The following is a 121896-nucleotide window of genomic DNA, read 5'->3' on the forward strand; positions in this document are numbered from 1 at the left end:
CATTATCATAATGCATAATAAATGACACATTAATAAATGAACTTGATGTAAATACGTAAACAAATTTGATAACAAATACGTATTGTAGTAACCAAATATGATGCTTAATTTTCTGTTTTCTTACCCATCTTTGAACCACATCCTCTAGTTGATTCGCTGCCATTTTCAGAGCTGGTCTTTTCAAAAACAATCCATACAGCTGACACTTCAAGGTCAGGATTATAACCGAGACTTTTCTGCGCAGGATCTGAATGACAGCTGCGATAAAATTTCAGCACAAAAGAATAGAGTAGCTAGGTTTAAAACACAGGTCAGAGTGTTTGAAAAGAATGAAGTAAGAGGCAATCTGACAGGGGACCCTTGTAAACCTCTTAGTAAGCACTGCAGCTGAGTGTCTGCTAATAGGATTAAGACAGAGCAATCTGAAATAGATGGGACAAGACAGACCTCTCTCGAATGTCCTGGAAAACAGTCATGGGTGTTTCAATTATAATTTACAGTCAATTAATATTAGTTAAATTCTGTTTGTTCAACTGACTTTTAGAGCCACAGTCTAAGTATAATTAATTAAACACTTTGCCGTCACTGGATGTGACTAATGGGTAGGATCATACAGAAGACCACGCTGACTCACAATAACCCTGACGTTATTTAAACATGTCATGCCATGGAAATACTGAAAGCGCATCAGAAATTGCTTAGTAATCTTTGGCAAGCATGTGTGTACTGTCCCTTAGTTAAATCCCTATTAAGTCCAGTATTGCTCCAATGGACATGTAATCTGATATGAGTCATGTCTTTGACTTCCTACATGGACAACTATTGTAGACCCTGATTTCAGGTGTATAAAGACAAACCAGGTTTGAGCAATAGGATTTAAGCAGCAGCTGCGAAGTTTGCTCTCTCTATTACAGTGTGGTGAAAGGCTTTAACAAAAGGCACAATGTAAATATAACAGGAAAGGACAGGCTGGTTGCATGTTAGCTTCAGATTTGCCCGTGGCTAATTGAAGACTGCTGATTTAGTGTTTTGACAGTGAACAGACTGTGTGTAATGAAAGTCGAGCTCAAAAAAAAAGATCTCTCACTGTATGTTGACAGACAAACAGGTTTGTTGTTATTGTGCGATCAGCCCATGTCCTTTTGTATGTTCACAAGGTGTTGCAAAGAGAATTTGAATGCAATTATTTAAGTCCTGTGTGTGTGTGTATATATATATATATATATATATATGAATTTTATTGTTTTCCAAATGATGAATTATATTGTTTTCCATAATAATAAGCAGATATTATGCTGCTCAAAGCAGTCATGTTTAATTTTCATTTTCGTAAGGGTTTTTTTGTTTTGTTTTGTTTTGTTTTTTTCGGTGTAACCTCATGTCACCATGTAGATTCAGTTATATTAAATATTAATGTTTGACTTAAAACTGAAGCACTTTAATTGGCATTATTTTTGAGAATAAACATCTGGTAGTTTGTCTTTGGATTCAGTCAGAAAGGTATGTAATTATATACGTCTACGAACAGAAGCCTTGGCAGAGGTATATGTTGTTTGTGTACTGTTTCTGTTGCCACTTTTGACTTCTCAGATGGAATATTTTTTCATAAGACATCCTAAATTCACATGACGCCTCTTTTATACAGCATTTCTTTGAGTGTTTGTGTGTAATAAGGCCTGTCTCAGGTCACTACTATCATATATCCATGTATTTTTAATAGGGAACAGCAACAGGACAACAAAAGTGTAACCTGATTACGTGACAGACACATCAGCTTTTCAGGCTTTGACTTCTCAGTGGAATTTAGGAAAGAGGAAAGAGGCATTATATTATCTTTAATAGTTTTAAAGGGAACCCCGAGTATTAGGACTTGTATGGCTTAATACAACGTAAATTACACTGTGTGGCTTTAGTTGTAATTTTCAGTAACGTTAGAAGGGCAACAAGAGAAGCGAAGTCTTCGTTGCTTTCCTAGCGATAAGAAGAGAAAAGAATGGGAAGATCCCTCTGGACGAATAAAACTTCCTAAAGACCTGCATCTTTGTTCTCTCCACTTTAGCCCTGATGGTTTTGAGGCTTTTAGTAGACCACAGCTGTGGATTTCACTCAATATCTGGGGGTGTTTAGACTCCTTTTGGGGAAAAATTGATGGTACAGCGTTTGGTTTAAAACTATGCTTATATCGATCGCCACCTGTAAGTTCTTTCAGTAACTGTGGTCATCGGATCAGTACTTTTTTTTTTCGAATTGTGTTGTGGTAAAAATAGCAACACGCAGCGCCAGTAGCTCACCGAGTGCAATCATTTCACATCATAATGGCGCCTCCCATAGTCCAAAATATGTATGTGGGTTTTTTAAATAATGTAAATCTTTCATGGTTTTTCTACATATTTCAGTAAGAGACATCATTTATGTTCTCTTAAGCCATACAAGTCTTAATACCCAGGGTTCCCTTTAATTGTAAATGTTTGCACAAGGACAACTAAAATTGAAGATTATAATATAAGTGTACTTCAGTTTAATACCGTTCACAAACAAACATACTGTGAGACATACTACACTTTTTTGCACTCAGTTTATTTTAAATACCATGCTGACAGGACTCTTTACTCCGTCACTCACTTGCCTATTTCTTGGCAATAGAGTGGCCCTGAAGGCCCCTAGAGGCCATGTCTAGAGCTGACGCTGTCTGCCAGTATCCCTCCCTAAACCCCAGTGAGCATGTCAAGAAAAACTGTGCTGTTTAGGGGTCACTCCCTAGAGTCTGTGCATTAGCTTTCACTGCCTTGCCTACAGATGGACTTCTGCATTTGATTTGAAACAGTGCACTTTATATGGACATGGCTCAGATTTTCCCTTCCCCATGATTTAGTAACTGCATAGAGGATTAAAAAACTGAATAATAAATATTGTGATTCACAGAAACTACTCAAGCTGTAGCTATAACTCTGACCGCTGCGTGAATCTTTAACATTCACAAAAGAAGAGGAGTCAGAGTCAAGTGAAATCAGCTAGGTCTTGATGTACTGAATCATAGATAACATGCAGCATATGTATTCATGTGCTCAATCTTCCAGACAGCAGCAGCATCTGTGAAATGGTAGGTCTGAGTATTGTCAGAGAGACTGGGACCATGGGGAGGAGAACACAACAGATCCATACAACCATACAGGTGCTTCTATTGCCGATGCCTGCTTGCCCTTTTGTAAATCAGCATTTTGATGGCAGTTACCTGTGTTGAGTTGTTCTAAATCAATACGTACAGTGTGGGAGCCTTAATTGACAAGGATAACGCTAGCCCCTTTTCTGAAGGAGAGACACCCCGTCTGGCTTTGATCAATACCACGCTTACCAGTCCACTTGTGTGCTTTGGTACCCTGTGCCTTCATCTCTGTAGGCAACCCCCAATGGCAGAAGAGCCTGGGATGTTATATGTGAACAGGCTGTCAAAGCAATTTTGTCAGTCTGCTCATTCTCTGGTGTTTAGAGATGCTGACACACTGTGTACTGGTTCCCATGATTTTATTGAGGTGATGGAAGCTTTTAGGCATTTTTTCCCCTCTCTCCCCTCCCTCTCTCCTTTTATCCACGAGTACATGTACAAGTGTTTTAATTTGTATTCCTCATGCCTACCGTCTCTGGGGCACCTTGGTTGTCTGTCATTTAGTTCAATAGATCAACTTTTTATTTGTTTGTTTATTAGTTTGTTAGTAAGTGTAAATCCACATGACAATTTTTATTGACACTTGTTAAGCTTTTGTTTTTTTCAGAGAATTTCCTAACTGTATGATTTTTTTTTGTTTGTTTTTGTTTTTGTTTTTTGTTTTTGTTTTTTTTGTTTTTTTGTCAAATATTTGACCGCAACAGTCCACTATTGCAAATTCATATCTCTTTTTTTTTGGTTATTATATATAATACAATTATAATTAGACTGTATATTATTGCTATTTTATGGCTCACAATTACAACATATCTCACATTTGTATATCACAATATCAGTATTGTAATAAATCTTGCAGTGTGATTATATATTGCCATTCTGAGTTCATATTTTGCAATTGACCCTTTGCTGGGAGATTGATTGACAGGCGATCTGACCAATCATAACAGCAAACCTGCCATTTTATCAAACAAACAAAACGGACAGGAGAGTAGAATTTGAAAAATGGTGTGTGTTGACATCATTCCATGGTTGAAACAAGATACCGTCTGATGTTTCATTCATGTTTGTTTTGTGCTTTTAAAGCAAAAGAGATGATCGATTCACGTGCCGTTACAGCAATCTGTCACAACACAGTACTCCGTATTTATTGTTTAACTTTCTGAAAAAATGACAAAATTTGAAAGTTGAAACTTTGTTTCATATCAAAAGTCTTGTCTGTCAGTGAGTATTTGAGAAGGATCTCGGTTTTTAAATGTCATTTTTTTTAAAGTTCGAGTAATAACCGCATTTGTCTCTTTAACGTGTCGTGACAGATCACTGTATCACTGCCTTATCGATCGACACGTGAACCGATAGATTTTCTTTCTACTGAAAACATGACAAGAACATGAATGAACATCAGAACGTATTTTATTTCAAACATGTAGAGACGTCAATACACAATTTTTCACGTTTTAAGTCCACTGAAGTTCATCTACTCTCCTGATTTGTTTGTCCAACAGATTGGTGGGTTCGGCATTGATTAGTCAGATCGCCAATTAGTCAATTAGTCAATCAAGCTGTTTGTAAGGGGTCAGTTAGACTGTATATTATTATATGTCTATTTTATATATTGGAATTGTGACTGTTTTTCTTGCATTTGTTATTTTATATCCCACAATTGCAACTTATCTCACATTTGCATCTCACAATATCAGGTTTGTAATAATAAATCTTGCAGTGTGACTACATCTTGCCATGCTGAGTTCCAATGTTATGTTACCAGCAATTTGTACATATTTTATGAGGTAACTCGTATGATTTTGTATGATTTGTGTAGACTCCAGTGATGGGTAGGTTTAGGGCCAGTTAGGTATAGGTAATTCGTGCGAATTCATGCAAATTGGGTATTTCAAATTGGATTTAGCAAAATCATACAAATTCATACAACCTCACTAGTACGAATCTGTACGATTTCTGTTCATGGAAATCGACTTTTGTTAGTGTAGAATTATCCACCTCATAAAATATGTACAAATTGCCATGGGACCGGGTTGCGAGTTCATATTGATGCTTCGCCAGGGGTTTGAATGACAGGTGAACTGACCAATCATAACAGCAAATCTGCCATTTTGTCAGACAAACAAACTGGACAGGAGAGTAGATTAACATAGATTGACTTAAATTTGAAAAACGGTATGTACTGACATCTTTCTGTGGTTGAAACAAAGAAACCTTCTGATGTTCATTCATGTTTGTTTTGTGCTATAACTATTAAAGCGGAATAGATGGTCGGTTCACATGCTGCTCAAACTGAGGTGCTACAGTGATCTGTCATGACACAATACTTTGTATTTATTGTTTAAATTTCTGACAAAATTTGAAAGCTGAGACTTTGTTTCATATCAAAAGTAAGCTGCTCTGTCTTGTCTGATGCATTGTCAGTGTCCCTTTGTGCAACCCAATCTCATGGCAATTAATTTGCTAAATCGTACGTATTGTACGAGTTCCCCAATTCATATGAATTTGTATGAATGATCTACCTGTCACTGAGGTCTTTACAAATCATACAAAAACGTGTTGATACAAGGTCCTATACAAATTTGTACAAATTAGCCACCTTGTAAAATACCTTGCAGTTTGAGTTTATAAAAGTAATTTTATATTATGCAAAGTAACTTTATATCTCACAATTACTGAAACTTTATTTCTCATAAAATCAGCTTTATATCTCACAACTGTAATTCTATATGTCAGTGTGACTTCTGTCTAGCAATGTGAAACTATCGTATTTTAAACTATATCTCACAATTTTTCTGCTTTGAGGTTTCTTATAACAAAGTGAAGTGATAAATCAAGTAAATTTGGAGGTCAGTAGCCACAACTGCCTCTTCATGCTGATGTTATGCCAACATCTATAGCTGGACTGTGTGGAAAGCAGGTTGGAAAAACTCAGAGTTGATCAGGTACTGGTTGTGATCATTAATGATTTAGCATACACCAGCGGGAAAATGAGCAGGGCCGTTCTCATCTACCCCGGCAACCCAGATCTTTGTCTTTGTAACGCTGCTCTCTCAGATCGCCTTAGTCTTTTACAGTAAACAGAATCAAAAGGAGTTTCTATTTTGAACCTAAAATTGGTTTTCCTCTTTGAAATATTTAATGTGCGACAAATGAATTTTACAGTAATATGTGTAGTAGCTGCATACGCCCACAGTTGTATTGTATAAAGGTGTCTTGAGTCAGAAAAAAAAAATGATTGCTAAGTATATCAATTTTTGTTAAACTTGGTAACATGGATTTGTTACACTTCAGTTCAGTTGAATTCATTCATTTTTTTATGATGTGGCATTGGCTCTTGTCTATTACTGTGTATAATTTTCCCTTTTCTGTTAGCCGTAGGGCCATTACTATTTAATGCAATCACGATGCAATCAGACTGAGTGAGATTTATCCACCAAAGATCATGTTTGACAAAAGAGAGATAATTTTTAAATCAAGTGGCTGGTACACAAATGCATGTTTTGATGAAGCTCGCTCTTTTGTTCCTTTCACACTTCACTGCCCATCAGAGAGTCAACACCAACCACATTCACAGAACAGCAGAAAAACATCACAGCTGTTCCCACATACACTACTACACTAAACAGCCTTTTATCTCTAGTGCTTTTAAACGGTGTAGGAACATATCAATGTGTCTGAGTTGTGAGCGAACGTGTTGGTGTATTTGTGTGTCTAGTGTCAGAATGCGTCTATGTAGGAGGCTGTGCAAATGTGTGTGTGTGTGTGTGTGTGTGTGTATGCTGGACCTCGGGGACTCTGAAAGTACTTACCAGCTCACTGCAGACTGCTTGATCTGTTGAGAAGCAGTGCAGTGGTTTGATGGTGCTGCAGAGTGACACATGACTACACAGACCCCGAACAGACATTAGCACAGGCTTCAGCAAACCTACATCTGAGCCTCAAATCATTCATTAAATCAGAACATCAAAAGGAACTTTACTTGAATGCCTCAACATAAATTTTTTATTATTACTGAGAATAAATCTTTTGTCATTTTTCTCACCACCACCATCTCCTGTCTCTCTCTGTCTCTGCATGTCAGCTTGTCTGCATCCCTCTCTCTTTCTCTCTTCTAGTTTGATACATCCTTTTGCTTGGCTTGGTATTTTGTGAAATGGATCTTATGAATTTTTCAGAGAGGTTCATTGCTTTAGTCAGGCCTGGTTAAGTGGAGGATTGTATCAATTCGCTGCCTTTTAGGCTGCATCTACACTCTTTCAAAAATCACGTTAGGAGGAATTTAAGCTGAGTAACATTGACGGAGGACCGCTAATAATATTCTTATGTTAGAAACTTAAAATATACTAAAACATTACCTTATAAAACTCACTTTTTTGACTGGGGACAACGGCAGTGGTGTTCGACAAAGAAATGCACGGACGGTTACATAAAAGATATTCAGAGCTTCTAATTCTACTTTAACCATGCAGCCTGGGCCTGTCTGTCACATAGTATTTGTTTCTGACCAGAGAGTTTCTTTTTGTTCAACTTTTTACTAACATGAATCCTTTTAGTGCTTTTGTCAGGATTCATATGCTATTAGATTACTCTTTAAATGTTGATGAAACGGAGCTATACTGATGTACTCTGGCTAAAGAAAATGCTCCCTAGCAGGATGAATTAGATATAATGTCATGAAAATTTGACTATGACTATGACTTTGATTAATGGGGGAAGCGGAGGTAGATTTCTGGAAAATGTCAAATGTTTATTGTCTTCTCCTTTTTTGTAGGTATACTTAGTTCTTAATATAGTCTCAGTCACATTTCAACATTTCTTCCATTGTTTTCGTAATCCTTAAAGGGAAAGTTCAGCCAAAAAATGAAAATATTCACCCTCATGTCATTTCAAACCCGATTTGTTCATCTTCCGAACACAAATTAAGATTTTTTTGATGAAATCTGAAATCAATGCAACTGAAACGTTCCCAGGCGTTCCCTATTTTAACAATGTAGTAAGAGCATCATTAAAGGTGACTTATTATGCCCCTTTTTATAAGATAAGTCTCTGATGTCCCCTGACTGTGAATTTGAAGTCTTAGCTTAAATGCGCCAAAACACGCTGTTTTTGTGTTTGTCCCTTTAAATGCAAATGAGCTGGTTCTCCCAGGCCCTTTTCAGAAGAGGGCGGAGCTTCAATGTCTGACAAACAAAACAGGACAATTTCATGCACTGAAAATGTCAGAAACTCTCAGAAAAAGTACTTGGTTTAAAGTCAGTTGTCTGATTGTACTGTGCATAATAAATGGATGTTTATGAATTACACAGACAGGGAGCAATAAAAATAACTACATAGCTGGTCTCATGGTGCCATCACATGCTATCACAACAGTTATAAGTCCCACTTGTGATTATGAGCTCGACAAATTTAACCGGTTGCTTTCACATTGCTATCATATGCAATTTTTAACTACCACATTCCTATTTACAATCATTCTAGTAGCACGTGAAGGCAGCATTGGTGAAAACAGGCAGAGACAATGGTAGCTTTAGCAATTTTAGCCTTACAAAGTGCCAAAAAGCTCTTTAAGAATGGCAATTTAGAAAACAAAGGTGTGACACTTACTTTGTCTGGAGCTGACGTTCACGCACAAAGCATTGGTACTGATCCTGAAACATATAGGAGACTGCCATTTTTTTGCTGGGACATTTCCTTCGAAAATGAAATTTAAAGAAATTTAAAGGGGTAGTTCACCCAAAAATGAAAATTAGATAATTATTTACTCACCCTCCAGGCATTGTAGGTGTATGACTTTCTTCTTTCAGACGAATGCAATTGCTGTTATATTAAAAAGTATCCTGACTCTCCCAAGCTTTATTATGGCAATGAGCGTGTGTTTCTCTTCAACAGTCTAAAACAAGTCCATTAAAGTGCATCCATCCATAATAAAATGTGCCTCACATGGCTCCGGGTAGTGAATATAAGCCTACTGTAGTGAATCGATGTGTTTTTTTATAAAAATAATATTCTTATAAATATAATATCTATATTTCAGATGTAAAAATCACTTTAATCTAGCTTCGCCAAGTCTACACAGCTCTGGGCGGATGACGTAGGAAGTCGGCGTTGAACATGCACCTGTGAGTCTCGTGAGAACCAACATTTGTTTACAGGAGCAAAGGAAGCAAAGATATTTTACTTTAACAAAAGAAAACCAGTCCCCTCTTGGTTTATATCGAAATCCTCTGACATTTTTCTTTACAAATCCCCATTTTGTACTTCTAATTTGTGACCGTTGTTTTGTTTGGGTTTCTCCACGGTGTGTTCACGCTTCTCACCGGTGCATGTGCAACGCCGACATCATACATCGTCCATCCGGAGCTGCTTCCGTGTGCGACCAGTTGGCGCAAGCTAGATTAAGGTAAATATGAATATTTTTCTAACAAAAATGCATCGATTCCCTACAAGAGGTATTTATTCACCCCCCGGAGCTGTGTGAGGCACTTCTTATTGTAGATGGATGCACTTTATTGGACTTGTTTTGGACTGTTGAAGAGAAAAAACCCCCACCCGCTGCCATGACAAAGCATGGGAAAGCCAGGATAATTTTTAACATAACTCTGATTGCATTTGTCTGAAAGAAGGAAGGATGAGTAAATCATGGGATAATTTTTATATTTGGTTGAACTAACCCTTTAACCACAGTGTCCTCAGCGTCTCAGATGGAGGGATTCTATAGAGACTCCTGGTGCATCCCAAAACACAACATTTGGTATGCCACTTTGGCCTTGGCATTGTCTATCTCCAGCAGCTTCAGGAAGAAAACAGTAATGGCAGACTGCTGCTTCTCACTTAGGGCTGTGCCTATGTTAATTGTGACATTACAAATGGGCGGGATTTCTCCCTGCGATGACGTATAGAGGGAGAAATCTGCAAATGTATGTTCAGAAAGACTGATTTATTGGGATTCAAAAACTAATAAGTGGGTGGATTTTTTAACATAGGCTGGTTGTTTACACACACTGCAACCACACAAGGTGTTTAAATACCTTATAAAAGTGATTTTTGCATAATAGGTCCCCTTTAAAATAGTCCATGTGACATCAGTGGTTCAACCTTAATGTCATGAAGCGACGAGAATACTTTTTGTGTGCAAAGAAAACAAAAATAACAATTCTATTAAACAATTTCTGACTTAGGACGTCCATCTCTCTTAGTTCATCATCTGTATATTCTGGTTCAAATAAGTACAGTTGGGCAAAAAATTGCAAGTCATCCTCTGTCAAAATCAAACATGTTTACAAAGACTTTTTTTTTGTACAGCGTGCATCTTCTTCTGCTTGTAAGCAAAGCACAGTGCATCCAGGTTTAGGTGAACTAATCCTTTAAGTGAATTGGAAAACTGATTTATTACATACATGCTATTTACAATATATCTACTATTTTATTCATATATTATGAACATAATATTTCAAACTGTCATTGCTACAGGTACAGAGAAAACTGAAAAAAATAAAACATCCCTTTGCATCTCCTTTTGAGCGACAGCTAGCATCCAAATAGTGGTAGTGATATGTAATGCTAAATGAAGCAGATAAACATGTCTTTAAATGAGCAGCGACCTACTGCACCCACCTTTGAGCAGCTGGTGGGGGCTCTCTAGGCCGACTGCGTGCTGTGCAGGGGTTGGTGGGCCCCTCTGCGAGATAACTAATGGAAAAGCTTTCAGGGCCTTAAACCTGAAGGAAAACGTCAGCTCACATTTGGCCGCTCACCCAGGTCTAATGTCTCCCAATTGTGGCAATCGCCACTGGTCTTACCCATTTTTACTAAGACCCCACACACTTAGCTTTTCCCTGTTACACTCTCTCACACACATACTTCAACCCCAGCGGGCTCTTCAGAGTGACTGACTTTAGAGCATGCCAGGACTCAGGAGACTTACCTTGTTAAACAGTCCTGAAAACAACAATACTTCAGAACAAAAGTGTGTGGCGTTTGGGCAGTAAAAGCATGGTACTCAGGCTCAGCTGGGACATCCCAGAGCAGACTGGAAAAATGCTCCCTGTTCCCTTGAGTCTGTACGGAGGTGTCATGTCAAGCTGGAATAGGATGAATAGGAGCAGACAGACACTGTACACTGATGGCCTCACACACTGTAACCTGATGCAGAGTTTAAGGCAAATCAGACTTTGCTTTTGAGATTACGTTTAATTCTTGGATTTATTTTCTTAACTTAGTGCATCAGTTTTAATTTTAGTAATATTTTGTATGTTTTTATTAGCACATTGTATATCCTGTAATAAAAGTCATATTTGTATAGTGTTTGCACAACATTTTACAAAAAAGTGTTATTAATTACGCTTTGTTGATGGGCAATTTGTAGTTTTCAGAGCTCATATATAGCTAATATTCATATTCAAACTTTCATATTTACATAATTCTGCCATTGAACTTTAGGTTAAAAAAACACATTTTCATCAAGTATAATTCATGAAAACCTGCAAATTGTTCTTCTCACACATAGTGTGAGGGTCTGTCATCCGTGCCAACAAAATTCCCTATTATGTTTTTTCTCTCTCTCTCTTTTTATTCTATCTACCTTTCTTTCTAAAATCATGAATAATTTGTATCCTCACCCTCCTGCCTGATGACAGCTGTGCAGTTGTCTTGCAGTCTATTTTTCAGATCAAGTAAATAATGAATAAAGCGCCACAACAAAAGAACAGTATCTGAGCCCTGTCTCCCTGAGACCTTCCACTGCTATCCCATCACAGGGGTGCAGACACCCTGCATTTCTTCTGTCATTTCTTTTGAGGGACTGCTGAGTAATTCATCTTTGCTAAAAACGAAAATATGTTTTACAGGTGATCTATGCAGTACCTATTTATGCTTAATTGCTTTGATGGTACTTCTGCTTTAAAAATATTGAAACTATTTTTTATACTTCACAGGCCATAACCAATATGTGTAACACAGTATTCAAGTAAGCAGATGATTGGCAATTTGAAGGATTCCTAGGATTTAGTTCTTAATATTCTCTGGTTTGCTATCAACCTTATAAATCAGGAGAATGTATACAGTGATACTTTCATTAAACATGTTTTAAGAACATTAATCAGCATTTGAAACTATTGTCAATATGTAGAGCTGGAATATTATAATAAAAGTCATCATTGTAGATTATTGCTCTTTATATAAGGATTATTAATAATATCGATATAAAACGTTTTTGTTTTGTCTGCGTTTTGTTGGTCCATGGTTAGTCTAGTTTAGCGCAAATTATGCAAAAATGCCTGTTATAATCACTAAAGCTATGAAATTAATCTTTTATTTGCATCGTATTTACACTGTGTTGTTGATGAGGGAATTTGCTAGCGTCCGCACTTAACAACAGCTCCGGTTTTTTGACTAATCTAAGCGCCTCTGATTGGCCAATCCGTTCCTAAGTTTAAGAGACGCGTTTAATTGGTTATAAGGCTCGACGCTGCACAAGACAGCGCGTAAAATCAATCTGATGCAGTGCGAGCGAATTCCGCTAATTGACCATTCATTTTCACATTTCATTTTAATCGCGACAGCCATAACACATTGTTTAATTTTGCAGGGGGCATTTTCCCCCCATGTTTTGAATGTATGGGGCGTTTTTGTTCGTTTTTGTGGCATTTTTCCACAAGCAAACCTTCGTTAATTTCCGACTTTGATATATATGTGTGTTTTGTTTTTTGTTTTTTGTTTTTGTTTGTTTTTTTAGTCACATTTAGGCCTATATTGACCATCATGCCATTCCAAACCTCCACGACTTTATTTCTTCTGTGGAACATAAAGATGATATTTCGAGAAATGTCTTTTCTGTTTTTTTGTTTGTTTGTTTGTTTGTTTTGTTTTTTTGTTGTTTTGTTTTGTTTTTGTTGGGTGAACTGTCGTTTCAAGGTATTGAACTGCTGTGGTTGATTCTTAAATTAAAACTGGGTCTCTCATCTAAAACCTAAGCAAAACTTGAGATATCCTTCATATTTTTTTTTTGTAACTGACTGTTAATTTTAGTTAACCCTCACCATGAAATAGCCATGTATTTGCTTCTCTAATGATCCACCATGTGAATATTTCCATGTATAACTCTTTATACCTTTGTTTTTAATTACCAGACAGATTATTGGAAACCTTTTATTTTTTTTAATTTTTTAATTTTTTTTTTTTTTTAGTGCAGGTGTGTGTGTTTCTAAGCCAAAGACTGGAGTGCTCTGATTACTCGCCCACAGAAATTGATTGGGCTCTTTCCAGGACTTTTTCTATTCATATTTGATATGCCTGGAGGCTGTGGGGCAACGGTCTTAAAACCCTAACTGAAATCTGTCCTGGCCTAATGGTCCACTTGAAGCTTGCACTTTCCCTCTGAGTGAACTGCAGAGGATTGAAACATGCGGTGGATACTGACCTGCGTGAAGGCAGTGCAATCCCTGCAGCACTCCACTATACCCACTGCACTGCCACACTTTCTACTCCTACACACACCACTCTAAATGTTCTCTAACAGGGTAATAACTAATTCTGCATTTTAAATGATGTCTTGGAATATTACTACAAAGATTCTGTCCATCTGACAATCATGACCCTTATCAACTGCTGATAAACTGAAATAAGAAGGAGCAGATTGCCTACCAAATATTGTCCTAATTCCTTAGGCATGTTCGATTTTCCAAACAGCAGCAAGACATGGAAATCCCACAGCTGTGTGCTTATCTCTCTTTTCTCTGGAATAAATATGCATTTTCATGTTTCCTGCAGTCAAATCTTCAGGGTTTTAAAATATTCAGCATTTTCGCGGGCTTAAATGCAGTAGGATTTGAGCCATAAAAAGTCAGTGATTTTAGTCTTTGTGTTCTTTGATTTTGTCTTCCGACTATACAAAAACTTGTGCGTCAAACAAAGAATTTGATCTCGGATACTTTTGGAAAATGGAAAACTAGGATTTTTTTTATCCGGCACATATAGGACGGTTGCACTGTTAGAAACGGATTTAACACCGTACATTATTTACCTCACTGTGCCGGATCCCTAGAAAAGTTGACGTTATATCCCGAGGCCATTTTAGACTGCAGGGAAGCAGAATGCACTGACCCGCCCTATTGTTCCGCGGGTATAGAGTCAACTGTTTCTGCTGAATAAACTCCCTTTATTTACACTCAGTTTGGTTAACAGGAGAGATCCAAGAGTGTTTAGAGTGTAAATAAAAGGGGATAATTATTTTCATGGTCAGATAAGCTAACTAAAAAACAACTAGACGTTTGATTTGACGACATCTGCGTCAATGTTTTCTAAAACGGGTAAGTTATAAGAAAAATTCGATAAAAAAAATAAGATTTTGGTCAGATTTATGCTTTTTTGATGACTAATTGATCATACAAATGTGCTAGTAGCCTAATTCATAATTTCTGCAGTTAATTATAAATTAAAGTATAAAATAAACCGTATAAATTGTAGAATGTTCAATTGCTTTAAATGTGACATTCATTTCTCGAGCAGTGCAATAAAACGTTGGAAAAGTTGACAATCCAGCGTCTGAAACCAAGTGGACAAATGTAAACAAATAAATAAATAATTAAAAAATTAGCTACTCTGAGCTTCAAATCAAAAAAAAGTTTTGGTCTTTTAATTTTTGGTCTTTTTATGAATTTTTTATGTAAATTAGTAGGCTACTAAGATTTTATTGTATTTAAAGACATGAGACATAGTTGATCAATCATCTTTATTTTTTCATATTTTTCTTTTCCCTTTCTTTTAAAATATAAAATAATTCTTGATTTCCCATTAACTAAAATGAATTAAGTTATTGGTCTTTCCAATAGTTCTTATCTTGAAAATAGCCTAAGATGCGAAACACATTTAGAATTTCCCACAGCTGTTTTGAATAAATCATTTTTATTTAAAACAAGTAATGAAATACTGAATACTTAAAATAATGAAATGCTTTCATTTACAGTCACGAAATGAAAAAGCCTATGCTTAGCTCAGGATAAGTTATTCGTTTCGCGCACTACGTACAGAGATTTTAAAAATCTGTATGAAACAATATACAAACTTTGGTTACACAAAAAAAGAAAAAATACACACTAGAAATATCTCTTCGTAATATTCTTTATTCCAATAAATAGTGTAAATGATATAAAACAAATTTAATTTAATTTATCGATTTAATTTATTTGAAAGGGTATAGACAATTGAGTTTGTATAGCCTGTATTTGTTTATTTACGCTAAAGAAAACGAACCTAATAGAAAAGGAAAAAAGGATGAATGGAAAGGCTTCGATGGGTTGCCAAATCATCTAAGTTGGGCTATAGTACACAATTCTTTTATTGATGAAATCTCGCAGTCTATTGTAGTGCTTGTTTTGCCAGCATTCCTTTTGCAGCGTTGAAAACAAAGTGACATTCTTTTGAGATGCGGTGATTTTTCTCTCCTTCAGCTGATATTTTGGGTGATACAGTGTCCTTTCTCGCGGCGGTTATATTTCGTCCCTGATTATTTTGGTGATAATATTTTGGGTTCAGACACGATGCCTGGCATGTCTCTGAAGCGGGCTATTGATTTAAATCAAGATACTCTGTGATACCCTGTATAACATCACCATGAAAGCTGCCAGACCTGCTGGCCTGCTGCTGACTCGTAGGCAAATCTCACAAAGCATAAACAGCTCTACAACTAATGTAAACCCTATTAGTCGCCTACTCTAAAACACTGATTTAATGTTTTATGAACAAGCATTTGTAGCTTGATAAATTAAAAGGACTATTAAAGTTCCGACGGGTTGTCCAATAGTGTTTGCTAAAGTCCTGGACTCATGTACGCATGTTTCCTCACTTCAGTCCGTGTTGTGTTTCCTTGTGTCTTCTTAAATCGACCTTGCGCTGGAATCCTTTGCCGCAGAGGTCACATCCAAACGGTTTGAATCCAGTGTGTTTTCGACTGTGTGTTATCAGATTGGAGCTCTGACTGAAAGCTTTCCCACACACCTGACATTTGTGTGGCTTCTCCCCTGGGAGACAAAATCCATACGTCAGCGTTCTATTTCTATAGACAGTGTTCTTTCCATAATACAAATGTTTTTAGCTTACCTGTGTGGATGAAGGTGTGTTTCTTCATGTCTGACTTCTGGTGAAATCTCTTTCCGCAGTACTGGCACGGATACGGCCGTGTATCGGAGTGTATGAGGAGATGAGTGGACAACGTAGATGATCTTTTAAAACTTTTCCCACATATTTTACAATCAAAGCTTCTCTCCTGTGGGATGAAAGACGTGTTTAAACAAATTCATTTTTGCATTACAACACCAAATGAGAACAAAATTCGAGCACTCTACCTGTGAGTGAACAGCTCTGTGTTGTTCCAGACTGACACCGTGTCCGAAAGTTTTCCCGCAGATGTCGCAAGCAAAAGGTCTTGTTCCACTATGCGACCTCCGGACGTGAACTTCCAAGCCATGTGGGGTAGAAAACACCTGTGGAACGGAGAGGGCAATCTTTAATAACATCAAATCGTTATTTATAAAATTCCGAGATATCTATTTGCCATTACATTACCTTGCTGCATTTGATACATTTGTATGCGCCATTTAGCAGGAGTCGACTACACATCACGTCAGAGCTGGATTTCATCTCAGTTCCTTTTCCCAGTATGCTGCTGTCATCATAAAGTCCAGAGGCAGTAGCGCGTTCGAATAGGGTGGCAGTGGAACCGTAACCGTTGTAAATACCAGCGCCAGATCCTCTTTCAGTGAACAGAGATGACTCAACCACACGGTCATTGTAAAAAGCTGGAGGAGTAGGCCGCTCGAGATCCAGAGAGTGCTGATGGTTGAGAGTATGCTGGACCAGCTGTCTGATTTCACATCCAGAGTACCTGTTCCATGCGTAAGGCCTGAAGGGGACGGCGAAGGGCTGTGTTTCCTCAACGGAGGGGGAAAATGACTTGTCTGACTCTGTTAAAGAACCAAAATCGAGTATTTCATGATTACCGAATTTTAACAAATCTGTTTGTGATTATACTGTGTCCAGTGTAGCCAATGGTCAAATTAAAAACAGCTTAAATGTTACATATGATTTGTGCCACAATCCGTTGAGGTTAATTATCTTAAATACTTTTAAACCAAAACACAAGATTTACAATCACATATTTCTGATATTTGATAAATCCGTTTGATATATCCGTTATATGATAAGAAATGAACGAAACGTGCCCATGCAGCCTACTTGTTATGGTCACTACCTCATGCAAATAATTTCCATCAACAGGTAAAATGTTTTGTTAAAAAAAAAACAAAAAAAAAAACGTTAAAAAAAGAAAGAAAGAAACAGGTTGAAAGGTATATACTTATGTAAACAAAAGCATTAGCCTAGTCGTATAACAGACACCCAGTGCATCAAATTTGATAAGCTTTAGATATCTTAAACACGTGAATAAATATATCCGTACCCGGTGATGCTGATGGTGATGGAGGTCGCCAAAAGTCTTCATAATCTGATGAGCGGTCGCACACGCTTTCCTCACAGCTGAGAGGAGACTTTGAAGAAAGATCCGCTTGATCCACCAGGTGGGAGTCCGGAGAACAAGCGCCAGCCGTGTCGCTTGTCAGGGCATCCGTACAGCACTCTGACTCGTCTGAAGTTTTGCTTTCTGTTGTGAGATTTTTTTTTTCGTCAAAACCACAACTGTATAAAATATTTAGCTCACAACTATCCACAAACATCTGGGTATACGTAAGGCTGACTGTGCCAACCAAAATCTAGAATCTAGAGTTTCCCCCACACAAATGTAAAAACTATATTCGTACGCCCGCTATTTTACCATTGCTTTCTTTCTTAGATAGGCCAAGTAAGAAAAAAATGAATAGTTTTAAAAAGAAAAAAATGATAAAATAATTGCAATGCGTTTTGCTTTATCTAGGCTACACTATCAGCAAATCGATATAACTTCGACATACCTGCACATATATGAGTTAAAATAGTATCAAGTCTGCTGTAGTCATCCTCCAGAGATCGTGGCTGGTGGTAGCTGTGTGCTTTTTTGCTCTTCACCAAGAAAGACCTAGGCATTGTGTCTCATCTGGTTTCTTCCTCCTATGTCCTCAGTCATTAGTGAAGATCAGGCAATCTGTCAGATCCACGGATGCGGCTGCTTTTTTATCTCTGAAAAGATTTGAAGACCATTGGTTGAGCAGCGCGTCTGTATAGAGGATACGACAGAGTAGGAGCATGCGTAAAGCAGTTCTCTCGTCTGCCAGGTGTTATGAAGACAGGTGCTTTAAAGGAACAACTACCAAGCCTTAGGCCTGTGATTGGTCCGCCCCTCTACGAGAGGACAGACAGTTTCCCGGGGGGAACCGTGGCTATCAGGATAAGTGATACACTGTTTTATCAATGTGTTACTCAATCCCTAGCTGCAGGGGGAGAGGAAACGCGGAGACGGCAACCCAGCCTGTGCCTTCTCAATCTTATAGACTCATGATTTGCGCAGGTTCTTGTATTAAGATTTAGCTGTTAACAAAAAGGTTTTTTTTCAGTACACAAGCATTTAGGCTATTAAAATCTTCGCTCATTTTATGGACTGCTTATTTTGTGTTTTATATGGATATCATTGATGGACAATCCACAAAGATGCATTAATATATGTGTAAATGCTAAAACAACTTACTATGCATTATATATGCGCATCAACAAAAATCAAGCATAGCCTAAATGTACTTTATTTTCGTTTGCCCGAATTCGCAAATCCACACTTAGATTTAAAATAATAATATCAATCAAATAAAGAATAGAAAATAAAAAACTGTGGTTCTAATGAAATTTTGTGTTTATCCTTCACTCTTACAAAGGTTCTTTATTAGCATGGTTCCATTAAGAACCTTAAACGTCCATGGAACCTTTTAAATGCAGAAAAGCTTCTATATAGTCGAAAAAGGTTCTTTAGATGTTTAAAATGTTCTTCAAAATCGTTCTTTTAAGAACCGGTCTCTGAAAGGTTCTTTGGGAATCCAGAAAATGGATCTTCTGTGGCATCACTGCAACAACACCCTTTTGGAACCTTTGTTTTAAAGAGTGTTCAGCCTAGTTGTATATTTTTTTATATATAATTTAGTTTCAGGATGTGTGTCAATTTTTTATCGTCACCACGCCCCCTCATATACAATTCTACTAAATGCCAATCTAAACGTCACCATAATGACACCTTCAGCTCTTCAAAGTTATTTCTCCTCTCTTAATGACTTTATCTTGTTTTGTTGCGTTTGCCCAGAACAGTTTTGATCTTAAACAGTCAAATCTGTTGTTTGTAAAGAAAACAAAGTTGTTGAACTATCCGCATGAAATTTTCTTTCTAGTAAACACTGAATTGTCATAACCTTAAGGCGAAAAATAAAACTTTTACTGTCAACCCAGTTTCGAAGGCTACTTGTAGATTTGAGATGGCTCAATGGAATTGTTTTCTGAAGTTTAATTTTTAATAAAACGTGTCATTTAAATAATCATTTACATTTTCAAAATGGAAAATCAACCATTTTGTCTAAGTGTAGTGAACACCCAAAAGTAAATGACTCATTAGACAAACATCTTAAAATGTTGCTCTTGAATTTTCAATCGACCATAATTCACTAATCGGACTTTATCAAAGTGATAACGTAAAACTTGTTTTTTGTAGCCCTAAAATAAAGCTGTCCACACGCCAGCGGGGTCACGGCGTTCTCGGGTTTCGTGGCTGCTCAGTGAACAGAGCTGCCTTGTTCAAAGTGGACGCTGGTGATCTGTCGTGGACACAACAGGGACACGCATTCAACTCGTGCGGCAGACAATCAGTGGGAGCCCATACCAGCCAGTCCATCAGTCTACGTCTCACCTGCCTTTGACTCGTGACAGCCGTCTCCTAAATTAATCGCTTCACTTACCTAGATCAGTCTGTCATGTTGAGGGAAAACCTTCAGATTGATGTGGGCAAACCGTTTCTGCTTCAATTTGTCATTTGGACGTGTTTCGATCACTTTTTTACCAGTCTGAATGGATTTATAAAATCTGTCTCGCTCAACAGTACACTGATAATCGCATAATACAGGATCTGCAGTAGAGTGTGTTTGTACTGGCCAGGAAATCAAAGCTCAATGTGCCCCCGTCGATTAGACATACCACCTCAGGGCATCCGGTAGATAGGATACCGATAATGTAAGGACATTGGCAATATCTTGACTGATGTTCAAACATTATCTGACACTTACGCGTTGTGCTTCATCACGAGGATCATATATTGGATATAGTCCTTTTATACAGTTATATTTATCCCAAATAACAAAAGTGACACAAATAACGGGAAAAAGCTGAATCTCAGCACCAAACAGTCTACTTCTATGCCGCGTCGGTGTGACGACCCAAGCAACTTTCGGAAAAAAATAAACTAGAAAACAGAAAGTAACAATAACACTCTTAGACTTGTTGCTTCTTCTTCTTTTTTTTTTTTTTTTTTTTTTTTTTTTTCTAAATATGAACTTTAATGTAAGGCTTACGAGATTATTTCTCCGAACAACCAAAAACGTTATACCATAAGGCGATGTTTTTCTCTAATATTCGTCCTTGATAGACAAACCAAATATGATCTACGAAATACCGAGCGTTGCGGATGAAATCGTTTAAGTTTGCACTGATAAAACAGTGGTGAGATGAGTCAATGTGTTTTATTAATGTTAAATTTGTATGTACAGTATGAAACTTCATGCATAACTGGAAACGCGCGAACTGTGATTTTGCTCTTAGCGAAACCCTGATTTAAGAATTGCGTTTTATACCCATCAATCGCTTTAAATTTAACAAGGGCTCATTTGACAACAGGAATTGCAGTGCTTACCTGATCACACAATTCGTTGTAAGATGAATTCAGTATAGTCGTGATGTTTTAGTTTAAGGAAAGAGCGCGCAACCCATCTCATCGCAGGGTTTTTAAGCGTAAGAGCATAGACAAAAAAGCTTCCTGAACGTTATTTGCGACACATCTCAATAGTAATCCGGTGTAAGGAGGGCTGTGCCTTCAGCAGCTGTTTAAGCGTGATGGTTGACGCGTGAATGCTTTTCATTTGTCATTGAAGGCAGTGTTAAATAAAATGTAAATCCAGCACAAAACAGGAAAAAATACACGTTCCAAACATTAGTGCACGTTTTTTTCTCGATTTCTACAGAAACGAAAATGCAAACATCTATTGTATCAAATGTTATTTAAATAATTACATTAAAAAAAGTAATAATTTGTAAAAAAAAAAAAAAAAAGCAAAACAAAACAAAACATATAACTACATTTTCATCAAACGATTTATGTTATACAACAATTCTTATTTTTATTCTTCATTTCTGCTGCTGCATGGAAAAAAAGCGAACAAAGAATGACACAGGCCACTATCAAATGATATTTTTATTGTGATCTGAATCAACATGTCCATCATCTTCAAGACACTTATCTTGCATTGTCAACGGTCTGTTAAAGCCTCTAATGCCCACAGGAACATTCCACAGGAATTTGATTTTTGTAAGGTTTTAGTTTATATTAAATAACGTTTTCACTTAATTGCTTTAAACCACGTTAGTGTTTTATGTTTTGCAAGTTCGTTTCACCAAGTCTTCATTTTGTAGGTGAACTAGCCATTTTAAAAGGTGGGCAAATAGTGTACCAACTTTACATCCATCATGATGGGTTTTTAAGGCTTGCTCTCAATAGCAGATTGAAGTGAAGTAACTTCATTCCTTCGCTTTGAAGATGACTTCCAAAGTCTTGAACCAATGGGACATACAAACTCATTGGAGGAGAACAACAAAGTAGAGTAAAGCTCAATTAAATATATTGCAATAAACAGGGAATAGTAGTATTTTTCGATTGTGGTGAAGTGATATGCATGTCATCTGTGCAAAAATGCAAACTGATTTAGAAACTAGTTAGTACGAATATGGATGTAGAATGCTTGGTTAAAGTAAGGCCAGAAAAATGAGAACATTGTTCCAACTCTCCCTGCCTCCAGTTCCATTAGCTTGCAGGTATTCATGATTCATAACATGCTCAGCATACCACATACTGTAGAAAATATTGTAAATCAGCAAGAATTTCATAGAATGTTTCCAGGCACAAAACAAAAACTCCATTCTGTGAAATGGAGACTTGACTACATCAAAGCTACAGTACATAAAAGTTACTGGGCAGCAGAGTGCCAGGAAAAGTTGTTGCCTCCAAAGACCTCCCAAATTCAGTAATACATCCCTTTGAACTTAACTGTACAATACATTACAATATAGACATGACATCCACTGAATACATATTTCAAGTAATAATGGAGATGAAAAAAAAAAATAGAAACATGTACATATTTACACAGATGCTGGTTACTTGACCCACACTTAATGTGCTCAAGACCCATATAATTCATGCTAGGAAAACAAGGCTTGCTAAACTTAGGATATGACACCACTGTATTAATAAGGAACAGTTTAATGTGCATTTAAAGATGGTAGTGTTCCGTAATACGTTTCCCTCAAAAGTTACGATGCGTTCACTGTTTTCTTGTGGTTTGTTACAAAAAAAAAAAAAAAGAGGACGATTTAGAAAATAAAAGCTATGATGATGCAAAATCTTAAAATACTATGCTATACAAAGTCGCTTCTTGTAATGTGAAAAATCGTGGGGTATTAGAAACACCCCCTGAAGGTTTGGGAATCTCGTGCCACAAAATGTTGATTTTTATTACAAGGGTCTCAAAGAGGCCCATTAGTCCTCTTTACCGAGGCAAAAATTAAAAAACTAGTGCCAGGGACAAACATCTGACGCATTTTGACAAAAACAAAACAAATGCAGATGTAAACCATGACCTTAAGAAAGATATGAATCCGTAAGTCCATCAAGTTCTCCAGTTCGAGTCCCATGCTCAATGCTCTAGGCAGATTTAAAGAACGAGCTTAAAATCACACTCTCCTTCCCAGACCTTCAATGGCAGTTTGTGTCTTCAATCCATGTGATCACACTGTAGTTGTCTTATGGCTGCCATTTGAGGGCACACTAAGTCGTAGGGCATCTCCTTCCTCATCACCCTCGCTTTCAGAGTCCTCCAGGTTTGGATGTAGTGTGATCCGGCCTCTAACCTGATGACTGGTCAGTTGGGGCGACAGCTTCACTCCATCTTCATCAGAGGACTGGTAGGATTCATTGTCCCCTCCATAGTGATTGACGATATGAATCCCGTCAAAACTGGGTTGGCCGTGTAAGCCCTGCTGCCCTCGTAAACATCGGATCTATGAGCAGAAAAAATGGGCGTCAGCACAACTGAAACTTTAACACCTCAGCCATTTCATTTGACAACATGCAAATTAACACCAGGAAACTATTCCTTCACAAAAGGCGATGATAGGAAAGGTAACGGTTGCAAAACACACATCAACGTACAATCTCTAAACAACAACGGCACCATAAATTTAAACTGGGATAAAGAGGTCAAAATGCTCATTTATGTATTAAATGAGATTACTAAATTAAAACTGTTCCTATTTCTCACCTTCATGTTGTTTTAAACCTGTATGAACTTCTAAATGAAGACATTTTGCCGAATCCGAATACTGTGTTTCGGAAAGGAAATGAAGGATACTACGGAACCACTAAAGGGAATACATATGAGATGGGAGAAAAAAAAAACATTTCATTGCTTTCTCTCGTTGGGTAATTATACTGTATATAAACTGTGGGCATCAAGGAACCGCTATTAATACGTGGAGCACTGAAATTGCTTTCTTGCTTTTTACTTTCACTTTCGAAATTAGCGATCACACATGCTCATGTATACGCTACGGCATGGCAGTACTTACCACACATTTTACAAGATTTGTTGCTCAGGATCTGCGAATCATTTGCCATCGTCCTATCAGTCATCCCTCTTTACTCTAAGCGGTAAGTGAAATTTTATGTACTGTAATGTAACAGGCTACCGCTAAGCGTAGAATGTGTTATTTGTTTTCTATGGAAGCCTGTTTGCATCACTGGATTAAACAAAGATGTTATTCTGGCTTTATCTCGCAATTCTTAATTTTTTTTCTCAAAATTGCATGATATAAATTTGCAACTGCAAGTTATAAAGTCAGAACTTTTAAGATAAAAACGAGGAAATTTGAATTTTTTCTAGCAAATGAGAATTTTTCCTCACAATTTTGACCGTTCTCGATATCAAAATTGCGAGATATAAACTCGTAATTGCGAGAAATGATGAGAAAATAAAAGTCAATTGTATTTCTCACACAATTCTGACTTTCTAACTTGCAAAATGCGAGTTTAAAACTCACAATTCTGAAAAAAAGTCAAAATTGCAAGATATAAATTGGCAAGCACAAGAAATAACGTCAGAATTGCATAATATAAACTTGCAACTGTGAGTTATAAAGTCAGAATTGCGAGATACAAACAATTGCGAGAAAGTCAGAACTGCAAGCTTTTATTTTACTTTTCCTCGCAAATGCAAGTTTGTATCTCGCAATTCTGACATTATTTCTCACAATAGCAAGTTCATATCTCACAATATTCAGATATAAACTTGCAATTCTGACAACTGTTAGATATAAACAGCTGCAAGTTATAAAGCCCAATTTTAAGAGGAAAAATGACTGATGTTCTCACAAATGCAAGTTTATCTCTCAGTTCTTACTCAACTCACAATTGCATGTTATAAAGTATATAATCTCACAATTCTGAGAAAAAAGTCATAATAGTGAGGAAAAAAAAGGTCAATTGCAAGTTTATCATGCAATTTTGACTTGATAATTCGTAATTGCGAGTTTATATCTCACAACTGCGATCTGAATTGTGAGATGAAAAGTTGCAATTAACTTTATTTATTTATTATTCAGTGGCGGACACAGGCTATACACATATAGTTTTCCATGGCTTTCTGAAGACGGATTCACTATTCGGGCACATCCCTTAGACCAACTATCATTGTATGGACCAAAAAGAAAAAAATAATAATAATCTTCAAATTCCCCTATTTTGTGTTCTACAGATGAAAAAAATGCTTGATGTTTTGAAACAACATGAGGGTGAGTAAATTATGAACATTTTAATTTTGTGTAAACTATTTAAAAAGCAAGTAATAAGTCAGCAGGTCATTTGCACTTGAAGAATAAGCCATGTATCACATAGTATAATACAAAGTCCATCAAACTCAAAATGAAAGTTCATGCTCAAAAAAGGGAGTAAATGAAATGGCCAGCTCTAAGGCAATAACAAAAAAGTTCTCGTGTGAAATGTGGTTTCAAATTGAGAAACTTGCTTTGTGGTATAACACACAGTTGATGGAGTTGTACACTCTCTTACCTGAAACATTCTGCCTCAGAAAGACAGACATGTGGGGAGAGACATATTCATGGGTTTTTCAGTTTAACCACAACCAGAAACATTCTGTTTTATGCCCTGTCCACAATGTAGTCATTCCATCTGACATTACTCTAATAATAAAACAACCAAGAGTTTTTAAAATGAGAATACAGTGTTCATGTGGTATCCGAATGCAGTGCACATAGAAGAGGGTTTGATGTGTGGGCTGTAGAGGCTTCAGAAAGAAAAAAGTGAACAAGCCGGAAGACGGTGTCAAAATGGCAAGTGAGGCCACAAGTATGACAAGTCATGACTTTGTGATGTTGAGAGATTAGCTCAAGTATGGTTTTGCTTGGTGCAAATGCGGCTGATTGGAAACCTCTCGCTGTTTAGCAACTACGTGATTTAAATAGCAACCAGATACGAGACATCCGTCCTTTTGTTTTAAGGTTATGACTAAGCCGACTTCAGTGTGGCTGATTTAAGCACAACTTTACAACTTAATTCCACAAATCTCGTTAAACACTTCCAGATAAATGACAGACATTTTTTTTTTATTTTGTAAAGGTGAGCGATTTTATTAAACTTGCCTTTATGCACTTCTACTTTGATAATTGAGGTTCCTCTTTTGTGACTCACTTTCTCCTAAACATTTGAATAAATTACTGGATATAAATATATATAATTGAATTAACTCTCCATGCATTCACTCTTCTCTCTTCACTACACACCCACAAACATCCAAATCAGTCTTGTTCATAAGGGTTTGTGGCTACAGACAGGATTCATGCTGTTGTTTGATTGTGCACGAAGAGGAACCTGCTAGGTTTTTTCAGAGGTAAAGCTGTCTTACTGCACTCTGTTGATAGGGATTGAGATGGCCTGGGAATGAACGATTTAGTAGAAAGTTGTTTGACCACAAACCACCAGCCTTTTGTTGTCAGTATTAAGGAGGAGGAGAAAATCAGACTACATCCTGCACCCGGCATAAATCAATTAAATGCTTTCCGTTTTCTGTTCTGCTGTTCCACATTCAGTGTAGCTTTTTTATTGTAGAATAACATCTAGCTAAAACTAACGGAGGTGACATCTGGCTATATATAAACGTATTAAACATTACGCTGGGGATTTTTAAAACTGGTTGTTCCATAATACATCAAAGAAAAAAAAACGTCATAATTTTCAAGTCATGCCCACTGCACATACTGTGTCAACACCTTTCCAAACACAAAGCTTACAACTGCTAATGATGTCAGATTCTAAACATTACACCATCCATATCAACCTGTACAACCTACATTAAAAAAAAAACATCATTGGGCTGAAAAAGAAGCTATTAGACCAGATTTCTTAATGCCTAATATAAACAAACTTGAAATGTACCAGATTTACTATTAAATTTGCATTATGGATATTTTTCATGGGCCCAAGATGCAGAAAAGTCAGTCACTGGGAGAAAATTTTACAGTTTTCATCTACTGATAATATTTCCTGTAATAATGGTTTTCATTTTGATCAATTTATTATACGTTTTCATCTACTGATAATATTTCCTCTGTAGCTATTTAACATTTGACACTGCTTTAAGCGTCACTGCTGCAGAAACAGCAAAAAATGACCAGAAATCTCACTTCCAGAAGTGGGCAACAACCAAAACAACACATTGGCCACAAAAACGACACCACCTACAGAGAATCAAAAGTTGTCACAAGAGAAGCACGCAACTAAAAGGGAATTCACACAAAGTAGTCAGCCCTCATATAAAACCTATGGATTTGTGAACATCACTCCAATGCAGAAACTGTGTCCTCAGCTCTTTATTGTAAATATTATCCATGTCTGCAACTCAGAACAGTACTTGTATAAAATTGGATGCAACTTATTAATAACTGCAACACTAACACTTGCAAATCTAGTGAAGAAAGCTTTTGTGTGGCCACTTCCCTCTACACATCAATGACAATAAATCTTCTGATGCAAGGCTCTGCAATGCCTTATATCACAGTTTATATCACAGAGTCTTAAACCTGAGCATCAACGTTTGGTACAAAAACAGTTCTGGGTCACACAGGAAAGCTTTAAAGCGGAAGCTGTCTTTGTCCATTCAGTAACTTTCTGAACATGAATTAGAGAATAAAGGAGAGATCTTCATTTTTATTACAAAATTATAGATTTGACTGCTTATTAGAGGTTCAAACCGAACACTTCTAGAGACTTGAAACTTGGCCAGATGGTAGAGCTTAATTTGGGGAGACACTGACAAAGACTCGCCCCAATCTGCCAATAGGAGGCGCTATAGTGATCGGAAATGCGAAATCGCTCATAACTCCTAGACAATTCGTTGACTTTACATAGGTCAAATTTCCCACCATTTAGAATTTTTCGCAAAACATACTTTTGCAAACTAGTCCTAGGTTTTTCGCTCAATCAGAACCAAACTAATGCAGATAAGTTATCTGGAGACTAATTAGCAAAAGTTGTCAAAACCAAATTAAAGTTCAATTGTTGATCGAAACGGGCCGCAAAAATGTTTGAAGTGCGTGGGGCCACTTTTACTAAAATGGTTATAACTTTAGAACGGAATGGCATATCTTCACCAAACTTGGAACACATGAATGAGCAAATGGTCAAATAGCAAAAACTGACAACTTGGTGGCGATATATAAGAGGGGAAAAAACATGAAAATGGCTCTAACCATGCACCCATTAGTCCGAGGTGCCATCTATATCTATGAGGGCATTGGTGCGTCTCTAAAAACATGGCCGCCACCAGCCAATCAACTTTGAGCATCTGTTAGACAAGGTAAACAAGGCTGATTGGAATGAAACTGGATAAGCCTGTTTGACATGTGGCTATAGAGGTGAAAAATTTGAAAGAAATCGGCCACTAGGTGGCGCTATCCGAATTTACGCCTCATATCTAACGTGAGTTTTCACACGTACACACAATATTCAAATAATTTGTTAGCTGTGCTAAATGCTACTTTTTTGAACTCGTCCTAGATGGTTCATCTGATTTTCACCAAAATTGATACAGACCATCTTCAGATGGTCATAACAAAAAGTTATCAAAAGCTTTTGATAGACTCAATCGTTCTCAAATAGATACAATGAATGGATTTGACAAAGAGCTCACCGAAGTAGTCATGAGTCTATATCTCCTCAATGCTTTACAGCGTTCTTTTTCAGCCCAATGATGTTTTTTAATGTAGGTTGTACAGGTTGATATGGATGGTGTAATGCTTTACAACTCTTGAGGTCAAAATCTTGAGGTTACCTGCATAGTTTTAGCACAATGCCACCTAGTCGTCAGGAGATATGCAAAATGACAAAATGGATCTAATGCTTTTTTCTGCAATTTCGTGCATATCGGCACCAAACTGTCTATCATCATAACCCCTAGTTAACCACATGACATTAATTTGGGATGCCACCTATTGGTCAAAAGTGATAAATCATTAAATAATATTTCTAGTGATTTTATGATTTTTCAGCCTTTTTGAACACAATCACCTTAAAATGTCTGTAATTGCTCAAACGTCTTCAAATGCTTGAAAGCCAGTAATTGCTGATTGCAGCTATACCTATTAAAAATGATTTCAGTGTACCATCTCCAATGACTGTGTAGAGCCAAGATAATGCTATATAAACTGGGAAAATGTCTCACTGTAAATTATCTATTTCTTGTATCTATCCACTATTGTGTGGATAGGCAACCTTCAATACGAGGTCTACTAGACATTTTATTAAAACACGGGGTCGATAGAAAAGATTTTGGAGTGGTTATAACAGCACCTGTGAGCGGATAGGTGTAGCGCTAAAGAGTGTGACGGGGTGTGTACGGGCAAACTGAAGTGCAGGAAGAGGCCACACACAGGGCGTAGTTAACACTTAAAAAAAAGCCCTGTGAAAAGCTAACAAATCTGTTCAAAACGCTCATAAAGCCTGTGAAAAATAAGCTAACCACACAACAAATAGTAGAGTTCAAAAACAAAGATCAGGCAGGAAAAGAAGCATCTCATGGGTGGGTAAAACATCACAGCTGCCAAATAGACTTTGACACTAAGATAGACTCTAGAATCATTTCAGGCATGTAACTTTTTCAAATTGTCATTCTTTCAAATTATTACTTTTTTTGCAACTTTTGCATTTACATGAAGACATCCGTGGCCTAGCTCACTCAAAAATACTCAAAAATGTTTCTAAACACATGGAAATTACCTCATGTTTGAGATCTGCTATCTGATCCTTGAGGTCTCGGATGTACTGGCTGGAGTCTGTGTTGTTGAGCTGACCTTGGACCTTCCCTTCCTCTTTCTAAATAAAAAAAAAAAAAACGTTTTATAAACAATATGCAAACTATTCAGAACAACTAGCAATCATTTATAGAATTAAAATTCTGTCATTTAACCAGCCTCTCATTGTTCCAAACCTGTATGACTTACTCTATTCCATGAATAAAAGATTCTAAACTACCATTAATGAATCAGTGAGACCAGTGTTGAAAACCATATTTACTGAAAAGACCTGACCTGCAATAATTATTCCTTCATGTACTAGACATCACTTCTTATCAATGTAGCACAAAGCTAGGGCAGATATCAATATTGTCAGTGATTTATATTTCGGTCCTTAGACATAGCTATCACATGGTTGTAGAAAATCAGTGTAATAAAGCACACAAATACTTCCACTTCAATTTAATGGAGCTTTTCATCATTTTAGAACTTAACAGCTCTGGTCCTTATTTTTCATTACGCTGAAAGAAGTGGCCAAGATATTTTTTTTAAATTCACATTTTGTATTCCACAGAAGCATGTCATACAGGTTTGGTGAAGAAATATTGACAAAATTTGCATTTTTTTAAGAACCATCTCTTTAAGAAGCAAGTGCGAGGGAAAAATCTGTTGGTGAGTGTTGTGGCGGTCATACTGGTTTAAATATATGTGAACAGACTGAGAGACTATAAATGCAGTTGTGTTTTTCACTGCTGTTGAATGCCTTGAGGGAGCTGCGGTATTGAACAGCCATGTGTACACACTACATAACATGTTTACCCTCCACATTGACACCTGTTAAAAAGGGAATCAAAACACACATTACAAACATGCTGCAAAGAGCCGTTTTCCTCTGTATTGGTACAGTTAATGGTACAGAGTGAGGAGTGAAAAAGGAGAAGAGGTGCAGAAAGGGGTGTGTTATAGAGGTACGGAGGTAAGATCAACGCATACACACACACCCTCCTAGAGGGAAGGGTGTTTTCAATTCCTGTGGTCTGCGTTCGGCTGTGCATGCAGCACTCTGATAGGCCGAGGATGAGGATGGTGAGGGATTTAAAGTGTTCTTCCAAGAATTTGTGTTTTTCTTGAGGTTTCAACCCCCTCCCCTCCATAGTGTTGTGATAAGGGAAAGGCAGTTAGCTGACTTCCTAACACTCAGCTGCATGAAATCAGCAGGTGGCAGGCTGCAGCTAGAGACATCAAACATCTGAGTAATGGCTTCCTTACTTCAGTACCCCCCAGTACAACTGAATGGGGCAGTTAATGCAAACCCAGTAAGTAGAAAATATTATATCAAGAATATAATGTATAGTCTGCATTGATAGCCTTGTGGGCAGTGCGACGCCATGCAGCACAGTTGCGCTTCGGGCGTCCCGTGTTCGAGTCCCGGCTCGTGGAACTTTCCCGTTCCCTTCCCCCCCTCTCTCTCCCACTTCATTTCCTGTCTCACCACTGTCCTATCAATAAAAGGCAAAAACGCCAAAAATAATATAAAAGTATATATATAACACCGTGTCTACACCGGAAGCAACGGCGTGGCGCGACGCGACAAAATACAGTAGAACCCATTGTAATCTATAATGCTGTCTACACTGGATGCGGCGCAGTGCGACACGACAAGTTCCCGACAGTAAACTGTTGCCTTGTTCTATTTATGACATGCTCACACAAAGTTCAAATGATTTGGAACGGTCGATTTGTCGCATCCACTGTAGACACGGCGTTAGGGCTGTCAGTCGATTAAAAAAAAAAAATTATCTAATTATTTACAAATTAAATAACTAAATCTAATTAAATCGCAAAATAAATTTGACTGAAAAAAAACACAAAAGATTATTTAAAGCAATTTTTGTGTTAAATGAGAAAGCACCAAGTAGACATTACAAATTGAAGCTTTAGAAAAAAAATAAAAAAAAATTGATTCAAATGTAAAATTTATTGCACAAACATTTAGGCTGCAATGGCCTAACATAAACTATAGAACAAAAGAAGAAAATCATCTCAGTATTTTTGTTCATATAATGAAATTCATGGTAACCCAAAAAGCTTTGTTACCAACAGTCTTCAAAATTATTTTTTTGTTCCACAAAAGAAAGTTTTAAAATGAATATATGCTGACATTGGGGGGGTGAACTATCCCTTTAATGTTTTTATTTCTATTATTACTATTATTATCATTATTTTAATGAAATAAAATTCTAAACAAGAAACAAAATCTGCCAGCCGGTGGCGGTAAATGCCTTTATGAGTCATTCACTCATTTGATTCAATTAGTTCAAACGGTACATTCTCAGGAATTAAGTAAATGTCTCTCTTTATGAATGGGCCTTTGAATCACCGGTTCACACAACTCGTTCGTGGATTCATTTAGAAACAAAACACCACTGTGTTGGTCAGAGACAACAGAGACAACAATTTCACTATGGCTTCAAAGGTAATAATGTTCTCAGCAAAACTGAGCAAAAAACAACAACAACATAACAGTGTGTTTAAAATATAACACAATATCAATTTCTTCTTTACTGAACTGTTGTATAAAATCACATTTAAGCTTGTGATAGATCGGAAGAAAATCAGCACTCGTGTCATAGGTCTATTGCTCTTGCTGCCCGTGTGATTTCGTCTTATATGTGACATATAAAAATATGAGCCAAAACACATATGGGGCATTTTTTTTTTTTTTTGCACCAATATTTGTCAACAAAATGAAACGTAATAAAAGATGTATAGGTCTAGGGGCTGGGCCAGCGTGTTAACTGTGTTAAACTATTTGAATAGTGTTATTTTTTATAACTAATGAATTAAGTTTTTCACACCATTTTTCCTTCTGGAGCATGAGTGAGCGTTTGAAGCTTTTGTAATAGTTGCATATGAGTACCCTCAGTAGTTCTCAGTGTGAAAAGATGGATCCCAAAAAAAATCAATTATTTTTGGAAAGGGTTCAAATACACAAAAATGCTGGAAAACTAAAGAATATGTGAGACCTGAAGGATTTTTCTGAAGAACAGTGGGCAGTTTAACTGTTCAGGACAAACAAGGAACTCAAACAACTATCACTCAAAAAAAAAAAAAAAACAGCTGTGGATTGTTCAGGTAACAACACAGTATTAAGAATCAAGTGTATGTAAACTTTTGAACGGTCATTTTTTATAAATTCAACTATTATTTTGTCTTGTGGACTATATGTAAACATCTTTTATGTGAAGTATTTTATTCAGGTCAATACTAAATAAAAAAAAGAACATGCATCTTGAATGATCCCTCTTATTTTGGTAAAATTAACATTTTGTTGATTCTGCAAGGTGTATGTAAACATTTGACTTCAACTATAATTCATTAGCCCCATAATAAATCACAAGCATCACCAACTCGGTTGTCTGTTATTTTCTATTAATTCAATGGCCATCGTCAATTATTCCTTGCATGTATAATAAAACACTAAAAACTAGGGCAGGGTTGACTATATCAGTGAATCAGTTTTAATCGATATTCATTCTAAATGAACCAATATCGATTCTTACGTTCGAAGATATTTAAGTCTATGCTGTTTTCTGTTGATGCATGAACAAAACTTCACTAAACAATTTATAGGATGCCTGTCATCCAATAATTGCAATAAGCTTTGTGGATTTAAAAAAAAATAACTTTTAACTTTTCCAAACAATAAATGTAATTTTGCTGCTTTTTAATGTGGCGTAACTGATAGCTGTAACCGCAGTTCACGTAAACCAATCATCTTCATCTTTACTACTAGTTATATCACAAAATAAATATGAATGAACATTAGAAATGGGACTTGCTTAACAGTTTTGTGTCTCATGATCACTCAATCAATGTTTTGGAACCAAAAAATAAATAAATAAATAAATAAACAAAACCGCTTGTAAATAGTGTAATGTAACGTTGCTGCTTTTAAGTCAGTAAAGCTTTATTTTACATAGCTCATTAGTTAACCATTAAAGATAACTCTAGAAAGCAGCATCTGATAAATATATGCACTGTCTTACATATTCATTACACTTTTACTTAACCTAGTGATGTCTTCATTAAGTAATGTATAAGTGAATACATCTATGATGAAATCAAGTTAAGACAGCTATTGTTTAAATCTGTAACATTAAATGTATAATGCAGAAATGACTATATGGCAACAGCAATTTAAATGTTTATATACAACTTAGCTTTTCATTGCCTATAATTATAATCCAAAAAATACATAGCAAATTAATTTAATCATTAGGATTCTTAATTTTAACTTTTAACATTATAGTATTATACCAACTGACAGATATCCCTATATAGGTTACAGCTTTAGTTGAGAGATACTTTTTTCCTTAAGGAAAACCATGTAACTTTCTGAATGGTATCGTAATTATTGAATCAAAATCAAATCAAATTGTGAACCCTGCCTCAATACTGAGGCCTACTCGATACTGCAATAAATTGTTTTAAATGCTACAAGTAAATTTAGGTATCCGTATGATGTGTGCGAGTATTATATATGATACCAACTATTGTGCTTCCCTGATTTGTGCATTTTCAACCAATCACTGTAATGTGCAAATATGAATCCTAGTATAATGCTACCCGCATTAAACCATTTAAACGGAACAAACGTTAAGCCTTCCATGACAAAATATTTACATGGAAAAAAGAAGAAACGACTCTTTTCAGAAGCCAAAACACATTCAGAATGAGTTTAAAATATTTTCCTAAAACAGAGCATATCCGACGTTTGCTCAGTTCAAAGATTTGAGTTTACTTAAAACTTTTGTTTTTTTTGTTTTTTTTGATGTTTTCACAATTAACAGGTAAACAGCATAACCGTTTTACAAGAAAGCAGAACAGAACTGAGCCACAATGACTCGATCAAATGATGCTGATGAACTTGTAGTATTAGAGTTGAACTGTTGGCCTGATTCCGAGGAAGATTCAGCTTCGTTAAATTGAGCAGTTCTTATCTGATGGAACAAACTCTATTGTGACACTGCTTCTTTTTAACATTTGATAACTGCTAAATGTAAACTCTAAAATATTCTATTTTATTATTATTATTATTTACCTTTAAGCAACTTTTTGACACATTAAAACCAAACGCCCTCAGCAGACACACATCCTGATGAATACTTAATTAAAACGGTAAAATGTTCAGGCTTTATTTGTTGTTCTATATCAGGTTGGCATGGCAACAAACACTGTCACTTCAGTGTTTTTGACGCTTGTGATTTTAAACGCTTCTACTAAAATAGTACTGAGATTTCTCTTATTGCTCTGTCTTTGTTCACATTTATGCACGCATCTCACAAACACATGCCGAGCTAAATCTCTCTGTTACAATAGATCACATGAATGCAAAGCAGCAAAGCATAAAGCAAAATGTGAGCTTTGATTATAGCTCAGTGTGCTTCTCTGCCTGATAGGAAGTGGTTTCTCATCTGGTAATGAAGATAGCTAAACTGCGGTCCCATGGGCCATGCAAGCAGCCGTTTCAACCCTGAGCTCAGCTAGGTGTTAAAACTAAAAAAAAAAAAACCCACTTCACTCCACTCTAAGTTAGGCAAGAGATTATAACAATGCTGAGGAGCAGCAATGCTGATGCTCTGCAGTTTTCTTGTCAAGACTTCATTCAGTCACAATAACTATTAACTCGGGACTGACACGACGTGTGGGTGTTCTGAAAGGTGTCTACATCTCCTGTAGGCTGGGGAGTCGGGTTTGTGTGTTGGTGTTTGGTGTCAGACAGACCTGTAGGTTCACTTTATAGTGGATCTTTCCAGTGAAAATAAAAACCACACTTACACCAGGTGACTCAAAGTCGGTCCAGAGAAAAAAAAAAGGCTGTGATGACATCATGGTGTTATATTTTCCAGCAATGGGACATGTTGAGCTAAGAGTGGGCGAAAGGTGAACGAATAAATGAACGGTTTGACGCTAAATCGGTAACAATAATGAACAGAGATGTAAATTCTAAATGCTTCATAATATATTTAAAACAGGCTTATCAATCAATTACATTTGATTGCATTTGAGTCATTTTTTTTGGTTTGTGTACCTGCATCAATTTGTGTGAAAATGCTTTACTGACTTAATTTTAAATGTACAGTATATTAATTACTAATCTTAAACGTTCAGTATATAATGAGGGTGTTCATCATCATTTACTGGTAAACAGGTGTATCATTCACCGAAAGCAAATAATAAATCGCATTCATTAACAGCCTAAACTAAAACAGTTTTCGATCCTCAAAAGTAGCTTTTTTTTTTAATGGTGTAAATGGCTGATAGAAAAACAATGGGCAGTTTCTTTCTCTCATTCTCCGTCATCTACATTGTCTATCGCCACCAGCCTAAAAGTGAATTAAAATATGGTTAAGCCAGATCTGTTGCCCACAGCCCTCAGGGTAAAAACCATGTAGGTAGCCAAAACCACAGAACCACAGCTAAGAGTTGCAGATGCCTGAGAGGAGCATGCTTGTCTAATCTGATATATAGCAATCTGATGCAATTTCAGCACACACACACAGACCAAAAAAAAAAAAAACACATACTTTTAGCAAAATACAACTCTCAAGTAAAATCTAAGAAAGAAAACGGCAAAATGAGAGATGACGCAGACTGTCCAACATCATATAACTTCATAGAAAGGTAAAAGAAAGTGCTGAAAAGAAAAGCTTGTGACAGAAATGAACACACTCTCATAAAGGTGAGATTTAGTTTCGAATACAAAAAAGCCCGGTTTATATCTGTCTCAGGAAGGAAAGTCAAACTCCCCACACTGATATAAAACAGCACTGACGACATACTGAGCTAATCTTTAAAATAATTTGCTTCCTGCATGGGGAACGCAGACTATTCAGATAGCTGCATCTTCTCTGAAGAGATCAAACGCTCGTCTCACTTCTCACTTCAATCCAGTAAATCTTACTAATATAATCTTTCCCTTAAATCAAAACACACCTGCATTTCAATCACAGCCAATGTATATATATGGTTCTATTTACTGTAACGCCACAGTCATTAGTTTCAGATGATTTACATAAAAATAATGTATACATCTTACGATAGGTTTTTTTGTGTACTATTTTTAAAGAATCTGGGTTCATCAATCAAAATTAGTTGTTGACAATGACCAAATGAGTTACCAAATCTTTCAAGAAATGTTTTACAAATAGTCATTTGCCCTTATTTACACGCTAAAGTTGAAATGTTTTACACAGGAACCAAACTATGTGGACAAGTAAAAATGCTATGGCAGCAGAAAGATATAATCACGTTGTAAATGTGAAATCTAATGGGGACAGATTGACTATGCTGTTTGGCTGTGACAGGACTGAACTGTGACGGAACGTGCTGTGCTGAGTGGATTCTGTTCTCGTTTCTACCTGAATCTCAAGCTCAGAGATCTGCTGCTGAAGTTCAGCCATGGCAGCGATATTGTCAGCTTCTCTCAATCTCACTGCCATTACCTCTTCTTTATTCTGTTGGAAAGAGAAAAAACTGAGAACATGCATATATATTCAGCTTTTATTGAATGGCTTATTTTTGTATGCTTATCTGAGAACAGAAACACTCAACATCTACTGCTGCTCTCAAACTGGAGCGCTGACAACAGGAACTACAAAACCCTATTTAAAGCTAAGTCATGAATGAGGAAATGCAACCAAATCATACGAAGATGTTGTAATTAGAGGCATATTTTGCTTTTTTGTATCATTTTTTGTTATTTTGACAGATTAATAACTGAATAAAAGGTGTACTGGTAAATTAGAATAAGAAAATACATAATTCAAATAGATTATATAGCATTATTATTTTTTTTTTTTTTAAAGTTGGGCTGTTACGTTGACTGTAACTGACCTTGCACTCTATTTCAGCCTGTTTCCGTTTCGTCTCCTGCAGCTCTGTATGCAACATCTTGTTCTGGCTGGTCAAAGCCTGCAGTCGCTCCTGTTGATTTCGTGCCTCTAGCTCTGCACGCCGCAGTTGATTACTATGTATCTGATTCTGTAAGTGTGTAAAAAACAAATAAATAAATAACCAACTACAAATCTCTACATGTCATTTCCAGTTTTCTTAAAAAAAAAAAAAAAAAATCTTAAGATCACCAAACTAAAATCTTTAGTAAGCAGTGGCCAAACTCAATACATTGAATCATGTCATAGTATGAACTCATTGGCTTTGTCTCCCTCTATTGGCTAAAAATGTATGTTCTCTGACCTATTTCCTCTCAAGTCAGTGGCCTGCAGTACAAGGTTAAAAACACTTATTTTGAGTCATTTTATTTAGTTAAGTGTAATTTTGTTGTATGTAAATAACTGTCTTGAAGCCGGGCAAAAGTTTGTGTCCTAAGTCTTGAACAAAAGATGATTAATTAAAAAAAAAATGTGACCCTGGACCACAAAACCAGTCATAACGGGTCAATTCTTTTTTTATAAATCTGGAATCTGACGGTGCCAAAAAAAAAAAAAAAAAAAAAAAAAAAAAAAAAAAAAAAAAAAAAAACACACAATACTGAGAAACTTGTCTTTAAAGTTGTCCAAGTTTATAGCAATGCATAATACTAATCAAAAATTAAGTTTTGTTATATTTATGGAAGATAATTTACAAAACATCTTCATGGAACATGATCTTTACTTAATATCCTAATGATTTTTGGCATAAAAAAAAAAAAAAAAAACGATAATTTTGACCCATACAATGCATTGTTGGTTATTGCTACAAATTTACCCATGCTACTTATGACTGGTTTTGTGGTCCAGGGTCACATATTAAAAATGTTAAAACAAGCTTAGAAATTGGAATAATGAGCAAGCATGTGAATAAGACCTGGGTCTCCAGTTCCAGCATCCTCTGTCTGATTTCTCTGAGCTCTGCCTGTGCCTCTGCCTCTCTGAGTCTCACGCTCATCAGCTCATCTTGAAGCTCGCTCGCTGCATTCTTTCGCGGGCTGTCTTTCCAGCGGCCTGCCGTGCGCGCCAGATGCCTCTGCACACAAGGTCAAAATACCTTACTCAAACTTTTGTGACTTACACACACACACACACACACACACACATTCTCAAGCTGCTGATAAAACAGCTGCCTCTGAGTGTGTGCATTTACCTGCCAGTGCTCCTCCAGGTCTCTGACCTGCTGTCGAAGCTCTTTAAGGCCTGTTAGAGCCTCTGCCTCCCTCAGCTTTACACCAATTAGCTCCTCCTGAAGACGTACCACATTGCTTTCATCTGGCAGGGATGCGTTTCTCTAAAACAGAAACAAATATACACAAACAGATGAGTTGAGACAGAGGAAGCACAGGAGTGCTTGTGTAACATAATGAACAGAAGGCAGTTTTGCACAGTGTGGGTGCTGGAATCATTCCATAGAAAATGAAAAAAAGGTGGCTCTGACTTCAAATAACTGCTAACTTTATAGGTCACTCTCATTAAAATCATTAAAGTGGTCTATGCTGGAAACACCTGATGCCATGTGTTTATGTTTAAACCACTGTTCAAAAGTTTGGGGTCAGTGAGATTTGTTTGAAAAAAGTTTCTTATGCTCACCAAGGCTGCATTTCATTAAATCAAACACAGTCAAAACATATTTAAAATAGAATTTTTTTGTAATAATGTACAGGTCTTCACATTTGATCAATTTAATGCACCCTTCAATGCAATTTTATTGCAAAGGCAATAATAAATTTAACTCGGCACCAACCACACTATTGTCCCTATCCGTTTAAATACATATTCTAATAATATTGTGTGTGAATTATTTGGTATGTGTTTTATTGGTTATACTGTAGATAAATAACTTGTAATCAATGAAAGCAGCTTGTCCTGGCATCAAGACACTGAATTCAATTCAGAATGTTAAAATACACTGCCATTCAAAAGTTTGGGATCAGAAAGATTTTTAATGTTTAAAAAAAAAAAAATATCTTATGCTCATCAAGTCAGCATTTACTTGTTTAAAAATACAGAAAACAGTTTATTACAGTTTAAAATAATGATTTTCTATTTTAATATATTTTATATTTATATTTTTATATCCATTACGCCAGTCTTCAGTGTCACATGATCTTTCATAAATCAAATCTTTCATAAATATTAGTTTATTCTGGATTTTTGATCAAATAAATGCAGCTTTGATGAGCATAAGAAACTTCTTTAAAAAACATTAAAAATCGTACTGATCCCACACTTTTGAACGGCAGTGTGCATTCCCAAAACCTGCAATATATGCATAAACAAAAATATTTCTTCATAAGCAAGTCTTGTAGCAAAGCAGCCAGTTGCATCGGTGTTCAACAGTTCTTAGAAATTTGAAGATCTTCACTGAACACTAGCACCACTATGGTGGAAAACCACAACTTCCTATGGTGAGTATGTGTGCTAGAGAAAACTAGTAAAGTTCTTTCTTTCACCTTTTCCATGTCAAGAATCTTGTCCTGCATCTCTTTCAATGCACACTGAGACTCAGCCTCCTTAAGGCGGGCCTGCACCAGTTCCCTCTCCAACTGCAGGATGAACTCCTCGGTGTAGCGTGGGTTCGCCTTCTAAAATGAAAAAAAAAAAAAAAACTGTGACCAAAAATTCTGTCAGTCAAAACTCAGTGTTAGCACTGAACACTCAAACACAAAACATTTCACAGATCTTGTGGTTTAATTTGACCAATGATATAACCACACATTTGTTTCATTCTAGCTTCAGATTTAAAAAAAAAAAAAGTTGCTCCCACCAATTCAACCAACAGCCACATTAATACATAATGAAACTGCAACACAACATTATGTAAAACAGCACTTTCCCCTCAGAAAATGACACATTATCTGTTTTTTTCTCCATGTTGAGCATGTGCACATTAATAATTGATGAGCCATATTCTGCCCTTCGGTTGAGTGTAGATTTTATGAAACAGACAGTGGTGACTCAAGACTCTTTTCTGCTCAAGTTGCACTCATTTCTGACAAACTCATATACATAAGCCTCATTTGGCACAGTTGTGCATGCAAATGACCTCTGCTCTGCTGTTCTGATCTGCAGTCATGCATGTAAAGAGCATCATTACAAGAGTTGCCGTTCGAGCTCTGGTCGCTGAGATTTTGTTGCTAGGCAACGCCGAATGAATCAAGTACGGCTGTTGACATGGAGCAAAACATTTCTCAGTGTTTTCATACGGTTTCTGTGTTTGCAGAGCAGGCCTCTCATCCAGGAGGCGGCGCTGTCTCTGAACTGTCCTTACCGCAAACGGCTGCTGTTGCTGGAGCTGTTGGATGGCGTTTTGCGCTTGCTCCAGCAGTGCGCTGACCTCCTCATTGTGTTGTTTGACCGTGGCCAGCTCCCGTTTGACCAGGTAGTTCTCCTCTGCCTCTTGGGCTCGTGTCACCTGACCCTGACGTGACCAATTATGGATGAGGGGTGAGCGGAGAATCGGAATGGGTGGAAACGGACGTATGGATGGAGAAAAATAATGCTGGATCTCAAGCTCTGTCATGCTGTTAGCAGTTTTAGGCTTTCAAATTTGTTTCAACTATCAAAGGGGAGATTATTGTAGTATTCCACCAATAATCAGCTCTGCAGCCCAAAGATAATAAAGCACAGTTATGCCTTTTCCCTTTAGTCAGAAATCGCAGAATTTGCCTTATTTCACTCTTGGTTGTGAGTAGGTGTGAGATATTTAAGCAAATCAAGAAAATGAAGCAAAGCTAAAGATAGAACTTCTGGGTTTTTAAAAGGGAAAGACAGCTAAATGGTGAACAGGAGAGTGAAAATTGTACCTGTATCAATCTATCTGCCAAAGAAGCACTTTCCTAAAAACAGAGAAAATCCATAAAGGAAAAACAGCAAAGAGAAAAGAGAGACCAAAGGAGATTACAACACAGAACAAAATAATAAGACTGATTTGACAGAAAACGCTGTTCTTTTCCATACCCCTACATTAAAACATTGCAAAGACACTGTACATTTCAAGCAGCTTTAAAACAATCATAGTGAGGTGGGGTAGAAAAGGAACATGGTTTGAGCATGATGTTTGTGCTGTTGTTATGAAATAAAGCAAGACTGTGACACCACAACAGGGTGAAAAGTAAAAGAAGGCCAAGCAGAGGACAGTCTGAGCGTCAGTAGGGTGAGAATACAACGGAAATCTGTGTTATTTTAAAGCCTGTGGATCTACATTTATTTCCGTGACAGACGTGGCCCTGGGTTACAAATGTGGAACTTCCGAAGGTTAGTACTTCATTTGAGTACAAAGATTCCATGCGGGGAGGTGATGAAAGGCGAGTAGATGTGTTTTTTTTTTTTTTTTTTAATCTGATCCGCACCATGGGCTTTCTTTTTCATGCATGACACAAACATGCCTTTACAAGCAGAGAATATTCCAACATGCACCACTGCAGGTTTGGGTTTTCACCCATGCTCAAAAAAACGATATTCTGGTCAGACAACCACTCTGGCCTGAAGACACATGTACATGTAGATGTAGATGTACATGTAGACAAGCATTTCATACCCATGTGCACACCCAAACGGGTGATTTATTTTGTTACCGCTGTACGTACCGGCCTCATGAAACACAATACGTTTTCCAATGACATGCACACAAGCCAGTTATGATACACCCAGTGGGGTGTGTTCAAGCATTTGTTAATAGAGCCATGAACCAGTTCAAGATAAATAAAAATGGGATGACATAATGGTGTATGGATGCGTTTGAATGATGAATGATTTGCTTCGCATCTCATTTATTACTCACTTTCTCCAGAGTGTCTATTCGCTGCTTTAGGAGTCTGTTTTCTGTGCGTAGTCTCTGTAATAGAGTGAAATACATCAGTACAATATTACACACTGTACTAGATGCAATGAACTATATTTGGCAACTTTATGGTTTAGTTTGGGTTTTGGTTAATTCAGTAAATGGCATTTATTAAAATACTACTTAAAATGGACTGAGAATATATAATATGATTGTAGTCAATGGACTTTTTTTTTTTCATTTCGGGGATTCTCAAAGTTAACTAAATTAACTAAGTTGTAAAGGGAAACCTTAGGAAATATAACATCTGTGTTTCCACTTGCTTCAATAATAAAAGAAAAATCCAGACTATCATTTCCACAACTTCACAACGGTGGAAAAAATATACACAGATTGATTACCCTCCGAAGAGATAACAATGTGTGTTTTAACAGTGTTAAAACAGCTTTTTTGTAACTTATGCCAAGCAGAGTGCTATAAATGCCCATTAATTAATCAATTAAATAAATAAAAATTATATATATATATATATATACATATATACACACACACACACACATATATATATATATATATAGTTTTTTTTGTTTGTTTTTTTTTATTAATTTTATGTTTTTCAAAGAATTCTCTTCTGCTCACCCAGCCTGCATTTATTTGATCCAAAACACAGTAAAAGAAATAATATTGTGAAATAGTTTTACTATTTAAAATAACCACTTTCTATTTGAATAAATTTTTAAACGTAATTTATTCTTGTAATCAAAGCTACATTTTCAGCATCATTAGTCACATGATCCTTTAAAATCATTCTAATATGCTGATTTGCCGTTCAAGAAACTATTTTTATTCTTATTATCAATATGTAAAACTGTTGAGTAAACTTTTTTCAGGATTTTTTTATGAACAAAGATCCAAAGATTAGCATTTATCTAAAATAATCAGTATTTTTGTTTTGTTTTGGGGAAAATAAATTTTAGAAATTAATAGTTTTATTTAGCGAGGATGCTTTAAATTTATTAGAAGTGATAATAAACATTTATAATGTTACAATTTCCATTTCAGATAAATGTCTCCTGAATTTTCTAGTCATCAAAGAAACCTGAAAAAAATTCTGCTCAGCTGTTTTCAACATAATAATAATAATAATAATAATAATTATTATTATTATTATTATTTTTTTTTTTTTTTTTTTTTTTGAGCAGCAAATCAGAATATTACAATGATTTCTGAAGGATCATGTGACTGGAGTAATAATGCTAAAAATTCAGCTTTAAAAAAACTATATTCTCTTAGAATTAAATTATACTTAAATATATAAAATATATTCAGATAGAAAACAGTTATTTTTATTTGGTTACCGTTATTAAATATTAAAAATATTTCAAAATTGTACTGTATCTGTTGTTTTTTGGATCAAATAAATGCAGGCTTGGTAAGCAGAAAAATCTTACTGTGCTAAAACTTTTGACTGGTAGTGTATATATATATATATATATATATATATATATATAAGCAAAATGCAATTAAGAGTGAATGGCTGTCTCACCTTGATCTCCACCTGTTCCTCCATCTCCTTGGTTTTGATTGTAGTGTACTCCTTTTCCAATCTGAGAATAAAGGCATAAAGAACAATTCAGCAATCTTCCATGTTTAAAAAAAAAAAAAGACTAAATGTTAAAGGAAAGAAAGAAAAAAAAAAAAAAAAAAGGAAGAAAATCACGCTACAGCATTTACACTCACTTTTTCATTTTCTTGGCATTGTATTTGACTTGATAAGCAGCCTGGATGACTTTGTCTGGTCCACTATCTAGCTGGTGAGGGATGACTTTCTGAAAGTGCTGCAATAGAGTGAAAATATCAAAACTATATTATTATTACTTAATTATACTTAGATCATTAATACCTTTATTCAGCAAGGATGTTTATTTGCTTTTTCTAGCCATCAAAGAATCACGAAAAAAATGAATCACGGTTTACACAAAATCTCAAGCAGCTGTTTTAACTAGGGTAATGACTGCTCAAAATCCAGCTTTGCCATAAAAGAAATAAATTACATTTTAATATGTATTAAAGTAGAAAATGGTTACTTTAATTTGCACAAATATTTCACAATATCACTGTTTTTACTTTTTTATCAGAGTTTTAGTCTTATAAAAGATTTGAAATGCATTAAAAAAATTCTTAACTATTTCTTTTGACCAACTTTATTAAAAAATAAATAAATAAATAAATAAATATATATATTTTTTTTTTTTTTTTTTTTTTTTTTTTTTCCCAGTTACCAGTAAACCAACAGTTACTCAAAGAAACGTAAAGAATTTGTATTGCTTAAAAAATAATTCTTGTAAAACAAATTGATGTGTGTACTGTTTACTGACAACAGCCCTAGACTCTACTCAAGGTGTGGTAGCTTCCACAAAGACAAGTATCATTTAGCATAGCAGCTATAATGAAGTTAAATGCAAGTTTATCCTTGAAAACAAAATGTTTATAACAACCCCACCTGCAACATTCCCTCCATGTCCAACTGCATGAGCTCAGCCTGATTCATCTGCAGGATGGCCATCCCCACTCGAAACACTATCTCTAAACCCTGTAAGGACACCTACTGGTGAAAACTCAAGATCCAAAAATATCTGCAGTAGCACTGTGAAGCCAACAGAGGGCGGTAACAGACTACTGAAATACATCAGTGTGTTGTTGTGTTCTCAAATTAGCTTAGCATGCAAAACACATGACCACATAAAAACGAGAGGGAGAACAGAGTGTTTGCACGAGAGAGAGAGAGAATGATAACCATTAAGTCCTACCTCACACATGAATATATCAAAGATCCTGGTGGCAACAGGAAGAGGAAAAGAGGTAAGAAAGATGGTGAGGAACCAAGATGAAGCATACATGGAGGTATGGAAACTCTGAGCCTGGAAGTGCACATGGAGCTCCGGGAGCTGCTCCTGCAGGGAGAAACCAAAAGAGACATAGATTTAGTCATTTAATTGTAGTGTGAATTGGAGATAATTAAGCTAAGCTTGATAGATTTATGAGGAACCAATTAAAATCTGATTTCGGCAGACAGTCACTGACCTGAATCATACATTCAAACTGGTACATGCAGAGGCCAAGTTCAGCCATACTGGGTTTAAAGAGCTCTCTCAGCCTATATTCCTGCATCAGTTTCACAAACACACAGAAAGCCTCTTCTTCTGGCATCTGCGAGAAGGCAACAAATATACATTACATTATCACAGACTGTAAATAATAATAATAATGTAATAAATATACTATTATGTAATAAAAATGCTCAATTTAGGAGTAAAATATTTTTTGATTGAGCTAATACCTGCATTAGAAGAAGGCCGACAATGAAAGCACTTCCCTGACAGTAGCCCACCTCTCTATCAACCAGAGAATAAGCCTGTAAACAAAAACAAAATTTGGTTAGAGTTATTCTGGACTATCAGTTATAAAATCATTGTTGAGTTATGTGCAGATCCAAATTCCCCCGTACAATCCTTTGATTTACTCATCTACTTCAGTGTTTTACTTATGTAAACTTTCGATTTTAAATTAAATAAACTAAAACTGACATCAGGTGGTGTAGAGTACAAGTAAAGACCCAGAAGTTTATGTTCTGCATGAACTATTCCTATAAATAAACAATAAACGTCTTTGTCTGTGTTCAAGTCATATGGGTTTCTGAAAAATATCTTTTTTGCAGTTTGTAATGTAGTTATCCTTAAATGTGAACAGTCCGCAAAGTTGTTAATCAATAAAGTGAATGATAAATAAACATATTGTCTCTCAAAAGAAAAGAGTTAATTAAGAATCGCCTAGGTAAACCACAATATTACTGTCTTACTGAAATAGTTCTGATAATTCGCTGTGAACTCACTATTTCCTAAGTATGTGTCGATTAATGTAGACTGTCATTGTTCTAATTACTTTGTTTAACAATAAAGAATGTAGTGTAGCGCACATTGTAAAATTGCTGATTATTTTGCAGCACTGGCAGTTATAGGGCTAACAGGGGGTGTAAAAGACTGGTGCGCCTGTGATACAGCTGTTCTGCATTCTAATTAAAACAACGCCTTTTGTCCATCATTCTTCAGACATTACACTGGACACATTTTGGTTTCCAAACTGTATTGTTTTATCAGTTTGTCAAGTTAGCATCAAGCTAACATATCCACTATTATTGTTTGGTAAAATGTTTACAGTTTAACAGCTAAACTTGATGTGTGGGCAGGGTTGCCAGGTTTTCATAACAAAACCCACCCATCTACTGTTTAAAACTAGCCCAAATCTAGCCAAATCGCATCTGAGGGGTCCTCCATTAAAAATCGCATTTGGCTGGGAAAAATACATGTTTTTTGCTGGGGTTCCCCTGGTAAAATTAACATTCCAGGGGATAAACATCACGTTTTTGGGGTCGCTTCAACCCACGGCAACAGTGTCCGCGTGTCCACCAAAGCGTTTTTCCCCGCTGAGCGTCTTTTTCGCGTTGAGCGTTCAGACGTTTTTTTCTTGGCGCCGAGAGTTGAAGAATGTTCAACTTTGAGTAAAATGCTGCGCTCATCACTATCAATTTCTAGTCAGCTAACCAATCAGAGTTGAGGAGGATGAGACTAATACCGACCACCCTGCTTGTACTAAGACTGAACAACAATTTTCAGTCAGCTAAAAACGCTTTGGTGGACACACAGCCTTAAAGGGGTCATCGGATGCCCATTTTCCACAAGTTGATATGATTCTTTAGGGCCTAAATAAAAAGTCTATAATATACTTTGGTTAAAAATTCTCAATGGTAGTGTAAAACAACACCCTTTTTACTTTGCCAAAATCAGCTCTGCAAAAATTATCCCATTCTGGTCGAGGCTGCTTTAAGTGCAAATGAGCTCTGCTCGCCCCGCCCCTCTCTTCTCTCTGTGGAGTGACGAGCCTGTTTACTTTAGCCGCATTTAGCCGCTAAATTTGCTAACTAGCACTTTATTATGAAAGGCGATCGCAAAGATTCATAAAAAAAAAAAAAAACAAAAAAAAAAAAAAAAAAACAAACAAACCTTATTCTCACTTCTGCTGTAAGTGAAGCTAGATCACGAATGATTTGCATGAACACAGATGGATATATGTAGATCAGGAGCCGCATTCCCTTCAGAAACAAACGTAATCTACTGCATCTTTAGCAGCTCAGATGTCGGGAGTAAATGACGACCACTACGTTCATTGTTACATCCAGCAACACAACACCTCAGTCGCTCAATTCTTGTCTAACTTACATCCCTGCATCAAAACATGGAGGCTGGACTGTTACAACTGATCTTAGGTAAGACGCTCATGTCAATCAACTATCGTGGGAGCGGCCTCTGACAGTGTGACGCCACACCGACAGGCATCTGAGAATGGCTCGATTTGAAAAAGGGAATACTATTTTTACAGATTAATTAAAAACCACTGCATGGATTTTTATCATTATGGAGTAGATTTGTACATACACTGCCAACACACATTAATGTTCAAACAACATGTAAAAGTGAACTTAGCATCCGATGACCCCTTTAAAGTCACCCAACTGCCAACACTGGCTGTGGGCACGATTTGCTTCCACTGTATACGGAAGGACCAATCACAGCAGACAGCAGGCCACAACAGGCCAGCTGACCAATCAGAGCAGAGCAGGCTTGTGGAAGGGAGGGTTTTACAGACAGAACTGCTTCAAACGATCCGTTTCGAAATCACTGTGAAATGACTCTAATATTAAATGTATATTCTGAGAAAATAACAATGTTTTCTGACCTTGCATTTAGACCTGTTGTAGGGGATTCCGACACAATATTAAGACACTTTAAAATACCATAAGACCTGCTCTTTAAATATACTTTGCCTTAAATAAAAGCAACCTACCTTCATAACATTAAAGAGCACCTCCTGACCCAGACTGTCCTTCTCCTTAAAGAACTCATGCTCGGGGTAGGTACGAGCGATGTCCCTGCGGATGAGTTTTTCACAAGGCGAGGTCATCTTCAGCAGCTCAGAATACTGTTCCTTTATGGGTAGATTCTGGGCATTGCACAACAGCTGCCACACTATTGCTCGAAAGTGATGAGGAATGCCTTTTCTAACCAGTTCCTAAGAAAAAAACAACAACGAAACACTGATTTAAATAGTAACACTGAAAGTCAGGACATAACAGCCTGACTTACACATATTGCCAAATCTACAGGGTTGTAGAAGATTGCACATTAAAACGACTCAAGGTTCCAAGATTGTCAGCATTCAGATGTTCTCCCCAGGGTTTAGCTTGTACCTCAGAAAAGATAAGACCATTTTATGCTGCTAAATATAACCTCGTCAGAGATTTCCACAACATAGCTCGATGTTTTTGTAACTAAATTATATTTGACCTGATTAAGCTGTTTCCTGTGCTCATCTGCACAGTAGATTGGCTCAGACGGCTTATTTCCTCAGCTGGTCATTTCTGGAAGGGTCTGAGATGAGAGTCCACCTACATACACTGTTAGCACTGAGATTCTTCAAAAGCACTCTAGGGGTGTGCTAGAGATGTGTCTTTGTTAGAATACTAGGCTGTACAAAAGACTTCTGTTGCTGCTTTGTTAGAAGAGGCTGAGATTCTCCTCTTTGGCTTGTAAGAGGTCATACATTTAACACAAACTGCATTTACTTTGTGTCACTGAGATCAGTATGTTCTGTGGGAAAGTGACAACTGTGAAATTTGCTTATGTGGTTTATATCATTTTTTTTCCCATTGTTTCCATGGAAAATGTTACTGTGAAAGCAGTATATGCAAAACACAGCAGAAGTATTATTTTAAGAGGAAATGAAAAATGCTTCAGAAGGCCTAAGCTTCCGTGTAGTCTAGAGGAATTATTTGGAAAGAGATAACATTAATTAAAAAAATTTGACCTGTCATTCAAAAGTTTTATAAACTTTTTTTTCTAATCATATTTCTACAATGAAGCTTATAAACCATTTCCCATCACACCATGGGGTTTCTTTTAAAAAAAAAAAAAAAAAAAAAAAAAAAAAAAAACTCTTAATTTGCAAAACAAATGACAAATATTCATCATTCAACTATATATTGCAATTGCTCTAGAAATGCTACTTAATATCACACTTTTCAGCTGGATAAACCTTTCTCTCTCTGAGCCAACTTTACAATTATTTCTATCTGTTTCCTCAGTCAGCAATGGCACTTTACATTTACCATTTTTCTTTATTCATGAACACAGTAGCACTACCAGTAAATCACTCACATATTTAAACTGGGCTGTATGTTTTATGACCTCTTAGTAATGTGTTTCACTACCTTTTAACAACCATAAATCTGTATAGATATGTGCTTGAGCAGTATATTTGAAGTTGCTGCAGCTTTGCTCTAAATGTAAATAAAACGTTTATTTATTGTGTACTCTTGTAATTAAATAAAAATGATATCTGAAGATCAAAAGAGAGGTGTAATGGTACACAAGTCACGGTTCAGTACGTACCTCGGTTTTGGGGTCATCGTTCGAAACAAGTTTGGTAAGACAGGAAATGTATATTTTTTAATCTTATTTACTTTAATTGAATTTAATTGTATAATTTCAAGATTTAAAGCAAAAACAGAATGACTTTAGATTTGCAAAATAATTCTACAGGATAATTCCATGCAAATGTCAACCTTGCCATGAAAAAAAGTTTTTTGCTACACTGATAGCACAGATGTCAGCATTTGGTGGTTCAAATACCCATGTGAGGTCTCAAAGATTTTAATTTTTTAATTTTATTTTATTTTTTTTAGTGCATGATTTTCCATAGTCTGTTAAGTGCTATATTCAGGCTTGTCACATCCATAACAATACATATTCTTCATAAATGGACACATCAAAACTAAAATTAAGTAATAATTACATGTTCTGTGAAGAGCCGTCGCTTCTCTATTTGTTCGGTGTTATTGCGTCTGGTTTGTGCATTTTAATTCGCAGAAATTCTACAAAGTATGTAGTCTCTCAAAAACCATCCATAATATGATTATTTCCCTTTCAGTATATTGGTAACACATACTTTCTCTAAGCATTTATATCTGACATCCATAATGCAAAATGTCACATCCATAATGCTGGATTCGCCCTACATAAGACATCTGCACAAAACAAAAACAGCAGAAGGATTGAATGAAAATGCATATTGATTCTCTGCCAGAAGGTGGCGCTTATGGAACAGCAGCAATATAGAGCTACAGAGGAAAAGAAAATACCACTGAAAGCTTTCTGAAGACAGTCAGTTCCTCTCAAAGATACATTCATATAAACCCCCACATATTTGTCTTCCTATTTTTCGAACATTGCGAACAGTGAGCTTGATCTGTCTGGCACAGTATGTTCTCCTCTTTATAGGCTGAACAGTCAGTAAAATTTATAGCCGGTTGAGCAGTGCATCTCGAGATGCCAGAACTTTCCCACACTGCTGATTTAAAACAAACAGGCAGTTCTTTGAGCCCTTGCATGCCATCTTGTTTTTCATTTGGTGCGTAGATTGCCTCTTCTTCTGCTCTTTCCTGTTGTGACGGTTAGCATTATATTACCCTTCTAGATTGATCGCCTACAACAGACTGTATTTGTTGTCTGACTGCATAGACCAAACCGTGACGTCCATACGGTCACCATTCATGATAAATAAACGTACCGTTACACCCCTAATGTTCCGTAATAAGTGGCATACATCTGATTTGCCCATAGCGCTTGATGTATAATCTGATTACCTTTAGTTGTTTTTCCTTCTTCTTCCGCACATCTTCCCACTCATTGACAATGCGGCCCCACAGGATCCACGAATCCTCCTCCAAGTGTGACAAGTTGGAGGAGGCTGATGAACTAGACACCAGTGAGGAGCCACTGTTCCTTCGAGAGCCATTCACAGACCGTAAAGACTTACTGTCCGTCTCCAACAACCTGGAAAGACAAAGCCATGGCAGAGAACAGTTATTACAAAAGTACACTGCAATATTTTTGTTCGTTCTTTTAAAAGTTTACCTAAATCAGATGCACTGTGAGCTAACATGAGCAAACAAAGAATAACTGTGTTTTTATTAACTAACATTAACAAAGATCAATAAATAGTGTAATAAATGTATTGTTTATTGTTCGTTTATGTTAGTTAATACATGTTATTTACATGTTATTTATAACACACAGAAACTGAATTAATAATGATTGCTATTACAACTCATGAAACTGTGGATTTAACTCATCTCTGTACCTGTTTAAACTACCATATCCATACATTTACAGCTTGGTCTGTGTTGTTGTTTTTTTTGTTCTGTTTTAGTTTTTTCTTGTCTTATTTGTGTATATGTGGGTGTATATATATATATATATATATATATATGACTGATTTCAGCTTACGTATAAGTCACTGTCAAGATGTTGCTGTCAATCTGTGTTTCACTATGCTCAATAAAAAAAAAAAAAAAAAAAAAAAAAGTAGTTAAGGTTAATACATGTTACAATTTTAAAATTAAAAATAAAAATAAAATAAAAATTGTGAAAAACTTTTTGAGTACTGCCCTGGAGAATGGCTGCTGTATATAAAAAAATAAATAAATAACTAAAAAAAAAAAAAAAAAAAAAAAAAAAAAAAAAAAACCCAACCACACACACACGCTGTTAAAATGAAAATCCTTTTATTTTTATTTTTATTTTTGTCATTTTTACAGTTTATTTTAATTATTCTGTCTTTAACTAAAGTTATATACAATGTGAAGCAGTGTATTTTGCACTTGTGCCAAAATTATCATTTGTTTTAACAACATTATTATCTTCTGGATAAAGTGTCAAATAATAAGAGAAATACTTTTCATAGGGTTTGTAATATAAAAAGTTTCTAAAGTGTGATATATACTATTACCAAGACATAAAAACTGTAGCATAAGATTTTAAACAACACCACTAACTCTAAAATGAACAGTAATGCAGTTTCAAAGTTAGAAGTTGTATTTCCTTAAAGGAAGTTTTGCATACAGATGGAGCAGCGATAAGAAAAGCCATTGCATTAAGTAACACAATAACAGCCAGCTTTTTATTCAGTTTCAGAGAAGTCATCTAAGTTGATAATCAGTGAACTGAATGTCAAACAGGTCTTTGTGGCAGAATGAGGACATGATGCTGGCAAAAAGAAAAGAATCTTCCATGCCATCTTCTACAGCAAACTTAAGGCACAGATATGTTCATGTCGACATTTAATTTGTATTTTGGGCAGCAGTAACTGTTAGCTATGGCTAAATAGGTTCCAGTGCTCTTTTTTTAACCTAATGGGAAACGTATTTGTTCCAGACATTAATAAACTTCTAAATAGCACCCATTTCAGAGCGAAGTATTTAGAGTGAAGTTATTTTAGACTTGAAAGTCAAGTATTTAGAATTAATTGAATATTGTTATGAAATAGGGGGTGCTTGCCAAATGAGTGTGCTATCTCAGGAATGTTGGCAGACAGCTATAAATGGAAAAGCCAATTTAAGACTCCCCAGCTAATCTTATGCAGCAGTTGTAGATCTGAAAAAAAAAAAGGTTTGAATAGGGGGAAAAAAAAAAAAAAAAAAAAAAAACATTATAGCCAAGGCTAACCGCATTAGCATCTGCACACAGAAAAATCAACAGGACAATAAAACCTATAAAACCTAAAAAGTCTATCCAAAAACCAGACTAAATCTTTCTGCCACTTCCAGCAAAATATAAAATGCTCCAAAACAAAGTTGTAAAATGCTTATTACATAGAGTTCAAAAAAAAAAAAAAAAAAAAAAAAAAAAAAAAAAAAACTGTCCCTTTCTGACTATGAGCGACAGTGTGGAGGCGCTATCATTGTGAACCTGACCCCAGATCAGCTGGAAAACAAGCAGACAATGCTCTCGAGTAACCTCAACATTTAAGAGCTGACAGCACAGACACAAAGCCATGGAAACCTGATCTCGGAAAAAGAGAGGGGCCCCGGTTCTCTAAAGGCAGCACTAGGTGACGTCATGGCCGAGGCTCTGAGGCGGGATCCAGTTACAGCCGCTTTTGGGTCACGCAAGGGGGGCCACGGTTGTTAGGGGTGAAAGGCAGCGAGAGAGAGTCATGGGGTTCACAGCTGAGGGGTTGTGATGCTGAATGAGTTACTGGTGGTAGGTGGGCAGAAAGGAAAAAGAGAGACGGTCCTGCTGGGACATTTTCATTCTCGGTTTTTCTCAGACTACTGGACTTAAATCTTTGAAAATGTATCTTTTCAACTCAAATTTTTGTTAGAAGCACACTGTAAACTGCATTCTAAACAACTTAAAGGTTACTTTAAATTCTAGTCACTAATTGCAATGGGATACATGAGAATGTAATCCAATTGGTTGTAGTTATCTTAGTCACCACTAAACTCTTGAAGCAACTGGCTATTCTGCAACCGGTTATTCTAACCAGTATAAATAATCATTAAACATGAGACAAGCAACATGAGACTGCATCTCTCCATTTAATTGAGACCAAAAGATTATTAGCAACTAATAAAGGAAACTTTAAAGACAAAATGGATCATTTACTCACCCTAATGGTGTTCCAAACATGTATGAATGTTGGTAACTAATGTTTTTCATCTAAACTGAGACAATTTTCAAAATATCTTTTAGGTTTCACACACACTAAAAAAAAAAAAAAAATGCAGGGCTATTTTTTTCCTACCCAACCGCTGGGTTGAGCCTGTTGGGTCATATGTTGGTTGTTTTTTCCAGGGTTGGGTAGTTTTTGTGTTACCCGGCTATTGGGTTAGTGGCTGGGTCAATCTCACTGAGAGCTGAAACGATGCACCCCACCCCTCCATCTGTCGAAACAACCCAGTGCGGGGTTACTTCAACCAAGCTGCTGATTTACAGCCAGAACACAGGCTTTTTGCATCTTCTTCATGAGAGAGCGGTTCTCGGTGCTGCCTAATTTGTGCACTTCTTCAGTGAAATAAAGGTTTGTATATGTTGTATTTCATCTATAAAGTCTTTACTGTGCTGTAAATCTGTTTGTTTTTATACAACACACAATTTTCAGCATTTGAAACCTTTCCAACAATGACTATATGATTTTGAGATCTTTTCACACTGAGGACAACTGAAGGACTCATATGCAACTATTACAGAAGGTTCAAAGGCTCGCTGATGCTCCAAAAGGAAAAATGATGCATTAAGAGCCAGGGTTGAAATTTTTTGAATGGAATGAGGATGTGTACATTTTTCTTATTTTACCAAAATATTCTATTTTGTTTCCATTTAGTACTGACCTTCAGAAGCTACGGAGGATATTTACATGTTCCCCAGAAGACAAAATAAGCAGAATTTACCCTGATCTTCCAATTCAAAAAGTTTTTACCCCCGGCTCCTAATGCATCGTTTTTCTTTCTGAAGCATCAGTGAGTGTTTAAACCTTCTGTAATAGTTGCATATGAGTCCCTCAGTTGTCCTTAGTGTGAAAAGATGGATCTCAAAATCATACAGTCATTGTTGGAAAGGGTTCAAATACACAAAAATGCTGAAAAACCAAAGAATCTGTGGGACCTGAAGGATTTTTCTGAGGAACAGCTACATTTGAAGAAACATTACATTTTTAATTTCTAAAATGCTTGTTAAATGAGTTTAAATGTATGTAATATTGTAAACTCTGCTGTTTTCATCCAAATAAATTAAATTCGTCTTATATTTTTGTTTTTGGTGTTTTTCCTTTTGAATAAATGCTCATGCTTTGATTATTACTGTTCCCTCTACTAATTCTGTGTGTGATTTTGAAAATATTTAACGCAATCAGCTGGGTCAAAATATTTAACCAGCGCTGGATTGCCAAATAGCCCAGAAATGGTTTTTAAACAAGCATTTTTTGAGTGCAGAAGCAAGCAAGTTACACAGAGGTTTGGAACAACATGAATGATGTAAGTGAATGATCGTTCATTCTTCATTGAACAAACATTGAATTAAATTTGACTTTTTGGGTAAACTATAAATTGTATAACAAGCCCTCTTGACAACTTCCTTGGGGCAAGGCAGAGCTTGCCTTTTTGGTATGTGGGCAAAAAGGAGAAGGGCTGGTTAGGGGGCAAAATCCAGAAATAGTAAAATCTTTGCTCGTAGGTAAATACTTATGTGTTTAATCTAATCTAATCTAATCTAATCTAATCTAACAAATAATGCCAATATTCCAAAGCCTGGTCTGCACTAAAGAGCTTTTGTATCTTTATTAGAGAAGTACAGTGAAGAGGAAACAGGGGAGAGAGAGAGAGAGAGATGGAATGAGATATGGGCTTGAATCTTTATCACCTGCTTGAACACCATGGCTTCAATACATCAAGAGCACTTGCTCTAATACAACACTGAAAGTTGGTCATTAAACTTAAATCAAGTCGCGATATGGACTAGTATCTGTAAATATTATGCCGCAAAAGACTATTTAAATATGAATCGTGCATGTTCTGCGTGTCTTTTTAGGAATGAACGGCGCGGATGCCCGGTGTTCTGGCAATTTGTGCTACCCTGTCAGATTTTGCTACCTCCCATTAAAACAGATGGTAGCATAATTCGACAGCGAAAAAAATGCTACCTATCAGATTTTGCTTCCAGCATGATATTAATATTGTGTGAAGCTTTATTAACGTGTACACCTACCCCAACCCTAAACATAACATTACAGCATGAAAAACACAGTGTTGGTAGCACAATCTGACAGGTAGCATTATTTGTTAAAACACCCCGGTTTCGTTTTCTATAGATGTAATACTGACGCGCAGTGATTTCAGCGTCTGCCATTTCACTAAATAAGGGCATAAACTCATTAACAACATCTCCAGAACTGCTCTGAGAGTCACTTCATGAGCATTTCACTGTTTCATTTGAGTAAAACAAGCGTCAAATATATACACAGACATTTAAAGGTATTCAAGGCAAGTTGGCAACCCGTCAACATAAAAGTTCAGTTTAACTTTATTAATCATTCAGTATAATGTACATGCCTACTACTACTACTACTATTAATTAATAAAAATGTATACTTTTTTTTTTTTTTTTTTTTTCACACAATATTTCTTCCATGTTTAACATTTTAATAGTAAATCCCCTTTATTTGCCGAAAATAAAATATAATTTTCTTTAAAACATCAATTAAATCAATATTTTAAACTTTCATCTGATAACCAGAAAAATACACAACACAGAATTCCATAAGGCTATTGTAAAAATAAATAAAAGTTGTTTTTATGCATTCAAATAAACAGACATGCTAAAACATATTTGGTAACAATAAAACGTAAGGTGAAAAAAAAATTAAACCTAGTTCCTAAACATGTAATTTTTCTTAACTTTTGATAAATTGACGGTAAATTGTATAAGATTCATGGTTTTAATTAATTACACATAATTAAAAACATTTTGATTAATAAAGTTAAATTTGACCATTAAAAAGAAGACCAGACAAATGAAAACAGAATTTGGAAAAAATAAAATAAAACGGAATTTGGGGAAAAAAATAGGGCCCTATTTTTGCATGCAACTATATATTTGTTACAGTTATAAATACATTTTCAAATGTATTATTTTATTTGTCTAACATATTTTTCTAATGCTATAATTTTGTTATAATACTTTGATATGTTTGCTATTTGCAGTGATTACTATTTACTATTGTTAATAGTGTGACAAGGTCTTTAACACCCAGTTTAATGCCCCCGGACCCACCTAGAAGTATCCGGGTTCAACCACTTGTGTCTAACAAAATCTTATGTGAGCATGATGTGAGCTCCCACCCAACACCACTAGCCCCTGATGTTTTGGCACCAGCCCCGGATGTTTTAAAATCCTAGAAACGCCCCTGACTGTAGCCCAGATGCAAACCTTTATCTTTTGTCCTTTACACAAAGAACAGATAGTTTACACTGGGAAAACCCGCAAACATTTGCAATTACATCCACTCACAAGCCATTGTACATGTTCATGAACTAAATACAAATAAAGCAAAATTAATAGAAATCTTATATTAAATATCAAATAAAGCATACTGTGGACTCAACCTATCTGATGTGTTGAATATACATTAAGACAATTTGGACTGCAAGTGTTGCTTCTGTGTTAATGATTCACTGCTGGTTAAAGTGCAAAGAGAATTCTTGTAGAGGAAACAAACACAGCACATTCCACCAAAATATCATTTCACTTTGTAAACTCAAACTGAAATACAAGTACTAGTTCTACGAATGAATTAAAAAGCACCCACAAACAGAAAACAAGACCGTGGCAGTGAAAAAGACAGCATTAATAAAAATGGGTAACCAGCTGTGAATCACAGCTCCACTGCATCTGCTGCGTTGTGCGATAGAGAATTGATCAAAGGTATTACTGTGAAGCTGCTCACCACGGGAAGCTCATTCTGCAATCCACATGTCTTTCCTCGGATTCCTCCAAGTAATCCCAAATGTGTGTCTGTGAGAACTGAAACAACCTGATTTTCTCTCACACTCTCTTGCTGTCCCACTCTCACCCCACTCTCTCTCGCTCGCTCTGAACCCGCATAAACACACACACACACACACACACTTGCTTATCTAAAGTGCAAAGGCCCTCAACCTGTGCAGCAGCAGAAGCAAAATCCCAGTGGAGCTCAAAATCTGTGGGGGGTGAATTACTGGCTTTTATTTCTCTACCAGCTATGAAATTGTATTTTGCATTAAAACAACCGAATTATTTCAGTCTTTTTCTTGCGAATTCACTTCTATGTAATTCGCAGCATCATATAGGCTGAATTTTTCTATGAAACATCATCTATTAAAATCACATGAAGACACATTGATACTTATGTTTTTATATCGGTTTTATTTTACTGACCAAAGTCCCTTTCTTGATTAATTTAGATTCAACCATAGTATGAAGTGTCTTGACCATTGTTTAAAAATTTTTTGAAATAAAACTAATTTAAAATTAAACTTTACTTTGAATTTGAACTTTACCATTCAAATAATACTAAAAAAAATAATCAGTTTCCACAAGAATATTAAACAGCATTTTAACATTAATGACAATAGGAAATTATTCTTATGCACTTGATCAGGATTTCTGGAGGATCATGGGACACTAAAGACTGGATTAATGGATGCTTTGCCACCAGAGGAAAAAAATTACAGTCTTTAAAAAGAAACAGTCTAAAGTTTAGAGAAAATAAATAAATAAATATATAAATAGTTAAACTATATAAACTATATAACTATATAACTATATAAATAGTTAAAGTTAAAGATATTAAAATTAATACGGTTCAAGATATTAAAGGAGAAGTCCACTTCCAGAACAGTAATTTACAGATAATGTACTAACCCTCGTCATTCAAGATGTTCATGTCTTTCTTTCTTCAGTCGTAAAGAAATTATGTTTTTTGAGAATAACATTTTAGGATTTTATTCCATATAATGGACTGACATGGTGCCCAGAGTTTGAACTTCTAAAATGCATTTTAAATGCACCTTCAAAGGATCTCAAACGTAGCCGAGGAAGAAGGGTCTCATCTAGCGAAACGATTGGTTATTTTTAGAAAAAAAAAACAAAAAAAACAATTTTAATACTTTTTTTATCATTTACAACCGCATTTGGGATCGTTTGATGCCGCATTTAAACTGCATTTTAGAAGTTCAAATTCGGGGCATCACAGAAGTCCACTACTTGGAGAAAATGCTGAAATGTTTTCCTCAAAAAACATTTTCTTTCTTTTTACTGTTCATATCGATATCAAAATTATGTCATATCGACGATAACATAGGGCTGGCTATCAGCAACCTCACACACATTATGTGTAATGTTGCAATTCAATACATAATATAACTGAAATGTGTTTGAAAATCTGCCATGTATGGAAAAAAAAAAAAAAAAAAAAAAAAAAGGTCAGTGCGTCAGCAAGACACAAGTGAATCTGGAATATCAATCTCTCACGCTGTCAACAATTCAGCTCTTTTTGAGCACAGCGTCTTAGACATGGCTCTGACTTTACGAAGGAATGTCGGTTTGGATGAGCTGCTGCTTCTTTACTAACTAAACTACAGGAAACATAAATTAACAAATCAATGAAAAGAAATAACATTGTGTGAAAATAAATTGTGATATATTCATATCTGATTGTATTGGCACAGCCCTAACTTCCAGTTTCATCAGTGGTACTTAAGACCCCATTTCTGCAGTGGCAAGACAAGCCCATATGGCCACATGTGAAGAATCAGAGCTCCAAACACTCCACAGATCCTCTGAGCAGCTGCCCTACTTTCCATGCTGCAGAAAGAACTGTGTGGGTGTTGAACTCGCCCAAGCGGATCACTCTGATTCCGTTCTAATACCGAAACCAGCCTGCGATACCAAAAACAGCAAGATGAAAACAAGCTTTGAGTCTTCTGCCTAATGAATAATTAATGAGGAAAGGGGCGGGGTTTTGATCTGCCAATACTAATTCAAATTAACGTTCACGAAAAAGGTCAACAGGCCTATTAACACTTTACAACAACCAGGAAATAAGTTGCAGATGCTGATACGGTGACTATTTCTTCTTATGTGAAACCAGGAAGGAAAAGACCTTTATTTTATTATATGTCTCCTCCTCCTTCAAAAGCAAGTAAGGTTTAAATGTCTTTGACTGTCAAATGCTTTACTCTGCTTAGCTATCACTATCAGATGAACTGTCTAACATGTGAGTATTTTGACAATGCTGAGGCTTGTGTTGTCTTCCGAAGAGACACACTCACTGACATGTGCCAGGCAGCATTACACTAATGGCATGACTACCGTGAGAGACAGCAGGTGACAGGACATTGTTAAGTCATCTCTGGGACCAGCTGTGGTCTCCAGCTGTCCTGATGAAGGCTGGGGTCAGAGGTCATCTGGCCTGAGCAGCACTCCCATTCTGCTATTTAGTAAAGGTCACAGGTCAAACACGGTTAACATACTAAATCTGAAGTGAAAAATAAGATAAGATAGAAACATCACAACTGCGCAACTCTATTTGATTATTTCCGCTCCTGAACAAATGTGACATATATAGCAAATCATGATTATTTTATATGAACGAGATGACAATAAACAAGCTAAAATATTGGCTCAAATATGCCATTACCATAAATAATGTTACTGTAATAATGTTTAGATATTTTAAACATTTAGATTTTTAGGTTTGATCATTTCCATTTTATTTGACAAATTTATTAAAAAGGTTTGGGGTCAATTAATGAATCAAAAGTTTTAGTAAAGACCTTAATACTAAAGATTTCTATTTCAAACAAATGTCGTTTTGAACTTTCCATTTAAATAATACTGAAAAGAAACATCAATTTCCACAAAAATATTAAGCAGTTAAACATTGTTAATAAATGTGTATTGAGCACCAAATTGGCTTTAGAATAATTACTTCAGGATCGTTTGACTTTAAAGGCACAATATGTAAGATTTTTTAATTAAAGTATCCAAAAACCACTAGAACAGTGTTACAGATTTTGCCAACTTGTGTACTTACATTATCCAAAATGTTTCCAAGAATGTTTAAATCCTGAGAAATAAGCAATTTTTACCAGTGTAACGGACTGTGGCCTTGCGTCATCTGCCAATGACGTCATACCTTGATCTTCCGGATTTATTTTGTAGAAAACTTGGAAACCTCAAAGACACTTCAATGTGTTATGCATTTTATTAGAGAGGTAATGAACGCACAGAGTAGCATTACAAAAGAAATTTTAACACACTCAAATGTATCTAGTATGATAAAACAGTGCCGTTTTACCTCACATATGCATGACCATGACCAGCGGAAGTGGCATTAAGCTCGACTGTGGCAATCGCTCCACCATCCTCGTTTAGCTTCTACGACTTTCAGCCCCACCCTGCTTCATACTACAGTGACCTTAGTAAGTCTTTAATACATTAGCTCAGCAATGGACATGATTTCTTGCCGAGTCCCAACGAATTGCATCGGCTGTGGGGATGAAATCTACAACTACCTTGATTCCACACACAATCACTGCGTCATCAAACTATGCCTTTGGTTCTTTGTTTGTTTTGAATATGAGCCATCTAGTGGCGAAATCTTATATATTGTGCCTTTAAGGAATGGAGTAATCAGTCCAGGACATTCAGCTTTACCACCACAAGAATAAGCTATATTTTTAATTATTGTAAAAATAGGAAAGTTGATTTAAATTCTAATAATACTTCACAATATTTTTACTAATATTTTTACATTTTGTGTACTATATTTCATGTATTATATGTACATTTTACTATATGTAAATGCAGGTTTGGTGAGCAAAAGACTACTTTTAAAGGGATAGTTCATTCAAAAATGAAATTCCTGACGTTTATGTTGTTCCAAACCCGCAACACCGTCGTTCAGCTTCAGAACACAAATTAAGATATTTTGATTAAATCCTTGAGCTTTCGGAACCTGTATAGACAGCATGTTTAAGGCCCAGAAAGGTAGTAAGGACATCTATAAAATAGTCCATGTGACATCAGTGGTTCAGCTGTAATTTTTTGAAGCTACGAGAATACTTTTTGTGTGCAAATAAAACAAAAATAACAACTTTATTCAACAATTTCTTATCTTTCGTGTCAGTCGGCGTGTTCACAACAGTATAAAATTAAATTTTATTAAAATTCATAAAATTACAGTTGAACCATGGACTATTTTTAACAATGTCCTTACTACCTTTCTTGGCCTTGAACATGGCAGTTTGTGGCAGTCGTCAGATATATTTCAATTAAAGTTCCGAAGTCTTATGGGTTTGGAACAACAAGAGGGTTAGCAATTATTGACAGAATTTTCATTTTTGTGTTACTATTCCTTTAAAAACAATAAATATGTAGCCAACCCAAAACCTTTGGACAGTATTGTAAAAATACGATTAAGATCAGGACACATCACTAGCAGGATTCAAAGCAGTGACTCCCGCATGAACAATTTGGAGCGAATTCACCATTCATGTTCATGACATTTCCTGCAACTATGTGTGAGCAACTCTCACACTTGTTTATCATGCCAACAAGTGAGGATGCTGTAGATTACAGGAGAACTGAAACAGACAGACAGGCAGCTCCACAAACTCTCATCTCTCTCTGGTTCTATATTTGGAAAAGTACTGTGCCATTACTTGTCTGAAAACACAACACAGCCGCCCCAGCAAAGGCTTCACTGTGTTAACATCATGTCAGTGCTCTTGACATATCACTGTTTGTACTTGAGAGCAAGCTAAATTTGGACCACACCAGAAGAGAAACTGGACAAGACGTTCAAAGCTCAACACAAGGATGGACAAACTTAAAAATGAAGGCACGCAAGACTGAAGGCCAATAATGAGTACACAAAAAATAAAAGCATTTCCTTTAAAAAAAAAAAAAAAAAAACAGCTGTAGACTTCCTGCTTTTCAGCATAAAAGAATGCTTAAACCTATAAATGCAATAGAGAAAGTTGTTCTGTTTATAAATCAAAGTTTTATCCTTTAAGCAGTAAAAGGAAGTAAAAAGTAAAAGGTAAGTAATAATTTAACAAAAAAAAAAAAAAAAAACTATTTATTTGCATATGGCACAGTACTTTTCCAAATATAGAACCAGAATTGTGACCACAGAAATGTGACCACTAATCTGCAACATAGATGGTATATACACTGAAATGTGACCAAATTAGGGCTGTCCCCTAACAGTCGATTAACCGTTAGTCGGCGAGAAGAGGCTTGGTCGACCACATTTTTATTAAATTGCTTAGTCGCAGGGAAAAAAATTAAATAAATAAAAATCCACGGGAAGTGGTGAAGTCACGCAGTCCGTGACGGATAGATACAACTGGCAGGAAATCCAAATGCTCACCTATCTTTCATCAACCTCAAATATGGCTTATCATCTCAAATACTATAAATTTTACATAGCCGCTCAATCTAATGTCTAATACAGAAAAATGTGCGCTATTCAAGTGTCTGTGCGGAGTGTGGAAGCTGATTAGTAGCGCACTCACTGCATTCAGATGGAGGTGCCGGTGCGGTCACTTGCTCTGTCATTCTCAGTCATAGAAATAAGAGTAATGCATCTTTTGAATCTGTAAAGACTCTATGTTCATTTATGTGCACTGACAATAACAACAAGAGATTGCGCTTTTGTAAAATAATGAAACACGCTTTCTGCCACCTCGGTCTAGAACTTGAATCTCCATGTATACTTGTCTTACAAACATGGAAAATACTATAGAGAGTGAAATATCTACTTTTAAATGAACCAGTTCAAATGGAAAACAAATATTCTCAGATTATGTAATCCGTAGGAAACATGCATACAACATACGCTAGCCTATTGCGGAGATTACGAGTCGGTGTCGCTGACTTCATCTCTTAAACCGAAAACAAAGGACGCACTAGTTTATCAATACATTATTAAAATGTTAATGCAGCCTTCTTATTGTTTTTCTGTGACACATTCATAATCATTACTTCTGTCTGTGCTGTGGCAAGCTTTATGAGTTACCTTGGGCACTTATTAGACTATGTAGACAATTAAAGCCTCATTATTATGATTTAAATGGTTTAGTTGACTAATGCTTCAAATGAATAAACTAGCTGACCAGAAAAATCTTTAGCCGAGGGCAGCCCTAGACCAAATGTTGCTCCCAAAATCCTTCTGGGAATGGGATAATTGTTAAAGTGCTGTGGTTTGGGAAAGACTAAAGATGAAGCACTCGTACCTGTTCTGCTCCTCTAGTTTGGCCAACAGCTCCACATCATCCGGGCTGAGCTGGGTCGGGGAGGCTGAGGAGGGCGAGGACAGCGAGGCAGTGGATGAAGCCACAGTGGTGTGCAGCGAAGTGGGCGTGGCCACCTGACTAGCCATCTGACTCACCGTGAGCGACACTGAGTTCTTCACCCATGAAAGAGTCGAACTCAGCTTGCCTGCTACCTTGTCTGTCGCCACCTTCGGAAAAACGAAAAAAAAAGTGCTTAATTGTAAAACTGAATTCAGAAAACATCTTAAAGTTTTGTTTTAGTAAACTAATGACAGGACATGATCAATTTCTAGTTATAAGAAATCTATTTTTTCTTCCAGATTATTTTCTTCACCTAATAATGCAATAACAAAAACGCATTTTTATGTAAGATACACAAATGGTGTTATAAACTGGTAGAGATTAAACAATGAGACTGAACAATGCAAAAATAACCTGTTAAACCAACTCAACCAAGTCCATTTCTTCAATAAGACACTTAAAAAAAATAAAACTTGAACTGTTTTAGTGGCCTGACAGATAAATATCTCACATGGACATTCTCATGGTATGGAAAAATTCAGGTCAGTAACAGCTTTGTAATGTCCAATATTTGAATGTGGCAAAGTTCATAATACCGCATACAAACACACTGGTTTTCATACTTGATTTGGACTGTACCGTGCAATTATTTACTTTTCCTTTTATACCCTTTTATTTTTTTGGCTATGATTAAAATAATAATATACGTAAGCACTATTTTTTAAACTAGTAAAGACATAGTTCACACAAAAATTAAAAACAAAAAAAAGAGGATATACTGAAGAATTTTGATGACCAAACAGCTTTTGTTTCTCAAAAGATCTTTTTTAGGTACACAGAAGAAAAGTCAGTAATACAGGTTTGGAACGACATGAGGGTGAGTAAATTATGACAGACATAAAATTTTGGTTGAAATATCCCTTTTAGAACTTGTGAACAGGCTTGCTGGTAATATAAGGCTTGCAGTTCAGGACATTCAAAAAAAAAAAAAAAAAAAGACGAAATTACAATTTACACAAAATATTCACATGGCTATCTTCTCCACTATTTCCCATATAGGTCAGTGTGGTTTGAAACGAACAACCACCACCAGCCAAGTAATACAGATGCTCTTTGCCAGGCACAGCGGTGTGTGACCTACAAGACATGTCAGATTGACATTTGGCAAGAAATGCAATGACTGACTTCAAATATAGATTCACTATATTTTGATTTTGCCTAATTCCAAATACTTGTGGCTATAAGATACCAAACACAGCAAATGACAGAACATTGGGGTTACGGGTGAATTGGCAGTGACATAAAAGATAATGCTACTTGTCCAAAAGGAAAAAGTGATTTTGTCCCTCAAAAGCCACTGACGTTTTAGACAGTACATTTCTCCCATAAAAGTGAATATATATGCAAAAATCCTTGTTCATCTGTCATAAAGCACAGTATCCAAAAAAGTAAAAGTGTTAGTCACCCTTAATCACCCTTCATACAAAGGCTAGTAAAAGAGCTTTTGCAGACAAAAATTGCTTTATGACATTAGACGTCACTTTTGCTTGCCATCCTCTTCAGAAGAGGCTCTTTGAAAGATAATTGGATTTGAGTGTCTTTTAGTCCATGTCTGTACCTTTGAGATCATGTATGTGTTAGTGTAATGCTAAAACTTTTACAATTTTATGTAACATTTACAATATTTCTTCCACCCATTGTGGATTATTTTGTCTAAAATGCTCTATAAATGAAAATATCCCTGCTACTAAAAGCAATTATGACTGGTCTCTGACTAAACATGACAAATGATCAAGAAACAAACTATGATTCATGCCCAACATCATTTAGTTTAAATCACAGAGATTATTTGAATTATGTCCTTGACCACCTTCCTCTTTCAATGAAACACGCTACTTCAACAAAGAAAACTAGATTTGTGAAGACATTTCATGTGCTCTTTAAACAGTTGTGTAAATAGTTTTATAAAACACTCATTCTTTACAGCTACATGAGCGAAAAGGTTTACTAGGTCATTAGTTAGGCGTGTACACCGTAGATTGGAAACTGATGCCATTTGTCATTCTATATTTTCAAATACGACCTCTAGAAGCTTTGGACTAAGGGAATGTTTGAGGTCGTAGGTGTACTTTCCGTCGGAACGACAATAGTACGAACATTGACTCACTCAAAATGAATCACACTGAAGTAAAGACATTAAAAAGGCACCAAGCAGAAATGTATGTCAGTTAACAGTACAGAAAACCTTAAGACAACTGGGAACAGCAGGACACTGTAACATTAGAAAGCCAAGCACCCTCCTCCATCTAGGATTTCCTTGGCTCTTACCTGAAGAAAGAGGTCACCCTAACTGAAGTCCTCGCTAGTTCCATAAACAAATCCACAGGAGAAGTAACACGTAAATCACAAGAGTCTTCAGTCTTCAAACAACATCAGCAGTTTTGCTAATTCCAAAAGTCACACTGTCGTCTAGGTGTCACCTGGGGTCAAAGTGCTCATGTAGAAGACACTGAGGCAGCTGTAAAGCAGACACAGGCAGTATAAGCTTCTGCTTTCCCTTTTACAGCTGTAGTAACACTAATTCATGCCTTGGAATTTACCCTACAGAGAAAAAAATCCTTTTCCTGCAAAACGTCTGTGACGTCTGAGCTCACCGCACCAAGCTTCACGACATAACTGAGCAGTAATGATAAAACCAGGGGAAGTCAACCTCTGCACAACAAAGCAGGTTTCTCATTTGCATGCGGCACTTCTCTGAATCCTCTACAAGACAGATCACGTTTCCTTCTTGCGATCAACATTTCTGACAAATTATGACCACACGCCTATGCATGGCTTCTGTGGTTTCACCAACCACCACCAACAAAATTTTATAGTATTCCCCAGCAAAATGCCTAGAAATGACTCAAAGAGTCAGGGCTGGAAACACCCTTTCTTAGATAGCATTACAGTCAGAAGAGTGACACAGAAAAAGGCGGGGCTTAAACAGGAACACAGAACAAAGTGCAGTTACAAAGAAAGGAGCAGTCAAGGATTGACAGGTGTGTCTGATATAAATAAAATACATATATGCTGATTATATAAATGGGTCATTCTGTGTCAACTCAACCAGAGATCCCTGGCTCAAATTTTTGACTTTGTTCATATTTTTCTGTAGAAAGACAAACATAGTGATGAAAGCCAAAATATTAAATGTCACAGATGCATATTCAATGCATTAATATCTCCACATCTCTGGAACTGAACCATCAAGAGCCTTCAAAATGAAGATACCAAAAGGAATCTAAAAGAATATTTAGATATCTTTAATACTTATTGAGTTACAGGCATGCAAACTTGAGGCAAAAAATAAATAAATAAAAAAAACACAAGAAGTGCTTAGCCATTTTTGAACTACCACCTTTGGCATATAATGAAACAAAGACAGCTAAATTCAATAGATTAAATCTAATAGACCTACCGAACTCATTTTTACACCCCTGTAAATTGGCTCCAAATCTCAGGTGAAAATTGCCATTTTGACCTCCCTCTACAAAACAGTGGATTACACAGTAAATGTACATCTGTGACATTTAATATTTTGGCTTTCATCGCTATTTATGTTTTTTTACAGAGAAAATATCAAAATCAAAGGTTCAGGCAGGGAAGTTTCAGAAATCTGGTAGATTTGACACAGAACAACCCAAATGCATTTTACAATATAATAATACACATCATATATTTTATTTAAAAGTAATTTTTAAATTATTTTTAATTATATTTAAGTAGGGAAAACAGAATCACAGAATCCACTCATAAAACTTTAATTAACTGTAGTAATGTATAAAGGGTAATGTGATGGAATTTGCCAAATTTTGAATAAATAAATCAAAAGTAGGTCAGTACACACAAAAAAAGGAATTTGGGGGAAAAAAAACTGAATTTGTTTCAAATAAGCTCATGTACATTGCAAAAAACAACTTCTTGAAGTTTGAAAAACAAAAATTACTGTAGTTTGTTTTACAGGACAATACTATTTCACTCTTCCTACTTAAAAGTCTCACGCTTCAATGTTTCTGGTATGGTAATGGTTCTTTAAATATAGAAATTACCAACCATTTTAGAGCAACAATTGTTTCTACACCAATTTTTTTTTCCAACGTACACAGTCGGCTCAATACTTTCTAGTATAATATTATTTGAGCTTGTAGCACAGGTAAGACCAGTTTGGAAAAAAAAAATAAATAAATAAAAAAAAAAGTATGCCTTCATGCAAACCTAAGTTTTGCATGTTCTGAAAATTTAATAACAATAATTAATAACATTAATTACAACTTTTAGTTGTGTAAGAATCAACCTAAGCATAAGCAATAGCTGAGTTAATCTGACAATCCACATGCCTCATCCTCACATTGTGTACCGAACAGAACTGGGCAGTTTGTCTGAGATCTGCATCATTCATTATGCCAGCAGCTGTACCGCTTTCACACAGCTGTTAGCGGTTTCTGTGCATTAGGTGCTGAACACACATGCAAATACAATCTGCCTGGCTTCATAAACTAAAATCAACCTATCAGCACAGTCTTTTATATATCATGCATCACATAAAAAGTAAAAGGATCTAAACGGTCTCACCACACCACAGACTACAATTCTCTCAGCTGTGGTACAAGACTGTTTGAGAGGTGAGTCAGTACTGTAAATAAAGAAAACATCATTTGGGTAAGTCTGACTTAGCCTGTCAAGGGACGTTTTCATACACTGAGAGGACTGTTAGTAACTTCTAGGAAACAGAACAATATCACTTCCTCTGCTCTGACCTTCTAAATGATTCATGCAGAGGTGCTGGGCTGTATTTGCTGAACAAGCCAAAAAAAAAAAAAAAAAAAGATGAAAATAAGAAGGTCAGGCCTCATGCATTTTCATGTTTTAATGAAATTCCCCAGGTCTCCCTCTTCTAAAAGTGGAACTATTAACTACACTGAGTTATTTTTATAACCCAAATGCTGAGTTCACCCTGCTTGGTCATTTAATTGGGTTGTTTAAATATTTTTACCCAAGTACAGGGTAGTTTTTCTGCACTCTAAAAAAATATATTTTTTAATCTTAATACTGTTTTTTTAATGGGCAGGTTATGGAGTCAATCACAACATCTTTCAGTGAAAAGTGAAACGTCAGGCAGCGGTCTGAGGTTCATATTCCCCCAGCGAACAGCAGCCCATCACTGGCTTAGATTTTGCCAACACACCGGCACAAGAATTAGCGCTATTATGGTGAAAAGTGATTACAGAGAACGGTTGAATACACTTAAATTAACATGCTACTTTTAAATGTTCCACGTTTTTTTTTTTAAATGCTTGTTAAACAAATGTAAATGTATGTACTATTGTAAACAATGCTGTATTCAATCAAATTAATTCTATTTGTCCTATATTTTTGTCCATGGGTGTTCTTGCTTAATAATAAATGTTCATCTTTTGATTATTGCTGTTGCCTCTATAATTCTGTTTGTGATTTTTAATTTCCAGCCCATTTTAAGTCAGCAATATAATCATTTTTAAAAAATAGCTGACTTAAAACAACCCAGCAGGTTGGGTAAAAACATTTAACCCAACCAGCTGAGTCAAAATAACCCAGCACGTGTTCTGTCCAATATTTACCCAGCGCTGGGTTGCCAAATAACCCAAGTTGGGTTTTGTACAAAGTACAAAAACATAAACAGATACATAAAAGGCAACGTGGACACGTATGCAATAGCTGTGTGCCATGAATGACAATCAAAAATGAAATCATCTCTCTGAAAAGGTGTTGCAAAAAAACAGATTTTGAAACCTGCGCAGACTTTCACAATCAACATACTGTGTAAGAAAACAACTTTATTCCTAAAGAAATCATGAATTGCAAGTAACGCCTTTTAGAGTGCAACTGAACATAAAAATGCTATATTCATACATATCATTTTAGAACTAGAAATTAGGGAAGAGTGAGTAATTAGTGCAGAACGAGTAGCCAGCTAGTAAAAAAAAAATGCAATTAGAATGTCACAATTGTTTTGTTTTTATTAATTAGATATTTTTTTATTATTATGTTTTATTATGTTATGCTTTAGTTGTGTTTTAGGGTTAAAGGAAATGCAACGTTTGATGTAAAGATGTAAAGAGATGTAAAGTTTGTAAATAATTTTTTTTTTAAATTATTTTAACATTAGTTGTGTCAAGTGCTGTCAAGTACTCAAAAAGTGTACAATCAATTTCACAAAATACACATCCCTATTGAAATTACTGCGATCCTAAATACTGTGGGGCAAATTTCTTGGACACATTAAATCCTGACTCAAGATCCTATTGTGATCTCAGTCTAATCTCCAGCTGACAGTGACATACTATCAATAAAAGCCCCTGACAGCTAGACCTCGGCACATCATGGAAGGAGAACAAGAAAATGATGTGCATGCACTTTCTATCCGCACTGCTGGAGTTTCAAAAGATGGAAAAAAACAGACTACATGGACTTTTGAACATGCTGAAGTCAACACAATGTTTTCCAGCAACCCATTAACCAGCCAGAGGTACAAATGCAGAGTGAGAGCCAGAGAAGAGAGTGTTCATTAAAGACAGCAAGCAAATAACAATAACAGAGTCTGTCATTATGTCAAGCTGGGTAGAAACCTGCAGACATGCATGCTGGCACAGATCCTGTGTTGCACAGGAAAACAGGAAACAGCGGCTAGAAGATGACGGCCCATTTTTGGTGCTACGACCCTGTTCTGACCCTGCTAATGCAGCACACTACACAGAGCGATTCTCTTCAGCTCCACAGAAAACTTTCTGAGTGCAAAATGTATCGATACTGAAAATGTCTGACAAGACGTCTGAACAGACTCAGACACGCTGTCTAGACTGACACGATTATGCATCAAAATTAAAAATTACTGTTATGGTTTCCACTGCAACATTCACTTTTATTTTTTGTAACTTCTCCTTGTAACTTATCACGTCGTCATGATTACTGTCATTATTTACTTCTCCTGATGATATCTTGAAGAATCTTCGAATGGCTCTTTTCCATACAAAAACAAGTCATAAACAACCACATCCGTCAAGTTCCAAAAAGGAAAAAAAAAAAAAGTTGTTGACTTAACTTTGGCACTACATTCAAAGTCATTGTATTAGAAAAAACACTAAGCTGTTATTCACAGATTTTTCCCTCACTGCTAATTTTTTAAACCAAGCGAACAGGAGGCTCCAGCTAAAGCTGTGTGTCCTCCACTGTTTGTTATGGATTCTGCTTCAGCTGTCCAAACAGTCCACAGGAGAGCCAACCTGCTGCCCTAACAACACACATCGATATAGAGAGAGCTTTAAGACAACAACCGACAAACGCGGCATGGGGTTATTTTGGAAAACAGCAGTTTATCATTTTGAACAGCTGTTCACTACAAGGAAAATAATTTCGCCGCAAGGTAAGGGAGATGTTTAGGCATTTCACAGCAGGCAAATTCAATCAATATGTTTGGTTTATGCCCACTAAGAGGTTTTTCAGTGTTTACAAAGCAACCAACAATACAAATTGACACTTATTCACATTAATTCAAGTTCAAACTTATTCAAGTTCTAATGAGGCGGTCTAAATGAAAATAGGATGTGTAATATTTCTGATGACAAAACAATGCTTAAAGGAGAAGTTCACTTCCAGAATGAAAATTTCCTGATAATTTACTCAGCCCCATATCATCCAAGATGTTCATGTCTGTCTGTCTTCAGTTGAAAAGAAATTACGTTTTTTGAGGAAAACATTTCAGGAATTTTTTCCATATAGTGGACTTCAATGGTGGCCAATGGGTTAAAAGTCTATAAGCAGTTTCAATGCAACTTCAAAGGGCTCTACACGATCCCAGCTGAGGAATAAGGGTCTTACGCCTGTTTCACACATACTCCGTCTGCAGTGCGTATGCAGTCCGTGTGCGTTACGTATGCGTGCAGAAGCAGGAAGCGGTCATTGTGCTTTCACACAGGACACGTTTGCAGTGCACTACTGACGCCGGTTCACCTACACATAAATAGCATAATGTTACAGTCATAACGCTAATATATAATTATAGTTGCTGAAGCAAGTGTAAGTACACGTAAACATGGCACTTAAGAAATATTTGAAAACTTACCATTCACACCAGTAGCCGAAGAAACGGTTTCCCATGCCCTTTCCTTCGCAATCAAATCTTTGTACAACGAATTCTGCGGGTCGTACAGAATTCTGTATTTTTCCACCTCCACAATTAGACGAGTGTCGTCCATGTCACCTTGTTTTGAGTAGTTGTAGTTTCGCCACGTGATTGGCTGATGCGATTAAACTCCCTCTCTTCCTCCAACGATATAAAAAGTAATTTTTGTAGGGAAAAAAACATATCTGATCGCATTATGCAAGTTTTGTAGAAGTAATGTGCTCATTTATGTATTTTCCTTTTTTTATTTCTTTATTTCTTTATTGGATTTATTTTTCTAATTTACTGTGTACAAAGTATCACACATTAATTGTGCGTAAATTATGAATTTATTACAATTTAATGCCAATCCATGTTCATTTTGCCCACAAACAATCTGCTGTTCCGGATTCCAACACAGCAAAAATAGACTCTGTGCCGAAACAATCGCTGCACTGCTGCAAACGCACCGCATCTGGAACGCACTGCCGGACAGCAACCGCGTGCAGTGTGAACGCTCTGATCCGTTAACATGGGTGCGGAAAAAAATACGCAACGCATACGCACTGCAGACGGAGTATGTGTGAAACAGGCGTTATCTAGTGAAACTATCTGCCATTTTCTTAAAAAATAAAAACTGATTTTAACTATAAACGCTCGTCTTGCACTAACTCTGCAATGCGCATCTGTGACTCCATGCATTGCGTAATCACATTGGACAAGTCATGTGCAGTTAGTTCTTAATCTGTGTACTTCAGTTTAAAAAAAACATTGTTTTACCTTATCTAAAGGGCGTTTGACTTTCTTTGCACGTTCGCTTTGTAAATACTGGGTCGGTATTTCCTCCAACATCACACGTAAGCAATGCGTGAGGTTGAGCTAGTGCAAGATGAGCATTTGTGGTTAAAAAGTACATAAACTTGTATTTTTCTTAGACAATGACTAATTGTTTTGCTAGATACGACCCTCGTTCCTTGGCTGGGATCATGTAGTGGCCTTTGAAGCTGCACTAAAACTGTAATTTGGACGTTCATTGCGATAAATGCTGAAACGTTTTCCTCAAAAACCTTAATTTCTTTTCAACTGAAGAAAGAAAGGCATAATATCTTGGATGACGTGGGGGTGAGTAAATTATCAGGAAATTTTCATTCAGGAAGTGAACTTCTCCTTTAATGTTCAGTGTACCAATGGATTCCTAAATCTGCCATTCAATAACTGCAACAAGCTTTGTGCTTTGAAAGCAGTTTTCTAAAAGCAGCCCCAGCTTTTCAAATTTTGTTGTGTGGTTTTGACAATCTTTAATGTTAGCCAACTGGAAAAAAAAAAAAAAAAAAAAATGCACTGTTTCATTTTCATTATATTTTTAACTTTTACTATTCACATCACAATCCAATTTTTGCATGCAATGTGTCTGTTTAGACCAATACATTTTAAAAAAATAAATAAAAATAGAGAGGCTTAATGAAAATGCAGTTTGCACTGTTTCAGTCTATTTGTGAGTACCACCAAGTCAGAAGTTTACGTAACAAAAGCAGCTCTGGGCATGTGACCAAAAGCGTGAAACTTATTGGTTAGTTGGTTAGCCAGCATTATTCACAGTGCAATGGAAAACAGAACACATCCCCTTAAAAAAAAAATGGCATGAGACTGTCTACAAATGAAAACGTTATCACACTGAAACCTTCGTGTGAATTAGGTCTTATGTCTGCAACACATAGACAAAAGTAGTTCACCCAAATGTCTAAAATAAATGCATTGACTAAAAACATTTGCCCCTCAAAAAGACAACCTTCACAAATGAAGTATTAAACATTTCTGCTGAACAATTCATGCAAGTCACATTTCTGCTTTTGACTTCCTTTGCTGTCATTTAAATGATTAAGTTACATTTAACCTGGAATCTTCCTTTAAAATGCACTTGCAACAGCAGATGAACACTTCATGTATAGTCGATGACTTCTCACATGGCCCAGATGGTCTGCTCCTATATTATGTAACACTAAAGCACTGATTTACAACCACACTTTAGGGACTTATTGTAATGGAATGTTTTAAGTCTTCAAATCACACAGTTTAATGACGTCCTCCGCACAGGCCTGCAGCGGGAGGCCCGTCTCGCAGGTGGCGTCTTATCTGGTGATCTTCAAGAGCATGCGTAAATCAAGGCTGCAGTTCTAGTTTTCCACATTGTTTGTCAAAAGGGATGACAACAACAAAACGGCAACAATACATCTGAATAATGAACGATGAAAAGGTCTTTGCAAACATTAGACATGACATAACAGCAGTCTCACTGTTAAACAAACCATGGGCCTTTCTTTGTGCGAGACAGACAGGAATATTACCAATAGAACTACACAAACCCTATACTAAGCAGATTTATTTTTATTGCATTATATCTTTCCGCTCTCTTTCACCAGTCAGCACTTTACTGGTAGGGAATTTGCAGGTTTGCTTACGTTAGTGCACTACTGCCTGACTCAGTTGTTTAAAGCTAGGAATTCTCTAAATCATGCAGTCTGAAAAGCCAAGATACTCTTAAAAAGGGAACTCCAATAATGCCTGCCTGCAAAGCAATCACGAGTTCCATTTGCTCAGGTCAAATGAAAGCAAGATGTTTGTCTGAGGCACTTGTGTGAGAAACGAAGGAGAGAAGAACAAGTTTAAGCCAAGCCACAAGAAGGCCATTTAGAAGAAGATCCCCTGCAGGAATGCTCTGTTTAGGTCTTGCTCTATTCATTGTGACAAATTGTATGAAGTGAGATGGAGCATCGTGCCAACCGTGTGAATAAGAACAATGAACGATCCTAATTTCCGATGCTTCGGGGTTATGGCAAAAAATAACATCAAAGCAAAGCAAAACGACTCCTCTACCAGATAACAAGCGTTCCAGAAGGCAAGTAGAAGCAAGTCATTTGGTCGCAAGACTTTGGTTATAATCTCAAGCGACACAGCCAAACTTTACACCCACAAGCCACCACGAAGACATCTGCACTCAAAATCACACCCTTCCCCTTCAAGTCAGCCATCAAGCATTACCATTCCCACAAAAACACAGACAAGCTCTGATTTAGAAGACTGTCAGAAGCATTCAAGATTATCAACCTGACAAATCAAGGAAATCTTATCATATGACTTCCAAAACATACCTCAGGTCATACTACAGTCCACTTCCTGAAGCTGCAGTTCCAGTAAAGTGCTACAACAGCACATAGCAGTGCAGTTCGGTGTGTCCACAGAATAAGAAGGATGGGCTCACGACTAAAGTGGATCAGCAGTGATCAGAGGAGATCAGCTGTAATCACTGCAAAGCCAGATTTAAAGATCCAGTGGCCCACGTTTCACTCAGGGTTCTAGCAACCTTGATGGGGCCAGAGGATGAAGGTGAAATGTAATGGAAGTTTGACTGACAGGTGATCTGACAAATCATAACGCTCAATCTGCCATTTTTGTCCGTCAAACAAACCAGGCAGGAGAGTAGGTTAACGCCGGTGAAATTGAACTTAAAAAAAGCTGTGTATTGACGTCCTTCCACGGTTGAAACCAGATGCCTTCCGATGTTCATTCATGTTTACTTCATGCTATAACTACTATGATCGGTTCACGTGCCATTTGAACAGAGCCGGTGCAATTATATTGTGTCACAACACAATAGAGACACAAAACAATACTTAATGTTTAAATTACATTTTAAAAAAAAAAGACAAAAATTAAAAGCTGAGACTTTGTTTCATACCTAAAGTGACCTGCTCTGTCTTGATTGTTGGTGCAATGTCAGTTTCCACTTTACTCCGCAATGTAATTTTCAATGCGTGAGAACAAGATGTGTGATGTGAGAGCGCCATGGCTTGTCAGGCGTAGAAAAAGTAACTTGGGGGAGGCAGAGTTTTGCGAAGAGTAAATTATCTGAAGTAGAGGAAGGTGCTTTTTTTCCTCCAGTAAGGACTTCCCAGACTAGAAATCATGTCACATTTGAAAATGTAAACACCAAGGATATCACACTTGGACGCTGGATGTTTTCCCAAAGCCATTGATCAACTAATCACACCACTCTGCATGGCCCTTATGTTTACATTTTATTAACAATTGTAACATCTAATATTTAGTCAAAATGGACCTATAATGGTGACATTTAACAGATCTTATTCAGGTTAGATATCATATTGGATAAAAACAAGGCAGGGACAGTCTGTCTGTCGCACACTGTATCCTTGACAGTGTTGGGCAGTAACTAGTTACTATTAACGCACTACAGTGATAAAATTACTTTTAAATTTAAGTAATAATATTAGAATTGCCAACCGAAAAAATGGCTATTTACTAGTTACTTTTTTGTCAATTGCTAATGATTTAAATTTAATTTGAAATTCAAAAATTCAATCCCTATCAATTTTCACAATCGTTGTTGTGCATGTACAATGTGATGTCACCAATGTAGCAAGCTAGCTTGTGGAGAAGCCCACATCATATAGCAACTGGAAATGCAGCCATTATTTTACGTTGTAGGAAGAAAGGATGACAAAAAACATCTACGTCACATGCAAATTAAGTAGTGGTACTAAGACTTTGTCTAGTGCGAATGCCAAAATTTTTGGTCAGTTCTACCTGCTTGAGACCTGTTGCAGATTTTACCATGTTGCTGCTTTATTAAATAAGAGAGGTTGTTTAAAATACTGTGGCTTGTCATCAGTCTTAGCCAGTTCTTCATATATCTGTAACTTTCATGGATTCACAGGCTGCAAAAATTATGCAATTAACCAAACTTTTGGGGGGTGTAATGGTGTAACTAGTAGTGTAAATATTTACTGTTGGCTGGGAGTAATCATATTACTTTTGAATGAGTAACTAGTAATGAGTAATACACTACTTTTTTTGAGCAACAAGCCCAACACTGAGTCTAGACTACATAATTTTCAACTATTAAAACTGTTTTATGAAGTCTGTCTACTAAACATTTTTTTCTGAAAGACGTTTCATTACCTGAAAAATCAGCATGTTGTTAAACAAAAGTACAATGACAATCCATTGAACGCACTTGGTACATTGAACGGTACTTCTGTCCCTCAAAGCCTCATTTTTATTTCTGTAAAAAATTAAATATGGCGCTACCCCAGTACACAACCAGTCATAACAAGAGTACATATTTATGCTATACAAAATGTCTAAAACATTAGATCTAAAATATTGAATCCAGCGAACTGACACGATTCAAGAGTCTGACAAAACTTATTAACCTGATATTACTTTTAAAACAGCTTTAAAGCAACTTTTAAGTAACCGTTTTATATTTGATATTTTCTGTCACAACCATGAAATGTTAAAGTTCATCCAAAAATGAAAATTCTGTCATTAATTACTCCTACCCTACTGTTGTTCGCAACACAAATTAAGATATTTTTGATGAAATCCGAGAACTTTCTGACCCTGCATAGAAGCAACTGAAATGTTTCCAGACCCATAACTATAGCAATTCTGTAGCAAAGCTTAAATATTGTACGCAAAGGAAACAAAAACAACAACTTTATTCAACAATTCTTCTCCTCCAAATCACATATTCCGCCATTATCACGAGTACTATGGCACATGCATTGTGTACATGCAGAGGCACTCTCGATAATGGCAGAAGACGTGATTTGGAGGAGAAGAACTGTTGAATAAACTCATTCATTTTCTTCTCTTGGTGCACAAAAAGTATTCTCATAGCTTTGTAAAAGCACAGTTTGAAACACTGATGACACATGGACTATTTTAACGATGTCCTTACTATGTTTCTGAGCCTGGGAACATTTCAGTTGCATTGCTGTCTATGCAGAAAGCTCTCGGATTGCATCATAAAATATCTTACGTTTTGAAGATGAACAAAATGGGTTTAAAATGACATGAGGGTGCGCAACTAATGACAGAATTTTCATTTACGGGTGAACTATCCCTTTAAATACAGGTATCATGTTTTGTCCTAGTACTCACTGGTAACCTGCTCAACATCTCCAAAACCCATTCAGGCACTAATAATGTAAGAGCCAAGCAAATAATATTAAACCATATTACACCAAGTGGGTGCATGCAATAGAAACCACCCACGATGCATCAGTTCATCAAGATACTTGATGCCTGCTTTGTGCAAACGTATAGAAACATAATGAATTAATGTCTTTGTTGATGTCTATCGCGGCACTCCTCTGGTTTTCCTTGATCAATGCATGCTGAGTCTCACCCCACCCTAGACGAGACGTCTAAACGTGGCACTGTGATCGGTGACAATGTTGTGACCACACGCACGTGCACCTCTGATGACCTGGGACTGTCGTATATGCCCACAAATATGGACCTGTTATTCAAAACTCAAAATGATAACAGAATCCACGGGCATTTAAATATCTGTTGGCAAACAACCTATCGGGTTGCTCATAACATTAGTCGTACAATATGTGCTTGCTTAATTTGGGGGAAATCTCAATGTACAAAATGATTATTTGACAGCATATGGTAGGTTATGTCTATGTTACTTTTATAAAAAATATATTACGCATATGCGCTGACTAGTGTTAGCTGTGTCTTCTTGAGATGTCTGAGACGCTGGCTAAAGGAGTTAGCAGTGGTGGCTAACGGATAGTCCCAAACTCTACTTGTAATTTTGGGACTGTTTTAAGAGTCTTAAAACTGACCATTGTAAAAGCATAGTTTAGTATTTAAACGGTGTTTTAGTAGCTAACACGCAGCTAGACGAACTGAGCCTGTATAACTAAATGGACAACTATATCAACAACCACAACAAACAACGGACGCTGGTCGGCATTCACCTTCCTGCTGCAACAGGCACGGACAAACAGACACATACTAGATTAAAACGGTCTCAAACTGTTTACCTTGAAGTCTTTTTCAATTCCAGGGGTTTTGTCTAAATATTAACTTTCCATGGAGCGAGGTAAAGTTGCATAACCTTGCGCACACACACGCACACTGAGGGTTCAAGCCCGACGTCAGCGGTCAGTTTTCACACCGGGGCAGGATTTCAACAGTCCAGTCCATAGAGAGGCTGAATGTATAAAGCCTGTGTGTGCGCAGACAGCAAGGCAGTTGCCGCAGCTCCTCCAGCAGTCACTCATGCCATCAGAAGACTGGCTTTGCGCCGGACAAAACTGCGCATGCGTACAAATGCGCTGCCTGCATAGCTTATCAGCTCTCTACTACCCTCTGCCGTGAACAGTACATGTAAACACACATGCTAGTACCAACAATTTACCAATATAAAACATTATATATAAAAACGTATCAAATAATTAAACAATTTCACAGTCCACATCTACGTTTTGTTCACTGTGCGTGTTCAGTGACTAAATGTACAGCTATAATATATAAACAAAGGGCAACCACTTCATATGGGAGAACATAACAAACAAAATGTAGTTATTTCATATTCATTAACATAACTAAGCCTATCTATTTGTTCTTCACAATACACGTCCAAGCTAGATAGCTTGACCAACTTAAATAGCTTGACAACAACAAATAAGTGATTTCAAAGCCGTACTTCCTCATTTCTTTGTATGTAAAGCAAGTTTCAAGTCAGTGTTTCACAGATGTAATGTTTCTTAATAATCCCCCAGAGTATTTTATACTATAATTACTATATTCTTTAACTGTTTTAATTTAGGTGCTCCGCTGAGATTGTCCTTGCTCTATCATGTTCTATTAAAAAGGCCCTTGTGAAACGACTAGGCCTGAAAATGGAATAAACTCACCATTAGATGGCTAGGTCATCTGCAAAAGGTAGATTTCTCTTAGAAGTTAGTGAATACATAGACAGTTTGGGTAGACCGGTGGCAGAAGACGTCGCACGGCAACTAACTTTTCTGGTTTTGCATGGCTGTGCTGACGTAAATCTCATTTCTTTCTGATGTAGGACACACCTTTCCCTCTCCAACAATGCATCACTGACGCAGCAATCCAGCCTATTAGAATCGCTTTACGTGGAACCTATTTTAAGACATGAAAAAAGAGAGAATTACTTTCTCCATGTAATGAGGTTAGTGTCTCTTTTGAAGGTGTGTCTATAAAAGTTAAGCTGTCAAATACATTTTTTTCAGCATAAAAAGAAAACACACTAAGGTGAATTCTGTTGAGATTATAAAAGGATAATTGCTCCAGATCTCTGTAATGACCACTGTTTATGTAGTTTCATCACAATGACATTTCCACCACATCTCAAATTGTGTAGGGGTTTTGTAGCATCCTGTGGTGGAAAGGAATAACAGCTGGGGAAATTATATTTAAATAATATTTTTAAATAATTTTTAAATAAGTAAATATTAATGTAATTACATTATTCGCACTTTACTGTTATTAAAAATATAAATATATATATTTACACTACCAGTCAAAAGTTTTTGAACAGGAAGATTTTTTAAAGAATTCTCTTCTGCTCGTCAAGCCTGCATTTATTTGATCCAAAATACAGCAAAAGTAATATTGTGAAATATTTTTACTATTTAAAATAACTGTTTTCTACACTGTAAAAAACTATTTGTTGAGTCAACTTAAAATAATTTGTAACCTGGCTGCCTTAAAATTTTCAGTTCAGTCAACTCAAAAAAAGTTTATTCAACTTGAAATGTTAAATTATACTAAGTGACAACTTAGATATTTGAGTTGAATCAACTTCAAATTTTAAGGCAGCTGGGTTACTTACCCATCTGTTAAGTTTAGCAAACACAAATATCTAAGTTGTTACTTAGTACAACTTAACATTTCAAGTTGACTGAACTTATTTTAGTTGACTGAACTTAAAATTTTAAGGCAGCAGGGTAACAAATTATTTTAAGCTGACTCAACAAATTGTGTTTTTTTACAGTGTATTTAAATATACTTTAAATGGAATTTATTCCCGTGATCATTTTCACATGATCCTTCAGAAATCTTTTTAATATTCTAATTTGCTGCTTATATTGTTATCAATATTTAAAACAGTTTAGTACATTTTTTTTCAGGATTCTTTGATGAATAGAAAGATCCAAAGGTCAACATTTATCTAAAATAAAAAGCTTTTGTAACATTATACACTATACCATTCAAAAGCTCTGTATACTTGTTTTTTTTTAATTATTGTTATAAAAAATTGTTATTATAAAAAAACAATAAAAATTATAGAAATTAATACTTTATTTAGCAAGGATGTTTTAAAAATGTTAAAGTAGTGAAGGCATTTATAATATTACAAAAGATTTCTATTTCAGATAAATGCTGTTTTTCAGAACTTTCTTTTCATCAAAGAAACCTGAAAAAATTCTACTCGGCTGTTTTCAACGATAATAATAAATGTTTTTTTGAGCAGCAAATCAGAATATTAGAATGATTTCTGAAAGATCATGTGACTGGAGTAATGATGCTAAAAATTCAGCTTTGAAATCACAGGAATAAATTACATTTTAAAATATATTCAAATAGAAAGCAGTTATTTTAAATAGTAAAATATATATTTTAAAATTTTACTGTTTTTTCTGTACTTTGGATCAAATAAATGCAGACTTGGTGAGCAGAAGAGACGTCTTTAAAAAAACTTTAAATATCTTACTGTTAAAAAACTTTTGACTGGTAGTGTATATGAAAAAAATATTAACTAGAAAAAATACAGAAATCATCCACACTACTCAAAATGGCATTATCACAATTTTTTTTTTTTTTTTTTTTTTTTTTTATAAAATGCATGTAAAGTCCCAACAAATTTAAGAACACCTAATTTAGAATACAAATAGCTATTAGAATAATGTAGATAATATTATAATAATCACACCTACAATTATGCAGATATAGTAAATAGAATACAAACAAATATTTAAATACTTTTTGCAAAGAACCTAATCAGAAAAAAAGAAAAAACAATAATTTAATTATTAGAAAATAAACATTGGGCAAGTGTTTTATGTTTATCTGACTGTTTTTTTATAATAGACATTTTAAAAGTAGCAGTACAATACAGCACAGCATAGACAAAAGGCTATAAAGTAGACAGCTAAACTGCATCTCTGTTATGACATAACGCCATGCGTTCTTGGAACAAAGCGATATGCGCAGGACAGATGTCTTTTTTGATAAGCATTGCTCATACATACACAAACATATTTTAGCTCATACTTGCCGTTATACATCCAAAAGAGCAGGTGTCGCTGTACGTTTCTCCTCACGGCGTTATTTTTGCCCCGCTGTCGACGGTATTTACCACGCATGCGCACATCATTCTTTCTTTTTCCAGTGCAGCGGAGTCAAAACACTCTAGTTTGACTCCAGGCTCCGGCTTAGGAGACTGAAAAGTCTGCAAAATGGTCAGTACAGCGCCGAAATACTTACATTATTATGTTCCATAAAGGTTAATTATCTATTTGGTGCCTTTACGTTATAGAGTGATGACAGATAATAAAAGGATGGCTTAAGATTTTGCCGAAAGATACAGTTCAAACGTGGCCTTATGGCTGATTTCAAGCCCTTCCCACATGAGTTTCTCAGACCGTTGCACATTGTAAAGAATATTTGCAACATTATAGATGGTTTTCGGAACCTGACATGCTCTCAGAAAAGGACAATATTGTATTAAACACCTAATCGAGCTTTTGCATGATGATAAATGCTAACATGCTACGACTTCATCACTTTATTGGAGGCCTTTCAGCCCTTTACACTAGTAACACATCCGTTTTTACTGTAGCAAAAATGTGCGTTTGCAACCGTATGTTCAGTCTCTGAAGTGAATGACTTTTAAAACGTGTTGTCTTTTAGGGATTCGTTAAAGTAGTGAAGAACAAGGCCTACTTCAAGAGGTACCAGGTGAAGTTCAGGAGAAGGAGAGGTAAGTGCTGAACTTTGAACATTAACTGTTATATTAAGTTATACAGACAGGCTTGGTTTTCATTGTTTTGTCTTTTTTACATCCCAGAGGGAAAAACTGATTACTTTGCCCGTAAGCGCCTGGTTATCCAAGACAAGAACAAGTACAACACACCCAAGTACAGAATGATTGTCCGCTTCTCCAACAGGGACATCATCTGCCAGGTGGGTGTAAAGCTGTACACTTGCCCCCTGGTCAGTTACGTAGTGCTTATGCAGCAGGATGTCCTAAAATGCTCAAGATTTGTACTTGTATAGAATAGGACATGATTGAAAGTATCTCCGGTTCTTGTCAGTTCATGGGACAGGATTGAAAGTATTTTAGTTTCTTGATAGTTTTCTGTTTTATATTTAATTACTGGGCACTAAAAGTGATTGCGTATATATATTAATGCATTAAATGTCGTTTGGAAATTGCATTTGACATTTGAATATGACATGCATGCTGTCATCGTTGTGCCTCGTGCTTGTTGAATATCTCTGAAGATTTTGATTTCCTGACAGTCAAAGGTGATTCAAATTGTTTTGATTTTTAGATTGCCTACGCCAAGATCGAGGGTGACATGATTGTGTGTGCGGCCTACTCCCATGAGCTGCCCAAGTATGGCATCAGTGTGGGTTTGACAAATTATGCTGCAGCCTACTGCACTGGGCTGTTGCTCGCCCGCAGGGTGAGTCTCACTTCTGCCACATTTGACATTTTACCCCCCTGAAATGACTTTATGAACCTTACCTTGCAGTTGTAGCACTGCAAGAATTTGCAGAGTGGTTGCATTAAAAAAATTAACCTCTGTTCTCCTGTTATGTCATGTTGACAGAAATAAAGAAATATGACTTTACAGAGACATTTCACAAGCAGAAGAATGAATTAATATGATGGATTGCGTTGTATTAATCTTAATTGAAACAGCAAGCCTTGTGTACATCTTCTATGCAAAGTAATGTGTGTCACACCAGAACTTAGTCTCAAACTTTTTTTGGAATTAAATATTCATACTTAAAGACGTTTGTCACAAGATTAAAGTCAGTCCAGATATTTTAACCTGATTTTAGCCATGAAAACGCATGACATAAACAGTTTTGGAATGAAATGTGTTGCTTCCCACTTTTTTGCAGACTAAATTGAGCTACAAACTTTTGTGTAGCAATAAAATGTTTAATTTAATACCAAGTTCCCATTTGGTTCCAATTTGCATACTATCCATTCTAAATAGTATTCATAATTAGAATTAGTGTGTCCCATGGCATGTTAAAATGTGTAGATACACAAATGGTCTAGTGTTTCTGGTGGAAATTTGAAGTGCATGTCCATGCGCACTGATGGCTAAGAATGTTCACAACTTGTGCTTTGAAGTATGATTCGTTTTTAGGATTATTTTAATCTGATTCTGAATAAAATGTTAAATTGCAAAAATGGTTGTAGAGAGGCATCTGAGTGATCAATATCATCTAGCCTGATGGACAAAAAAAAATTGCAATATTTTAAACGTATATGAAAATATGTTTGGCACTTTTTAAATGAATTATGCAAAAATGTGATGAGTGTTCAGTACATGAAAGACCCACAACTGTACTAGTAGGAAGAATTGTACTAGTAGGAAGAATTGCGTAAATTAAATAAACTGTGAAGTGTGTGTATATGAGGAAGTTAATTTTGATAAGATGATTGACAGATGTGAAGTATATGAATTAAGATGCAGCAAATGCATAGCTGAGATCAAAAGTTTAAATACACCTTGCACATCTGCAAAATGTTATTTTACCACAATTTTTTTTTTTGGTACAGACCTGAATAAGATATTTCATTTAAAAAAAAAAAAAGAAAAGTTGAATTTATAAAAATGACCCCATTCAAATGTTTACATCTTCATTTGGTTCAAAAGTTTACACTCCTGACTTTTAATACGTCATGTTTCCTTCTGAAGTCATTGTTGGAAAGGGTTTGAATACACAAAAATGCTGCAAACCATAACATTTGTGGGACCTGAAGGATTTTTTTTAAAAGTAGTGGGCAGTTTAACTGTTCAGGACAAACAAGGGACTTATGAAGAACTATCACTAAACAAACACAAAAAGAAACAGCTGTGAATCATTACGGTAACAACACCATGTTAAGAATCAAGTGTATATAAACTTTTGAACAAGGTCATTATTTTCTCTTATGGACTATATGTAAACATCTAAATGTAGTACTAAACAAAAAATAACATGCGTTTTGTATGATTCCCCTTATTTTGATAAAATAACATTTTGCAGATTCTGCAAGGTGTATGTAAACTTTTGACCTCAACTGTACAGAATTGGTATTTAATTATAAATGAATACCTGTGATGTAAGAGTAATCCAGATGTGTTTTCATGAAACTTTCCCATAAGGCATGTTACTTGATCTGAGTGATAAATTCAAATGTGATATTCAGAAATGCGTTTTGATGTGTGCATTTGTGATGTGGGTTTCCTTAAAGTGAATCCTTGTAATTAAGACTTGTTTGGCTTAATATATAATGCAAATGATGTGTCTTATTGAAATGTGTAGTAGAAAACCCATGAAAGCATTATATTATTTAAAAATCCATGTTGTGGTTTTTTTTTTTTTTTTTTTTTTTTTTTTTCCCCTACATATTTTGGACTGTTGAGGGTGCCATTATTTCCGCTACTGACTACTACTGGTGCTACCTGTTGCTCTTTTTACTCTAAAAATAAAATACTGATACGATGACCACAGCTACTGAAAGATCTTACAGGTGACTATTGATATAAGCATAGGCTTACAGGGTTAGGTTTACATCCTGTCAGGATGGCATCTAGCGTTTCTTGTCTCTGCCATTTGTAAACTCTTTCAGTAGCTGTGGTCTACTAAAAGCCTCAAAGGCACCAGGGCTGAGGTGGAGAGAACAAAGACACAGATCTTTAAAATTTTTCCACAGGCCTTGTCTTATTCTTTTTTCCTTTTCTTATCACTTGGAAAGCAGTGAAGACTTACATCACTTCTCTTGCCCTTCAGCTAAAAAATTACAACCAAAAGCCACACGATGTGGCACTGTATTAGTATTTTATTTTTCAGGTTGCATTACGGTAAAAAATATCAACAGGTAGCGCCAATAGGTCTGAATTTTACCATTTCACGTCGTCAAAATAATAGCACCCCCCATAGTCCAAAATTTTTACAAAACTATGTGGATTTTTATAGAATAATATAAATCTTTCATAGGTTTTCTACTACATACTTTAGCAAGAGACCGCATTTATGCTACATTAAACCATACAAGTCTTTCTAATTACTAAGAATTAATTTCTAATCACATCTCATTTGCCACGTTAGTGTTACAAATATGGAGCCAAGATGCTCACAAGTGCAATATTTGTACAACCTGAACATTAGATGTCTTTTGCAGGTGTATGTGTTGGCTGCTTTGAATTTTTGATTGGACTTCCTTTTGAAGTAATTTATAGTGGGCAAAGTTTAAAGCTTTGCACTGGCACCATGATTATTAGATAAGTAGATGGCCCTTTGCTGTTGTGCAAAACCATTCAGTACCCATTAGCTTTGATGTACAAATAGAATGTGGTCATGTGGTTTTAACTACCTCCCAAATGTAGTGAATGCAAAATGTTTTGCAGCCCATTTACACTTGTATTGAGTGCTGTCCTCTTAAAATTCAGTCAAGCGTGACTCTTAATACCAGGAGTAAATGAGTCCCCTAGCAGTTCTGAAAGGCTTGAATTAATCCAGGATAATTGATACAGAGACAAAGGACTGGTTCTAACTGGTCCACTGTGTGCTCTCTTCCAGCTGCTGAACAAATTTGGCCTTGACAAGGTGTACGAGGGCCAGGTTGAGATCACCGGGGATGAGTTTAATGTGGAGAGCATTGATGGGCAGCCAGGAGCTTTCTCTTGCTACCTGGATGCAGGCCTGGCCAGGACCACCACTGGCAATAAGGTGTTCGGTGCCCTGAAGGGAGCAGTGGATGGAGGTCTCTCTATTCCTCACAGGTAGATCTTCATCTTACTGTTTATATGCTTGAATATTAGGTGGGAGCAGTTTGTGGGTTTTCACGTTTCATATTCTGCCTCCTTGATGATGACACCATTTGATACTGAGCAGCTTTTTACTAGAAAAGTAATGAAGACTTGCATGGCTTCTCTTGTTGCCCTTCGGCTAAAAATTACAACCAAAAGGTGCACAGTGTGGCATATGGTGTATCAGCCTTTTATTTTCCAAGTTGTGCTGCGGTAAAAATGGCAACGGGTAGCATCAATAGGTCTGAGTGCAACCATTTGACGTCAGCTAAATAATGGTGTCCCCCATAGTCCAGAATATGTATAAAATGTTGTGGATTTTTTTTAAATAACATAAATCTTCCATGGTTTTATACATATTTTGGTAAGTGACATTTGTTATATTAAGTCTTCCTTCAAAACTACATCTCATTTGCCGCGTTAGTGTTGTAGTGAATATGAAATGTGAAAACCCACAAAATTTTGTTTTTGTGATGACACAGTTTGAAACTGAGCAGCTTGTAGATGTTCTACAGTTGCTCAACTTGATGTGATTTTTTTCCAAGACAGGATTGATTTCAAGACTTGTTTACATTGGAAGCACCAAAATGTGCATGAGCTCTGTTCATTAATACCGACTGTTATTGGAATCTAGTATGCACAGCATATGAATTTTTAACTTGTGTTTTAGCACCAAGCGTTTCCCTGGCTATGACACTGAGAGCAAGGAGTTCAATGCAGAGGTTCACCGCAAGCACATCCTGGGCCTGAATGTCTCAGAATACATGAGCTTCTTGATGGAGGAAGATGAAGAAGCCTACAAGAAACAGTTCTCTCGCTTCATCAAGAACGGCGTTACCCCTGAATCGGTATGTGGTGGCCTTTTTTTGTTTTTTTGTTTTTTTGTTTTGTTGTTTTTGTTCCAAAATGTGAATCCAGCTTTCACAGATGTTTAATACCTGCAGTGTAAAAAGTCTGTTAAATCTCAGACTTCAGCCTTCTGGCACTGCATAGACAGCAACGCAACTACCACAGCATGTTAAAGACCTAGAAAGGTAGTATAGATGTGGTGGTACTCTCGTGAATGTGGATCGAAGACTGACACAGAAGAAATTGTTGAATAAAGTCATTAGGGGCCAAGTGCTGAAGGTCCAAAGTTTCACTTATGTTTATGCTAATAAGTTTTGAACTGTAAAGCACAGTGGGAAAATCTTCAGATTTCTTTTCTTCTGATTCCTTTGGTCATTCTGAGTTGAATGAACTCCAAAACTGAAAAGTCGTAAGGTGTAGGTTTGTTTTTCTCCAATTTTTTTTTATTTATTTATTTATTTTTTTTTAAATCAAACCATTCTCAAATAATGCACAAACGAATTCTATGAAAAGCATGCAAAAATGGATGTGAGGCTATATCTCTGCAATGGATTGGCGCATTAAGACCAAACTTGGTGTGTGCTATAACAAGCATAACCTGAGGCTACCTGTGGTTTTGGCGCAGTGCCACCTAGTGGTCAGGAGATATGAAAAATTGTTATTTTTGCTTATAACTTGTGAATTGTTTGGCTAAAAATCACAAAACTGGCCTCTTTAGATTGGCATCATGCCAAATTGAACCATACATCTTAATTTGTGTTCCGAAGATGAATGGTCTTACAGGTTTCGTAGTTGACTGAAAGCAATGGCTTAAAGTTTAAAATTTTAGCTTTTTTTTTTTTTTTTTTTTTTTTTTTTGCGTGGAGTGACTGTTACAACTGTTATAACTAATGTTATTAATGTTATTAATCATTTTATTTTAATATTTCTTCCTCAGATGGAGGAAATGTACAAAAAGGCACATGCAGCCATCCGGGAGAACCCAGTGCACGAAAAGAAGCCCAAGCGGGAAGTCAAGAAGAAGAGGTGGAGTTCTTTTGTTTGGTTGCTTCATGTCTTGTGCTCTCTGGTTATGTTCATGGCCATATTACAAACTCAGAGGCATGGTGTTTTTGCTCGTTTAAGTTGTTTTGACATTTCAACCACTTAGAACTGACATTTGATGTCCACAATAACTGTTCTGCTGCTTGGTGATGATACCCTTTCAGACTGAGCAAATTGTAGTTGGTCCTTCATTTGCACAGTTGATGCCAAGCGTATTTCAAGACGGATCTGAGAGCAGCTTTGGTCTATTGTTGGGCATTTGTGTCAGAATATCTACTAGAGACTTTTTTTTCAGAACAGGCATACATCTATGTCAGCTAGACTGCAGAAAACATTAATGAATTGTGCTTAGACTAAATAAATCAATGAACCTGACTAATGCTTGTTTGGTCAGAGGAAAAACATGGGTAGTCTCATCTACTAAATGATTGTTTTACTTAAGTGTAGTGCTATAGTTAAAAATCTTGGGAGAAGTTGTTTGCTACTTGTTTGCTAAAATTGAGCGATTCTCTTTCTAGATGGAACCGCGCCAAGCTCACACTGGCTCAGAGAAAAGACCGTGTTGCCCAGAAGAAGGCCAGCTTCCTTCGGGCTCAAGCTGCAGAGGAGGACTAGAGCTCGATCTTGCTTTTCTCCTCATATTTGTGCAGAAATCATTTGTTCTAATAAATCTATCAAAAAGACTCTTGTTTCTGTCTGATTGCTTGTCACATTGAGTAGGAGGCTGTGCATATATTTAGGATGATTTATGCATATTTCCTTGTTGTAGCACCTGTGTGATTTGTGGGAAACCATTGAACAGAACTGAACATTGGCAAAATCCACAATACTTCAACATTCTTTTCTGAATGAATGAATAAACCAAAAACACACATTTGAAGTTTAAATTTTTTTTTTTAATGTTGTGAAGGGCCCTGAGTCCTAACTTGGATAAGGGTGTTAGTGTGTATATACCAGGGGTGGCAAACGTCGTTTCTGGAGAGCCGCACCCCTGCATAGTTTTGCTTCAACCCTAATCAAACGGACCTGAACAAGCTAATCAAGGTCTGAAGGGCTGCTAAAAAGCAACAGGCATGTGAGTTTTAATTAGGGTTGGAGCTGAACGGAGCTGGAGCTGCGGCTCTCCAGGACCGGAGTTCACCAGCCCGGTACATACAAATGCATTTAAAACAAAGATGTGGTGTAAAGGCTGAAAATGGCCTATTAAAGGAGTACTCCACATCCAAAATACAAAATTCCTGATAATTTACTCACCCCCGTGTTATCCAAGATGTCCATGCCTTTCTTCATTCGTAAAGAAATTGTTTTTTGAGAAAAACATTCCAGGATTTTTCACCATATAGTGGATGTCAATGGTGCTCAACGGATTGGAGGTTAAAAATGCAGTTTCGGTGCAGCTTAAAAGGGCTATACACAGAGCTAAACAAAATTAGCATTTGGGGAATTTTTTTTTTTTAAGAAAATGACTGATCGTTTTAGTAGATAAGAGCATTATTCCTCAGCTAGGATTGTTTAGAGCCCATTAAAGTCCACTGTATTTGAAAAAAATCATGGAATATAATTCCTCAAACTTAACATCTTTGTGACTGAAAAAAAAGACATGAACATCTTGGATGATATGATGGTGAGTAAATTATCAGAAAACTTTTATTCTGTAAGTGTAGTAATCCTTTAAAAGTAACAAACTCTTATGCACACATCTTGCCTTTTTAAAATCTAATTAAACCTACTTTTGTTTGTGGCAGTTTGACTTGAACTGAAAAAATTGATTGACAGTGTAATTGTTTTAACCTATTGTGTTGAGTAACAGTGTTTAGTCTGAAAATTATAATTCATGCAAGTAATTTTCAGATCCTTTGTAGTTAAACTGGATGGAAGATAGAAGCGTTCTGAAATCTGAATTGTATATCTTCTGAAAACTAGAGCAGGGGTTTTCAAAATTTCTGATGCCAAGTCATTCTTAAATTATCCCTGTTAAAATGACATGTATATTTTTATGTATAAAGAAATGTTTTCACTGTACTAAAGCCAAAACAAATTGTTAAAAGATTATATGAACGGAATTTACTTCATATTAGGTTTAGAACTTTCCACTATTCATAATAATAATATATGTACACACATTTAAAATAAAAGCCAGATGACCAATCTTTAGAAATCATAAAAAATGGTTAAAAATTTGCTTGTTTCTCAATTTAAAGGGATAGTTCACCCAAAAATGAAAATTCTATCAATTACTCACCCTCATGTCTTTTCAAACCCGCAAGACCTTTGTTCATCTTCGTAACACACATTTTAGATTAAAATTATTGAATAAATAATTTTTGAATTATTGAATTTATTAAAATTATTGAATAAATAATTTTACAAACATTTTTTTTACAAAAAGTATTCTTGTTGCTTCACAATACTGTGGTTGAAGTCACATGGACTATTTTAACAATGTCCTTACTAATTTTCTAGGCCTTAAACGTGTCAGTTGCATTTCTGTCAGAAATCTCTCGGATATCATCAAAAATATCTTAATTTGTGTTCCAAATATGAGCGAAGATCTTGCCGGTTTTATTTTTTGATGAACTATCCATTTAAGTTATCTTAGACTGCCCTAAAAATACATATTTCGTAAAAAAACAATTATATTCTGTCAAATCGGGGTCCTCTGTCTCAGTTTGAAAACCTCTGGACTAGACACAGTTTGATTGTCTCTGGTTCCTGAACAAGAATCCGCAGTAAGAATTAAAATTTGGCATTTTCTCTTGGCAGTGGAGGACATGCATTAGCAGAGGCAGTATCTCTCTGCAGCCGAAGCTTTTATAATTTGGGATTGAGTCAAGACTGGGTAATGTAACAAAACAAGATGCCAGAAAGGCTATATTGACAGTACTCTGCAAATGCAGGCCAAAAAAAAAACAAAAACATATTATGCTAGGCAAATCACGGGAAGTCTAATATCAGACAGTCCCAGTCTTGTTCATATCTTCAGTGTTCTATATATAAGAACAATAACTTAGTTCTATATATCATTACGAGTCCTTTGTGTGAGATATCTTCTTCCAAAGCAGAGTTTTGAGGTTGTTGAGAATCAAGGAATGTTCCATTTCCATTTGTTCGCTGGAGCCTTTGAGAGCAATGCAGGCGTACAACTGTTTCTCCAGTTCGTCTTTAATGTCTGATGGTGCGCCATACAAAAGATAGTCCTTCAGTGTGCTACATACTTTAGCAAGATTGGGCTGTGTGACCTCCGGAGTGCAGCGATGTTTAGTGAGATCACAGGAAGTGAGGCAGTCCCGTCCGTACATACAGTCACTATCCTCTTCGCACCGCCTTTCACGCATCACCTCCTGAAAAGCAGCTTCGGGGACAATACGTCTTGCGTCTACCACCTTTATATCGTGGCGCTCTGTATAACCAAATCCCGCTGCGCTTACGTCACACATGAGGAAACTTCCAAATGTGCCGTGGAAGACGTCCTCGACGAGCTCAAACAGGCCGATGCCTATCTTAGCCTTGCGTGGCCAGGATGGAGCGGCCCACTGGTCAATGCTTCGCCGCAGGCTGGCTGGAATCCAGAGCTCTACCATCCATGGAAGACTGACGCCATAGAGCGGTACATAAGGCACCTTCTCCATCACATACAAGTCCCCACAGAAGCCCAGGAGTCTGGGAGTGTGCTCTCGCTCCTGCAGCACGATGGACAGGAGGAATTCATTTACCTGCAGTAAAGCCCAAGCTGAATGTGCTTCTGACAGGGAAATCTGGCCATCCTTGTTGCTGTCTGCAACTCCGAGCACAAGGGTCACCAAATCGGCTAAGTTGGCTTGGTCTCCTACTTTTGCCTGCAAGGGAAAAAGTGCCATTGTAATGAGGATTAGTTCACTCCAGGATTAAAATTTCCTGATTAATTACTCACCCCATGTCATCCAAGATGTTAATGTCGTTCTTTCTTTAGTCGGTTTTTGAGGTAAACATTCCTGGAGTTTTCTCCACATAGTGGACTTCAATGGTGATCAAGGGGTTGAAGGTCCAAATTGCAGTTTCAAAGCAGCATCAAAGGGCTCTACATGATCCCAGGGTTTTATTTGTCTAAACGATTGGCCAGTTTCTAAAAAAAATTTAAATGTACATACTTTTTAACCACAAATGCTCATCTTGCACTATCTCTCCGTACACGACTTTACGCTTTAAGTAGTCCCGTTGGAAAGGTCATGCGTGACGTAGGTGGAAGTACTGATCTAGTGTTCACAAAGCAAATGTGCAAAGAAAGTCAAATGCTCTTTTCAAAAAAAGGTAAAACAATGATTTTGGACAATTTTGAATTAGGAGTAGAAAATGACAGTTTTTCGCCCTACCCTACCTATTTGAGCTGGAGTACACAGATGAAGCAATAACCGAGCGTAACCTTTCCAATGTGATTACGTAATACGTAAAGTCATAGATGCGCATCCCAGATCTAGTGCAAGACAAGCATTTGTGGTTAAAATGTATATATATATATATATTTAGAAAATAGCCAATTGAAGACCCTTAACACTTGCACACTGAATCAGAAATTTTCGTATGCATTTTGTTGTATTCGTCGTCTAAAAATTCATCATGCACAGAAACTTGCGCAGTGAGTCCAATGCGTATTAACCAGTTGCGAAAAATTAGCTAAACATTTCAGAATGCAGTCAAGCAGTGAGAATAATTGATTTGGTTGTCCTTTCTCTTCTTAAAAAGAGAAGAAGAAAGAGGAAATATGGGTCCATCCAATCTTGAGATGTATTTGGAGATGGAGTTCCACCTTCTTATTAAGAAGCTGCAGTATTATCACAAGCAATTTAAAGTTTACTTAAGGATATCAGTGGCTCAGTTTGATGCTTTGCAAGTGATGCTGGAGGCACGTATTAAAAATAAGACCACACATTTCTGTAAACTATGTGTGCAAGGACGTAGTGCTGCGAGATCAAGTGGATCAACTTGTCAAATGCCATTCTGGATTTTAACTAAGAAAATCTTTTTTATAACAGATGAAAGTTTTGGAGGCGGTTTGTAAGCGTGACTGACACAACAGGAGGTCGTTTTTTTATGTGCCACTATATGGAGAAAAATCCTGTAATGTTTTCCTCAAAAACCTTCATTTCTTTTTGACTGAAGAAAGATAGACTAATTCATTAATAACAGTTTGGAAGAGATGCAGTTTGTCTCTGTACATTTGAGGTCAAAAGTTTACTTTCCCTTTTCAGAATCTGCAAAATGTTAATTATTTTACCAAAATATAAGGGATCGTACAAAATGCGTGTTATTGTTTATTTAGTTCTGACCTGAATAAGATATTTCACATAAAAGATGTTTACATATAGTCCACAAAAGAAAATAATAGTTGAATTTATCAAAAATGGCCCTTTTCAGAAGTTTACATCCCCTTGATTCTTAATTCTGTGTTGTTGCCTGAATAATCCACATCTGTGTTTTTTTATTTAGTGATAGTTGTTCATGAGTCCCTTGTTTGTCCTGAGCAGTTAAACTCACTGCTGTTCTTCAGAAAAATCCTTCAGGCCCAAAAATTATTTGGTTTTCCAGCAGTTTTGTGTATTTGAACCCTTTCCAACAATGACTGTATGATTTTGAGATCCACCTTTTCACACTGAAGGCAACTGAGGGACTCATAAGCAACTATAGCAGAAGGTTCCAATGATGCTCCAGAAGGAAAACCATGCGTTAAGAGCCGGGGGGCGAAATTATTAATGTCACAATCAAATGTCTACTAGATCAAAATTTAAATCTTCAATGCTAAGACCCTGTAGACCACTGCAAACAGAAAATATTTAAGCATAGGAAAAGCAAATAGATGATAATGTTAAAGCAATAACAAATGGATATATGTTCACATTAATAATGTATTTCAACACAGCATGGGATTTGAGACCTTTAGATGGCTGAAGACCATCTCTTTGAACTTCTCCATTGATGTCCCTTTGGTTGGCCTGTTAAAGGAGGCGGATTCCTTTCGGGGCTCCAGTTCTACACCCAGATCATAATGAGGGTCCTCCTCCATCTGGCACTTTATGATTCCTTCCATATCTCCCCAACTGCCAGAATATACCTAAACAAAGAAGGTGGCAAGAGCAGTTAAACCAAAACAGTGCTGAGAAAGAGAGAGTGAATGGATTTTATTCAGCCTTACTCTAATGATACTGTGCATGCAAATAATGTGCAGACCTAAATAACCAAAAGCATAGTTCAGTGAATAACAACCAAATAAATCATTTTTCAAGATCAGACAAGTATTACAGTGTCATAATAAGGAGCAACTACAATCTGTTGTGTCTGACCTGATTGCTGGGTTTGGCAGAGAGACACTTTCCCAAGTAAAGAGTGTCCTTCTCGCACAAGCTGTTGCAGGCTGAACCATCGATCACCCCTTTCTGAAATTTATCGCACTGGAAAGACATAGAGAAACACATACGTCAGAGTCTATGCTGCATTATTCATTTTATTCCATGACATAGTACTCCCCAAAGATTGCCTGATCCATTTTTGTATTCAGTGTCTCTTATATAATCACTCTCCTCTAGATGGCTCCCTTTATTAAGTAATGTTTCAAAAAGCAGCCAACAGCAGTAGAGCTGCACCAAGTAATTTTCCCTCTTTAAAAATGAATATATATCCACAGCTTCGAATCAGCATCAAAATGTTGTCCTGTTTTGTTCAGCAAATACTTGGAAACTCACGATAGAATTCTTGCACTCATGTCCACGGCACAGCTCGGTGTATGAAGAGTATTCCACGTACACCACCCAGCTTCCCACGAAAACAGCCAACCAGGAAAAAAACAGGTACTTCATGTGTAGGTAGGAGAACCGGGCCTGTGCACAAACAAGGAGAGATGATGTAAATGTGCAAGAAAAAAATTATTTCCTTTAATGGAATAGTTCACCCAAAAATGAAAATTCTCATTAATCACTCATACTCATGTTGTTCCAAACCTGTAAGACCTTTGTTTATCTTCGGAACACAAATTAGGATATTTTAAATGAAACACAAGAGCTTTTTGTTACTGCATAGAAAGCGACGCAACTGACACATTCAAGGCCCAGAAAAGTAGTCAGGATATCATTAAAATAGTCCATTTGACATCTGTGGTTCAACCTTAAATTTATGAAGCTACGAGAATATTTTCTGTGTGCAAAGAAAACAAAAATAACTTAATTCAATCCTTTCTTACTGACAAATTGCTGTCTATGCAGGATCAGAAAGCTCTCGGGTTTCATCAAAAAAATCTTAATTTGTGTTCTGAAGATGAATGAAGGTCTTACAGAAATAACATGAGGGTGAGTAATTAATGACAGAATTTTCGTTTTTGGGAGAACTATTCCTAAAAGAAAACTGTAAAAATTACATTTATTAATCATAGCTGTCTAGTTTTCTACACGTAAACGCAATGCTGGAATTTATGTATTAATTACTTCCAGAACATAACAATATCAGTAATTTCATTCATTTAATCTATGATGTACTAAACCCAGGAAAATGCTATCATCTTTTATTTATGTGTGACCTTTTAAAGCTCAGAACAGTGGGAAACTATCATCTTGACAGGCACACAGGATGTGTGATCCACTATAAATAGCCCACTCACTTCAACCGCTGAGGGCACTTCATGAAATACCATTTTCTCCTGATTTCTAGAAACAACAGAGGTCAAATCACACACTTATGATGCAACAGGGATATTTTTCCAAATCCACACCAGGATTCTCTAAAAGAGTGCTTGAGTCTTATATAGTCAATTTTCTTTTTTCCTGTGGGCAGAACTTCATTAAGAAGTCGTCAAATGCATGTTACACCTTCATCTTCAAAATAATCGCAAATGTTTGAGAGAGAAATCTACTGTCGGGACTTGGAAAGAGATTTCAAATGAGGAGCTGGAGTCAAAGCTCACCTAAAACTACAAGCAAGCGTTTGAGTGAGCGGGGTAGCACACAGGCAGGCTAATTTCAGCACCATCGTGGCCCTCCGTGGTCTGACATTTCCTTATCTGCAAAATCTGAGCTGACAGAACTTCTCCTCTGGCATTGAGGAGGAGGAACGGCCCTCGTAGCTGAGTGTGATAGCCTGCAGTAGCTCCATGGGAAACATGGTAGATCTAGTGTCGACAGTTTTGGGTTTTAGGAGGCACTTTGTGTGTAGCAGTTGTTTGCTGAGTGCTTTACCACCTGTATACAGAGTTTGTTTAAGCTGATCGTCATGCAAACACATTCACCAAGAGCAACAGGAGCAAAACAAACAACTAAGGAAGAGGAGGGCTGTATGTGGTAACATGACAGATGAAAAACAATGTAACAAAACTGATCTATGAAAAATAGTAAAAATAAGTATGAAAGTGCCATGTCCAAACTGAAGCTGAGTAGTTGATGTAGTTGATGAGGTGATGTAAAATATGATGTAAAAGTGATAATATTTGACACTTATTTGGTTGGAACTGGAAAACACACATTGTTTGTTAGTGCAAACCAAACCTCAGAGGAACAGTTTGCTGAACTTTGCTCGGCTCAGTGCAAACAGCTATACAGCTTGCAAAATTTATAAGAAATGTTAAATTATTAATCACAACCATTGCAGCTATGCATCTCTGTATTAATGTAGCTAGTGTTTAACCATTAGGTATATGATAGGCCTAACCTGCACAATAAAATCATGAAGTAGAGTGAGGCCACATGAAATCCTGAGTTTTTAGGTTCAACTCGAAGTACAGATGTTCTTGGTTGCAATGTTTAAACTTTTTTTTATGTTTTTATTCATTATTCATTCTGTGCTTGAGTGTAAATGAGGTCAACATTGCTAAAAGTGTATGCTTCCTTCTCTAAAATCAGTGTGTATCACTGTACTGGTGAGCACTGGTACTTTGTGATTCAATCCAGTGTAAACATTGAACTGCAAAAATGTAGTGGAGCAATAAATCGTCATTACAAAATTGCCAAGAATTGCATTAGCCGATAACTATGCTGACAGACATAAAACATAGCACCCTGTGTGTGTCAGTTCCAACTTGGTCTAAGCACATCTAAGTTCTGTTGAAAATATATTAGTACTGTCAATCCGTTATGATTTTTCCTTTTATTTTTCTTTTGTTTTTTGATTAATAGACATCACAGCAGCTGGGTTTTTAGGTTGACGTTATTTGGCTGCTATTACTTTAAGAGCCACCACACGTCACGTGGATCTGACCCTAGGGATGGGCGATATCTTATTGTTTGCAATATACCGGTAAAATTTTTCCCCACTATAAGAATTACACTTCCTGCAATGATGACAATAAAGTCTAGTTGTTGACATATTTCTGTGTGTGACAGTATAAAGTGACATGCTGAAGGCGAACGTGAAACAAGTATATCGCTAAATGAGGAGATTCAATCTGTAACTGGTTTGGTCAAAACTGTGCAGTGTGAAAAAAAATCGGTTTGAGCCTTGAATATTGTTAAATTGTAGCACATGTGCGATGCAGTTTTGCACGTGTATGAGCCTGTTTACAAACCCATTGTCCAACAGAGATATCATTTATTGACAAGTCACATAACATAACATAGTCAAGTGTTTGAAATAAATTTTGTGATCAGCCGTGGCTTCATATCACAGAATGAGGCAGAAATCACACTATTTAATAGTATTATAAAGGCTATGTCAATAAGCATTGCATTATAAATATACTTTATCCTTAAAAAAATACCCAAGATTGCTTATAGAACACAGACAAACCATATATTGTAGTTATCGTATGTTTATTGTCTTCAAGTTTCCTCAGTTTATATTTCCCTATCAGTGTTTTATTCTACAGCGATAACTGGATTAGAGATTCCTGGAGCGTCGTCAGTACTATTACTTCTGCTATAAAGCATATGTGGCATTTCTGCACAAGAGTGCCCCCCGGCTTCCGAATCAGAAAGAGCTTTATTGCCAAGTGTTTACAAACAAAGAATTCGTCTTGGTGTTCAACTACAAAAATTATAATAATTTAATTCACATTCTAGTGAAATAAACAGTCATTACATTACGTGTGTACTCAGTTGTGCTCACAACACTCTATTCTGAATAAAAATAGGAAAGATAATACTTTTCTCTAAAGAAACAGGATTCCCTGAATTATCATCATTGATATCGTTAACGCAATAAATACCAGAAATTATCGTGATAAATTTTTAAGCCCACATTGCCCATCCCTATCTGACACGCATGCTCGTAGTTTCATTCGCTTTTTAATATGAAATAATACAGGCTACAGCACGTGCCACCTCATTTGCACATGCAGTTGAAGTGTGCAATTGTAGCATGCATGCTAAAAGCACAGTATAGCGGCTGACAGGACACATAAACTCATTTTTACTGACATATGGCCTGACAACATCTCATCTGACCGCAGTTCACTGTACCATTCCCGTGCTCGTTTGACTTCCACCTAGCGCTGAGGTGAAGTTGGACCGTGTGTCTGAAAAGTTTCCCGTTTGATGTGTTCATAAAAATGTTTTGCGACTAAATAACACACTTCTTCTCAAGACAAAAGAGACAGAAACAGCAGTTGTGAGTGGTGTGGCCACGCCCCTAGCCACGCCCCTGGGTTAACAGTGTTAAATATTTTTAATGCCGTTAAACTGAAAAAAATGAATAGGCTGCGTTAACACGCTAATTTTGACCACATTAAATTATATTTCTTTTTTTGTTACAAATTTGGTCATAATGGTTAAATTCATTTGCATTCATTAAACTTTAATCAAATATTAATAAGCTATAATATAGACATACTGCATTTATTTATTTATAAATGTTATAGAGAGAGAGATTATAGTGATTGGATATAATACAGGCATACGGTTGATGGTAATATATTGTTGTTATGCTCCCATTTGCCCTGCATTCTTTAATTGCTCTAGAGTGAATGATCTCATACCATATCAATAATAGTTGCCAATTATGCACACTGCAAGAGCTTAGCTGACAAATAACAGACCTGATGGAGCCTCTTCTCTTTCTTAATGATGATGAGACATGAGTTGGACAGTGATGGACTTTCTTTTTCTTCTTCAGTCTATTTTGCTTATGGCACAGTATCAGCTCTCTAGTTTCTCTCTCGCACTGACGTTTTATCTCAGAGAACATCCAAATTTCTAACTGACAGTAAGCCTCTTTTAATCAGCCTCCTATTTCATGGTACAAGCCTTAGTAAGATTTAATCTGTACTCTATTTTGATAAAGCAAATCCAGTTATTTTCAGAGCCTGGAGACGTACGAACACCAATATCCTACCCCGAGCTGATCTAAACCAATAACCAAAATGCCAATAATGGAAAGTAGATTGATTTCAAGCCCCAACCGGTTGGACCTCCATCTCTGAAGTCTGAACTGCCCCTCCAGTTTCCAATTTAAAATTTGGTCAGGTCCTACAGTCAGCAGAACTGAGATGATACATGTGTTTTTTCCTACACATTTTAAAATGAGGATCTTAGTCACCCTATCATTGGTCTCATCTGATAGTTTGTCTCTAATTTAATCTGATCTCTCTCTCTTTGTCTTTCTTCAGTGGCTCCTCTAATGACAGGTCATCACTCCCTCTTCGCTACGGGCACTCAGTGAGATGCAATTCTGCCATTTCCATCTGAGAATCCATCTTACTCTACTCTTTAAATCTCATGCCCTTCAGGATCTTTCCCCCCTCACCACCATCTCAAACTCACTGCTTCACTAAGCCAGGATGACAGGCGTTAGAGAGTTGTGGCAGGCCAGCGTCCTGTACAGCCTTTCATACCTCGCAAGACCCAGAGGAGCTGTCGCCATGGCAATGGGCTGACAGAATGCTCAGTTTTGTAGGCTGCGTCTCCCTGAGCCCAAAGTCAAGGTTTGGGAGAAGAGGTTCATTCATCAAACCTAAATCAGTTTTCCGCTTTCACAGTCTCTCGTCACTGAATTCCTCCTACTGCCATCCTCTGCTTCTTATTTGGCTGATGTCTGTTGGCTTAAAACTTGATATCTGATATCAAATCTGATATCTAAATCATATCTGGTGCTATATGTCTTCTGTCAATATCCCCATGATGCGCTACTGATGTTTAAAATATTTATACAAATATTGAGGAAAATATTAAACATAACCACGCATTTAAAAATCTGTTAAGAGTGTCACTAACTATTCAGCCCTTTTGAATGGTGGAATTATGATTTCCAATGTTTTATTGTATGAGTTGAAAAAAAACCCATTTAGAACAACATTTAAAACTGTTGAGGTCGGAATGTTTTTTTTTTAAATTTTGAAAGAAGTATTTTATGCTCAAGGCTGCGTTTTGCTCAAAAGCAGTAAAACAGTAATATTGTGAAATTCTATTTTAAAATAGCTATTTTCTTTAATGGGCTTTGAAATATGATTTGTTCCTGTGATGGCAAAGCTGAATTTCCAGCAGCCATTATTCCAGTCTTCAGTGTCTCAAGAACCTTCAGAAATCATTCTAATATGCTGTGCTAAAGAAACAAAAATGAAACGCAGAAAGGTCAAAATAATAATTTATTTAAAATTACATTATAAATGTATTTCTGTAATAATGGCTTTATACTGTCACTTTCAATTAATTTAATCCATCCTTAAATTATTAGTATATACACACACACACACACACACACACACACACACATAAGTGAAAATCATTATATATTTCCAATTATTTTCTGTATTATCTTATTATTATTAAACTCAGCATATGAATGAATAGCACTTTGATTTGATTAGAAATAAAATAAAAAATATATATATTATATTTTCAATATTTTTCAATTAGGAAAAGTTAATTTTAAAATATAAAAATCAGTTTGAAGCAGAAGAAACAAATTCATGCAGGTTTGGAACACCCTGAGGGTGAGTAAATTAATTTTCATTTTTGGTTGAACTAACCCTTTAAAGGGGTCGTCGGATGCCCATTTTCCACAAGTTGATATGATTCTTTAGGGTCTTAATGAAAAGTCTATAATATACTTTAGTAAAAAATTCTCAATGGTAGCATAAAACAACACCCTCTTTACTTTGCCAAAATTAGCTCTGCAAAAATCATCCCATTCTGGTCGAGGCTGCTTTAAATGCAAATAAGCGCTGCTCGCCCCGCCCCTCTCTTCTCTCTGTGGAGTGACAAGCCTGTTTACTTTAGTCGTATTTAGCCGCTAAACTTGCTAACTAGCACATTATTAGGAAAGGCAATCGCAAAGATTCATAAAAAAACCCTTATACTCACTTCTGCTGTAAGTGAAGCTGGATCACGAATGATTCGCACGAACATAGACGGATATATGTAGATCGGGAGGCGCATTCCCTTCACAAACAAACGTAATTCACTGCATCTTCAGCAGCTCAGATGTCAAGAGTACATGACGACCACTACGTTCATTATTACATCCAGCAACACAACACCTCGATTGTACAATTCTTGTCTAACTTACATCCCTGCTCCGGCATCAAAACATGGAGGTTGGACTGTGACAGCTGATCTGAGGTAAGACGCTCATGTCAATCAACTATCATGGGAGCGACCTCTGTGGGTGTGACGCCACAATGACAGGCATCTGAGAATGGCTTGATTTGAAAAAGGAAATATTATTTTTACAGATTAATTAAAAAAAAAAAACTGCATGGATTTTTATCATTATAGGGTAGATTTGTACATACACTGCCAACACACATCAATGTTCTAACAACATGTAAAAGTGAACTTAGCATCCAATGACCCCTTTAAGAATCAGCTATAAAAGGGAACCCTGGGTATTAAGACTTGTATGGCTTAATATGACATAAATTATGTCTGTTACTGAAATATGCAGCAGAAAACTCATGAAAGACTTACGTTATTCAAAAAATGGAAGATGCCTGTGGATGAATAAAACTTCCTAAAGACCTGCATCTTTGTTCTCTCCACTTTAGCCCTGATGCCTTTGAGGCTTTTAGTAGACCACAACTACTGAAACAGCTTACAAACAGCAGAAACAAGAAATGCTAGATGCCATCTTGGCAGGTTGTAAACATGCCGATGCTTGTTATGACGCCACAGCCACTCACTTACTTACTTACTTATCCAAGGAGTTTCTCAGCTTCAATTTCGATATCTGAGGGCGTTTGAAAAAGTAGTGGTACGCCATTTGGTTTAAACCTACGTTTATATCCATCGCCACCTGTAAGCTCTTTCAGTAGCTGTGGTCATCATATCAGTTTTTTATTTTCTGAGTTGTGTTGTGGTAAAAACAGAAACAGGTAGCACCGGTAGCTCACAGAGTGCAACCATTTCACATCATCAAAATAATGGCGCCCCCCATAGTCCAAAATATGTATAAAACAATGTAGATTTTTATGTAACCGTCAATCTTTCATGGGTTTTCTACTATATATTTCATAAAGAGAAATCATTTATGTTATATCAAGCTAGGTTCCCTGGGGCCCTATGAAATCTGTTTTATTTTTTTCCAAATTCCAAGTTTGAATGCATACTTAATTTTTTTCAAATTTATTCTTAAAATAGTCTTATAAAAGTTTTTTTTTTTACCCTCAGAAATTCTGTGTTGTGTATTTAAAATGTTCTGGTTATCAAATGAAGGCATAAAACATTAATTTAATTTATCTTTTAATTATTGAAAATTATGCAAACTTTTTTTTGGCCAACAAAGAGGAATTGACTATTAAAATTGAAACATAGAAGAAATGTTGTGATTATACCCTAAAAAATAATGTTTGTTTCATTTTAGTAGTAGCAGTAGTAATAGTAATATATATGTTTTTAAGTTAAACCAGACTTTTATTTTGATGGGTTGCCGTGTCTACCTTTACATTTCTGTGTGTATATGATATAACACTAGTTTTCCTAAAATAAACCAGTCAAATGCTCATGAAGTGACTCTCAGCAGATATTGCTCCGTCTGCTTTTTTCGCATCGCGGAAATCATAGGGCCCTAGTTCCCCTTTATATAAAACAGCAAGCCACACGTCTGCATGGTAGTCCCCCAATATCTATGTTCATAAAACACAATTCAGCCACAAAAGACGCCATTTCCTCACAATGACCCATTTCTCTCCAGCATGATTCAGAAAACTCAGCTGCAGCTGCATGTAATTAGTTTAATGTCTCCAGTTAGCGCTATGCGTATTTCTGTTTTTCTCATGTTCATTATGTTTTCACATATACAACTGCAAATAAACTTGAATCTTGTATAATGAGAAAGGAGATAAGAAAGACTCTCCAAAGATAACGAGAGCGGAGATGATCAAATCAGTCAGGTCCACAAACATAATTAATCCGATCAAGTCTTATCTTCCAGGAATACATAACCTTGTTGCTACGAAAAACACGCATTACCCATTATACCCTGAAAAACTTGGTAAACTGTAGCTGAAATCAAGTTAAACACTTCATTGTTTTCAACAAGACAACACAAGCAGCAATGCTCTACTTCTTGTGTACCAAGCAGTAGCTCATATATCAAACAGAGGGAGTTTGACATCAATAGCATTATAGTTTGCCACTCGGGATGACGGGTCTCCCTCTTGTGACAGGAAGTGTTTCCATGGCAGCACTTTGAATTAACAGAGGATCGCAGTGGCAGAAATCTCTCATCGTTTAGTACACTGAGTACACTGAGATCATGCTGGTCAGGGGACACATGTCTGTATGTGTCAAACAGTATTTGGATGCTCTGCTGCTGTGAAGTCACAGGCGATGTGGCAGAGACGGTGTGAAAAATGTACTAGCGGCCCCCACATCACTCTCAGCCCAACTGAAGACTGCGTGGAATTTCAATGACAAGACGGAGCAAAAAGTCCACAACATGAGTCTTTTATGGGGGAGCAGATAAGGCACAGAGGCACAAATAGTTTTTGGAGTTTTTTCAGTATTTATTATACGTGTGCGGAGGATGAGAGCCACATTAGGGCCAATGCACTTCATTAGATCTTTCATTTAGTACTTTGGAGAGCTCTGTCAGCTCCTCTTATAATTATGGGCTTTAAAGACATGCTTCTGTCTGTCGGCACTTTGAGGTGAACGCTCTTTAGCCGGGGTTCTGAGCTAAGAGTCTTAATTAGGTCGCTATTGATGATGTGTTAGCGGGACATCATCACAGAAATAGGTCGATGGCAAAGAAGAGTGTCCACATTAATAAAAGGAAAAATCTTTTCTAGAAATATACTTTTTGTAGAATGTTTTCTACATGATCTCATGACGAAAATGTACCTTTAGTAACTTTTTCGCAAGACGCGAAATATGTACCAATAAGAACATACAGTTACATCCTCCTTTCAGAATCATTAAAATGTTAATTATTTTACCACAGTAAGAGGCATTATACAAAATGCATGTTATTTTTTATTTAGTACTGACCTGAATAAGATATTTCACGAAAAAGATGTTTACATATAGTCCACAAAAGAAAATAATAGTTGAATTTATAAAAATGACCCATTTCAAAAGTTTGCATCCCCTTAATTCTTAATATTGTGTTGTTACCTGAATAATCCACAGCTGTGTTTTTTTTTTTTTTGTTTAGTGATAGTTGTTCATGTCATGAGTCCCTTGTTTGTCCTGAACAGTTAAAACTGCCCACTGTTCTTCAGAAAAATCCTTCAGGTCCCACAAATTATTTGGTTTTCCAGCATTTTTGTGTATTTGTACTCAAAAAGGAAGCATTAAGAGCCGGGGGTGAAAACTTTTGAACAGAATGGAGATGTGTACACTTTTATTATTTTGCCTAAGTATCATATTTTTTTCATTTAGTACAGCCCTTCAGAGGCTACAGAAGATACTTACATGTTTCCCAGAAGACAAAATAAGTTAAATGTACCATGATTTTCAAATTCAAAAAGTTTTCACCCCCCCGGCTTCTGGAGCAACAGTGAGCATTTGAACCTTCTGTAAGTATAAGTATACACATCAAAAACTTTCCAGAAAAGTTTTTAAATGTAATTTTCACAACAAAAAGCATTTTTACAAATTTTATGTATTATAAATGATCATTATAAATTAATATATTGTCATTACATATTTAAAGATTTGCACCATATGACATTTTCTAAACTGAATTAATTTTGTCATGTCATTAATAAACTGTATTTTGGGATATTTTAAAAGACTGACTAACCTTGGCACACAGTCATGAGAGTCTGCAAGCGTTCTCCCTATGATATAATTTCCTGTTTTTTGCTTTCGCACCACATGACTTTAATGTGTGAGCATGTGACTTAGTTAGTCGTACCTCTTATGATGAGGCAGAGAATCAAAGCAGTTAAGCATAAGCAATTGTCTTAAAATATTTGTTAAAAGATTTTTTAAATAAAAAATAAAAGATTCCACCAACTACTTAAAGTCAATGTAAAATGAAAATTCACCTTATCTATTTTTTAAATGCAAGTTTAATCAAAATGTCATGACTCAATCTGACAATGTTGGCATTTTGGCAGAATTTTCTTATGATGAACATCATTTATTCTGCCCCTTCCTTACATTTTTTTTTTCTTTTCTGATAATCTTTTTTACCCATATGTACATTACAACACAGAAAAAAAGTCTGTCGATACTTTACATTTCCACTTTGCAACTTTATTTTTATTTCAATAACTTTATTCTCAATATTTCATTTTGATAGAGTTGAAAATCAGAAATTAATACTATTATGATGGATTTGTTTCTTACATACATGCAGCTTTTCACTTCACAACATGTTCATTGATGGACTGAGTTGTGCAAATTATTTGTGGATTATTGCAATGCTTTTATCAGCTGTTTGAACTCTCATCCTGACGGCACCCATTCACTGCAGAGGATCAATTGGTGAACAAGTGACGCAATGCTAAATTTCTCCAAATTTGTACAAATATAGTTGCAAACTCATCTAAATCTTGAATGGCCTGAGGGTGGGTTAATTTTCAGCCTTTTTTTTAAATTTTCAGTTATTTATTCATTTTTCCAGCTAATTTTCAGTTAATTTTTGGGTGAACTATTTCTTTAATAGATCCAGATACATCCAAAAAAAAAAAAACAGTGATGTCATTAACACATTAATCTAAGACTCTTCTAACATTTTGTTACAATGCTAGGTCTATGTTATTTATTTATTTATTTACTTACTTATATTCTTAATTCTGACATCAACAAATGGTATTGCAAAAATATTGATTTTATGCAATGGTTTTTAAAAAAGGTTTTTCTGAATGTCTGAGGCCTGGTCCACACATACACAGGTATTTTTATAAACAAATTTTTCCTCCTTTGTTAAAAAAAAAAAAATCTTGTCCGCATGAACACGCAAAAGCACGCTATGAAGCACTGTCAAGAGGATGCCAAACCAACAGGTGGCAATATAAAGCCATGTTGGCCAATCAGAAGCCTGAAAAAAGCGCACACTCCCACATCACAAACCAAAATCTCCGGTTTCACTGGCTATGCGACAATACTGCAACCAGAGTTTCTGAAAATCTTCACTCTGGCAGGAGTTTTCAGAAAGGTTCGGTTTCAGTGACCTGCGTTTGTGTGTGGACAAATGGCCAAACTGCAAACAAATACTTCTGCCCCAAATTTACACTATTGGTTGAGCCAGTTTGCTCTGTTAGATTATGACGTTTAATCAAACAGAGCAATGTTTTGATAGCTCCACAAAGCCACAGTGCTTCTACTTTTCGGGGAAATCAGCCAATTACTGGCTTACTTTTATCTGTCTCTGTATATTTAACTGGGACAGTGGATTGTATTTTGAAATACAAAAGAAATTACACGCTTCAGCTTTAAACGTACAACTAAAAGCCTACCGTCTGTACGCGTGTGGTTCATCTTCTCCACTGCCTTCCCATGAGGATAAGTCTGTCTGCACGTCTATATGCACTCAAGCGTGTATGCACACACGTCTGTTTAAACCAGTAAATACTCTAATCGTTTGGCTCATTGAGACATGCTGTAATGCTCATTGCCAAAATGCATTGTATTCCAGATCGATCCTGGTGAAACAAATGTATCCCTGCTCCATTACAAGTGCAGCACTTCACAAACAAAGCAAACCCACACCTGACCTTTTCAGTCAATGCGGAGAGACATTAATTTCAACTCGGCTAATGTGGCATGTTCATCCTCAGGACAACATCGGCCATCACCAAAGGGAGAGCCGAACAGAAGTAGGTAATGAGAGGTTATTGATTGAGGCTTTGTGTCTGCTTTTCATTAGTGGCTGAGTGAGTGGAGACCAGTGGCTGTGGAAAAGGTGGGCAGAAACAGTGGTATCCCAATGACCCTCAAAGGCTTTCATCTAACATTTTAATCAGAACTGTTGTAAAGACATACAGGCAAAAGGAGTGAGTGTTAAGTGAGGTACTCCACACTTTCAAAGAACCACTGCAATTCTCAATGTTACATTCAACCTCTTATAATGTTAGTCAGGATTTTTGTTTGATAATTTAGTTTTTTCATTTTCGCTTTTACTCTCGCTCTGACCCTGAGAATAAAATTTGTGTGATTTTGCTGTCCAATATTGTTGCCCTGTCATTCAAAATCAGTCCCTTGCAATGCATGCATCACATTGTGACAGGATAAAAGCATTGAAAACTGTTGAGGTTAGAATGAAATGATCGGGGACCTCGTTAAAAATACACCTTAGGCACTTATTCTTATATTGGGAATGTTCGAGAGGACATTCAAAGGGCAGTTTTTTTAAAAAAAGCGTTTCAGAAAAGAAAATTTCATCCATCTATAAATTTGCATGAATCAAAATCATTCACCATTGCAAGTTAGTAGGAGTAGACAAAGGAGCAAGTGCTACACACAACCAGTAGACTACAAATAATTTTTATATCATTATTTCTATATTGTACGGACAGTACTGTTAAAAGTTTGGGTCTGTTCGCTTTTTTAATATTTATTATTTATATTAAAAAATTATAATTTAAGCTGAATTTTCAGCAGCTATTACTTGATTCTTCAGTATCACACAATCCTTCAGAAATTATTCTAATATGCTTTTGAACAATATAATGCATCCTTATTGAGTAAAATATTTTCTTTAGAAAAATATTAGTAAACAAGATAACGATATAGAAAAAAGGGTAACACTTTACAATAAGGTTCGTTAGTTAACATTGGTTAACTACATAATTTAACCTGAACTAAGAATGAACAATACTTCTACAGTATTTATTAATCTTAATGTTAATTTCAGCATTTACTAACGCATTATTAAAATCAAAAGTTGTGCCTATTAACATTAGTTAATGCACTGTGAATTAACATGAACTAACACTAAACTATTGTATTTTCATTAAATAACATTAACAGTGAAAAGCAGTGAAATCAGGTAAAATAGACTAAAATAGTTATTAATAAATAAATAATAAATTACTAATAAATGTATAATTATCAAACTAAAATTGTATGCTCTAAATTATTATTATTTTTTTTTTTTTTTTGCATTTTTTCTCATATTGTACATAAACTGTCTAAAAATCTATTCCAAATAAAAGTATTTTATGTATATAAACCATCAACTGAATATAAAATCTGGGACATTTATCTGTAATGGAAAACACTCATAATATTTTCAAATTCAATCAAAATATGAAGACTTCAGATGCAAAACCAGCTAAATCCATCTGACAGCTTTCTTTAAAAAATGCATTTTTATCAGGCTCAGATGTATAGGTTTCTATGTAAGTACCGGTACTTCTGATTGGGCTGAGACTGGTATTTTAGCGAGTTTGAAGAAAAAGTATTTGATGGAGTATAATATGTGTCGAGAGCATTCACTCAGTATCATTATCTCATTTTTGACCGAGATGGCTTTTAGCTGGTTTTGCATCTGAACTCTTCATGTACAAGCATGGAATTGGCCACCTAAACAAAACAAGATTCCCACAAAAGGTCACTATGGAGTTTATAATAAAAATAAATACTTAATATTTAAAAATAACTTAATTTTCATTGTTTTTTTAGGTCACACCACATCATTTTCAAATAACTACATACCAGCCGTTAAAAAGGTTATTTTTTATGAAGGTTATGAATCTGGATAAATTTAGGCATTTTCCAAAACAAGAGTTACGTACTGATAGTTGCATCACATGATATTTTGACACTTTGAATAATAGAAAAATTACTAATCTTTTTTTGAAAAGCTAAAGTGGGTCTATACATGGGAGAGGTACTTTACATATATGACACCTTTTTTATGCATTTAAACCCATTTTTAACTGAAAAAAATGCAGTCAGACAGAAAAAGTAGGTGTCACGTCATTAAAGGAGAAGTCCATCCAAAACAAAGATTTACATATAATGTACTCACCCCCTTGTCATCCAAGATGTTCATGTCTTTCTTTCTTCAGTCGTAAAGAAATTATGTTTTTTAAGGAAAAAAATTCAGCATTTTTTTTCCATATAATCGATATGGTGCCCCAAAAGGCAGTTTAAATGCGGCTTCAAACAATCCCAAATGCGGCTGTAAATGATCCCAGCTGAGAAAGAAGGGTCTTATCTAGCGAAACGATCGGTTATTTTCATAAAAATAATACAATTTATATACTTTTTAATGTCAGATGCTCATCTTGTCTTATTCTGCCTGGACTGTTTTTGTCCAGTTTGTGTCAGTTAGAGTATGTCGAAAAATCCTATATCGTCCTATATCGCTGTTTTACCTTTTTTGTTAAGGGTGTTTGATCTTCTTTGCATGTTCACTTTGCAAAGACTGGGTCAGTACTTCTGTAGTGATGTAGGATGATTTTGAAATGATTTTTGAAGTTGAGGGAGAAAATACAATTGGAGTTTTTTGACATACCCTAACTGTCTTGAACCAGAATACACAGAGTTCAACTAGAGCAAGGCAAGACAAGTATTCAAGTAAAAAGTATTTAAATTGTATTTTTTTAATGAAAAGAACCAATAATATAAATAACGCTAGGATCGTTTAAAACCGCATTTGGGATCGTTTGAAGCCGCACTTAAACTGCATTTTGGAAGTTCAAAATTGGGGCACCATATCAGTCCATGCAGAAATGTTTTCCTCAAAAAACATAACTTCTTTACGATTGAAGAAAGAAAGACATGAACATCTTGGATTACAAGGGGGTGAGTACATTATATGTGAATCCTTGTTTTGGAAGTGGACTTCTCCTTTAACCCATTAATATGTATTTCAAAACCAACTAATGAGAATTGGTACCTAAAATAGTGTTACCAAAAAAAAGGAAAATGAATAATAGTAGTTCCCCTGCTTCACTGTGACTGTGACTGTGCAGGTCAGGTTTATGAATACCAAATAAGCATCACTGACATGCAAATGTGGGCAGTCATATGTTAATGTATTCATGTAGCTGACGTCAGAAAGTTATTAAAATTACAAGACATTCTTGCAGTTTAGTTTTAATAGATGGTTTATTTGAAATGGGACAAGACATTTTGAGTTATGCAACTCTTTCATTCCAAGGGCAAACCAAGGGAAATTTATGATGTCCGAAGGGCCCCTGTAAACAATTTACCAAGACTGAAGTCACAAAACTGATGTAAATGGATGTGCTATCTATCGTTTTCTTGAATCTTCTGAATAAGCAATAAATCACTTGGTTTCTGGAATCTGACTGGCGATTAAATATGCCAAAGGCAGAAATGTAAATGTGAACGTAAAAGATTACACTGTCTCCCCTAAGGCTTTGACAGCTTGTTTGGTTTGACAGCAGTGTCTCTATTCCATATGAGACTAACCGCAGAGGGACCAACAGTTGATAGGTCTTCAGAAGCTTACTATGTAATCAACCTCCTAGTGCCCACAGCTTCAAACATTACTCTTCGCTCTCTAAAAGCCTGGCCTTCAATTTCAGGTACTCTGCCATACATAATAGGAATATGGAGCATGTCTGTTGCTTTTAATCCTCAAACCCCTCAGTGGCTTGTGAGAGATGATAGGACGGAAGAAGCGGATCAAGTGGGGGAGAATTTTTGCACTGACACTTGTTTTCATAGCTTGCTCTCTACTCATCCATAATTCATGATCTTAAAGCGATTTCTTGCTGCCTTCTCCCTAATGCCCCCCTCCCTTTCAGACCAATGAATGACAGATAGATGGAGAAAGCACCAAAAAGAGCAAGGAAAAGTGACAAAGACAGACCAGGAGTGAGAGAAAGATGGCTGCTGTCACGCATGACCTCAAAAACAAGAAGGGTTTTTGATGACCTGAACTGTGGAGAAAACATTTACAAGAATATTCCCTCTCTAAAGGAAATATATGGCATGAAGAACAAGAAAAGGCTTCTCTGGTGCATTATAAGTTCCCGCTCTCCCTCTCTCTCTGTTTCTCTGCTCCCAAGCGGCGGCGTTCTGATGGAAGCAGACGTCACACAGGCACTGCAGGTCTAATTTGACTCATCTCTTTGAGAACAACCAGCAATCAGGCACCCCATCCCGTTTCTCTCACTCCTGTTGCCCCATGGGACACATCCATCTACACACTGACTCAACACTGCAACAGTCCAAAATGTTTACATCAACCTAACTGCTGGAGCTCAGGAAGGTTGTGATTCAGGGTGACTAAAGCAGTCCGGATTCATATGAAAAAAAAAACATGACTAATGTGAAATGACGATCAGTTGCTCCTTGTTTCACTGCGCAGTGATGTGTGACTTCAACAGCAACAAATAATCTAGACACAGCAACATCTTGTTCACTGTATTACAAGCTGTCGTTTCAAAACAGCTGTTCTTTTATAAGACAGGAAGGCTTAGGTCACATATGTTTGTTTTTTTCCCACGCAGTGCTCGGGATCAGATTAAATCCCAATACTTATCAAAAATAACTGAAGGTATGTATGTAATTTATTTATTTTATTATACACATATAGGCTGATTGGGAGATGTTGCAGTTCCAAAATGTTTCCCATCAGACCCAAATAAATTTAAACTTGCCTTCATTACTGAAGTGAACATTAGACCAGTTCTCCTCTCTCCACACAACATGTTCCTTAGCAAAGGTGAGCTTTGCCTTTTGATTTTGATGAAAGGCTTGGTCACTTCTCTTAAACATGCTGAGACAGACCTTTACCCTGTTTAGCACTGAACTGGCTAGCAATTCCAGCTGCAGTGTTGAACCAATTCCCCATTGAGAGTCTCTGCATTTTCCTGTGTTCTTGTGCATTTGTCTTATATGGACAACCAGCCTTTTTGGGAGACTTGAATGAATTAGTGTCATTGTGAATCTGCAATATTTGCAAAATCACAGATTTGGAATGACCAGCTTCTCTTGCAATGACTAAAAATTTCATCCCTTTGGCCTTCATCAGGACAGCCTTCTGTCGCAGTTTAAGTCTCCATCTTGCAATCTCAATAAATAAATAGGGTTTGTCGTATAATTAAGGAAAATAGCACTAGGTACCAGATTAACACCAATAACTTGAAGGTATCTGTAAGTGTTCTTTAATTTTGTGTTCTTATTCAAATCTCTCATTTAAGTTTTTATACAGTGCTTTAGAACACAATTAATTTATGAAATATGCTTAATAAACTGCCCTTCTTCTCTTGTTAGGATTACTTCAAATAGGACTAAGCAGTGGCCTTTAAATTTAGGAAATTATAGGTTGTTCTCTTTGATCTCCACTGTAGATAGATAGATCTCTCTAAATATATACATATATAAAAATATAGAGTATATATAGAGTTTATTTGCAGAAAAAAATATTTTACTGCAGTTAAACTGCAGTTTGATTAAGATAAATTGGAATGCACAATGAAAAATCTAAAAAAAAAATTTTGAAAAGTTATCTGTGAGTTATCTGTTTTTGCAAATGAACTCTTTTATTATATATATGTATGACCCTGGACCACAAAACCAGTCATAAGGGTCAAGTTTTTGAAATTGAGATTTATACAAAAAAAATCGCCTTTAAAGTTGTACAAATGAAGTTCTTAGCAATGCATATTACTAATCAAAAATTAAGTTTTGATATTTTTATGGTAGGAAATTTACAAAATATCTTCATGGAACATGATCTTTATCTTAATATCCTAATGAATACGAAAAAACAATCATTTTGACCCATATAATGTATTGTTGGTTATTGCTACAAATATACCCGTTCTACTTATAGCTGGTTTTATGGTCCAGGCTCACATATATAATTTTACATTTACATAATTGTTTGCTTTAGTACTGTATATGTGTGTGTTTGTGTAATATATTAATATATTTAATATATTATATATCATTTTTAAAATATGATTTTAAATATAAGAAAAAAAAATTACTTTGCAGAGAGAATGAGATATAGTCTCATTTGAAAGACATTGTAGTGTGAATTTAATCTACAAATGATCAAGAATTTTAGATTTAAGACCCTAAAATAACTCACCATAATAATATACTACACACTCAAACTGTCTTCCTGCTGTCCTTATAATATATATTTGATATATTTAAATATGACCTCATTTAGCATGTGACACAGTTCCTCTGGGCTGCACTGGAAGCAAAGAGGGCCAGCCTGACACTCATAGTAAATAGGAGACCTGGTTTTTTATTCCCACAAGAACAAAATGGAGGAGAATGGCCGTCTGACTGTGACAAAACCCTAAACGGTGCTGAAATATGGCCAAAATGAGGACCAGGTTTCTTGTTTGCAATCTAATATTAGGTTAAACTCTAAAAAATACTGTACAGTAGGTTAGCTACACAAGAAAAAAACTAGGTAGGACAACAGAGGAATTAAAACAGTTTACACAGAAACTGAGTGGGCACAAGCAATTTTCAAGCTCTTTTCTGATGCACTAAAATCCTTTAAGCTTAAAGGCATCTAAGATCTTGTTTCATCAAATGAAATCTAGATATAGCAATCCTCTGCTCATACCACACCATGATATCATATGGTTTTATCCAAAATAATCAAACAGTGAGTCAGCCAAGTAAGAAACACGGACATATCTGCAAACATTTCTCTGGGCATGTGGCTTGATACAACTGTTTCAACAAATCACTGCTTGCAATGCATGGAACTGCAATGCAGTATATTTGGACTCTATGACTAACACCAAAACAGCTGATACTTTGTCATGCACTTACGTATGAAAAGTGTAATGAAACTAATCCAGGGTGAGAATTGAGTGAAGAAATGTTCTGTCCTATGGGACCGGAGTCTGAGAAGTCTACAATAAACTGCAATGAAGTAACTGTGTCATTTTGTATTGGGCTGCTCATATTACTTTCCCCTCTTGTCCTTGATAACTGAAAGTTTGTCTGGACTTGTTGTCTGAAGGTTCCCTATGGAGACTTTTCTGAATGTCCTCTTTCCCTCATGGCTGGGTGGTCACAGTGTTTTAGTCCTCAACCTTTGAAAAAAGGATTTTAAGGTCTCGGGAAACCTGCACAAGAGTAGCCTGTCACAGAAGACTTTTGACATCTAGGTCTATGAAAAAAGGAGTCCAAAAAAAGAGAAAAATCTTTTAACAATTATTAATAATTTAATCTTTTTAAGTTGGTTTTATGGGGATTTGTTTAAATTAAATGGCAAGGAATAATCATCATGTAACAGGCATAATATAAATATAAATGCTAAAAAGCTTTTGAATATAATATTTCATGTTGAAAAGCACAGATTCCACAAATTAATTTCAGTTATATCATCATCGTGTGTTTTCAGAATTTACTTTTCCATTTCATAAAAAGGTCAAATTATCTGATATTTTACACAGTTATTATTCTTTCAATGCATGATGTTTGTATGACTTTGATTTTTAAAGAAAATGTATCTTTTTAATTAGATATTTAAGATTTTCTTCAATATGTATGTATTCAATATGTTCTTCACTTTGAAATATTTAATGTTATGTTCCCCCCACAATTTAAAAATGTATTTAAGAATTATATTACAGAAGGTTCAAACACTCACTGAAGCTTCCGGAAGGAAACGCAATGCATTAAGAGTCTGGGGGTGAAAACTTTTTGAAGTTGAAAATCAGGGTAAATGTAACTTTTTGTCTTCTGGTGAACATGTAAGTATCTTCTGTAGCCTCTGAAGTGCACTACTAATTAAATATATATATATATATATATAGATATAGATACATATATGCAAAATAAGAAAAATGTACACATCTCCATTCTCTTCAAAAGTTTTCACCCCCCGTCTCTTAATGCATGGTTTTTCCTTCTGGACTATGAGTGAACATTTGAACCTTGTGTAATAGTTGCATATGAGTCTCTCAGTTGTCCACAGTGTGAAAAGATGGATCTCAAAGTCATACATTAATTTTTTCTGAAGAACAGCACATAGTTTAACTGTCCAGGACAAACAACAGACTCATGAACAATTATCACCAAACAAAAAAAACACAGCTGTGGATCATTCAGGTAAGAACACAGTATTAGGAATCAAGGGGATGTAAACTTTTGAACCCATCTTTATAAATTCAACTATTATTTTTATATGTGGACTTTATGTGAACATCTTTTATGTGAAATATCTTATTCAGGTCAGTATTAAATAAACAATAACATGCATTTTGTATTATCCATCTTATTTCGATTAAATAATTAACATTTTTAATGATTCTGACAGGGGGTGTAAACTTTTGACCTCATCTGTACATGCATATACATAAATTTTCATTACAGAAGATATATATTTGAGTCATTTTATAATTGTATTGTATTTCTAAATAGATTTTAAAAATTGGACAAAATGATCTGTTTTTTGTAAAGATGCAGATGTCTAGATTCAATTATAATTCAGCAAGAATGAAAAGCAAAGCATAAATCTGTGTTCACATATATTATATTTAGCTGAATCTCGCTGCAGCTTTCTGTATCTGAAATACGTGAATCATCCCTCTGACTGAGAAAAATGTAGACCAGAAAGCCTCACCTCCAGAACAAGTACTATTGTGTCCTGAAGCATTTAGTCTCAGTAACCTCGTGAATTTTATGAGGCAAGCTAATTCATTCCATATAATGTTTGAGCATAAAGCAGTTATAATAAATTCTCTGAGCACATGACCTCTAAACAGATAAACTAAAGCATTGTACTGTAGATAAAATATGTAGATAAAATAAAGCATTGTATTCAGAGTTCATCCATTTAGAGAGGACAGTATAGCTCCAGAGGACAAAGTATCACAGCAGATAGGGCATATAAACAGATTAATAATATAATATGGCTCCTATATTTTCTATAAAAAATGAAATCTGCTCTGGGAGCATCAGTATTTAAAAGAGAGGCTGTAATTTGAACTATACTTAAAATGGATAAAAGAAATGAAATTGAAGTCTTGTTCACAGGGAGCAGCCACCAGTGCTTTAAACTAATATAGTGTGCAATGACCAGTACAAAGCAGTGACTATCTGCCTCTAAAATTCATTTTGCTCACAAAAAAGCACATATTTCACATTCATGTTCACTCTCTCCATCAATCTTTCACTTGGGCAAGAAAACACCAGACAGCAAGCCAGACTCTGGGTGTGAGGACAGTCAGAGCTGAGGAAGTCTCAGTAAGCTGCTGAAAGCATGCAGGATTACGGTCTTCAGAAAATAAACAAAATGCTTAAAAGAGGGCTGACGTCCTGGTCTCAACCGCTCAGCCCTCACACCACAACGACAACAGCATTTCCTTCATTTTGAGGGATGTAAAAAACTAAAATAACTGTATTTCCATAAAGAATTACCATTAATCCCAGGTTTCACCTTGTAACACAAGACTTTGTCAGCTAAAAAAAAAATGTGTATATTTCACACAAACAACACACACTGAAAAAAATCTGTAAAAATGGGTCACAATGTACTGTAGTAATATAAAAGATTTTTCCATACAGATTTTTTTTCACAGGTGTTTCACCTCTATTTTGCATTTTGGGCTTCATCGCATTGTGATTTACAGAAATGTCTGTAAAATTAATGGATAATGTCCATTTATTTCATTTTGAATTTTTAAATTAATTAATGTATTTATTTCCACGATGTAGAACAGATGGGCGAATTATGAGCTGGTTCAAAGTCAGAGCTGAAAAAACGTGTAGTGCAAATTGTATAATACCCAAGGTACACATTTCTTGTAAAAGTGCGGTTAATTCTCATTTTCAGAAACTTTTGGAATATTTTCCTCTCCCCAAATGTGTCACTACCGAAACATTAATATATAATTTAATAAGAAGGGTTATATTGGCCAGTTAAGTACATTTTCCTTCTAAATATATATTTATTTCTAGCTTTTGCAAATGTTTTCAGAGAAAAATAAATTGATAACAATTACAACTTTATCAATATTTTAAGTGTGATTTATGAGGTTTGTTGTATTTTGAATCCAGTTTTTCTTTGTAAAAGGCAAAAAGTTGATCATACTGATTTGAAACGGAAAAGGATGCGCATTCATTTGAATATATACTGAACCAAACACTATCATAACATCTTAGCTGATAATTCAAGAAAATTTTATTTTTGACAAAACATCCCATGTTTTGGTACTAAAACACTAAAACATACTAAAATACTAAAAATTTGCATAACTGTACTAAAATTTTGGTTATTTCCCCCAAATAAAGAATTATGTGTTCCCTTTTGTCACCACCAAAACAATGATGACATGTTTTGACAAAGACTACCGAGATGCCACCAAATATTTTGGTAGTGACTGTTTTTGTAGTGACAATTTTATGAGATAACACCCAAAAAAACAAAGAAGTTACTACCGAAACATTTTGTGGCGTTTCTGTTTTGGTACTGACAATTTAAGTACTTTTGAACCTACAAAGACATGATTAGCCACATACAGATGATAATTCCGCAAACAACTACAAATGCAAGTTTCAAACAGAGATGGCGACAAAGAGGCAAAACTTACAGATTGCAAAAAATAGTCCATGTGACATCAGTGTTATAACCGCAACGTTATTAAGCTGCGAGAATACTTTTTGTGCACAAAGAAAATAAGAATAATTACTTCATTCAACAATTTCTTTTCTTCCACATCAGTCTCCACCACATTGTTATAATAAGTCCTTATTTTTGCTTTCTTTGTGCTTATAAAGTATTCTCGAAGCTTCATAACATTACGGTTGAGCCACTGATGTTACATGGACTATTTTAATGATATCCTTACTACCTTTCTGGGCAGTTTGAACATTTTAGTTGCATTGCTGTCTATGCAGGGTCAGAAAGTTCTTGGATTTCATCTGTGTTCTGAAGATGAACAAAGGACTGACGGTTTTGGAACAACATGAAGGTGAGTAGCCTAATTAATCCGACTATTCCGATTATTAGCACAGGTCCTGCTAATAGGTGATATTTGAAGCCTACATATCTACATGTTTTAAAAGCCTTAATAATTTGCTGCCAATAAATGATAAAAATATTCATATAAGCATAAACAAGTTGGTTTTTATAATACCGTGAATGTGATTTTATAACATTTCATAAGCACTTGTTAAAAACGTTGTACAGTGCACACTTTAAAATAAAAAAGGAGTTGTGGTTTGTCAGACCAATTTATGTGCAATTAGTACAGTCCAAGTACTATCCACATGTCAAGGGTGGAAATAGTAAAAGCACTTAATGTCACACCCGGCACATGGGCTCTGCAGTAACATCAGTCTGCACCTTCACTTTGCTACTGTTAGTAGCTATTATATACTAAAATGTAGTATTTTATTATTATTCTTTTAATATTTCAGTGGAATATGACATCAAAACATTAGCAAAACTCTGCAGAAGCCTGATAAAGACTCCCACAAGTAGGCTAGATGTCCCTGAAAAGACTTCAGCAGTGCAACTAGGTTTATTATTCTCTTGAGTTAAATACATATGAGCTTCTATTGACGTTATTGAGTATTAATAGAAGTGTAAAATGAGGTCGTCAATCTTTGACGCACATGAACACAGCGCCCCGACGAGTTTGGGAATTCATGGTTTATATTTTGCATTACATTCTTGACAGGGAAGAAAAATGTTTTCAGCAGGACTATAAAAATGTTATACAGCAGCGCGGTTGCTACAGCAACGACTGACCCGACGATGGATAAAACGCAGCAACATCAGTTTCATCCATCACATCCATAAAATCCACAAGAGAACAGCAACCAATACAGTTGCGAACATGGCATTTCGGTATTTTTAGTAGGAGAAAATATTAAAATGAGGCTCACAGGTCGAAAAAAATGACTGAAAAGAGCGCGCTCGACGCATTCAGTCGTTGTACTAGAGCTGGTTAGATGGAGTGAAGCTTTAGGAAGAGATGAAGCCTTCAAAAACTTCAGAGTCCAAACGGGATAACAGCGTCCCCGCCTCGTTCATTCAAATCTCACGCACAAATTATTCCAAGTGCACATATGGTTATTTAAGCGAAAAGCTCGGTGCAATTTATGAACAAGTTAGCCTACACGCGATGTTTATTTACGCGACGTCTTACCTGGATATAGACGGGTCGCTTCAGCCAGATCCACGGTATCAGACCCCGTGCCATGATTGAAACACCACATTTCACAGCACTAACCTACCACAAACACATCATTAGTGTTCGGTGAAAGCTCTTTAGATAATGACAAAACATAAAATGCAGTGAACAGTGTCCTTTACCAAGCCAAGGTCTTTCTCGCCATGGGGAGAGAGGAGGATGAAGAGTGTGTGAGGCTCCTCGGGCGCGACGAGCAACATCTGCGCTCACATCCACTGGATGAGCTCGCGTTCTTCTGCACGAGAGACCACGCGAACCAGTCGCACATTTTATGACAACCTAATAAAGACTGAGGAAGTTTGTGCACATTTGTAAGGCTTTGGTGATATCAGTGTCGTTTGAAAAAAGAAATAAGTATATAAAATAAAAATCCAGATAAGAAGGTGAGTGACTAATGTGAGTGGTCAATATTTTGCTCCAAATAAGGTCAGATCAGTGTGTGTTAAAAACAGCCCAGCGCTGGGTGAAATATAGACGATTTGACCCAACGGTTAGGTTAAATATTTCTGGGTAGTTTTATTTAACTTAACTGTTGTTTAAACATTACTAGATTTCCTGCTTGAAAATTAACTCGAAGAAGGTTGTAAATCAACATTTATTAATACGCTTAATAAATTATTTATTAAGCTGAATTAATAATAATTAAATAATAAACATTTTTTAAATTGATTATAAATGTTCAATATTTGATTATTGCTGAAGCCCCTAGTAATTATGTTTTAATGTAATTATGTCTTACGAATTAAAAAAAAAAAAAAAAACTATTTTGGCTTCATTTTAAGCCAGCCATATAATAGTAATTTTTAAACATTTAACCAACCACTGGGTCAAAACAACCCAGTGGCTGGGTTTGGCCATATTTAACCCAGCATTTTTTTTTTTGAGTGCACACAATTAAAAAAATACATTATAATACTTGTGTAAAATATGTTAGTAACTAACCACTACTACGTAAAAAAGATTAATATTTATAATATTTATAAAAAGGAGTTACATAAAATATCATAATATACATTAAATAAAATACCAAGTCTTTACCATATTGAAGGAAAAAAAAAAAAAAAAAAATATATATATATATATATATATATATATATATATATATATATATATATTCCTTCAATATGGTAAAGACTTGTTTTTTTTTTTTTATATATACAC

At 36.0% G+C, this 121896-nt stretch overlaps 5 protein-coding genes across 10 annotated transcripts in view; 1 reads left to right on the forward strand and 4 right to left on the reverse strand.

Annotated features, from left to right (window-relative positions):
- Nucleotides 1-357, reverse strand: part of glmnb (glomulin, FKBP associated protein b) — a 6812-nt gene extending 6455 nt beyond the window's left edge. The window contains exon 1 of the mRNA XM_051112836.1: nt 125-357. Within this exon, the coding sequence (XP_050968793.1) occupies nt 125-163 (39 nt within the window). The 5' untranslated portion in view covers nt 164-357. The remainder of the gene's footprint in view (nt 1-124) is intronic.
- A 14392-nt stretch (nt 358-14749) lies between these two features.
- Nucleotides 14750-21220, reverse strand: gfi1ab (growth factor independent 1A transcription repressor b). Its single transcript, XM_051112158.1, has 7 exons — nt 21030-21220; nt 18127-18331; nt 17619-17819; nt 16727-17124; nt 16507-16644; nt 16262-16427; nt 14750-16182 (listed from the first exon to the last, which is right to left on the reverse strand). The coding sequence occupies exons 2-7, from the start codon at nt 18236-18238 to the stop codon at nt 16004-16006; spliced, it is 1194 nt and encodes a 397-aa protein (XP_050968115.1). The 5' UTR covers nt 18239-18331; nt 21030-21220; the 3' UTR covers nt 14750-16003.
- Nucleotides 21221-21572: 352 nt separating this feature from the next.
- Nucleotides 21573-80391, reverse strand: evi5b (ecotropic viral integration site 5b). Of its 5 annotated transcripts, none has more exons than XM_051112150.1 (20): nt 80244-80391; nt 64263-64489; nt 51288-51477; nt 48431-48655; nt 45870-45944; nt 45614-45739; nt 45340-45483; nt 45033-45122; nt 44270-44367; nt 44076-44136; nt 42530-42583; nt 41553-41585; nt 41018-41167; nt 40200-40331; nt 38897-39037; nt 38621-38779; nt 37652-37798; nt 37177-37272; nt 29736-29831; nt 21573-23449 (listed from the first exon to the last, which is right to left on the reverse strand). In XM_051112150.1, exons 1-20 carry the CDS (start codon nt 80244-80246, stop codon nt 23177-23179), a joined length of 2520 nt encoding a protein of 839 aa, XP_050968107.1. In that variant the 5' UTR covers nt 80247-80391; the 3' UTR covers nt 21573-23176. The 5 variants fall into 5 exon arrangements, with proteins under 5 accessions (XP_050968107.1, XP_050968108.1, XP_050968109.1 ...); XM_051112151.1 differs by lacking the exon at nt 80244-80391 and adding an exon at nt 79368-79631; XM_051112152.1 differs by lacking the exon at nt 80244-80391 and adding an exon at nt 66651-66969.
- Nucleotides 80392-82667: 2276 nt separating this feature from the next.
- Nucleotides 82668-89977, forward strand: rpl5b (ribosomal protein L5b). Its single transcript, XM_051112161.1, has 8 exons — nt 82668-82820; nt 83272-83341; nt 83429-83544; nt 83916-84050; nt 87172-87374; nt 88072-88249; nt 89188-89276; nt 89813-89977. Exons 1-8 carry the CDS (start codon nt 82818-82820, stop codon nt 89907-89909), a joined length of 891 nt encoding a protein of 296 aa, XP_050968118.1. The 5' UTR covers nt 82668-82817; the 3' UTR covers nt 89910-89977.
- Nucleotides 89978-90168: 191 nt separating this feature from the next.
- dipk1ab (divergent protein kinase domain 1Ab) lies at nt 90169-121168 on the reverse strand. Of its 2 annotated transcripts, none has more exons than XM_051112156.1 (6): nt 120858-121168; nt 120691-120769; nt 96008-96142; nt 95609-95716; nt 95203-95379; nt 90169-93130 (listed from the first exon to the last, which is right to left on the reverse strand). In XM_051112156.1, the coding sequence occupies exons 1-6, from the start codon at nt 121001-121003 to the stop codon at nt 92318-92320; spliced, it is 1458 nt and encodes a 485-aa protein (XP_050968113.1). In that variant the 5' UTR covers nt 121004-121168; the 3' UTR covers nt 90169-92317. The 2 variants fall into 2 exon arrangements, with proteins under 2 accessions (XP_050968113.1, XP_050968114.1); XM_051112157.1 differs by having other exon boundaries at nt 120691-120774; nt 120858-121166.
- Between the last annotated feature and the right edge of the window lie 728 nt (nt 121169-121896).

This window comes from Labeo rohita, chromosome 6 (genome assembly GCF_022985175.1).
Source record: "Labeo rohita strain BAU-BD-2019 chromosome 6, IGBB_LRoh.1.0, whole genome shotgun sequence".
In the NCBI taxonomy this organism is placed as follows: Eukaryota; Metazoa; Chordata; class Actinopteri; order Cypriniformes; family Cyprinidae; genus Labeo; species Labeo rohita.

Bases quoted from the DNA above. Each gene is read 5' to 3' on its own strand.
- gfi1ab (XM_051112158.1), bottom strand. From the start codon at position 18,238: ATGCCTAGGTCTTTCTTGGTGAAGAGCAAAAAAGCACACAGCTACCAC. The intron at 17,125-17,618 runs GTACGGATATAT...GTTCTTTAACAG, and splicing joins ATCACCATCAGCATCACCGG to AGTCAGACAAGTCATTTTCC. The intron at 16,183-16,261 runs GTAAGCTAAAAA...TTTGTCTCCCAG, and splicing joins ACACACCTTCATCCACACAG to GGGAGAAGCCACACAAATGT.
- dipk1ab (XM_051112156.1), bottom strand. From the start codon at position 121,003: ATGTGCGACTGGTTCGCGTGGTCTCTCGTGCAGAAGAACGCGAGCTCA. The intron at 96,143-120,690 runs GTAAGACGTCGC...GTTTGTGCACAG, and splicing joins AGCGACCCGTCTATATCCAG to GCCCGGTTCTCCTACCTACA. The intron at 95,380-95,608 runs GTCAGACACAAC...TTCTTTGTTTAG, and splicing joins CTGCCAAACCCAGCAATCAG to GTATATTCTGGCAGTTGGGG.
- evi5b (XM_051112150.1), bottom strand. The intron at 45,123-45,339 runs GTAGGACTTAAT...GTGTCCTTACAG, and splicing joins TTGATATATTCATGTGTGAG to GGTTTAGAGATAGTGTTTCG. The intron at 40,332-41,017 runs GTAAGGACAGTT...TTTTCATTTTAG, and splicing joins AGCAACAGCAGCCGTTTGCG to AAGGCGAACCCACGCTACAC.
- rpl5b (XM_051112161.1), top strand. The intron at 87,375-88,071 runs GTAGATCTTCAT...CTTGTGTTTTAG, and splicing joins GGTCTCTCTATTCCTCACAG to CACCAAGCGTTTCCCTGGCT. The intron at 89,277-89,812 runs GTGGAGTTCTTT...TTCTCTTTCTAG, and splicing joins CGGGAAGTCAAGAAGAAGAG to ATGGAACCGCGCCAAGCTCA.